At 33.8% G+C, this 144,179-nt stretch overlaps 10 protein-coding genes across 13 annotated transcripts; 5 read left to right on the forward strand and 5 right to left on the reverse strand.

Annotated features, from left to right (window-relative positions):
- Window positions 1-3,470: 3,470 nt before the first annotated feature.
- LOC131855527 (uncharacterized) lies at window positions 3,471-10,540 on the forward strand. Its single transcript, XM_059206802.1, has 8 exons — window positions 3,471-4,066; window positions 4,193-4,710; window positions 4,784-5,116; window positions 6,594-6,735; window positions 7,893-8,031; window positions 8,544-8,652; window positions 9,856-9,995; window positions 10,380-10,540. Exons 1-8 carry the CDS (start codon window positions 3,471-3,473, stop codon window positions 10,518-10,520), a joined length of 2,118 nt encoding a protein of 705 aa, XP_059062785.1. The 3' UTR covers window positions 10,521-10,540.
- Window positions 10,541-12,205: 1,665 nt separating this feature from the next.
- Window positions 12,206-55,118, reverse strand: LOC131855529 (sortilin-related receptor-like). Its single transcript, XM_059206803.1, has 28 exons — window positions 54,765-55,118; window positions 53,104-53,358; window positions 52,256-52,417; window positions 50,747-50,998; window positions 40,851-41,113; window positions 33,993-34,180; window positions 32,869-32,950; window positions 28,908-29,171; window positions 27,307-28,834; window positions 26,369-26,567; window positions 25,287-25,411; window positions 24,684-24,905; window positions 21,765-22,080; window positions 21,172-21,422; window positions 20,382-20,534; window positions 19,858-20,024; window positions 19,505-19,620; window positions 18,901-19,115; window positions 18,230-18,498; window positions 17,941-18,164; window positions 16,970-17,239; window positions 16,305-16,440; window positions 15,739-15,844; window positions 15,266-15,391; window positions 14,523-14,665; window positions 14,015-14,220; window positions 13,491-13,673; window positions 12,206-13,010 (listed from the first exon to the last, which is right to left on the reverse strand). The coding sequence occupies exons 1-28, from the start codon at window positions 55,011-55,013 to the stop codon at window positions 12,949-12,951; spliced, it is 6,732 nt and encodes a 2,243-aa protein (XP_059062786.1). The 5' UTR covers window positions 55,014-55,118; the 3' UTR covers window positions 12,206-12,948.
- A 1,294-nt stretch (window positions 55,119-56,412) lies between these two features.
- Window positions 56,413-59,117, reverse strand: LOC131855639 (small ribosomal subunit protein eS19A). Of its 2 annotated transcripts, none has more exons than XM_059206934.1 (4): window positions 59,072-59,117; window positions 57,675-57,745; window positions 57,076-57,285; window positions 56,413-56,618 (listed from the first exon to the last, which is right to left on the reverse strand). In XM_059206934.1, exons 2-4 carry the CDS (start codon window positions 57,743-57,745, stop codon window positions 56,438-56,440), a joined length of 462 nt encoding a protein of 153 aa, XP_059062917.1. In that variant the 5' UTR covers window positions 59,072-59,117; the 3' UTR covers window positions 56,413-56,437. The 2 variants fall into 2 exon arrangements, with proteins under 2 accessions (XP_059062917.1, XP_059062919.1); XM_059206936.1 differs by having other exon boundaries at window positions 58,986-59,081.
- Window positions 59,118-59,251: 134 nt separating this feature from the next.
- Window positions 59,252-60,754, forward strand: LOC131855641 (protein lin-52 homolog). 2 transcript variants are annotated; one of them, XM_059206937.1, is made up of 4 exons: window positions 59,252-59,340; window positions 59,486-59,584; window positions 59,838-59,936; window positions 60,297-60,754. In XM_059206937.1, the coding sequence occupies exons 1-4, from the start codon at window positions 59,280-59,282 to the stop codon at window positions 60,440-60,442; spliced, it is 405 nt and encodes a 134-aa protein (XP_059062920.1). In that variant the 5' UTR covers window positions 59,252-59,279; the 3' UTR covers window positions 60,443-60,754. The 2 variants fall into 2 exon arrangements, with proteins under 2 accessions (XP_059062920.1, XP_059062921.1); XM_059206938.1 differs by having other exon boundaries at window positions 59,283-59,340; window positions 59,491-59,584.
- Window positions 60,755-60,777: 23 nt separating this feature from the next.
- LOC131855642 (probable cytochrome P450 301a1, mitochondrial) lies at window positions 60,778-68,025 on the reverse strand. Of its 2 annotated transcripts, none has more exons than XM_059206939.1 (10): window positions 67,551-68,025; window positions 66,928-67,165; window positions 65,457-65,650; window positions 64,715-64,913; window positions 64,400-64,464; window positions 63,563-63,666; window positions 63,000-63,166; window positions 62,447-62,524; window positions 61,911-62,124; window positions 60,778-61,370 (listed from the first exon to the last, which is right to left on the reverse strand). In XM_059206939.1, the coding sequence occupies exons 1-10, from the start codon at window positions 67,906-67,908 to the stop codon at window positions 61,260-61,262; spliced, it is 1,728 nt and encodes a 575-aa protein (XP_059062922.1). In that variant the 5' UTR covers window positions 67,909-68,025; the 3' UTR covers window positions 60,778-61,259. The 2 variants fall into 2 exon arrangements, with proteins under 2 accessions (XP_059062922.1, XP_059062923.1); XM_059206940.1 differs by having other exon boundaries at window positions 62,447-62,512; window positions 67,551-68,023.
- Window positions 68,026-68,459: 434 nt separating this feature from the next.
- Window positions 68,460-72,267, forward strand: LOC131855606 (probable N-acetyltransferase san). The gene is made up of 3 exons (XM_059206892.1): window positions 68,460-68,582; window positions 68,724-69,047; window positions 71,103-72,267. The coding sequence occupies exons 1-3, from the start codon at window positions 68,575-68,577 to the stop codon at window positions 71,299-71,301; spliced, it is 531 nt and encodes a 176-aa protein (XP_059062875.1). The 5' UTR covers window positions 68,460-68,574; the 3' UTR covers window positions 71,302-72,267.
- Window positions 72,268-77,154: 4,887 nt separating this feature from the next.
- LOC131855620 (hormone-sensitive lipase) lies at window positions 77,155-90,992 on the reverse strand. The gene is made up of 16 exons (XM_059206909.1): window positions 90,853-90,992; window positions 90,491-90,775; window positions 88,695-88,852; window positions 87,950-88,136; window positions 86,585-86,798; window positions 85,479-85,669; window positions 84,941-85,190; window positions 83,692-83,901; window positions 82,884-83,006; window positions 82,267-82,416; window positions 81,477-81,618; window positions 81,105-81,197; window positions 80,261-80,356; window positions 79,506-79,650; window positions 78,512-78,637; window positions 77,155-78,249 (listed from the first exon to the last, which is right to left on the reverse strand). Exons 2-16 carry the CDS (start codon window positions 90,773-90,775, stop codon window positions 78,148-78,150), a joined length of 2,472 nt encoding a protein of 823 aa, XP_059062892.1. The 5' UTR covers window positions 90,853-90,992; the 3' UTR covers window positions 77,155-78,147.
- Window positions 90,993-91,195: 203 nt separating this feature from the next.
- On the forward strand, window positions 91,196-95,087 carry LOC131855622 (telomerase Cajal body protein 1 homolog). Its single transcript, XM_059206911.1, has 5 exons — window positions 91,196-91,881; window positions 92,556-92,744; window positions 93,302-93,465; window positions 94,101-94,390; window positions 94,520-95,087. The coding sequence occupies exons 1-5, from the start codon at window positions 91,379-91,381 to the stop codon at window positions 94,790-94,792; spliced, it is 1,419 nt and encodes a 472-aa protein (XP_059062894.1). The 5' UTR covers window positions 91,196-91,378; the 3' UTR covers window positions 94,793-95,087.
- Window positions 95,088-95,416: 329 nt separating this feature from the next.
- LOC131855530 (telomerase Cajal body protein 1 homolog) lies at window positions 95,417-103,755 on the forward strand. The gene is made up of 5 exons (XM_059206804.1): window positions 95,417-95,493; window positions 101,224-101,412; window positions 101,970-102,133; window positions 102,769-103,058; window positions 103,188-103,755. Exons 1-5 carry the CDS (start codon window positions 95,417-95,419, stop codon window positions 103,458-103,460), a joined length of 993 nt encoding a protein of 330 aa, XP_059062787.1. The 3' UTR covers window positions 103,461-103,755.
- A 26,909-nt stretch (window positions 103,756-130,664) lies between these two features.
- LOC131855531 (elongation of very long chain fatty acids protein 4-like) lies at window positions 130,665-139,498 on the reverse strand. Its single transcript, XM_059206805.1, has 5 exons — window positions 139,371-139,498; window positions 133,189-133,376; window positions 132,534-132,602; window positions 131,390-131,692; window positions 130,665-130,865 (listed from the first exon to the last, which is right to left on the reverse strand). The coding sequence occupies exons 1-5, from the start codon at window positions 139,408-139,410 to the stop codon at window positions 130,665-130,667; spliced, it is 801 nt and encodes a 266-aa protein (XP_059062788.1). The 5' UTR covers window positions 139,411-139,498.
- Between the last annotated feature and the right edge of the window lie 4,681 nt (window positions 139,499-144,179).

The following is a 144,179-nucleotide window of genomic DNA, read 5'->3' on the forward strand; positions in this document are numbered from 1 at the left end:
GTTGAATCATTTAATCATCTAGTCGATATTGTTTGAATATTGCGTACTTTTTCTTATTTTCTATTTTCGTTTTATTATATCAATTACTCTGAATGGAACACATAATTCGAAGTAGGAAAATGTAAGTAACAAAAGAATTTGGAACGCTGCCGGACGGTCGTGGCGCATAAAATACAGACTTCGCCAACTTCGGCGAGCTAGGTAGCCATTTTCCCGAGATGTTCTCACGCGACTCTCCCACACAAATCTCACTCGGTCGAATGCACAGCATCCGAATACTATTCCGATATTTGAGAGAATCTCGCAACATTGTTTTTGCATTAAAAAACGTTCTTTCTTTTTGTTAAATTTTCTATAGAAATTTGCACAAATTTTATTCATCTTCTATATAAAATTCTCGTGTCAAAATGTTAGTTACCATACTTCTCCGAAACGGACCGAAATTTTAAATGCATATCAGTAGGTTTGAGAATCGGCTACTATCTATTTTTTATACCTCTAAGTGATAAGGGTTGTTCACTTCTAAAATTTTTATTTTATTTTTGGATTTTCTTTTATAAAGAGTCTTTAAAAAAACATGCAACCCTCTAAATTTTCATCCCTCTATCACCAACCACTATTATTTAATAGCGATTATAATTAATATAGCAAAACAACGTTTGCGGGCTTCGCTAATTTATTAACACCATGCGTTAATTTCTACTAGGTAGTGCAAAGAATAATTGTTAGTATGTATGGAATAAAATGTAAATAAAACGTCAAATATATATTAAAAAAAAGAGTATAAAGAACAAAGAATCATGTTTTATACTTGACATTGGGTATTGTAAGTAGGCCTGCTTTTATATTGCACTTTGTGATATAATAATCTTTTGCACTTTTACCTAAATACTAATAATAATGTATTGGTCCCTATCATTTAACTTACTAAACACTTTAACATTTTAATTAAATTAAGTTCACTTACTTGTGTAACATGGTTTCAGTATTCTCGCTTCTCTATGAATAATTCATATTATGTACAGATGTAATTATAACATGTATATTATCTGTTATAGTACCCATATTATCCATCTAACATCAGAAATTTGAAAGTAGGTCTGTCTCTTTGTTTATTACCTTTTCATATATAATATATATTATCATGAATTTAGCGACAATGCAGCTTTTATAGACAGCCTGGGCGGTCTAGCGGTTTAACACACCGCTTTACCTCCGATAGTAACGAATTCAATTCCTTGCATGGCACAAACGTTTGTATTCATGAGTATGACTGATCAGTCTGGGTGTTTTCTATGTATGTATTTAAAAAAATATCTATGTACATATTTATAACAATCTAGTTATATACCCATAATACAAGGTCTGCTTAACTTGGGAGTACATGGCGCTGATAAACTTAAGTTTCAATCTAGGTTTCTGAAAAGCAGCGTACTTAATTCCAAATGTCTCCATCCATATAGGAATATGCATCTCTTACTTATTACATATCCATAACTACGAGTAGATATATGTATCTACGCACGGAAAAATCAGTACCTCCTACGAGTTATTTTAAATGAAACGCAATTTGTTTGCGACCCAAATCGACAAATACACGTGTTTATATACAATTATAAAAGTAATTACGCGGATAAGGAATATCAGAAAGGTCAAAAGTAGGTACCATGCATATTATATATTATGTAAAAGAACAGAAATAATCTGTACTTCACTTCCTGTTGAATTAATCTTATAGCAACCTTTAATTTCAATTAATGAATTAGGTACCGTATACACAAATTCGAGATTTCCTTACTGCGGTCACAGTCTGTTTCTTGTTATTTCAACAATTATGGATTTAGAGTAGTAGGATCTTTTTTACTGTTAATGTATTAATTCTTAATAAAGAATAAAGTCATAAAATATTTGTTGATCCTTCCTGTATTACCAAAATATTGCCTCATCTCTTCAACAAATTCATAGCCTGATCAATATTTGTATAAACAAAAAAAATATTTCTCCGTTCTCGTAGCTAACTGGTTAAAACGAGACATAATGACAAAGAACTTAATTTTATTTTTTGTTTGAATACATATATATAAATATATAATTATTGATGATGTAGATGATTCTTTGATTTGAACTATATTTTCATTTAATTCCATAACGGCAATTAAAATTCACTTTATTAATTAGAAATATTATTCTAACTCCTAGAATACTAAAATAATTAATTCAGGTAAATGTTGTTATTACAATTATAAACAACTATTTATTACTGACCTACTTTAATATTTGTGTCAAGGTTGCATTTATTTGCTTTATTAAACATTGTTTTCTTGTAAATAGGTAATCAGTATACTATTTATATAGAACACCGTTTTATGATTCATATCTCTGCACAAACTAATTTTGTAATAGTCTGCATTATAGTAAATGGATAAACAGCATAAAAAATTTATTTCGTTATTATATTTGGTTGAGAACTTTCATTATATCATCATAATAATAATAAAAAGAAATAATTTAAAATCATAAGGTAATTTATAAAAACCAATTTACGAGGAATTTAAACTCCAGCAGCACGGCAACTAATTGGGAAATTCTATAACAGCTTCACGTATGTACTTATATTATTTCAGAAATACAATCTCACAAAATTATGAGGTGCTGGGCGAAACTTGCACGAGATACTAATATCGAATACGTAAGCAAGATATTTTTTTTTTATTACTACATGATAATTTACGCATACTATATGAATATGTATGTAATTCAATAGTATTATTAATTTGCTAGAGATTAGACATGAAGTGAAAATGGTTATAAATATAAAACTTTTCACGGGAATTCATCGATAAAATAAGAGAAGATTAACACTAATATGGTATTTCTCGTATTTATCAAGAGGACGAGAGGCAACGTACAAAAGTTAATCTAATATCTAAATTCAATCTATAAAATAAAATAGACTGAAACTATCCATTTTAATATTAATAAAATAATTAGTGTTTCTGTCTGTTTTAACCGTCTGTTAGTTAGCTAAGATTTTAATGAAATTAGTACTAAAATTAATTTGTATTACAAGATGATACATAATTATAAATTTACGTTGCTTCTTAATGCTGTTATCTCTTATATACTCTATATCCCAACTTAATAGTAACAAAATAGGCACTAAAAATATATTAGAGTTTAATATAAATTGATATAAAATAAATATTACTAGTAATTACATTTAATATCAAAGTATCCTTAATAATTTTTGTTATCATTTTTACACTGACCGTACCGTCATAAAAGCGACCAATTCGCCGCAAGTTGTAGTCATATTCCACAGGACGTACGTGAACACGGTTTGTTCACAAAGCATAATCGTACGCAAAATTGATGGTGAACCCATAACAATAGACGCTCTCGATGCAACATCCTGCAAAATTAATAGTTATTATAATACATATGTGAAAGGTGCACGCAAAATTAACATAATGCACGCATTCATATTTTTGGTATTTGCCACAAAAATTTCATTAGCTCAAATAAGTGGTGAGTTTTGGTGGTTGAATGATAAAGTGGCCAAGTTAAAAGGAAAGGAAGCTCCACCACCCAAATTTGAAGATATAAGTGAATTTGATACTGATGAGTCAGATAAAATTGTATTCAAAGATAATTACGACGAAAGCTGGAAACCAATAATACCGACGATTGAAAATAAAAATATAACAAAAAATGAAAAGTGGAAAATAGATAATAATTTTAAGAATGAAAATACAATATTTTGGCCCAGTGATGATAAGTACAAGAAAAATCTCAAACTGAATACCACCATATTCACAGTTAGTAATGAATCAAAAAATAACGATGAGCTTAACTTTCACTTTCCTGAAGAAAAAAATGTATGGAAAAATGTGCTCGACAAAAAGAAAATGCCAATGGTTTCCATGCCAGAAAAGGCTAATAGAAACATATCTGATGACATACAATTCAATACAAACAATAAAATAGTACCGTACACGGAAAATATCTGCTCATATATGAAGAAAAATGAATGTTACCGCAAAAATGGACTCATTTATAAACGAACGTACGTATCCATATAATTATTCTAAAAAAAAGCGAGTAGATTATACTACTTTGTTATATTTTAACTTTATTTTTTTAATTAATGCATTGTACAAATAAATTATTATTTAATACAATCATTTTTCAGCCTAAATAAATCTGAAAACGACTTCCAATTGATCTGTTGTATATTGCCATTGAATCAAGGCCCATCAAAAATTATATTTCCCGACACAACTTCAAGACATAACAAACGAAATAAAAGATCTGCTAAAGACAGTGCAAATGAAGCATTAAACCAAAAAAACTTTTTATTACGACATAAATATACACAATTTACTAATATTAAAAAAAACAAACAGCAAAGAAAAATTCTCATAGATGATGATTACGAGGATCCGTATTGGAATATAAAGAACAGACGCCCAAAATATCCAAACACTTCAATGAAACCCGTAAACTTAAAAAATAATTGTCATAATGAGGATAACGTGGAAGATTATATTGTAGAATTACCAAAACCTGGACTTTTAGGGATATATCATGACGATGGACGTCCTTTTGGTTGGACTAATTATAATAATAGGCCATCTTATGAAGACTCTGTCGACGACTATGAATATGATGATGAGCCTGGTTATTCTAGTACTATAGATCCAAGACGAAGTAAGTATGACATTATTATTATTCAAAAAATTCTATATAATAAATGACTTCATTCTTTATTTCACCATTTCAGGTACTTCAGCGAGTATTCCCAAACGTGGAAAACCACTAAAAATTTCAACACCAAACGAACCCCAATATAACCCTGAAAGTCAAACTGTCAGTTACCAATCTAATCCCGATTTCCAAGTGTTACAAGGTTTCAAACTCCTAAATTTAGCCAGAAATAAAAACAAGTTTTACTCAAACAATCTGAAAAAAAGTACGACTGAGAGTTTCGTCGACAAAGTTAGCGAAGAATCGTTAATTATAGAGTCTAACACGGATAATGGCAATGCGGATTTTATACAGAGGCAAAAGTTCAAGAGTTGTGGAAAAGTGTTAATTACGCTTAACGATTTAAATGGTAAATAGTCAATATTAATACTTTTTATGTGAAACCAAAGTTCATGTAATATGTAACATTACTTACTATTTACTTATACAATGTAGTATTATAAATCTAAAAGAATGTCTGTCTGTCATGACTATAGGGATCATAACGAAAATTTACACATAGTCTATGACACGGCGCCTAACATGAATTATCTTTCATTCAAAAATAGTTTTTTTTTCTATTTTTTATCAATATTGCAGTTAATATTCTGTCCACAAAAAATTAATGACACAAAAAATATTAAAGTTGAGACATTTCTAAATATATCTAATATATTACCTAAAATAAAAAGTTATTTCGTGCATAAGTGGTCGAGTGTGTTGCAATATGAATTTCTGACTTAGATTTAATAAAAAAATTATAAGTGGTGAATCAGTAATAATTACAAAAAAAATCTCATACTCTTTTACAATTGACGGAAGTACATACATATGTAACATAACATTCATACACATAAAAATATAAAATTGAAATTGTCCTCTTTAAATCTGTTAACGATACGAATATCTAAATTTAGAATAAAATGGTATATGCATAAACGAAAATAGGTCGACTAAACAAACATATAATGCCCCACATGAATAATCATAGACATTTTGTCGTCTCTTTCCATTCTGATGATCATACACTCGATTTAATCTCATTTAACCCAGCAATCACGAGCTAGCGGGACGAACCTACCAACATGACATTTCTCGGTATAATTACACGTTTCGTTGTCATTTTCGAATTAATATACATATATTTAGCCACAGACTCGGTGATCTGGCGGTTTAGCACACCGCCGGTGGTCGCGGGTTTGATTTCTCACACAAACAAACACAAACATTTGTATTCCTGAGTATGATTATTTTTGTCAGTCTGGTATTTTTTTTGTGTATGATAATGGAATGATGCACCCGCCTGCGCTAATGGTTTACGCTGGTGGGGCACTAGTGGAGGATGATAGGATGAACACGAAGTCAGGTCAGTTAGCCCAGGTAAATTCAACGGGAATTTATCACGATGGTTTCCAAGGGGAACCATGTGGAGGTCAACCTGACATGGTACATTGCTAGCAATGGGATCATCAGTCCACATTACTAACAATCCCCTCCCCCTGGTCTGGGTATTTATATATTATGTACGCATAGTAAAAAAATGTATGGATCAATGGTCTAGTATCTATAACACAAGCTCTGCTTAACTTGGGACTCTGCTTAGATGACTACTATCAGAGTTATCTTTATTATATCAAATGTCACATATGTGTAAAAAAATAATTTATAAATTCAAAATATGATAACATGTCCTGAGTCACATCAATTGTCTATTTATGAGTGTCTACTTTAATTAATATTGATACAATAAAGTGATTATAAAATCTTTTAACAATGTTATAAAACGAACATACGATATGTCCAAGCAGTCTTTAGTGGTTTCTGATTCTTTTTTTGTATTGTTCTAGAACAACATATGGGAAACGCCGAGAATGGTTCACATCCTTGGCTCGCTTTGGTAGTTCTTACAAAGCAACGACAGGGAATTCTATGCTACGCTTCTATTATTCATCCTCGAGCTGCCATAACCTCAGCGGATTGTGTCTATAGGTACTCTATGATTTGTAACTTCAAAATTTTTTAGCAATCCAACTAATATTATTAATACGAAAGTAAGTTTATTTATTACTCAGTGAAGTCGCGTTTAGATAGCGTAAGATGTGGGCTATCTCAAGTCAATTTTTATGACGTAGAAGATGTCGCAGGCAATGCTAGTTTACATGTAAATAAAAATTGTTTTCTTAATATTATATAAAGAAAGAGAGAAAAATATGCATTTGGTGTTAAAACCATAGATTAATAATAATAAACAGCAAGTAGGTATAAGTAAATCAACTTCCTCAAGTTATGCTCTAGTTAACAAATAAGAATATTATAAATTCGAAAATGTCTGCATGTATTTCTATCAGTTGCCTTTGGATGACTTAACGTTTATACAGATCGTTAAGTTTTATGTCAAAATAGTTTGTATCACAAAGGACGTACTTCAAGAGATTAAATCTTTAAAAAGAGCAGATAATTAAACAAAACATTTATTTCATACAGAAACAATAATCATGAATATTCAAAATCACAATAATAATTCAAATAAAGCATTCAGCATTGAAACATTGAATCTGCACATTCGCATTATTTATTTTTCAAACAAAAAACTTCTGCTACTCGTACAATATGCGTGAGGGAAAAGGAACCTGAACGAAAAATACAGTAGTCATTGATACGGACCAGAGAATTGTAAAGGTAACAGTACCTACATACGAAATTCAGATTTCGTATGTAGGTACTGTTACCTTTACTAATTAGTATTAAGTAGGTAATTAGTAGGTACAAAGAGATAGAATTTATTTATGTAATTAGAATTACAATCACCACCTGACGGTAAGTGGTCGCTGTTCATGTAATTGACAACGATGTCGCCGATTATATGAATAGCAATACGGACATCACGTTATCATGTGAAGTCCGCGACACCACTCTTGGGTTGCCATTCCGGTAGACTAAGATGTCAAGCCTCTCAAAAAGGGGCAATGGAATTTAGGATTGAAGGTTTCACTGCATCATCTTACCCTTCAACCATAATAATTTTATTAGTGAAATATATGGTACACTCATATTTGTTTATTATCTATGTATATATTATTTTTAAATGTAAATAGGTTTACCTACATTAATTTTGATATGATTAATTCTTTGACATATTTTTGCAGAAGAAAATCTGGGGATATTACTATAGTTACAGGAGTATGGGACTTAAAAGACAGATCACGTGCGCAAAATCGAGTCACTACTTCAATTATACATCCCCAATATAAACCTGATGATTTAAACCACAATATTGCATTAATGGTACGTACTGTTAATCACCAATCCCCATTTAACAGGAACGGTTACTAAGATAGACTTTATCGTCTGGTAACTATATCTCTGGTCTGGTCCCACCTGGTCTTACTTACTTCAGCCGCCAAGGAGCTGCTTTGTAAGATGTTTCGGTTGAGGAGCGAGATAAGGCAGTGTAATTACAGGATACTAAGTCATAACATCTTGGTCCTTAAGATGGTTACATAATTCCGCTAACATCCCAAAGATCTGTGATACTGTTACTGTATATATACGAGGGTTGCTACTTTTCATTAGGCGAGCTATCAATTTACAAAAAAAGTTGTTATAACTAGACCGAACACAATCACCCTGATCAGGCTGAAGGAATCATACACAGCATTATAATAGATCACGTCATGTGTAGCTTATGGTATCCTCTATTACTCTAATATCCGTATTAAATAGGAGTGGCATATATAGAAAAAATAATAAATCATACAAAATATACCATTTATAAAAAAAAAATTACTATATTTCAGCATTGGACGCAACCTTTGCGTTTAAATACCAATGTGCAGCCGGCTTGTCTCGGAGACTCACGCTCTGACCATGACTGTAAAATATTCGGATGGGGCGGATTTGATCAAGGTAAGTCATAAATTAATAGATAAATACACATGGAAATATCACGCCATCTAGTTGCATATTTGGTAGAGTTTGAACTATAAGTATCTATTTAACAACTATAAATACACATAATATAAAAAACAACCAATACTGTTAATCGTCATATTAACATAATTATATATAATATTAGGTATATATTAAAATGTTTTAATGAACTTGAATCGAACCCACTCTCATCTAAAGAACAACCACAAGAACGCGCCATAAACTGCTGCACCAACAAGGCCTTAAGAAAAAGCCAGTTAGTCAAATCAGTAATCAGGTATAAAAGTTCGCGTTTACATTAGATTGTTCTTCTAGGAGGCCGTATAGCATCTAGGAGGCCGTTAATGTTAATTTTTGTATGTAGGATCAAGGTAATAAAGTTAAAGCTGAGCAGCGTGAGAATTTTCATAGCACCATATAGTCTCAAACTATGTAATATTATCTTAACCGTGCAAACTACGCAGGCTTTGTTTTATTGTTACTAAATAATTGAAAGAGTGTTACTGTACCTAGCATGCCTAGAAACACCTACAAACAATTATATTCATGAATACAAATGTTTGTATCATACGAGGAATCGAACCCGTAAAGATTGGACGTAAGCTTGTTTTATTATACAACCAGCTGTTCCCTCGACTTCGTCTGCTTGGAATTTAACTATATTTTTATAAAATAAAAGATTTTTTTCTAAAACAAAAGTGGCCTAAGTTACTCCTTATTACATCAGCTACCTGACAAAAAAGTCCCGTCAAAATCGGTCCAGCCATTTCAGAGATGCATATATTCATATGCATGTAGTCAAAAATGGTTATTTCAATATTACAAACAGACACTCCAATTTTATTTATATGTATAGACTAGCTGTTCCCGTGTCTTCGTCCGCGTGAAATTTTATTTTATTTTTCTAAAATAAAAGTAGCCTAAGTTACTCTTTATTATATCAGCTACCTGCCAAAAAAAGTCCCGACTAAATCGGTCCAGCCATTTCAGAGATTAGCCGGAACAAACAGACCGACAGACAGACAGACAAAAATTATAAAAAAATGTTCTTTTGGTGTATGTACCGTATTTATATTCATATACATGTAGTAAAAAACGGTTATTTCAATATTACAAACAGACACTCTAATTTTATTTATCTATATACGATATAATTGATAAACCTTTATATTCCATTAGCAATTCGTACCCTCTCACGTTGGCAACGGGCTTCCATTTTGAGGCCACAAGAATGCCGTGCGCGATTTTCGTCCGATAAAGCAAGATTGAATCTTTCAAACGAGGTCTTTTGTGCTTCTGTACAAGCACGAGGTACTGTGGTAAGTTCTTATTTTTTTTATTCTGTGCATTGTGTATAAATACATGCATACATACACAAGTGCGTACAAGCGTGAATTCGGTTATGCGTATGTGTGAGGGCTTGAGCGAGTATGCATGTTTTTGTGTGTGATATCTCAAATACTGATTTTTAATATACAGGTTCAAAAACAATGTCAGTCCCTTAATAATTAAAAAAAAAGGAATTCAAAGGGAATTTATTTAACTGAAATGTAATGTGTATGTAGGTAATAATGATTATATTGTTGGTCAATTATCCACAGTAGTAGATAATTGACTATTAATTTTTTATCTAATTAATAACACGAAACGTCAGTAACGTATAAAGTTGTTTTTATCAATGTTAATTGCTTTTTATTCGTCAGACAGGAATTGGCGGTCCGTTGATATGCAATATGGAAGGACGTTACACTATCGTAGGCGTGGCAGTGTGGCGAGACACTGTGCTTATAATGTTGCCTGTCTACGAGTGGGCGATACGGACATTAGAATCCCTGTTCGGCTGAAAATAGACTAGTTGTTAAGATTAAACCGTTTGATCGATCAGTAAAATGGTAAACCAATTTTAAATATAGCTAGCTATATTGGAGGGAGATTGTCGGTAATGGTTACTAGTGACCATATTATTAGCATTTTTTATAGCATAGAGAAAATACGCGCTTGCTCACATGATGGTAAATGATTGCCGCTGCAACACCAAAGAAATTGCAAGCGCGTTGCCTGCCTTTTAGGAAGGAGAATTAGCTCTTTACATGAAGGTTTCTATAACGTGTCTGTTCGGAAATACAGCAAAAATTCCACAATGTGGTGGTGAGTGGCAAAATTTAGGCAATGTAGGGAACATTGGCTAACCACGCGCTTTTCGGTCAGGTCGACCACCATTCGTCCAAGGTTCTTCTGTACTTCCATTTCCTCCTGGAAACCATCATGATTGATTCCTTCTGAACTGGCCCAGCTTATATACATTTATATGTTGACTCTTCGTGAACTGGTGCTCCAATAGTTATGTAGTTTTGATACCATAAATATATTTTATATAGACAAATAATAACTCTAAAACACTAATAAAACTATTTTAACTCTTAAACTATTCCGTAATTTTTATTTCCACCTCGTTTTTTAAGTAGAAATTGATAAAATCATATACTGGATTAAATGGATACGTAGGTTTTAATTTTTACTGCGGGATAAGGCTTGTATTTACTATTAGTTAAATAAAAAATAACAAACATTTTATAATTATAGTTTTATTTTTTATAGTTTATATTTACGCATGTACTTATCAATCCACAACATAATAAATTTAATAATACACTATCACTTTTTTATAACGCGGCTCTGCTAATTTGGTTATAGGAACTAAACACTTAACCTATTCTCAAATATAACGGGAATGTGGAGATCCTATAACACTTGATAAATTTATGCACATAATTTTCAACATAGTCTCTACATGTAGTAGGTTGTAACAATTGTACTTATTGCATACGTTATATAAACGAGATATTTACTATGATAAAGAACTCCCAATATTACGACGCACCAGTCATCTCCAGTTGACTTGTGACCAGGACGTTTATAACAGCATCGAAATATCGAGAGCTTTAACAATATCATGATAAATATCACGTTTATATAACATATACGTCTGTATACAACTGTAAAAAAATAAAATACTTGTACTCATCATGCACATAGATTTATATACCATCTTTGGTGTTTAACATTAATTAAAGAAGAGATAGTTGAGGTACATACTGTTTATCTACAATAATAAAACATATAAAAATGAGCAAGCACTATAAAATCTAACGTAACATAACAAGTCTTACGATTTACAGCCAAAATAACGTCAACTTTTTTGGTTTAAAAACGCGTTCCGATGTCGTATATGGGTCAGCACGGATTTTCGCTCAAAAGCCATCTAAATTGTAACATTGGGTTCAGCAAGTTGTGTGCCTAAAAATATTAATGAGACAACGTAACAATAGTTGTAAAATTATTTACTAGAAAGCAAAGGATTTAAAATGTGAAGAATTGGTAAAATATAGCGAGCGAACAGCAACATGTCAATGTGCTTGGATTACATGTAATACAAGTGTGTGACTATGTGAGTATATGTGCGTTTGTTCTTGTGTTTAGAATGTGGAGTCTATATTAAGCTTTATTAATTTCGGTATTTAACTATCTATTTATATAACGGAACAATAGCGTTTTCATGAAATGACGTTAAAACATAACTATAATACTGCTAGCGTGAATGTAGCTTCCCGAGCGAAATTTTATGCAACCCTGTCTCTAAATATGAAATACGTCATGCATTCTAACTAAACATAATGATTCATTACATAATAATACTCTGAGCGCGTTTATAAACAGTATCAACATAAAGTTACGAACTAACATATAAGCATCGCAGTCGTCATATTTTATAAAACAAAACAAAACTTAAAATACAATTTCTTTCACATAAATTTCGTTTGTGACTAATAGATAAATGACTGGCAATGCAATGAAATTTTATATATATTAAAAGTAATTTACGATCTCGGCGTAAGAGTGCACATACAACTACACATTTAAATTAGACTCTAATGACATATACATAAAGTCATAAACAAAACAATAATAAAGTATACTTTACGAACCAGCCGAAAGTATTAATGTACTTCTTATTTAACATTTACGTTTGATTCCTTCCAAATGACATATTTAGAATTATTTAAACGACATCTAAAATTATCCACTAAATTTAAATTTCAGTATTAGTACCAGACTATGAGTAACCACAAAAGACTATTTATTATATATAGACCTGTTCGTAGATTTAAATATAGAAATGCCGAGAACGTAGATTGACGTGGTTGATAAAACAATAAATATAAAATACTATAGGTTATGACAAGATCACTGTTAACATCACAAGACTGCCGCTCACGCGATCACCAGGGGCTCGTCGTCGGAGAAGCCCTGAATAGGAGGTACGTCGTCGTCATCTGAAAGTACAAATGAAGTATTAACACAACGGACTTTAATACAAAAAGGGGTTAACTACAATCATAACGCGTGTGGGAAGTCCGACTCCCCAATAAGTAGTTTTTGGTGTTCGCTTAATAGAATCAGGAGCGGGTGTTGCTCAGTACCGGTACAAGTGAAACTTTATAAATTCCTACAAGGATTGTCAAGGTTTGTTGAACTTGAACAGGAAATTCCCAGTGCCGTACCGTGAAATGCCTGCAGCGGCCGTTGTAGCGCGGTACGTACCGTGGTCGCCGAGCGTGGCCTGCCCGCGGCGGCTGTCGTAGCGCGGTACGTACCGTGGTCGCCGAGCGTGGCCTGCCCGCGGCGGCTGTCGTAGCGCGGTACGTACCGTGGTCGCCGAGCGTGGCCTGCCCGCGGCGGCTGTCGTAGCGCGGTACGTACCGTGGTCGCCGAGCGTGGCCTGCCCGCGGCGGCTGTCGTAGCGCGGTACGTACCGTGGTCGCCGAGCGTGGCCTGCCCGCGGCGGCTGTCGTAGCGCGGCGTGCGCGGCGTGTGCGCGGCGGCGGCGCGGTACCGTCGTCGCGCGACGAGCCCGAGCGCGACGAGCGCCAGCGCGCCGCCCGCCGCCGCCGCCCACCACGCAGCGCTCATGGCACTCGACTCCGTGCTCTCCACGCCTATTACATTACAATATACACTTTATATATATAGGTAAGGTCATACACAAATTACGTCACACCAATGAAAGTCAATTTTAAGATATTTTTTTACAAAATGTTTACTGTAACTCCTCCAATACATTGTTAAAAATGTCACGTTTGGAAGAATTACTGCTGTTATATAATATAATATTAACCCATATTGTAACGTTATGGAATGCAAATGACTATATAAATACAATAGACAAATTTTGACCATCCTCGACCCTTTAAAATTTGACCTAATTTATGAACGCCTCTTATTAAGTAGTAAATGAAATATGAAACTATTTTATTATTAAAAACGACACAATACTGACCCTCCACGGCTAGTGTGCGCACTTCGCTGAGATCACTCTGTCGGCCGTCGGGGGCGACGGCGCGCACCGCTACATACAGCGGTCCATTGCTGGGCGCGCGTACTATCAACGGCGACTTCTCAGTGAACACTGACGTCATATCCTCGCTCACCTGACCCAGGTCGTCGGGTATCTCTTTCTCTGACAGTATTACTTGGTATCTGGGACTGGAAGTTAATAGTAAATATACATAAATCAATCTTTATTTATATTGGCATGGAAAACAAAAATTTAATGTAAAAATATTTTAATTTTTAAGGTCTACATTAAAATAAACAAGTATATTCATGATTGCTATCGGTCTAAATATTTTCTACATCTTTACAACAAAAACTATCAGTTCTCCTCAGCTCAGCTTGGTAGGTTGATAAATTCATATTTAATTCAAATAACGACCCACCCAATTGGACTATTATATAAACGGCTCTTCTATATCAAGTCAGTCGTATGGCCATAATGGTAGACTTACGTATCTGCGAGCGGCGCGTCATCCTTCCAGCTGACCATGAGGTTCCCGTCGGAGAGCAGCGCGAGCACGGCGCGGGGCGCCGCGATGGCGCCGCAGCGGACTCGGGTGCACGCCGCCCGCGACCACGTGCTGCCCTCGCCCGCCTGGCACCATATCATTTTACAATACTCCAAATACCAAATCCAGCCCCGAATACCAAAGAGCTCGAGCTCGAGGCCCGAACCCTGCGGTCCGTAAGGACCTAAGCAAAGGCCTTTATCGCGCGCCGCATCACACGCAACTCCCAGGGAGTGCTGACTTCTTAAGGAGGGGTGAAATTTAGTCGTTCTTCCATGCGACGACGTGACCCCACTCTATCCTTTTCCCTTTCTTCCTCTCCCATCTCCTCTTCTTTTCAACCTTCCCTCTCGCCCCGCGTTAGCATAATACTAATGTCCCTACTTTGGGCTTAAACCCCCACAGGTGTGCTGAGATGCGGGCCGAGAGGGACCCAAGTAGCTTACGGTCCCTGTTTGATTTATACGGGGTATCGATCGAAGGAGTTTATCATATAATTAGTAATTTCACTGTCATATCACGCCCTACATCCAGAACGTAATTTACGATGTAAGCAGCTAGCGCATAGAACGCAAATTGCAATGTAAACGGTTTGCGCTTACATAGCAATTTGAGTTCTGGATGGTAGAATAGACCAAAGAGTTATGTGAGATATGAGAGGTAATTTAATTACATAGTGTACTTACTGTCACGCAGATATTGTATTTGCCGCCAACAGCGACATTTTCAAACACATGACGTACATTGATTTCACTCTTCGGCTTCAACTCATAATAGCTTGTTTTGTCCAGCGCCTCGTCTTTTATTTCCAACTGAACATAAAAATTAACAGCAATTAATATTTATATTTTTGTTCCTATTTATATATTGCGAATATTTGTGGGTTTTAATACTCATTATATTTAATATATAACACGTGTTATGCCTTTTGTGTTCATATTATGTTGGACATGATTTCCGTTAAATCACACAAAATTTTGTGAGGATGAGGATGTATATTTGTTACTCGTTCAGACAAAAACTACTTATGGGACTTTAATGAAACATTACTGTAATATAACTTATACATCAGAATAACAGGCATTACATTTCACACGGGAGAAGCCGCGAGCACATCTAGTTTTACATATAAATGAAAACTGTTATTTAAAATACTTACCCTATACGCCACCGGTCCCCGAAGAACGTCACAATTCGCGTACCAGTAGATTTCTAGTTGTGATGTTTGTTTATTGTAGACAGCATGGAGATTCTTTACTGGTGCTCTGAATTGGTAAATGAACAAACAAATTATTTTAAATCGAGGGTTTATGGTTTACAGACCTCAAGGCCATAACATCTCAGTTTCTATGAAGATTTACTAGTTCACTAACTATCAAATCTTACACACTTAGTCACAAACCATAAATTACGTAACACTAATTTCAGTATTTTTACCCCCATCCCCACCTCCAACACAGTCACAGCTGGTCAGTTGAACACTTGTGTTTACAGGATTTCGTATTTTAATATGAAGGTTAAAATATGATGTCACTAAATCTGAAACTCTTCCTAGAAGGCAGCGGAGTTAGAGAGGTTGTAGATTTCATAACTCTTATACAAAGTTTAAAAAGTCGATCATTTAAAAAGTCATGCACTCACTGGACCGCGGCTTTCATAGTCCACCCAGTTTCATAACCAATTCTGATTGCGGATTTACAAAAAACAAAACAAATCAATACTTACTTCGGATTGCCTCTGGTAATGATTTCAATAAATTTAGACAATGGTCCACCAACTAGACCGACTGCAAAAATGTAGCTTTCACACGGGCTCAATCCCTCCACAGTCGCCGAAAGATTTGTCGTTACTATTTGTGTATCTGTAAAAAAAGAAATACAATAACTACTATATAGACAATTTTTAACCTCTTATGCAGGTCTTTCTCCTTTTTATACCACTATTATGAGAATAATTATATATTTATAGTGTATTCAGCACTAGCGTAATCTCGCAGCGTTATCCGCGTATGACATAGCCTATGTATAATATGATAATATGAATATTTGCGTGTAAAACACTTTTATTGTATTGTTATGACGTTACAAATAAACAATTTTTTTTTTATTTTCTTGGACAATTCACACGTCATCTTGCAGAGCTTGTGTTATGTGTACTAGATAATTGATACAATTAAATATATATATAATACACATAGAAAGCACCCAGACCGATGCAAATAAACATATTCATAAATACAACACTTTGTACAGTACGAGGAATCGATCCCGTCACGGGTTCGATTCCTCAAGCAAAGCGGTACGTTAAACCGCTAGATCATCGAGGTCGTTATATAAAAAATATAAAAAACTATATAATTATTAATTTTATATATAAATATAATAACATACCGTTACTAACTCCTGGCGTTAATCGTTGCATCGCCTTAATATAATGTAATTCGTATTGTACAGTCTGGTTCTTATATCTGTCACCGAGCGGCGCCGACCACGACAACTGTACAGAAGTGCCTACATCTTTCAGCAGGATTGCAGTCAAGTTCAGTGTCTCGTCGGGCATTCCAGCAGTATGCAGAGGTATCGTGAATGGATCTCCGTAGACGTTGTTTTTGTACGCCCTTATGTCAATGAATAGATCCACACCAGGGGGTAGATTCTTTACTGTAAATTAAAAAATATTTATATGTATAGTACAATATTATAACTAGCCGATCCAGACATTGACCTGCCCAGAGACAAAGCAACGCCAAGTACCGAGTTCAACTGTGTTTTTATATCACATTTTCACATAACACCCGTCATATCCCTTATGCATTGCTATATTGTGTATTTGCATGGGTATACAGATTAAAATTGAAAACGGGATAACTTTAATAAGATAATGTTTTCTACGTACTACTTTTATGTCAAAAAAATATTTTTTTCTGCTTTACTTCACCTTTTAACTGAAACATATATTACAAGGCCAGTTGCGTGGTGGCTGAAATAATAAATGAATCTCGGGTCTTCTCCATCGTTTTATGAAGGCATTGGCACTTTTTTATCAAGGCGTTTACATTTATCTCTGGACGGTAGGGAAAAGAAATAAAATTATAATGTAAAACTTGACGTTGATAAGCGGTTAAAATGTCCTACATGAATAATGATTTTTAAATTTGAATTTGAATTTGAGTGTCCGCCATTGAAGATTGGACTTTTTTCCTTTACGAGTAAGTATATATTAGCGTGTAGGAGTAGCGGCGCGCGTAGTTGGCGGGCAGGCGCAGCTGCAGCAGGTAGCCGTCGACGCCGCGGATGCGGTGCCAGCGCAGCTCCACGCCCACGTGGGCACGTGGACAGTACATCAGGTGTGGGATAGTTACTGGTGGCGTGGTCGTCCTGCGTGCGCAGCGGGCGGCGGCGCGCGTAGTTGGCGGGCAGGCGCAGCTGCAGCAGGTAGCCGTCGACGCCGCGGATGCGGTGCCAGCGCAGCTCCACGCCCACGTGGGCACGTGGACAGTACATCAGGTGTGGGATAGTTACTGGTGGCGTGGTCGTCCTGCGTGCGCAGCGGGCGGCGGCGCGCGTAGTTGGCGGGCAGGCGCAGCTGCAGCAGGTAGCCGTCGACGCCGCGGATGCGGTGCCAGCGCAGCTCCACGCCCACGTGGGCACGTGGACAGTACATCAGGTGTGGGATAGTTACTGGTGGCGTGGTCGTCCTGCGTGCGCAGCGGGCGGCGGCGCGCGTAGTTGGCGGGCAGGCGCAGCTGCAGCAGGTAGCCGTCGACGCCGCGGATGCGGTGCCAGCGCAGCTCCGCCTCGTGCGCCGTCGGCCGCGCCACGCTCACGTTGGCGAGCGAGTCCACGTCGCCGGGCTCCTCGAACGTTATGTTCATCAGCGTCGACGACGCCGACGACGACGCGCCGTTCGTCGCCGTCACCTAGTACCGATCATAAATTATTTTAGCAAATCGATCTAGGTTGTCTTTCAATTTCGCACACCACGAGTATGATTGTTTGTATTCTAGGTCTTGATGTTTTCAATGTATTTTATGTATTTACAAAAAATATATGCTAAACCGCTAGACCCCTGAAGCCGTAAAATATGTTAAACATACACTATTTGATAATGCTATTTATTAAAAGACTGAAACAGATTAAAAGAAGTAACAATAAATATGCCAGTTAAGTTTTTGCCAGTTTTTCTTAACTGAAATAGCTGACCGAACTGGGTGAAAACTGTTTGACTTGCAAATGAAACCAATAATATCCTAGATTAGTATTTAATTTTTACTTTAACACATACATTATAAGGAAAACATTAATATGCAAAGTTAACTTACCCAGAAGGTATAAGTAATATTTGGTCTGAAGTAGCCCCTTATATTAATGGACAGTTGGTCGGCCGGTATATCGTGTTGTATAGGAGGTAGTGGCGGTGCGTAGTACAGCGAGTAGCGCTGTATGCGGCCACGTGGCTCAAGCGGTGCATCCCAGCGTACGTTAACCCGACTGCCCACTAACTGACTCACTGACACACGTCCCGGAGGTGATGGTACTGCACACGGAAATATAAACCTTATCTATACATACACAACACTTAATTTACATTGGAGAGGTAGTGGTATAATCAACTATCGATCACCAATTAAGGACTATATGTGCGCCCCAGCGTACGTTAACGAGACTCCCCACTATCAGGCTCACTTATTCGCGTCCCGGGGTGATGGTATTATACATGGAGATATGAACCTTATATTGATAAGACTTATTTTACATTGAAGTGCCAATGTCATTCTCGATAACTAATTAAAGACTGTGCATCCAGAGTATGTTAAAGCCTTCCATACATAACTTAAGTACTCCTAGTAAACTATGTACAAAATTGTACTTTTTAATCTATTTTATATTATTTATTGTATATTAGTTTAAGTAAAGATATCTCACCTCCTTCACCAGTAGTCATGTTCACGAACTTGAGCGATGCATATGTTGTATTAGATTTGCTGTCTTGGATGTAGAATGTGACGTTGTAATTCGTGTATGGCTCCAAATTTGTGAACCTTTAAAACAATAACAATATTATCAATCATAATGTGAACATTGGTTTAACTTCTTATAGTACATTTATATTTGATTAGAATTTAAATAAGTTTATTCATAAACATTCGGAATATAGATTCAGTCAAGAATAAGCAAGAAACTTGCCTGTTGCTCTTTTAAAAGCATGTTATATACCTTTTAAGTTTTAAGTGCAGATGACTTTTGCTTTGCAAAAATATATTATATTTTAAACATACCTATATATGCTATCGTTTGTCCAAGTCATATTATGCCAAATACCGTCTTCGACTTTAGATATTGAAGGTAAGAAGCTGTATTTAACTAGTTTCTGCTGGGCCATCCAACACGATATCAGGAAACTGGTGGAGTTTATTGTCGACTGGTCCACGCCAAGACTTAGGAACTGAAATATTTTATTTAATTAAAATTATACTTTTAACGAAATAGACAAAATAGAAGACAAAAGTTAAAGGAGGAATCCTTACTAATTAATAACGAGCATTTAAATTATATATCGCACAAATACTACAAACACAATTATTCAGACTACAAAGTTGGCGATGATCAACCTCGTGCTTATACAAACCGAAACTCGAAAGATTAATAGGCAGGCGCGCATCGATCTTACTGCCGACTAACAATTAAATATCTACTCCATGTCCCTTGTTCAGTTTCTGAGGCAGTGAACATCACAGCAATGGCTAAATTAGTGCCGGGCAGCAGTCCAGCCGGAAGTCGTAGACGCTACTGCCGCACGTACCTGGTACGCGGGTGGAGGGCGGCCGGCGGGGCAGTCGAGCTCGTCGCTACCGTCGCGGCAGTCAGCGCGGCCGTCGCACAGTGCCGCGCGCCCCACACACGTAGCGCCGCCGTCGCAAGCCTGCGTGTCGCTCGGACAGCTCGTTGGAGGTTTCTAAACATATTCATAAAAATTATAGAAGCGTATAGTCCTGGATACCACTAATGAAACTCGTACTCTGTGATTAAGATATATAAATTATAAATTGTTCTGAAAGACAGTAGATATTAATTAAATTTGAATGGTGACATTATAAGTAAAGCCGGTAAGTATTTCTGCCGACGATCGCCAATAGCAGCACCGCCAACTTAGCCCGTGGTAGCGGTGCGTTGGATGCATAGATAAAAGTGAACACATATTTAGCTATAATTGATAAGGGGAATTTCTTTTGGCGACGTGATTAACTTAAATATTGATTATGTACCTACACTTGTAATATTTCTATCAACACTCGGGACAGATTCTAGTATAAATGTACAATAAATAGGTATTTATTGTACATTTATAAGTAAACAATTATTTCACCGGTATACTCACTAACTAGACACTACAAAAAAAATGTAATGTAGCGACACCTCATCAAATCATTTTTTAAAATAAATAAATAACGCTACGGCGATGCACCTCATCCCTCCTAACCTCTGCGCTACAATTATAAGACCAAATAGTTTACTAAACATTAAGAAAATCTTAAAGTATATTATAAGGTCCAGCTGGTCGCACATGTGACCGCCCACTGAAGTGTACGTACCGAGACGGGCCCGCAGTGCAGCTCGTCGCTGCCATCTGCACAGTGAAGCACGCCGTCGCACAGCTGCTCGTCTCGTACGCAACCTCGTCCGTCGCCGCAGGGCGCCGCGTCGGCCGCGCAGGCCGCGCCCCCCGCGCCGCCCGCACCCCCCGCACCCCCCGTGCGCCGCTCGCAGCTGGCCGGCTGCTCGTCCGCGCCGTCAGCGCAGTCCGCGACCGAGTCGCACACCCACGACAGCGGTATGCACACGCCTGGTACCAAATCAAATTCGATTTTATGATATGCGGGCGACAGTTGATTTTTTTATTGTAACTGGAATAGTAAGTAAGTAGACGTCCCAACCGATAGTGGGTATTGGCACCTGCACATTAATATTCACATCACGTCTTCGTGTCACACCCTTATGAGTCGCCATTCCGAAGAACTAATGTAGGGCAACATTAGTTTAGTTTAGCCATTTTAATTATTCACTTATATAGCTTTCGTTATTAATCAGTCTTTATGTCTGAGAGAAATTGTTGTCAATTATATTAATAAATGAATATTCATAAATTAATAACTAAATAGCAATCATACGCATAAACTGCACTGACCTGGCGAACAAGTGAACTGGTTCTTTCCGCATTTTATCGAGGGATGTTGATCAGATGGTATTACAGTCGTGTCCGTAGACCCACAGCCAATCTCATCGGAGAAATCATTGCAGTCATCTACACCGTCGCACCTCCACCAATATGGGAGACAGTTGCCGTTGCTGCATCTGAACATCCAGTCCAGACACGAACTGTTCGATGCGAAGTCCACTTTATCAGTAGTCGGACGCGGTATGAGCTTCGAATGTTGGGTGCCTGTGCAGTTTTTCTCATCGGATGCTTCTGTATCGCTACAGTCGTTCTCACCATCGCATAGCTATTATAACAAATAATAATAATTAGAGATTTTAAAAATTCTGATTAACTCCCTGTACAGGGTTGGAGGTGGGGGCGTCGAGATTCCGGCTTCACTGGCGACTACACTCAGGTCACTAAAACTGATTACTTGATAAATAATAAATAAATATCTCAGGACCATTCACACAGCGACATCTAGACCCAAATTTGGCTACCTAAAGCTTGTGTTATGGGTACTAGACAACTGATACAAATACATAGATATATTTGTTTTCGTAAATATATACATATTATATATAGAAAATACCCAGACCGTTACAAACAATCATACTCATGAATACAAATGTTTGTACCGTGCGAGGAATCGAACCCGCGACGATCGGTGATGAAGCGGTGTGATAAACCGCTACACCACCTTTTCTTATAACTATGCAAAAATGAGGTCGTATTTAGATATCCCATCAAAAACATAAATGTGAAATGATAGCCGAGTTTAATATTATGATATATGGCTTGATTGTTGACTTCTACGACAAAAGAGATGAGATCTAAATGGGTGCCAAGTTCAATGGTCTGTCCTGAAATGTATTTATAACAATATAAAATATCATTTCTTCTTATAAATTAGGATAATATACTGTAGCCTAAGGTCTAACTTGGCCAGTTCTCATATACCAATTATTACTTTCGATTGCTAGTTACTATTAATATTAAAATAGGAACCGACAAGTAACATGTTTAGAACTTGCGAAGGCTACAGTATATTTCGTATATGAAAACTAGCCAAGTTAGACCTTAGGCTACAGTATATTATCCTAAGTTATAAGAAGAAATGATATTTTATATTGTTATAAATACATTTCAGGACAGACCATTGAACTTGGCACCCATTTAGATCTCATCTCTTTTGTCGTAGAAGTCAACAATCAAGCCATATATCATAATATTAAACTCGGCTATCATTTCACATTTATGTTTTTGATGGGATATCATTACTTTTTGTACATAAATTATACGAGGTACTTATTTATGACTAAATTAATACCAAATTATTTTTGATAAATTACTGTATTTTCGTATATTTACGGGGTATAATTGTCTTTTTTTTGTGTTATTTTCTATATTTTCTTGTAACTTTTAAATGTTCAAGTGCAATGCCAATTCAGTATCAGGAATTTTTGGGCAAATCGGGGCGGTATAACGTCCACAGATGGTTGTACTCTACAATAGAGCTCTCGTGACTTGGATCAAAATTGTTAAGACGTACTCCATCTAAGGTTTTAACTCTGAAGAGTCCAACGTAAACCTGCCCTTTATTAAATATAGAGGAGGCAATGTTGAGAAGAGGACTGGCAAAACTAAGGCCTTGTGATTTGTGGATAGTAATAGCATATGTTAAGCAAATACGGAATTGTTCTCTATCAACATATACATTATTTAATATCTGAAACTTCGTATTGACACGTTATAATTCGTAAAGACGATTATGTAACAAATTGACTGTTATCTATTGAATTCTCAAGAAAACAATTTGTTACCAAAAGTTCTCATTCTCGAGTTAACTGTACATTCCTACTTATAACTATACTAAAATTGTTATTAATTTTTGGTTTAAACTATTGTCTATACCATACGTATTTACTAAAATAATGTAATAATAATATAATCACAAATATATAAGTATAATTTAAGAAAGCTATAAATTTCGTAGCATAAATCGCAACCTTATAGGTTAGATATCCAGAAACAAAACATTGAGTTTTATCGCACCGCTCCCACACGGCGCCACCGCGGCGCCCTATACCGAAATGCCTATTATTTAATAATTATTTATAAAAATAATGATTTTACACTATCGATGTGCGCTAAATATTGAAACAATAATTAATACCAAATCTCAGTTAATAACATAATAAATACGAAATTCGACTATACTCCTAGTTATAAGTACGAGTATATTTTAGACAGAATCTAAATTATAGCAACTAGTGTTTACCGCTCAATGCAATATTTGAAGTTTGCTAGTTATCGACACTGATGTGAAGGGGTCAACGTAAATTGGTAATGATCGACGTTTTCATACAATATTACTTTCGGTCCAGTACAAGATGAGATTTTTCGCCAGGGATCAATGTCAATTGGTGGCTATCGACGTTTTCATAGAATTTTAGTATTCGTCCAGTATAAGTTGAAATAGAATCAATTAAAGTGAAAAATTGTAGTAAAATGATAACAATTTACCAGTTTCAGATTTTTTCCTTTATATTCACCTAATTACCTATCTGCATACCAAATTTGAACTTCCTAGGTCATCTGGAAGTGGGTTATAATTTTGATCTATAGTTGATCAGTGATAAAAATGACGATTTTTGGACATTAATATCTAAATAACCGTTTGAGATATGTTTATGAAATTTGGAACACATATTTATCTCGCAAGTCTCAATATATGAACCAAATTTGACAGGTTTGTGTGAAAGAGTTTTTGAGTTATGAGGGGGTCAAAAGTGGCTCCAAATGGTTCGTGTAAATATACACACGGTGCTGCAAGCCAGTTTACTTGAAACTCGGCTTGACACGCTGCCGCGTGTCTAGATAAATGAATAAAAGTGCGATATTCACCCAGGAGCGGAAGATGCACTTCCCGCTGGGGCAGCGGTACATGTAGGGCGCGCAGGAGGCGTTGCGGCACGAGTCGGGCAGCTCGTCCTCCCCGCCGGGGCAGTCCCGCTCGCCGTCGCACGCCCACGCCGACGGGATGCACAGCCCGCTGCTGCGCGCGCACCGGAACGCGTCCGCAGCGCACTCCGCGCCTCCGGACTCGATGCGCTTCACTTGCACCGCCTGCCCGGACGATATTGTTTTTTTTTTCATAGCACACTATCTATGCCTTCGGCTGCGTGGAATAGCCGACGAATCACGAAGTCCCCTAATGGGTTAATTTAATAAGGAATGCAAGGTAATACTTGCATTCCTTATTAAATTAACACAATTTAGGGGATTTTTTTTTACAAATTAACATTCAATGTCATATATATTTATATTTAATCAAGTCTAAGAAATAAGTCTCAAGTCACAATTATTTTTTATACAAGCAAATGTATTATTATATTTACCCGATTTAAAATATTCTTTGACCTAAAGTTCATTATCAGTAACGAACTTATTACAATACACCACGCAATCGAAGTTTAAAGCTGGTCATAAATAATTATACACACTTACCGTACAGTTACGTTCATCAGATCCATCTTTACAGTCATTATCTCCATCGCACACCCATCTCTTCTCAATGCACATGCCGTTTGCGCATTGGAACTGGTTTTCTGTACAGTTGTGGTGATCGCAATCTATAAAAATAACAGATTCATTTAAAGAAATTCTATATAAACGATGGATGTTTGTATAGGAGCAGTAACCTAATGGTTTACAACTTAGTACCAACGATCGTAGGTTTAACAGCCTGAAAAACGCATTGAAAAATCATATTTCTCGCATAGGGACCAGCATTTTTGAAGTTATATACGTATATTATGCATGATGATGATGATGCAGACCGCATGCCCACCGGTGGGCATGCGGTCTTTAACGTGTTAAATCTGAGTGAAACTAAAAATATTTGTGTGTCAATTTATAAGTTAAACTGCACCCGTGTCATGTTATATTCAAATATCCAGCGAATTTAAATTCATCAACGATTAATAAGACCTCTGACTATACCATCAGTGAATCTATGCATATAATAGACGGCGTCAGTGGTCTAGTGGTTTAGCACACCGCCTTACTTCCGATAGTCGCGGGTTCGATTCCTCGCACGGCACAAACATTTATATATATGATTTTTTTTATCGGTCTAGGTGTTTTCTATGTACAATATGTAAGTATTTACAAAAAAAAATAGTATATCTATGTATTTGTACCACTTATCTAGTACCCATAACACAAGCTTTAGCTAGCTTAACTTGGGTCTAGATGGCGTTGTGTTAATTGTCCTGAGATTATTATTATTATTATCTATTCATATAAATAAAATTGGAGTGTCTGTGAAATAACTGTTTTTTACTACATGCATAAATACGGTACATACACCAAAATATCATTTTTTTATTATAGTAATTAAACCCTAAACAATGGATGTCTTCAAGTTGGTACATGGTACTATCAGAAAAAGTTTAAAGGAAGGTAGTAATATTTATACAGTTTTGTTTAAGTCCGCTACAAAATCAATCCAATCAGTTTACAATAAACATAGGTAGTATATGCAATTACAAAGTAGCGTGCTCAGCTAGTTAACAAACATATTGTACCTTTTTCATCGCTCATATCTTTGCAATCGAAATCGCCGTCACACTTCCAATGCGGCAGATAACATCGTGTGTCATCGCATGCTATCATCGGCGGCGTGCACATACAGCCGTTCTCATCCGACATGTCACCGCAATCGTTATGTCCATCGCAACGCCAACTGCCTTCTATACACGCCCCATTCTTGCATGTAAATTGGTCCTACGGATATAAATACAGTTTAAAATAATGTTATCTGATGGAACAAAGATTGAGTGCGTAGTGGTTTTCATGTTGATTGTCGCATGCCTAATCCTTATTAATGTGCATTTACTTAGAACTTTTACATATAAGAACACAACGCAAATTTCTTGCTTCTTCTCCTTGTAATGAGTCTGTGTCCCAAATGAGTGGTAAATAAAAAAATATGACTAATCAAAAGTGCTTATATTAAGTTTATTTGAATAAAGATAATTTCTATGTTATACTTGCATTTTTCATTCTAACTACATTTCGACTGAGATGTAACTGGAAAGGCGAATAAACTTACAGACTACCTGATGGTAAGTGGTAACCGTCGCCTATAAACAGCACCACGGATATCATGTTATCATATGCCCTTTGTGACCATTCATTCGTGACCATTATGGCGAAATAAATGTCATGCGTCTGCAGCCTGTAATTTCCCCACCTTATCCTTACCCTTTAACCAAAACACATCTTACTAAGCAACGCAATCTGTTTGACGGCTGTAATAGAAATAGGTACCAGCAGACGCAATCGTCTACCTCGGTGGTAAATAAGTCAATTGCTTTATTATTTCGTCTTCGTAATTTCTATATTCTAATTAATAAAACGTATTTTTACTCAATTATTTGACGATAAAAATGTTAAAGAACAATTATATTTACTTGTTCGATAGTACACTTTTAATAAAAAAAAAATGTAACAAATTACTTACTTTGCCACACGCAACGCCAGGTTTGTTTGGACAAGTCATGTTCACTGTTGGTTCTTCGTTGTTCGGGCACATACATTTGCCTTCACTTGTGTGCGTAAGACCATCTGGACATAAACAACTGAAAGTATTAGCTGGGCCTCCCAGACATAACGCATGGCAAGCATTACTATTATTCGTACAAGCGTTGCTTCCTTGCTGGACAAAATGAGCAAACACTTTAAGATCCATAAGTCCAGTGAAGGAGTCGTTAATAGTAACAATGTCCAAACCAGTATGTTTGTCGGCATAGAATATAGATTTTGCTTTCCAATCATCCCAATACATCTTATCTTTCAGCACAGCTATAGCAAATGGATGTGCCACTCTCTCGTCGTTCCATAAAATACGCTTAAAATGCCGACCATCTAAATCAGCGCTAGCAATGTAATCTTCCATAGCATCTACCCAGTAGATTCTTTCAGACATTTGGTCAATTGTTATACCATTAGGCCAATGGACAGTCGGTTTTTTAAAAAGCCTCGTAATGTCCGAACCGTCTAAATTACATCTAGACACTGAAGGGTTACTGCGGTCCCAATCGGTCCAAAACAAGTAACCAGCTTTCGGATGTACAGCAATTCCACGCGGCTTAGATAAGACTTTAGAGTCCAAGATTGTGACTCTCATTCTTCCTACATTGTTTAAATCAGTTCTTACAGCTTCAATCTTATTGCGTCTACCGTCCACGAAAAATAGGACGTTCGAAATCCAATCCAAAGCCATGCCTTCAATGCTAGCTAAATCACTGCCCACAACAACCTCTTCCGCAGTGCCATTGTTGAAGCATTGACGTTTGATTTTGTCACTGTCTATGTCAGCCCAATATAAGCAATTATTTTTCATGTCAATTTCAATAGCTACAATATTCTTTTGGTCCGAAACTAGTGTTAAAGTGGAATTATCTGACAGATCGATACGTGCAACTTTGTCTCTTAATGCAACGATGAGAAATTCCGTTGGTTCCGCTATAGGACATGCTACTTTAACAGGGGCGTACGGCATATAAGCGGGAGAGACACAAACATCGCCGTCTATCTTTCTATAACCCTTTGTTCGCATATATGACTCTCCAGGGCGACAATCTGATGGTATGGCATATGGATCAAAGTTTACAGACTTATTACGGACGCATTCAACTCCAGAACGTTTAAAACCAAAATCGCATTCGAAATCTCGTCTGCTGCATTCGCATATTTCCTTTTTAACAGGCCTGTCATAGTCCACGCCGTTATAACAATTCGAGTTAGGAATACGCCGTTGGAAGGTTTCCCTAATACCGAGTACGCAGGAAACTAAAGAGTTGAGAGAAGTTGGCGACCAAAACTTGTAATCATCAGCGGTGCAGTTTCGCTCGAATGTGTTACGTAAATCGATGGTAATGATAATCCACTGATGCTGATCGTTCGCCGAACCGAACATTGTAAATGTTGTTGTGTTCTCGCCAGGCTCGGTCATCAGCCCGTATATACGAAGGTCGTCGTCATTGAACCTAAAAATTAACGCATGATGTACATTTCGTGACAACAGAATTTTATTGTACGATATCGAGGAAAATGACTCACTGATAAGAGTGCCAGTCGATGCCTTCATTCGTCGAGTACAGTATCCTTCTTGTTTCCCCACGTGATTTAAAATATTTAACAGCAACTAATACACCACCGTGGTCTCCATAATTAAAGAAGTAATAGTCCTTGAGGATCCTCTTCCATGTAAGGCCGGCATCTCGACTGATGTACACCCCGGGAATGCCTTTAAGGGATTTGCCCATTACGCCTGTAGCCATAATAATGCCCGGTGCTGACTTTGAACTCATTATACTGGCAGATCTGTAAAGGATTAATAATCATAGATATTGAATATACATAAAGATAATATTTTGCATATAAAAATCGATTAATGCACTACTAATGATCAGAAGGAACACATTAACCTAATTAAATGACTGCGCGATACAAACAATGAGTTTCTACAGAATGATATGGTTTCTAATGAGGTGATTAACACACTGTATATACAAGCTAGTGAGCAAAAAAAACTTATATGAAACTGAAAAACAACTCCATCCATATTCCGTGCAAAAAATAAACATGTGCAAAGCTGGTTAATCATCTACACTGCTTTATTTACACGGTTACACTCTCCGTTATACCTTATGATTTATGAATTTGGGTTCAAAATTAAATGAGATGGCATACGGGAGTAACCGAACCTATTCTACTATCGTACCTTAACCCATCCGCAATCACATTTCCAGGAGGGCTGTGAACAATTTTAGTTATGAACAGATTTGCATAGTAAAGTTACACGAAATGGACATAGAATTGTTTTTAAAAATAGTGCCTATCTGTATACCTAGAGAAAATATAGTCTTTATTTATTATTCACTATCAACATCATCTTTGAACGGGCTTCTAGAATTAAAAGTAAAATAGTTTAAAAATAACTTTGGAGTCTAACAAAAAATCAAATCTATTAGTTTACATTTTTTGACGACCTTGGTAGTCTAGCGGTCAAGCACACCGCTTTACGTCCGATGGTCGCGGGTTCGATTCCTCGCACGGCACTAACATTTGTATTCATGAGTATGATTGTTTGTATCGGTCTGGGTGTTTTCTATGTATAATATGTATGTATTTACGAAAAAAAAAGAAAATATCTATGTACTTTATCGGTTATCTAGTACCCGTAACACAAGCTTTAGGTAGCTTAACTTGGGACTAGATGACGCTGTGTGAATTGTCCTGAGATTATTATTTTTTTATTTTCTTAAAACAAATTCTCATCTCCCCTCTTAAGGAGAGGTAATGGCAACTTACCCCCGGCAGAGGCATAGTCAGCCGGGGTTCAGGGCCTCAGGGAGAGAAATTATTAAATTTATTATTATTATTAAATTTAAGCACATATCGTAAAGATATAATTAGTCTACTCTAGAATGTCTGGTAATAGTTTTCAATAAAAATGAAAGAATTTAATGTCTTATACCAACTATATTGTGGTAAATTTTTCAATGGCATGGCCAACATGTAACGGGGATTTCCTACGCTCTGATAATATACAATTTTTTAACATAATTGCAGTTTCTGCGCGCGTATGTAATTGTAAACTAAATATCACACACTTAGATTTTTTATGTTCTATCAAGTTTCAATGCATCATTTTTATATTTCATAAAACAGTATGAAGCATTTCAGTGAAATATGGTATTTAAGAGATAATTTGTAACTAATGCAAACTAGGGTGTGTATACTATTTTATTTAAAGAGTACATAATTAAGTTTTGTCTGTCGAACATGTATATTTAAACAAGTGTTACTAACACGATAATACTAATAATAAACGATATACAATATCACGGCTGTCATAACAATGCACTAGATTCCGCCTCATAAGTGCTGATAATACAACACAACATGATTTTCTACAAATGTGACAAAGAACCTGTGACAAGAACGGGCCCCTCCCCGATCTTGTAACAGGTAATCACATGTGTGATGTGTCGTCGACATGTAAGGTTATCCTCCCTAGTGTGACGTCACATATTTTGATATTTGCATTGTTACACTAGTAAATTGAGTGTAAACACGTCAACAAAACAGACGTTATTCGTTAAGAGCTCAAATATTTTGTTTAGATTTTAGAATGTGACATTACGACAATGGTAACTAACGATGTGCTAGTGTTTTAAATTTGATTTCTTCCTAACTTGCGCCAGAATATTAGTATTTTTTACCTAATGACATTAAAATGCCATATATATGTTATTACTATCTAGCATAATGTAAGCGCTATTCTTGATATAGTAATAACATATTGTATGCTAATAGTAGGCAGACAGCAAAAAAGTACATCACAACGTGTGTGACTAATAATACTAAAAAAAACTCCACATTACACAAAGTTTATACACAGGGAAGGTGTTAATAGTAACTTGGAATAGTGGCGGTATTGCTAGGAATATACCACGTTAGGTCGACCTCCCGGCGGCATCCTGGAAACCATCGTGGTAATTCCCGGTGAACTCATTAAAATGGGCTAACTGACCTAGCTTCACGCTCATCCTGTCATCCTCCACTGGTGCCCTGCCAGCGAATACCATTAGCATAGGCGGGTGCTCCATACCATATTATCATTCTAATCCCTGTCATAAAATATTACATAGAAAAAGTAGAATATATATGAAAAGACTGACTAAAATGCAATGATTTTTTTCTATTATAAGCAGTAAAACTGTCTTAGAAACAACTTAGACACGACGTTTATTCAACTAGTGTATAGTTGAATAAACGTCGTGTATACGTGTTAGTAATCTCTTGGTAATTGCTTACAGTTACAGTAATTTTTATGCATTTATTAAGTGTACTATATTCATAAAAGACAACAAAAAATACATAAAAATATATTTATGTTGCCACAGTTACGAACGGTCATAATCATAATAAATAAATGATATCACAAAGTGATATAGTTTATTACCTAATGCACACAAGAAACTCAACTCTGACCTCCCAAACGATGTTACATACACATATATCATGTTCAATTACATTATCATTTCATACCAATGTCAATGTATCAAATTTTAGTAATCATTATATTAGTTTAGACAGTAAACAAGGTCAGTTATTTTTAATCATCAGGTCGCAATAAAATAATTTAATGAAATTATAGTTAGTCATAATCCAATTAGTCAAGGAAGTATTTCGATCTATGTCGTTTTAATCCGAAAGTGCGAACAGACTAAAAACACACCTCAAAAAAAATTATGCAATATTTAGAAAGCGCTTGAGTGTTTACAAGAATAATCAAAATGAAATAATTATCATGTATAATTATTTCACGATAACAGAATAATTACAGAATTACAAAGTCATTTTTATCAGCAATAAACAATTTTCGATCTTACACAGACTTGTTAAATCAGACTCTAGTAGGAATTTCATTTCCACTTAAAAACAATACAATTACATATTATTAGAAGTAGTTATACAATGAAATTTGTTGAAATATCAGTAGTTAATTAAGTATAGATATAGCTATGTTTATATACGTATACTATGAAGGTGTGCTCATAAGTAGGGCTGTTCCGATACCTATAAGGTATCGATACACTTATGAGTATCAAAAAAGTATTGATATTTACTCATATTGCCACCGATGACATCCTTTATACATTTATAAAAAATCTAATCTTTTGATTTTCTGCCATTTTGCTTTTCGGATGTAAATTTTTAGAGCATCGTGTATCCTTTGAGTGACATTTATTTTTGTAAGTCATCAGGTATAACTTCATCGCGATGAAGTTTCCCTTTATTTATAAATATTGATCTACTTCGATTTGATACTAAGTTTACTTTTGTTACCGATTAAGTATCGCAATATTGAATCGATACTAAAATTATTCGATATCAAAACAAAAGTATCGAGTACCTACTCCTTATTTACTTGTATCGAAACATCCCTATTCATAAGTATCTTATACATGTGCGTTAGCCTTGTAAAAGTAGATTAGGTATTTATATTTACCTTGTTACTGGATACAGTTGACTGAATTTCTGACACAAATGTAGACTGCAGGAATTTTCAACTTGACAGTTCAACGGTTTACCTACAAATATAAATGGAAATAATAATAGTATATTTATTTTAAATAATAATTAGTGGTCTTAAGTAAGTAAGTTAGATGATCTTATTGCTAGCAATGTACCATGTTAGGTTGACCACCACGCGGTTCCTCCTGGAAGTCATGGCGATAAATTTTTGGTGAATTTGTCAAGATGGGCTAAATGGCCTCATGCACATCTTATTATCCTTCAGGATGGTGCTCCGCCAGCGTAAACCGTTTGCGCAGGTGGGTGACCATTCCATTATCAATCATAAAAATATAATTAGTCAAATTACAAGATAATCATTTACAGATTGGAATACAGTTAAGAACGGAGATTCGCCACAATATACAGAACTATATCATAACAGGGTTCTCATAGCTAATTTGGTTGCAAGCTGTGTTGAAATGTATTTTTTTAAATAAATAAATAAATTTCTTGGCACTGGGTTCAAAATAAGCAACTCTAATTGGCTAAACGCCTTAGTGATATACATTTTGTGCACAACAACACTCATTTGGCAGACACATTGTACAATCAACGTAGGTGTATAATACAACGACGACCCAAGGATATCATATGTAATACAATGTATGAATTATTTTTGTATAAATACTTCATAATGAGCCGGCACATCGTTTTAAAAATTCATCTAGATATATGTGTTTCTCCACCCGCTATATGAAAGCGTTCGTATTAGTACAAGAAATGACAACTGTATGGTAACTAAATGGCATATCTATATAACCATATATTATAACTATAAAACAACTGAAACAGTGATTCTCTAACATCCGCCACTGGTGCCCTACCAGGTCAGACGGGTACACCATTACATATTCATCCATAAAAAAACAGAGCCGAAAAATAATTAAAAAGAAGATATACATAAATATAATAGAAAACTCCTCTGAATAAGAAGAAAAACGTCCTGTTTCGAGGTCGGTTAATCAAAAAATTATAAACACTCGATAGCGTCTATACAAACTTTATCGCACTTATATCTCATAAAATTATAAACGCAGTAAAGTTTTTTATATTTACCATTTTCGTCTTCAGTAGGTGGATTGATAGGTGACCACGTGACACCATGATCGAAGGTTATCAAAGAGATAAGGTGTTCCGGTCCAACAGTTCCCACCAGTGTCTTCGAATGAACGCGAGACGCTATGTAAACGCCCTTCAACCCTTCCACGCGATACAGATCAGTGAATGGATCCTCTGTTACGTCTCTGCAACACACATTATATATTATATATCTGCATACAACATACATATTATAAACACTGTTTATAACTTTTTTCTCGGGTGTTTATAGTTGAAGTTATTTAAGCTTTATTTAAGTCATTTCCCGTTTATATATTGTGTTTATTGTAAACAACCATGAAGGTCGAACACAATTGTACAGATTATATAAACGGGAAAGAACGGAAATAATATTGTCATAGTACATATACTTATATGTATATATACGATACATATTATATTTATAACACCAATCAAACTTTGCACATCAATTATATTTCAGAGTTTTTCTACCGTTACTTTAATCTATTTATACGTATCCTAACATGAGGTTTTTTATTGTCTGACGTTTTTTGTCTCTACACGAGTATTAGTAAAAACCTGTAAACGGATTTTAGTGGGATTTTCACTAGAATCCTAAATACCGGCATAGTATCTCTCGTTTTTCCTTTTAAAAGTCTAAGAATAGTTCATTATTTAAAAGTAGTATATACTCATAACACGCAATAAACGGATTTTAATGGGAATTTCACTACAATCCTAAATACTGGCAAAGGATCTTACGCTTCACCTTTAAAGAGTCTAGTAATAATTATTTTGATGGGGTTTTCATTAAAGTATTGACCTTAGCCCATGTCAAAGGTTGGATACATATAATCACACAATTGGCTTTCCAATTTGTTGCTTGCTGAGTTTACCGTTGGTCGTGTGATCCTCTGTGAGATTCCGGTTCGCCGTCGAGTCTCCAGAGTGAGCCCCGCAACTGGTGCCCACTTGCGCAAATTGTTGAGAGCGATACAGTGCGTAATCCAACTACACAAAGTGTACTTTGTTTAGTGAGAGAACGCGCTAGGATTGCAGACCGAATTTGTTGACGCAAATTCGTTGCTGCAATCCACTTGCGACTGTCTTACAGTGCGATCACCTGCCCTTTCAGGGCGGAATTCCCTACTTTTCGGTAGGTTCGTCGTGGGGTTCCAGCCCCCACACCACCCTCTTCCACCCCTCCATTCCCCTTTCCTAGTACATCACCCTTTCGTGTCGTGATGTCGCAAAGGGGCAAAGCCCCCAGGAAACCTCCTGACAGGGGAGCTCCCCGAACAGTTGTGCGTCGGGATCTGAGGAACCCGACCAAGCTGGTCCCCGCCACTGAGCTGGGGACCTTCCACGCTCGCCCGGCATCCAAGGGCACCCCCTCTGCCCTCGCGGGAAGCGGCAATGATGCCGCCGACCGGGAACCAGGCAGAGGGGAAAGATGCGCGCAACCTGGCCCATCCAAAAGACGCGCACCGCCGTCGCCGACCTCGCCCGCTAGAGGCGACAAACGGAGGGACATAGAGGAGTCCCCCCCCCGCGACCTCGACCTAGTGAAGGCGCCGCCGACGCCGAGAATCCGGCTCGTGGACAAGGGCTACCAACCCCTACCGTCCCAGTCGGGTACCGTGCGGCGAAAGCCCTCACCCCCTCCGCGCTCACCCTCCCCCCCGCCGGATAGCGGGAGCGAGGAGGAAGGGGAAGACAGGCGTTTTTATGGCGACGTACATGCGTCGCCTGCGACCTCGCCTGAGCCTTCGCCAGCACCCTCGCGTGTGCCCTCGCCGCTACCTCGCTCCTATACGCTAGATAGGGGCGAGTATGACGCCACGTCATATGCGGCACTCGAATCAGTGCCACAATCGCCCGAGCCGATGCTCCCCCCCGTCCCCTCGCCTAGAAAGAGAACCCCGCCGTCATTCGCGGCAGTAGCGGCGGGTCCCGCCACCTCGGCCCCCGCCACCCCAGCCCCAGCCACCACGGGTGCTCCGGCACTCGCTCCGCCCCTCCCCTCTCAGACGAGGAACGCCGACGCAGGCGCTGAACCCGCCACAGGGCGAGGAAAGTACCCCCCCATAGTGGTAGAACGCCTCCCTAACTGGACGCGCCACTTCGACCAGCTCAGGCGCGTCCTGGGGGAGGCTCCAAATGCACGACCCTTCGGCAGTGGGGTCAGATTCCTACCAAGGACGGACGACGAATTCCGAGCCGTCCAGAGATACCTCATAGAAGCCAGCGAGAAGGACCCAACTATAAGTTGGTACTTCTACAGTCTGGCCTCGGAACTGCCCACCAAGGTGGCGATACGGGGCCTCCCCGCCGACACCCCCAATGAGAGGATAGTGGATGCCCTACAGGAGAAGGGATTCTGAGTGCGACTGGTGCGGGGTATTCCTGCCCGTCGCGGTCGTCCCGGCTGTATCTTCCACGCTCAACTCGACCCCATGGACAGGGATGAGCTCGCACGCTTATATGCGGTGGACGAGCTCCTGTACATGCGTGGCGTCGTCGTTGAAGCGTGGAAGCCGGCATCTGTGTTGCCTCAGTGCCACAGATGCCAGGCATTCGGCCATGCGTCGGCCAATTGTCACCGGCCCGTCAAATGCGTTCGCTGTGGTGGGGAGCACCCGGCGGCGAACTGCGACAGGCCGCGTGACCAAAAGCCGACCTGCGCCAATTGCGCAAAGCCGCACACCGCCAACGACCGGAAGTGCCCGGTGTACAAAAGAGAGGCCCGGCAGAGGGGAATCAAACCCCGTCCCCCCGTCCCCACTGCGACGTCGATGGCGCCCACGGCGCAGCAACGGCGGCGCAACAATCCCACCGCGGCGCCTCGTACATACGTCGCCCAGGCTCCCCCTCCCGTAATAACGGTCGAGGAAACCGCTGGCGCCAACCTAATGGCGCCGGCTAACGAACCGACGCAACGAGGCGCCGACGCCGGTGCAATTAAAAAGCGCCGCCGCCGAAGACGCGGCAAGAAGAGGCGCGGAGATGAGCCAGTGACGGCATCAACCCCAATCCCCTTCCTACCTGATCCCACCCCAATATTTGCGTACAACGCACCCCCCTCCCTTCCCATGCATGCCGTCCCAAATCAGGGCCCGCGTGCAGCGCCACGTCGCCGCCAGGCGGCGCCACCGGCACACAATGTGCCGAGAGTGGCTTTCAAGCCGCTTTTGGCGGACGTAAGACGCGCACCTCCCGCGCCTCCCACATACACCGCATACCCCGCGCCGCGTTCGGCACGCGCCGCGCCCGCCCCCTTCACACAAGCGCCCGTCGACAGAGCACTGAACATGCTTATTAGCCTGTTGACGGAGCTGCTTACTACGCTCGCGGCCGGCGCGGACACAAAGTCGGCGGCATTAAATGGATTGGCCAAAATCCAACAGTACACAAATGGCGGGTACTAGCCTGCGCATTGTGTACTGGAACCCCGGGGGAATAAAGGATAAAGTCCAGGACCTCCGTCTCCTAGCTCGCACCCAGGATGTGCACATCATACTCCTGGGTGAAACGAAGCTCACAGAAAAGGAGACGTTGAGGGTGCCTAACTACCACGTGTATAGACGCGACGAAACGTCACCGGCGGGCATTGCGTACCGCGGTACGGCGGTACTAGTCCGTCGGGACGTAGTCCACGTGGAGTTAGAGCGCCCCGAGTTCCGCGTCATGCGCTCCATAGGAGTCAGCATCAACGTCGACGGCGCGGAACTGAAGGTCCTGGCAGCTTACCGTCCCCCGGGACTGGAATTCAGCCCCTCCGATGTCCGGAACGTTCTGGATGGGAGGAGTCCCACCCTGCTTATGGGCGACCTAAACGCGAAGCACACGGCTTGGGGTTCCCGTCTGTGCTCGCCGATAGGTCGAAGACTCCTCCAGGATTCGCAGATCCACGGGTACGAGGTGTTGGGCCCAGCGCACCCAACCCACGTACCCTCAAATCCCACACATAGCCCAGACGTTCTGGACATTGCCCTAGTGCAGGCTGTGCCTTGCCCGGTCTTACTGGAGGTGCTGTACGACCTTGACACACAGCACCTCCCAGTTCTAGCCACGCTTGACCTCTCCACCACCACCACACCGACGAGACCGTCGAGGCGGCGGATGGATTGGCGTGTTTTTCGCGCAGAATTGGAGCATCTACACCTCGACGGCGAACTATCATCGCCAGCGGGTGTCGAAGCCGCCTCCACACTCATAACGGAGCGAATCCGCACCGCAGTGGAGGCGGCAACTACCACAATAAACGTGGCTTCTCGCCGTCGAGAGGAATTGCCACACCATCTGCGCGAAAAACTCGCCCGGAAAAAGAATCTCCGTCGCCTATGGGCCCGAACCCGTTGCCCGCGGGTCAAGCGTGAGCTCAACTGCTTGGCTGCAGAGCTGTCGGAGGGAGTGCGGGATTGGCGTGGAGCCGCCTGGGATGGTGTCATATCCCGGGCTGGCGAACACGATACCGACCTGCACAAACTCAATCGACAGCTCACCAATGCACGACCCCCCGTCTGCCCGTTGCTTGACGAGACGGGCAGACGTCGTTACGCAGCCCAAGACCGGGCAGAAATCCTGGCACAGCACTTGGAGGGGCAATTCACGGCCAATCCAATCGCCGCCGACGCATCCAGCACTGTCGTCGAGCACCACGAGCGAGTCGTACGTCGCGTATGCGATTTCCGTACCGCTCCGTCGCCGGACGTAAACGAAGTGAGCTTCGTTTCGCCCGGCGAGGTAAGGCGGCTCGTCAGCCGCCTGCCGAAGCGCAAAGCGCCCGGAGCGGACGGGATCAGTACCGCAGCGCTCGCACAGCTGCCCCGTAGAGCCCTAGCGTGTTTAGCTAGGCTCTACAACGGTATACTCCGGACCGGCCACTTCCCTACCAACTGGAAGTTGGGTAGAGTCATAGTCCTCCCGAAACCCGGCAAGGACAAGCGCCTGCCGGCAAGCTACCGGCCCATCACTCTGCTCTCGCACGTAGCAAAGTCGTTCGAGCGCCTCCTGCTCCGCCGCCTGAGACCGACTCTGTCGCCTCGCGACGAGCAGTTCGGTTTCAGAGGCGGACACTCGACGACTTTGCAGCTGACGCGCGTGCTCCACCATATGGCTGTCGAGCACAACCGCGGCCACTACACGGTCGGCGTATTTCTCGATATAGAGAAGGCGTTCGACCGTGTGTGGCACGACGGTTTGGTGTCAAAGCTGCTCGACACCAACACGCCGTCAGCATACGTGCGAGTAGTGGACTCGTTCCTCTCGGGCCGGAGCTTCTATGTTTCGGTCGAGAACTGTGACTCTACCACACGCCCAATTGCCGCCGGAGTCCCGCAGGGCAGCTGCATTTCGCCAGCGCTCTACGCGACGTACACAGACGACATCCCCACCTTGAGGGATGAGCTCCGAGAGGGAGAGAGGGATGTCGTCCTCGCTCTTTTCGCCGACGACAGTGCCTTCCTTACGTCGTCTCGCCGAGCCTACGCAGCCGCTCGCAAAATGCAGCGGCTGTTGGACCTGCTCCCCGAGTGGCTGGATAAGTGGCGTACCACCGTTAACGTGGGTAAAACGGTGGCGCTGCTTACCCGCCCCGGGTGCAAATGCCCGCCGCCCCTCTTACTGAGAGGCCAGCCCATACAGTGGGAACGCACAGTGCGCTACCTAGGGGTAGAAATCGACCGGTCGCTGCGTATGAAGCCGCAGGTGGACCGGGTTGTCACCCAAGCCAAGGCCGCGCGCGCTATGCTGCGACCGGTCTTACAATCCAGGCTGCAGCTGCGGACGAAAGTAGGCATTTATAAGACCTACATTCGTTCGCGGCTCACATATGCCGCCCCCGCATGGTACGCACTGTGCTCGGCCTCACAGCGGCGGAGACTGCGGGTCCAACAGAACGCCGCCCTCCGTCTGTGCACAAATGCCGGACGGTACGTCCGTAATGACGTGATCGCCCGCGACCTCAAGGTCCCATCGGTGGAGCAGTTCGTCGTCCGGTTGACGCGCGCGATGTTCTCGCGCGCGGACAGCGGGCGCGAAGCGCACCTGCGCGACCTCGCCCCTCTCCACGCGCGCCCACCGGACGCCACTCGCGCGCTCCCGCGCGACCTACTCTCCACCGAGTGATCACGTCATTTACGTGACGTGGCGGCGTTAAGCCGGCTCGGCGAGCGACATAATGATTCCTGCCACACAACGCCCACAGGCGGCTGCTGAGAAGCAGCCGCCCTCCGGCCGGCCGGCAGGTCGGCCGGTAAAAGAACGACGCTGGGGTGGTTCACCCCAGCAGAATGCCCGGGCAAGGAGCGCAAGCTCGGGGCCCGTACCCAGCGGTCCAGTTAGGACCAGCGGACGACCCAATAATAATAAATATAATCACACTTTCTTTTTTAGGTGCCGAGCAGTGTTACTTTTTTCAAAAGTCAGTTGTTAAATAGGGTATTAACGAGAAGTAGAATGTAAAAAGTAGTCTGCGTGTTACAGCCGTCAAGCAGCTTGCTTTGTAAGCTCTTTTGATTGAAAAGTGCAGATTAGGTAGTCAAATTACAGAATAAGAGGCATGTCTTCTTATCCTCTGAAATGGCAACGTATGAGTGGTATCACGAGTGCCACATGATAACGTGATGTCCGTAGTACTGTTCATGTACATAGGCGACGGTTATCGCTTACCATCAGGTGGACCGTCAGCTTGTTTGGCATTCAAATTACATAAAAAAACATATTAAGTCGAATATACAGTTTGGAGTTTGTAATTAGAAAGCGTCTAACAATTTAGTTATACAAGGACGTATATTCACCTTTGTTGTTATGTTATCTAGATAGAACTTGTTTTGTAAAAATAAGGGCACTTACTCCAGCCAGCTGTCCTTCCAGTTACCATCTGGGAAATAGCACAGGACCTGTTCTAAGCTCAACACGAAGTTGTATTGCGTGAAATTGTTGTTGATCTCTGATACGTATAAGTGGGCGAGATTGTCTGTGTGCATTACCGAGACGAAGATGCGTTTGTCTGTTACATCAGCGATATGGAACTTTCTTAGATCTAGTTCGGTCTGGAACTCTGCTTTGAAGAAGGGACCTCTTTGGTGCGATATGTAGAGATTTAACGTATTTTTCTGTAACAAATTTGTAAAAAATATTATTGTGAATAAGACTTTACGATTTCTCTAAGTCAACTACGAATCATAATAATAACCCTGAAAAATTTCGCTACATGTCCAGTCCCAAACTTGTTTTATGAACATACTATACATAGATGTTATCCTCGAAAAAAAGATTTCCATGTATATATATTATTGTTTTATTATCCAATGTTCTTACATTGTTTAAGACTAAAATAATATACTGATTCATAAAAACGAAAACCTTCCACAAGTCCATTTAATCTCTTTGAGTGTTTTGACACAATATTTATTAATATAAGTTTTTATTAATATAAGTTTATTACATGTTAGTAACAATTTTATAAATAAGGAGAATATTCTTTTTGATTATACTTTAATTAAGTGGTAGGTTAGGTTAGGTATAGGTTATAATTATATATATATCAGATAGTCCTTTGTTTAGAATATAGGTAGTGATGATTAAAAATAACGTAGGACATAGACGTCTTATCAACAAATATATGCATACATAGATAGTAATATATCTAATCTATGAATTTCTATCACCTGCCACAGTTTTAGGTAAACATGAAACATTTTTTGTAAACAAACCTTATACTAATATTATGTTATTTATAAGAATCTCTCCACGCAACGTCTACATATTCATCTATTTCACACATTACTTGTAATTTTTATCCATTTATTTTCAATGTGTACAAATAATTCATCTATTTTATACATTACTAGTCATTTTAAATTTCCAAAAATTTTCTATGTGTACGAATAAATATTTTAAAAGTGTTCCGGTAGTATATAAAATTTGTATTTGTTACGTACATAAAATTTTGATTTAATAATAATATTGTTAAAAAAAATTCAATCTACGCTCATATTATAAAGAGTGAGGTCGGATTTTGTTATCAAGAAAGAAACTCCGCAACCCCTGCACAGATTTGCGAAATTCAATCACTGATGGAAAAGTAGATTATTCCAGCTTGACATTACACAACATATTATGTAAATATAAATAAAATCACAATGTGATGACCATTATGAGCACCTAGGAGAAGCCAGGGCGGGCTACTAGTTTACATACATTAGCAAGTACAAAGAAACAGACAAAACAATATTTATTTTTTATGTAAGTACCGTATATACTGTGCCTTTAGTGAAAAGCCATTAATTTGAAGTTACAAATAGATAATTAAATTTTACTTCTTTGTAAAAATTTGCTATTTAGTTTAAAAAAAAAAATCATTATTGTTGGGGGAATAAAAGTCAGCTTGATGGCAAGCTGAGTTATTATCATAATCGAATGTAATTGTTTCGTGTTTATCTATCTATATTGAATTTAGATATTCAAAAGTATTAATGTAGTATATTACGAAATACATATTATTCTATATTTCAGTAAACTGTGAATTAAGTACTCTTATGACAATCTGGGAAGGATAGTTATTCATTTAATTATATATTAAATACACAGTTTCTGTACTGTTTCCTTCATGGAATAAATGACTCATATTGTGTAATACAATGAACATTAAACTGAAATCTGGTTGGAGACTCAGGCTACAAAACAACACTATGACGAATCATTACTCATTTTGCAATATAATTAATATCATGCTAATTATTTTAGAATAAAATTGTCGATTAGTGATTTTAAGCCTCAACCGTGAACAATATTACTAATACTCCTACGCAGAATAATAATACAGGACAATTCACACAGCGCCATCTAGTTCGAAGTCTTAGTTTGTATTATGGATATCCAACAACTGAAAGATTAATATTTTTTATAAATACATCATCATCATAAGTGTACATAGAAAACATCCACATAAAAAATAGTGTTCATTATGTTTGTATTAGTCTACAAACATAATATTTTTATGTATGTTGCGAGGAATCGAACTCGCGACCATCGGAAGAAAGGCGGTGTGCTAAACTGCTAGACTACCGAGCCTGTCAAATGTCAACAATACTATATATAATTTCGAATATTTAACAACAAAAACGCATTGTGAGTTGTTTGGCATGAAAAAATAAAAATATGGTTATATTTTTAAAAACAGTTGGAATAGAATAATACATTGATGGGATGACCGAGCAAGCCGATGCCTGTATCAGGTACATCCCGCTCTTTAATATCCATTCTCATTTATATGGTTTTAAAAAGAGAATTTTGTAAAACATTAATCATATTAATATTATAAAAGAGAAAATTTGTGAATATGGATGGATGTTTGTTACTCTTTTACACAAAAACTACTGAATAGATTATGATGAAACTTTACAGTAACATTGCTTATACAACAGAATAAAACAACTACAAATTTCATGCGATTGAAACCGCGTGTACAATTAGTATCCATATATAACAAAAAACAATTTTTTTGACAGTAAAACAAAAGTTAATTATTTGAAGGTAAGTATAAAAATGACAAGTCTCAGTGTTACGATTACGTGTTACTTTTTTGGAGGTTACTTGTTCACCATACGAGCTTTTCACACCGAATATCTCCTAAGCACATTTATTTCTGAAAGGTAGCGTGGGAATGATTTCGCTGCTGATTCCCGATCCTAATACAGTGATGCCCCCAATCATCTTTCTTACGAGATTGGCGACAATCGGCATTTTGAATGGCAAAGCCTGAAGGGGAGAATTGCCTATCAAGGGTGACTACTGTGACGTTCGTGGTGCCGTTCATGTATACAGGCGAAGATTCCCAAAAAAAAAAGGCTGGCTTTCAGCTTGTTTGATATTTTAATTACATATCACTTACATAATAATATATCGAAAACTTTGCTATGTTACATTTATTATATTATTACAATCTCGATTTTATCTAACAAAAGGTCAATGTATTTCAATAAACAAAGAGGTTTTGAACTTTCATCAAGACGTAAATAGACTGTTTCTGTCTGAACAATGTTATATTATCAAAGGTATGAAGATAATCATTATTAGGTATTACCCGTGTGGCGGCTTGCATTAAGATTATGTATATAACACATTAAAATAATGATAAATAAAAATCGGTAAAGTGTGAGTTGGAATCCCAGATAAACATTTAAAACAAGTAAATTTTTTTACAATTTGTTTAAGGACGAAAAAAAATTTCGAGCTCCAAATGTGGACCCTGTTGCAAAATAAAGTATTTTTATTATTTTTATTTTTTATTATTAAATTTGATAAGGTCAGTGCCATCTACAATTATTCCGAATTAATCTGTATATATAATTGATCGAATAAAGACGTATAGGATTATCATTTTAACCAGAATCGTAGGTAAAGGAAAAAACCATTAAATAATCGAATATGTTGCAAAATAAAATCACCTGACCTCGTGTATAATACGTGCAACCACTAAATCTAAACATTATGTGTATGATGGTTTCAAATTCAATATATTTGCACATCACTCGAGAGAATGGCATAGCTTTGATCAAGGTGAACAAACATTATATATATTCTAGGTACAATGATATCATATAAAAGTTGAGGTGACTGATTAGTAATTCGATACGTGGAAATGCTGTAGCAAGGGTTGTCAACAATCAATATATTGCACTATTTTTTGTAGTACGTGGATCATACATAGATGGATCTATTGGGAGAATACGCCCGGAAAATGATGTATGGATTGTGTGAAAGGTGAAATGGATAAAATGCGTGTAAACTCAGATATAGCGGCTAATCAGTAAAGCAGGAGTCTAAAGATCAGTGGAAGAAAATGGCATTCTTTGCCGACCACAAATAATGTCATAAAGGCAGGGTGATAAACAATAATGATTTAGAAGATCCACAAAATATTAGAGAGTTTTGTAAAATACCTATTACAGCCTTTTTTATTTATTAATAAATTCAAGTTTAATTAATTACTACTATTTACAAGAACTATATAAAATGTATATTCTTGATAATTTTCAATTTAATTCCATGAAAAATGGACTTATTATATCTTTGTCTTACATGTGGTTTTCAAAAATTTCTGAGCAAAATACAGTTCTCATTAGTTGACAACCCTAGGCATAGCTATAACAAAGGACTGTTTTTTTAATACTTGAGTCTCTAGATCGTTATTGCATACATGTGAGGGAATATAAATATAGTCACATAGGGGTCATAGGCAGGGGCGCTTTTTCGAGGTCATTTGGCAGGACCACCATGACAGCAACAAAGGACCTTTTATTAGGAACCTACGGGTCCATTACATTTGTTGTATGGAATAAGCATAAAATAAATTTTAGTTTATAAACTAGACTTCCTACATTTAGGCCCTAGGCATGTCCCGAGAATATAAAGAAATGGGCTTAATAAAGATCCTTCGTAAGCAAATAATAAGATAAAATACTCTAGCAGTACACAACAAATGTATAATGTAAATTACATTTTAATTAATAGTTCAACAACCGGACAATATGTAATATCCTATGACAATTTATACATAATAGAATGAGTCATGTGCCACAGTTGCTTAGGTTTATTAAATTACTTCGATATCTACTGTTGTGACAACAACATAAGGTTGAGTGTCTGATATCAGATATGACTTAGTTTCATTTTGTTTACTAGCTCTTACTTGCTACTTGAATCCCCGCATAGAATGTAACTTTTTTAAACGTATTTTTAATAAAAATAGCCTATTACTCGTTATAACATTAGCTAACTGCGAGATAAAGTGGCATCAAAATCGGTCCTGTCGTTACAGATATTAGCAAGAACAAACAGATAGACGATTATAATAAATATATAAATAATAATATATAGAATTTGATTATGTTTTACTTATGTAAGTAGTACCGTAACTATACTACTAATTACCGTATATACTTAATATATTTCATATGCATTTAGTGAGAAACTGATAATTTGAAAATACAAACAGACACTTCAATTTTATTTATTTCTATCGACTAGTAAACACGCAAATTTGTGCTGTATAAACTGATTCGAATGTAATAAATACAAAACTTTAATTTGAGATTGGTCATGCATTAGTAAAAACAGCAATCAAATCGGTTAAGTCGTTTCTGAGATTGGAGCACACAAACGCACAGGGAATAATATTGAATAATAATAATTTTATGTATTTCTCTTCACAAACATTAATGGCAACAAATACATGTAGTACTTTGGATAATACAATGAATAAATTTACTATTAAAATCAATTGTTGTGAGAAGTTGGTGTCTGAAACAGGTAAAATCTATAATGCATGCCCAGGCGAATAAAAAAAAATATATTCCATGTACAAACAACGTTCAGTTACATATTATTACGCGTATAGATTGTTTTCTGTAATCAATCAACTATAATGCTAATAGAGGTAACTATTTATTTTCCGTTACAAACTCTATTACTTCGAACCAAGGTTTTTTGTATTTATAGTTACACAGAAGACAATAGTTACACCGAAGAGTATCGAGTGATCAAGGTCTACAACTATATCAGAGTGAACACTACTTCACTTTTAATATGATTATTATTTGGAAATAAGTTGTTTCAGAGCGACGTGGTATATATAGTGGTTTACTACCCCGACATGCAGCGATTAGGTTGTGAGTTCGAATTTGTCCTACAACCAAAAACTTTGTGAATTTATATTTCTGACTGACCCTTCGATGAAATAAACCGGTGGTTTATACAAATTTATATGGGAACATAACAGACCCTCTTGTTTTCTCTGATATTAAAAAAGAAAATAAAGTAAACGAAAACCGTAATATCGATTCACGGAAAATCGATATTGGTTGTAAGAATAGTCTGGCAGAGACTACTCTTACAACTAATATCGATTTTCAATGAAGGACAATTATCGGTCTAGAAAAATACTCAGAATATCTACATTCATTAGTTTACCTATTCAGTCACCACACGAAAATAAAAATCACTTAAACCACATTTTTTGTTATAAGGAAAACCGTAACTTTTTTTATTTAATGCATACCTATTACAATATTCTTTGACAAAAGTAAACAGGTTTTTACAAAAATTATATTCAGAGATTGCAGGTTCGCCAATCCAAGTTTTATAAATACATTTAGAGATACATATAGGAGAAATGTGAAACCAGTGTGATTTATAATAGGATAGAAAGGATTCCACATAAAGTTTTATATGATGTTACGTATATTAAGTAATTATATGCCATAATTTCATAATTTATTTTCAAAGTTACTAAAAAAGTTAACAATTTCTTCAAAGATTTAATTGTTTACTTGTTCTGTTCGTTAACACCAGTACCCACACTGTAGTAGTGAGAATGGACGAACAAACTTGTCTAGATAAACAATTTATGGCACATTATTCACTTGAGAAACCATTTGGCCGACCACTTTGTGAACCCTTGTTAGGCACAGTAGACATGTTGGTTTCTTCCTCGTCTTTGGAATTGATTTCTTAATTTGAAAGAATGTGACAAAGCCTTCTAATAAATAGTTAAAATAAGTTGAGAAATTAATAGTTGTCTAATATAGACAAAAAAAAACAAAAGTTAAGACGACGCATCGCGAATATTGATCTTAGTAATCTCAATTTTTCTCAGCAATTACAAATAATTTTTCAGATCTATGACATCATTTTAGTAATTCTCGTTACATGATTAATTAACTTTTGTAGCTTAGATAAAATTTCAAAGAATGATCTTATAAAACATAGATTTACGTGGTATAAAAAAACGTGACTGATATTTCTCCATATATGTTCCATTACTCTTGCAAATTGTAAAATTCGACATTCGACTACAGACCAAACTTCAATCTGTTTGTTTATAAGTCACGTTTGCTTATTATTTCGTGGAACATTCTACAATAACACACCCAATTAGCAAATATTGCCCTTGTTCGAATTACATGAACAGGACTCCAGATGTTAAGTTGTTTATAAAAATATATAAGGAACTATGTTGGAGATTTCTTATTGTATTTTAGGTACTGATTCTGTCTCATAACTTGCATTTTTCTTACACAAACTGTATCCGAACTGTGCAGTTAAAGCGCGATTGATTAGGTCACAACCAAACATTTAAAAATGTCTATCTATAATATGAATATGAAACAACCTCGCACTTATAAATTTTGCAAAAATATACCCTAGCTAGAAGATGTTAAGAGATATTATAGGGGCCAACATAGAATTGTGAATATATATATTCAACGTTAAAGTTCAAGGTTCAATATTAGGCCCATTTCTCTTTTTAATTTATATAAATGACCTTCCCTACATGGTAGAGAAAGTTAGTTAGCAGATATAGTGTTATTTGCGGATGATACTTCGTTAGTGTTTAAAATTGGTCGCCAATGTAATCAATTAGACGATGTAAATTATGCTATCTCTGCTATATTAAATTGGTTCACATGTAATAATCTATTATTGAACTCCAACAAAACTAAGTGTATTAAATTCACGCTTCCTAATGTAAAACAAGTAAATACGCAGCTATTGCTTAATAATGAAATAGTAAATTTTGTTAATGATACAGTTTTTTTAGGAATAACAGTGGACTCGAAGTTACAATGGGGGCCCCATATTTCAAAATTAGCCAGTAGACTTAGTTCTGCTGCTTATGCAATTAGAAGGATAAGGCAATTAACAGACGTGGCGACGGCAAAACTTGTATATTTTAGTTATTTCCATAGCATTATGTCATATGGCATACTGCTGTGGGGTAAAGCTGCCGATGTAAATACTATATTTATTTTACAAAAGAGAGCCATACGTTCTATTTATGGTATGGGTTCTAGAGAGTCATTACGTCAATGCTTTAAACAATCAAATATCCTCACCGTTGCCTCACAGTACATTTATGAAAATATTATGTATACAAGGAAAAAATTAGATAGTTTCAAGAAACTTAAAGACTGTACAAGTAGAAACTTACGCAATAAAAATAAGCAAATTTTACCTAAATGTCGTCTACACAAAGTTAGTAATTCATTTTATGGTAATTGCGTAAGATTCTATAATAAACTGCCAGAGTCTACGCTAAATCTTACAGAGAGGCAATTCAAATCTTATATTAAACAAATGTTATGTAAAAAAGCCTATTATAAAATAGATGAATTTATAGATGATAGCAATATATAGCAAGAATAAGTTTATTTGCGGACAACGTTATAATTTTAATTTTCATACTGCTTTCTTGATATATGATAGCGTAGCGGCTTTTGTATTGATTGCCGCATGCATCCTTATGTAAAGTGCGAATACTGTAACTACCATATAGTAATTTTTGTAGCTGTGACGTGGTCGTGTGGAATGAGTAGTCATGCTCACTAAAATGTCCAGACATGTGGCGGCGTGGTGGGCCGGGTCATTGGGCTCCCTAAAATATGGTCGAGCGCAGTGATGGCTGGCTCATCCGTCATACTCGTGAAACGAGTGCTGCTTGTAGGAACTAGTCTGCTCTTATCACTACGACTGATTTAATCTTATTGCATATTTATATTTGACCCAAAAATTAGTGCTTGTTGGTAGTTTGTATTCACACGTTTCGACTTGTAAATGTAAACTTACAAGGATTATTTAAAAGAGCAACACACAAGTTTCTTGCTCGTTCTTCTTGTGATGAGACAGCTTTCCGAACGAGTGGTAGATAAAAAACAAATTGTTATGACTATTCAAAAGTGCTTAAATTAAGTTTATTTGAATAAATGATTTTCTGTTCTGTTCTGTTCTGTTCTGTTAACCAGCTAAATACAAAAGTGAAAAAATATTAGAAACTAGATTTCCCCGACTAACTTACGCCCAACGTAAGTTCATTGTATTTACCAACGAAATTGTATACGTTGTACATTAATCCGCCGCCATCAATTTATCGAAATGATGTTTGTGTACTTATTATTGGCTTTGATAATATAATAATCAATACGAAACGTGACGTGATCTCACATCATAGATATCCTTGTCGGCTATAAGTAAACGGCTAATGTTACCTAGGTTGACTTTGTACAAAGTCATCTGAGTGGCTACTTCTGTCTCACTTATTTACTACCGCCAAGTAGTTTTGTAAGCTGTATTTCGGGGTACAATATGGCAGTATGATTACAGAGTATATAGATATAGACACTTTAATCATTCAAAATTCATTGGTAAGGGGTTTATTAGAAATAGAGAATAGCGACCCTATTACTAATAATTTACATCCAGCGACCCCCTAGAAATCATCACAGTTAATGCCTGCTGAATTTGCCATGACAGGCTGGCACTTGATTTTATCACATATCAACCTGCACTGGTGTCACGCCACCGCATACCGTTAGCACGGGCGAGTGTATCATAATTAGAAATATATATTTTTTATATATATATACCTAATCTAACCGCATGCCCCTCAGCAACGGTGGGTCACTCAGCAACGAAAGTAAATTTACAAGTTGGGACCGGATGATCAGCCTTAATTGAAATAAATCTAGGGTTTATATAATGTCTACCTCAAATTATTGTACACTAAAAAGATATTTAAAAAATAATATACGTAATTAACAATAAAAAAAATGTCGGTCCCTATGTGAGATATAAGATTGTTCCATGAAATCTTCAACATATATTCCAGACTTTTAACAGCAAATAAACCAAGAAAAAAGTTTATTTGCTATTTCACTTACATAAAAAAATAACCAGTAAAAACTCACCTCCTTTGACTGTCTCGTTGCAAACATGTAGTCTCCTTTAATTTGGAAGTCCCTAGCTTCTACAAACACAACATTGTTTTCATCATTGAGTTCGGTTGGATCCCTCGCGCTTATGACTGTGCTGCTCCTGTCTGGCTTCCATCGTTCCACATAGAATACCTTCGAGAAATCAGGTCCGGATGACCAGTAGAAAGTCTTTACGTAGTTCTGAATGAGTTTAAAGGATTTTCCACCATCCAATGTGAGGTACAGCTAGAACAAGTTATGTAAAATTAATGTCTGTTTCAAGTTCCTAGAAGTTTTAGACAAGTTTTACCATCATCTCTGAGAATGCAACAATTCTTTACCGGTCGTTTACGAGGTAAATAGAGGCAAGCAAATCTTAAATACACACTTAGTTAATCCCCTTCTATAACTCGTTTCTTATACCTGTGTCAAGTAATGAAAATACAGTGGACCCTCGGTAGTCCGACAATCATTTTGCAGGGCAGTGTCGGACTATCGAATTTGTCGGATTATAGAGTACTGCCTAAGACCCCTTATAGTCCGATTTTTTTTACAAAAGAGTACCTTGTAATCCGACAAATTATAGATTCAATGATGATTCTTTATATTATATACATATACAGTGGACCCCCGGTTATCCGACAAACGTTTTGCAGGGCAGTGTCGGACCATCGTATTTGTCGGATTATAGAGTGCTGCTTAAGGGTCCTCTGCTTATAGTCCGGAATTTTTTACAAAAGAGTATCTTGTAATCCGACAAATTACAGATCCAGTGATAAGATTCTATGTTATATATGTATGTATATATATGCACTCTGAAGTATATTGTCAAAGTAATATTCAATAACAAATAATAGACAATGTCGGATTACAAGGGGGGCCGGATTAGACAGGGGCCGATTTAAGGCGGGTCCACTGTATAGGTTCTATATCTAAAATTCAACTCTGAAAGACAGTTCGTTTTGTAGTGTGAACTTGCTTTTTTAACTTACTATACTTAATATATGAATAGATATTATCCTAAAATAGCCAGAATGTAACTTAGTGTTTCCAAATCAATATCCTCACAAGAAGACTGAGGCTCCTATTACGGCTGTAGCCAATCAGCTTGGCTTGGAAGAGGATTGTTAATAATGTGAACTGATCACCCCCTTGCTAATAATATACCATGTCACGTCGACCTCCACACGGTTCCCCATAGAAATCATCATGATAAATTCCTGGAGAATTTGTCACGGTGGTCTAACTAACCAGACTTCATTCTCATGTTATCACCCTCCACTGGTGCACCGTCAACGTAAACCGTTAGATTTACCGTTAGATTTAACATTCATTATTATCTAATAAAAAAAAACAGCTGGCACAGTTTTACTTCTATTTTTCCGGTTTTCGGTTATGTTTTCTGCCCTAATCATTCTACCTGCAGTTTAAATGGAGTGGTAACATAACGGTATTTTAACTCTGTCACCACATGGAATCTAGCATAGTAATCTACATACTTACCATTCGATTTGATCCAACTTTATCCAAAACAACATATTTGCTTGGGAACTCCTCATCGTAAGCCAGCTCATTGGGATGGAAAGTCAGGTCCGACCTATGAATGGTAACACCATTGTCGCTGGTATAAAATATCTTCTTATTGGTTGAATCCACAAAGACACACTACAAGGAAAATTATAAATTACAGTAGAAAATGCTTTATTCAAATAAAATAGCACTTTTGAATAAATAAAAAAAATTTCATTTAATTTTACTATACTATAATATATAGAAATGTTCAACTTTACAATATAAATAACCTGTTGAACCCATATAGTTGTTCACTTTTACATACACAATTGTTTGCTTAAACAAAGAAATGTACTTTTTTTCTTATAGATATATCATTTTTCCAGCTTCCTACATATTTATATTACAAATATATTATAGTGAGATTTACAACTTCATAGACTTGAACATAAATAAAAATGACATTCACACTGGAAGACTCATATAATTTGGACAACACATAATTTATGATGTTGTCAGATTAGGTCACACAGCCATTGAGACCTATAAGTGGAGATAGTAAATTACTCCTACTATTCTACAACACCCTTCCCATATACCAGACACTTCAGTATATATCTAACTAGTTGTGCCCGTGTTTCCACCCATGTAGAATTTATAGCCTATGTGTTATTCTGATGTATAAGCTATATCACCATAAAGTTTCAACAAAATCCATTCTGTACTTTCTATGTTAAAGAGTAATAAACATCCATCCATACTCACAAACTTTCACATTTATAATATTAATAATAACATAAAATTTTAATAATAAAATAATTAAAACAAAATATACTTACAAATTGTGGATATTTGGGATGATTGAAAAACTTATCCAACTGGGCATAACCACTGTCAGGTGTGTCACCTAAGCGGAAACTCTCAGTCTTGTTGGTGAAATTCATGCCATAGTTGTAGGATATGTAGAGGGCTGATGGTGATATTCCTCCTTTGGCCCTTGGCACTGCATCTCGGGCCAGGCAAATAATTACATTGGATCCTTCACCAACCCAGTGTACCATGAGCTGCTGATGACTGTCATTTAGATGAGTTGTCTGGAAACAAGAAATATAATAAAAAAATGCTCTCTTATGTGATACTCCACATAAGAGAAATTAATATACAATTATATTTAAAAAAAACTTTTACCATGACATTACCATGTAACCTATACTAGAATAATCAGAACAGTAAAAGGGATAGACAGAAATACCTCTTTATGTAAGTAGGTTGAAAAATAAAAGTGTATAACAATACTGAATAATGCTTATAATAAACTTAATTAACTAAATACAGCTAAATTTAACATAATTAGCTCTATCTCTGGTCTATACTGGTACCAAAGTTGATTTGAACACTTATAGATCTATAGGTACAATTATTATCATCTCCGGAGAATGCCAAATGTTGGGGAGTATTGGCTTATTCTGGGGCTTAAAGTCATAGGAATTAGAATCAGTATCAGTATGACAGTATTTCATTATTGTGAATAGTGGTCTATTATTTCTAATACTATACTGTTACTGAAAATTGTTTTGTATAAATTGTTAGCAATAAATTATGGTTATAACAGGTGCCATTAATTTTTTAACCATATTAAATTTTAAAAAAATCAACTTACATTATCCTTGCTTTAAATGAAAGAAAAAACAATTTTGCCTATTGAAAACTTAGTTTAGTCTGAAATGGTCTCTCTATGTAACAAATTTTAGTCACATCCACACAGCTATTTAAATTTAATCATAACATACATATATGTGTATAACAATCATTTACAAACTTTCATATTTATTTTCATTAATAAAAAAAAAGCATACAAAAAAAATATCATTATCCATGTATCATCATATCAATATATGTATCATTCAAATATAAATTTATAATATGGTACATAATACCTTTCTGTCTTGATACATTGTTCTATTAAAAAGGTATTTTTTATACTCTAGGTCCAGATGGTGTTATCAGAAAAACATTCATTCTAATCAATATTATCATTAAGAGGACAGGTAATAGAGTTCATTTTGTGTCTATTATCCCCAACACAGATATGTAAATAAGATAGAAAGCCACACATGCTAAAAGATTTCCTCATCCTTAGACACATCTTCCTTTTTTTGTCATTATGAAATAAACTTGAAGCATTTTAAAATCACCTTAATATGCTAAGTCATTTTAAAGTGTAAATATTTATAGTTATTTACTTTTGGCACCTATTTATATTCAGCGCCTAAATGTGTATCAGATTTTTAGAGAAAGATAGATAGTGGCATAACATGCGCAAAACATGCGACGTCATTCTAGGTAAACGATCTACTTAATATAGAAAGTACATTTTAGAATACAAACAATAAAAGGTGATGACATTCAACATGTAACTGTTGTAATACGGCTGGACACACTATACAAAATTAAATAACAAAGGGGACCGATTGAACATAATAAGGAAATGGATCGTTACCCATGTACTTATATTTTTCTGTGCACCGGGAGTAGGTGGCGGAGTAACATCTCGTTTTCTTCTTTCCAAATTAGTCGATTCCGCGGCAGAATACTGATCGATTATAGTATATTTTTGACTCTTGTCTACACTATCCTGAGCCACGTACAAAGTCCCACTCGGCGTTCCATATTGCCGTAAACCAAGCGCACTCGATATTATAAACAACAATCCGACAAACACCGCACTACGTCCAAATGCCAGGAACATTTTGCGATCACTGCATGTCCATACACATACACACAATCTAATGAGAGGACGAATACAAATTACAAAACTGCATCAAATTGAAACGAAGTGAGCAACAATTCGCACAAAGACTCACCAGCAAGTGACAACATTTGTCAATTGGTTGACATGATAAGCTGTCACACGTATTAGTGACACTTAATTGTCATTCGTCTGTCATTTCATAGAGTAATACAAGATCATAAAAACTATAGGAATATATATATATATAAAAAAAAACAATATTAAATACAATAAATGAAATAAATAAAAAGTATAAAACAACAACATAAAATTATGTTACATACTTTTTAAAAAGATGATTTTTAATTGATTACATTAGAATGTTGCCCTTGTCTGGATTTATGGTTTACACTGGCGGTGCACTAGTGGATTATGAGAGCATGAACGTGAGGTTCGATCAATTAGCTCATCGTGACAAAGTCACCAGGACCTTATCACGATGGTTTCCAGAGTGAACCACGTGGAAGTCAATCTGAGTTGGAACATTGCTAGCAATCGGTCCACATTATTAATAATCCCTTCACCCTCTTAATAGTTGATTATTGATTGGTGCAACCGTCTGCGCTAATGGTATTCACCGGCGAGGTACCAGTGGTGAATGATAAGATTAATTCATTCATTTTGAAAAGTTCTGACCGAACAGTAAAGTAATTGTTGTAACTAAAAAAATATCACTACCGCCCGGGTCGTCATCATTTTGAAACTAGTAATAGCCAAAGTCAAATTGTTTTTCCTGTAGAAACAGAAACTTACTAAAATAATGTATAAGAAATCCACTCCATTATTGTGATCGCTACAATTTAAAAAATGAGGAAATATACGAACCTACGAAGTATTCGACAAAACTTGCATGTCATGAAGTCGTCGATAGAGCATATCAGTCGTTGTAAGACGTTATGATCGAGTTCGTAAAAAACTATGTTAGAGCATTAATAGATAATCATTTGCTCCCTTTGTTTACTAATTAGATATTCTGTAAGCATCAATTACGAATTTGAATTGCTGTGAGATTGTACATTGGTATTCCTCGATAGCGACTGCAATGCCACACACTAGAGAGCGGTATGAAGGTAAAACATGCACCAGTGATTTTTAGAAATACTCGATAGCTCAGTAGGAACATTTTATTTGCAAATGTATAAGAGTGCCTCGAGTGAAATGAGTTAATAAAATGCGTACAGAATACCAATGCTGCACATGTAATCGGCTGTAGTAATGTACTAAAGAATAAACCCATGTGCCTAAATAGGTTGTATATGTTTTATCATTAAAGTAAGATTTGAAGAAACGTTAAACATCTGGTACAAAGGCCAGTTTATTTTAGACTCAATTTAATTAAACAATAAAACACATGAAATTTATAACTTATTTATATTTGTTAATTACAGAGCAATAACTGCTTGTTTTGCCTGCTGTTTAGCCTTTAGACGGACTTGAGCGGCGATTCTGTCCAGATCACGTCTGCCTTGTACAGTGAGAATGCGGCCACCATCTGGAACTTTCTCAACCAGCTTCAATGATTCCAATGCTTGCAAAGCTTTACGGGCGATGCTTCCAGATGATCTGTAAAATATTAACAATGTTATCAATATAGATATACATATAGGATATAGGTGCAAAGTTAGGTATTTATCGTAATTAAAATATCTGTATAAATATATAGAGTTACAAAATTAAAAAGTAATGACACATTATATACATTAGCTAAAAATGTTTTTTCTTTCAGTCATGTTTGGATGCAGTCATAGCTTTCTTGCTATATCAACTTTCACACAGTTCATTTTCTTTTCTCTTCATATGCCCTTATACACATTCATTTTTATAGCAGTGGCATACAGAATAAATTTCTATAAAGTTTATTTCAAATTTTAATTTTGTTAACAATATGTACTTATAATTGGGAAAGAAATATAAGTTAATAATATGGAAAAAAGAACAAGAAATATGACATACACAAAGGATTTAAGTCCAACAGCTTACATTCAACTAAAGGATACCAAGGAATAAAAAACATATTTACCTGCAAAAATGTGAGGGGGTTACGCCATTACGTTTACGACCACCAAAAATCTTAGTCACAGTCTTGACTCCTACTGGAGAACGGATGTAGATGTGACGAAGAACGGCTGCGCAACGCACATAAAACCAGTCAGGATCATATGGAGCCAGCTCTTTGAATCGAGCAGTCTTCACAAGGTCCATATGCTCTGGTACCTTGACTTTACCAGTCCTGCAAAATAAAGTTGAATAATTTATTATTTCCTTTGACATCAGGAAATATTTACATCTTTGTTCTTCATTATTGAAATTGTAGAAAAAGTAATTTTTTTATTGAACATTATTAAAGACTTAGGAAGAAGAGCTAGTTTTTGCAATAGTTCTTATAATAATTTTGAGTGTTTGTGTTACTAATCCATTTTTTGTATTGTTATTAATTCAGTACTGTTATTTCAACTGAAACACATGTATCCATCTTGGATCATGAATAGAAAATGTGTAAAAAATCTTAGTTTCAATAAGTTCAAATTTTAAATAAATAGTCTAAAATAATTTTAGATCACCAAATAATGCAATAGTATATTTTCTCTTGACCAAAATAATAATGTAGGATAGACATACTTCTTCAAATGGGCAGCAACGGTCTTCACGACCTTGTCTTGTTCGACATCCAGGAGCGTAACGGAACGCATCTGTAACAACATAGTAAAATATATTATAACAAGCCGACTACTGACCGGTCAGCAGATAATATAGTAAATATAGATAAAATATTCAATAATCTAACCCAAAAAAACTAAAGAAAAGTTTTCATTGTTTTTGTTTCGGACATTCCACTTCCCTTTCAACCCTTTTTATTTATTTATAATCGATCAATTGCTTAATAAGTAAGTTCCAAACTTGTAGTTTTAAAAATGACACTACTTCCATAGATACTTTCATCTCCTCTTTTGATACCATACAACCATTTTTTTGCATTAATAAGTAACCTATGACTCCCTCGATGTGTAGACTATCTCTGTACCAAATTTAATTTAAATCTGTTGAGTAGTTTTGGGTGAGAAAGCTAGACAGTCGGTTACTTTCGCATTTATAATATTAGTAAGGATTATAAATACAATTTATTAACAATTTAATGTTACTTAACAAAGTATAATGCAAATGCTGCAAATTGCAGAATGAGTGATGATGAAATGGCAGTAATTATGTACGCAAGCTTTTTTTGGGGATACCTACATTGACTTACAGGATCATTATTATTTTACAATTTTACAGGCAATGTCCAAATAAATATTACATTTAAGAGTAATATCTAATGTTACTTGATTCTCGCTGTGTCAATGGTGTAAATATACAATTTAATCAAAATATAGATTTACACAAGATGTACATTATGGCAGGTATTGTTAGCAAATTAGGTTGTAAGATTAGTATGTATACACTAAACTGTGTTTGAATTATTGTATATTTTAATATTATTGCATATTAGTTGTTATCAAAGCATAAAATAAATATTTGACATCAGGAACTTAACCAATATATTTATTTGGTTTTGATAGTGTCTGCCAAATACCGCTTACACACAAAGTTGTTAATATGACATAAATATGCCTTTCGTATCAAGTTTTATTTGTATTACTATTGCACACCAATCCATTGTAGAGAAAAGAACAGTGGATACGAGCACTGTCAATTAGAATATTATAGGTTATAAAATGGCAACAACTATAAAATTATATTTAAACCTGTATTGGACGAATTAAATATATATATTAAGTATAAAAGATAATAAATCCTTTAATTCAGTGCAATATATGAATAAATACATTGGACATTCATTGAATTCAATCACATCACCATTCCACATCATGAACATTTTTATTGCAACATCCAAGCTCAAATCAGGTTCACTATAACACATTAAAATCGTACCTTCTGTTAATAAAATACTGATATTGTAAGAAAAACCAGAATTTTACTATTTATTATACATGAAAACCATGTGGACAAATACACACCTTGACTTATGTCGGCTTGGTAACCGGAAGAAAGAAATAGAAATTAAAAAACAAAACTGTCCGTCTATGTTAACATCAATGTTGCCACTATTTCAATGCTTAAACTTCATAGTCTATTAAGACAGAATTACACGATCAGACAGTTCCATAAATCACTGTAAGGTCTATTTCAAGATGACTCTAGCTATGGTATCTATTTATTTAGCTTATGGTATTATTTGTCAAAAATTGGAAAATGGCCGCGAAACAGACTTCAACATTAGAAGATGGTAAATTATTTATTAAAGTAATTGTATGCGTTAAAATTGTTTTATATCAAGTATTATACCTTGTTTATTTTTATTTCTTGACTTACTTCGTTACTATTTCACTATCATTACTTTCTTTTAGTGTATAATTTTGTTTACGTTTCAGCACAGGCTTCTGATAATATTCCTCTGACATCCTTAGACGAAAGCCTCCTCAGTTTAGAAAAGCTTGATCGTGCGTCACCTGAACTATGGCCAGAGCAAAGTGAGTTGAAATGTCCTAATGTATTTTATCACAAATGACTGCCGTATAATGATTTTCAAAAATGGCGCTATTTGGTCACTTTCGAATGTTGTCATATTATTGCGCCATGTACTTACTGTATCTAACCATTGTGATTTGGCTTTTCGGTTAATAACCGTTCTTATTTTAAATCTTTAACTTGTTATGGGTGACGGTAATGATAATTTTGTGAATTCGGATGAAGGATCACGTTGTTCCAATGACTCGTTTGCAGTTCCTGGGGTGTCAGAATTTGCGGCGATGCACAATGCTAACCAATCGCCTCCTTCATGGAATCGAGGATTCACCAAAGAGGACATAAATTACATGCAACGTGAGTGATTTTGAAATAAACGATTTTTGATCTACTGGAACAACAATATTAATTTCTTATTTGATACTCATTTTAATTTTCGTTCAGCCACCTACCTGTGTAGTATAAATAGATCATCATCATTATTTTCTTCTAAATAATTGAAATTTACAGTATCAAGTAAATTATAACAAATTTAAAATCTGTGTCTAAAGTTTTAATTTATTAAAGTGATGCAAGGTGGAATTCATGACTGGAATCAATATTTGTTATTCTAATAATAGATGTTACAGCTCAACTTCTTAAAAAAATGGTATCCATTGCTGTACACAACACACAATGCCACTGTTGCCTTAATTTAGGCTGCTATATCTTTTACAGAGTTAAGCTCTCTATCCACAAGTGGGCTCATAATGGAAGTCAAGAAACTCCATGATCTTGCCTATCAATTAGGTCTTGAAGAAGCTAAAGAAATGACTCGGGGGAAATACCTTAATATTTTTACTTCTAGAAGACAGAAGCAATAGTATGTTTGTTATTTTTCTACTTAGTCATAACCTTAATTGTAATTAATTGTTATATTCATAACTCAGTGTTGATATTGAGTGAAAATATTTGAAATTTTTCTATAAAATAATAGTTTTATACTGCAATATTGATGCATTGTTGTCTTTTATATTTACATTGTTATCTTACATTTTCTTAGACAACAATTTAAGTATATTAATGAATACTTGCTAACTTGCAAGACTTAAGATTTGCTCTCGGGTTAGTTTTTATCAAGTTCTTATAGAATTTCATTTCATAGTTTTATGGTACCCTTAACATGTTTATAATTGAAATTATGTTAATCTCCATTTTACGCAATAATTTATCAGATTGTTGTTTATCAGAGGAATATATTGACAATGTAACATTTTTTAAAAAACTGACATCATTATTTACCATATTCATTTACCAGAGGGAAAGTATTGTAGTAACTTTATTAATTTTTAAATATGAAGATAATTATCTATTATGATCTATATTCTATGCATTTGACTTTTGCAATAAGTGTTGTGAAATAACTATATATAGTTTATTTGTAAAAACTGTATTTAGTATATACTATTTCCATTAATTCAGGAATGTAAGTGACTGACACTTCAAAATATATGTAAGATCTAATAGGAGAATTAAGAAGTATTGGAATAAAAAATGCTTAAAGAATTTATAATTTTATTTTATTATAGCTTTACATATTATGTAAGAAATAAATTCAATACTTTAAATATAATTTATACAGTTGTAATATGGTTTTATGTACTTCACCTTTAACAACCTATTATTTACTTACACAGATTATTAATTTCTATCGACAAATCTTATTTTCAAAGGCTTATTTGGTCTTGCAATGAAACATCTTGTAGGCTTAATATCACCGTAATGATATTCTAGTTTATATTTTTGTATAAGCTGAAATTATATTTGTTTATTATTCCTGGGATTAAAAGGGTTAGTGTCATTTTCGTTCAAAAGGTTCTCAATAAAATCTTTAATAATTATTATTTTCCATAAAGAAAAGTTTTGAGTTCACAATTATTGGCGAACATATTGCCTCAAAAATATAGTCTAATTAAAAATGTTTTAGGAAGCTTTTTAGCATCGTTTTACTCGCAAGTTTAGAGTAATGTGTGTGGTAACAAATGCCATAAAGGGGTTCCTTTACGGTGACAGTTATTTCTCATCATTCTCCTATATTGTCAATATTTAAATATGTTTATTTGTACTAAATCAACCTTTCATAAATAGTTCTAACATGTTATTTCATAAAAAGCTTTGATGCTGAAAAAAAATTACTTTTAATTTTTTTTAATTTTTTTAAAAATTCTAAATTATAGCTATACTAATAGAAAACGATCCCTGACTACCTCACTAGAATATTTATTTTAAACCTCGACATGTAAAATTATGCAAAGCCCCTAATGTTATAGTATCTATGATTAGTCTACTTACACGAATAGTCAACATTGACAGCATAGTCTCTGCAATATTCTGCCCAATACACTTCCTGGCACCGAAACCGAAGGGTATTGATGCAAATGCGTGATAATCTTTGGCATCCGGCTTTAACCACCTCTCAGGGCAGAATCTAATAGCGTCATCGTAATTGTTCTCTTTTAGAGATGCGTCTTGAGTCGACATTATAATAAGAGTGCCTCGGGGAATGCTAGAATAAATTGTAACCATAGACAACTCGCACAACATGATCTAGTTTTAACGAAATATAATTTACCTATAGGTATTAAACAATTTATAATTATACTTAAATACTATTATAGTAATATTATAAATGCGTGTTCTCTGTCTGTTACCTTTTGCCGAATAAACGGCTAAAATTAAACGTAAAATGGTTTGCTTTTTAAGATTCTAAAGCCAAGACATTTCACTTGATTTTTTTATACAAAGTATCTCATAATTTAACACAGGTCATCGTTTTAATCTATGTAGTAACTAACATACTTGACACAATATTCATTTTCTAAACTTACTTGTATTTATCCAATGTAATGTTTCTTGATAAAATCCGTGTTAGCACTGGAATCGGTGGCACTAATCTGTAAGAAAAACTGGCAAATACTATTCATATTTGATTTCATATTCAAATTACTCTAATATATATAAAACATACAGCTATATATGAAGATGTATCCCCAAACTCGGCAAAGCCTTTGCTATGGGTACTAGACAATTTCTAAATATACATACATTTTTAAAATGTGTATATTGAAAACATCCAGAACTATATGTACAGGTAATTTGATGTAAAAAGTGCATTTGGTGGATATCAAACCCATGACTAATGCAATTGAGTCAGTATGCTAAACCTTTAGAACACAGGTTGTCGAATATGCTGTCTATATTAATAATTTATATATTCGAAAAGGTGTTTGTCTGTTTATTATCTTTTTATGACTAAACAAATCCTGATGAAAGTTTATGTGAAAATAGATGATATAACGAGAATGGATTTAAGCTGTTTTTTTTTCTACAAAACAGACGAAATCTGGTAACGGACAGTAGTTTATTAAATACATTGCTCACCGTAAAGTTTCCTTTATACAAGCTTGCAGGTATGGAGTTTCCTCTTTGATCTTGTCAATATCTATGTTATCAGTATTATATGCTTTAGATATTTCTTCATATAGCATCCTCTGTGATCTTTGATATTTCGCCAAGTTGTATAACAAAAAGGACATCGATGAAGTGACCTGTAATATTTTTTTTATTACAATACTATGAAAAGGACCAAATAAAAAAGAATCGTAACTAGTGATTCAAAATTATTTATTCAGATAGTCATATTTATTCATCACTATTCCTAACCTCCAGTTGAGAACTTGTAAGTAACCAAACTGGTATATATTTTTTATTTTATTTTGGTAGCATATGTAGGTGGATTCTTTTATATAGGATCCTTAGTTCGCTTAATAACCGCCCTAGTTTTGCCGGTGCACACCAAAAAAAATCCATCATTATTACTTCACTGGAGATTACAAAATTTACAATAATAACTATTTATTTAGTCGGACAATATAGGTACATTTGTGTTAGTAATAGATAATGATGCATCTTTTATTATTTGACTAGATCTAGTACCATCATACCGTATTGACTCCAATAAGAAGCATGTCCATAATTATAGTAGCAATGTCCTCAGCGTTCATTTTCTCATCACTCATAAGCATAGCGTTGATCAATGAATTTTTACCTGATATAAAATAACATACTTGCAATAAATATAACATAATAATATCCTTGGACAATTCACACAGCGCCATCAAGTTGTAAGTTAAGCTGAGCTTGTTTTATGGGTCTAATATCCATAACACAACATAAATACTAATATAAATACACATATACATTTTTTTGTAAATACATACATAATACACATAGAAAACACCCATACCAATACAAATACTCATGAATACAAATGTTTGTACCGTGCGAGGAATCGAACCCGCGGCCATTGTAAAGCATCGTGCTAAATCACTAGGCCACCGAGGCCGTCAAATATATATATACATATATCTATTTAAAAGAAATCTATTTATTTAAATAACTAATGCACGTCATACATAAGTAAAGAGTACATACGTAGTATGGCGGACTAACACCTAATGGCATTTTCTACCAGTCAACCATGAGTTGTTCACAGAATACACATGTATATACATACATATTTCTACAAATATACATAAATACATATACATATGTAATATAAGGCCTAATGCTTCACTATTCTAGTTACAGACCTGTACGGATTAAAATTGAGACACCGATTTGAACCCATTACTGGAAACACCCAAAATAAATTAATCCGAGAGACGATGGTAGATTTCATTTTAATATTTTCCCACGTTGCATTAAAATATTTAAAAGTATACTTAATATAGGTATCCAATATTGTGATTTAATTCAACGACAAATTCTTAAATATTAACCTATTTCATCTTGAGTTCGGAACGAAATTGCTTGTTCTGCTTCCATTACATGTTTTCCGATTAAACTGAAAAAAAAAGACAAACTAAAGCCAAACTTATGTAAAACTCATGAAATAATGAAATTAAACAAGTTTTCTCAGGATGCAATGTTCATTTTGCTTGGCTATATCCTGTTACTTCTCTTATCTGTAATTTTATAAACAAAATAAAATCAGCAAGGAAGAGGTTGAAGGAGTCGAAAAGTAACATCCTAATAAGAGTCTTAGATTTTGTGACATTATATTAAAATTCATGTAAGAAATAATAATAACATACTTATCTAAACTATCACAATATTTCACCAAAGACAGCCAGGCGGGAGTGGTAAACAATTTCCAGAAGTGCAAGCCAGTTTCACACTTGATTATGGCTTGAGTGGCCTTCTCCAAACTGTGGTACAGCCACGACATGTCGCACTGACTGTACACTAATTCAGTGTCCAGCATTGTGAACTTTTTGGAGAATAATATCAATCCTGAAAACGTTTCTTTTCTACGTATAATAATAGTACTACTCATTGCTAGCTATGCCACGCTGTGTTGGGTTGAATAGTAGGTCTCTTAAGCCTACCTTTGCTCAAATTGTTTATAATTAAGATTGTTACTGTATTTCAAGGTGCAATTTTACTAATTTGTTACTCTTTCAGACCAAAACTACAGGGCCTTCAGCCACTCTCCATAACACATTCCGCGGGTTTCGAGTGCCATCTGCACTCGACACCTATTATTATACTATAATATACTATGTGTGCTATATCATTGTGCGGGTGACAGTTGCTAAATTTAAGCTACTACAATTATTAATATAATTAAATATATTATGAATGTGGTATAGTTGAAATACTATCGTCATAAATAGTCATAATTTCTTAATCGCGGCAACTTTCAAGAGTGAAACGGAACTGTCAACCGCACCATGCTACAGCGCACATGATATAGGTGAAGCTGTAAAGGCCAATATACGATTAGAATAGTTCGAAAGGAAAACGCTGGCACAGCACATAGTTAACTCCACTTACCCATACAATCAAAAGACCATTTATGAAGCTCTCTGTACAAGTCTTTCGGGATTTCATCTTGGTTGTTCCTTATGTTGTATATCTTGTTGGCAAAGTTTTCACAAACGTCGTCGATGCCTTGGATGTGCTGTGACACGGAGCTGTGTAGTGGATTGTACACAACCGATCTCTGGCGCATCCATTCTTGACCGTGACTACAATTAACGTCATTACTATAACTGTCAATTAATAACAAAACCTTAATAAAAATACCTGCTGCTTCAGCTTATAAGCCAAGCTGCTAGGAGGGAGGAGACTAGGTGAGTCAAAGATACACAAACTATAGAGTCCAAAAAAGACCTTCGTAAAGACATAATAATAATGAACTCTTTAATGTGTTCACAGAAGATACAATAAGAAAATACAGTAAATAGTAATTACAAAAGGCGGTCGCTATAAACAGACAACCTAGAAAAGAGGACTTTTGTACATACAATAGGTAGGTGGCACATATAAGACATTATTTATTATACTAATAAATATACATACATGAATTAAGTATAAATATATAAACCTACATACCTAAATACTATATATTGGAAGATATGAGAAAAACAATAATACAACATAAACAATAATAACCCTGGATATTTCAGACAGCGCCATCTAGCGCATCTAGCAAAGCTTATGTTATGGGCTTAATATATAATAGACAAGTGATATAAATTCTCAGATACCTATTTTTTTGTATTTACGTAAAGCACATAGAAAATACCCAGTCTAATAGAAACAATCATACTTAGGAAAACAAATGGTGCTGTGCCAAACCGCTAGAACACCTAGGTCGCCATATGATTATCTATGTAAACTAGTATAAGCCAAATCTTATTTTAATTTAATAGTCAATCGTAATAAACCAAATAAATATGAGTGCGTCATACCAGAATGGTTTACTAACCAAAATGTAAGTTCAAATCCGGCCGATGCAAAAAATCTACCTGTGTTAATTTATAATTTCGACTGATTTTACGATGAATGAAATATCGTTAAAAAAAACTAATATGTATCCGACTTGGAGGATTCAAAATATACTAATGCATGTTAAGTGTTGCGTTCACTATAACATCGACAGTTGACAATACATCTGCCTACCCCGACTAGAATAACAGTCGTTATAGTATAAGTGAGCCTGTAATGTACCTGTAAAAACTTCACTTAAATAATAATAAATAATATCAGAACTATTCACACAGTGCCGTCTAGACCAGAGTTAAGCTAGCTAAAGCTTGTGTTATGGGTACTAGATAACTATACTACTGATAGATTTTTTTGTAACTACATACATAGAAAACACCCAGACTAACAGAAACAATCATACACATGAATACATATGTTTGTGCCGTGCGAGGAATCGAACCCGCGATCATCGGAAGTAAGGCTGTGTGCTAAACCGCTGTACCACCGAAGGTGTCATTTAAATAATGTTACTCACATAGTGTACAATCCACCATAAATATGATTTCTATGATCTATTCTGTATTTCTCCAACGAGTCGAGTGTAGATCGTACAGGGCAGTCGCCTTCGACCGTATACACCTTCTGGATATGATCGGGGTGGTTGATCAGAACTATGTCGGCTCCAACTGGACTCACGAACCGAACCACCGGCCCGTATTCGTCGAACAGTGTTGAAAGATTCTTGAGTGGCTTCCTATTATTTACGTATGCTCCTAAAATTCAATTTAAAAAGTTATTAAAAATTTTAACGGCCGTGGGCTTCTAGCGATTGAGCACAGTGATTTGATGGTCGCGGTGTCCTAATACTTTTTTAATATAGGTGTAATCCTGTATAATTCGTTATATTGATCTGGTTGTCTTAAGCATTTCTATAAGTTCTTTAGTACACATAACACAAGCTCTATATAGCTTGGGCCTACATGGGGCTCTGTTTGTGTTTCGTGGTTCGCTATTCATGTGTAGGCATACAGTAAATGGCGTAGGCACGCCCATACCTATAGATTATGTTTAGAGTTACAACCAAGTAATCACCTTCTTTCCCATTCTATGTAGTTACCTACGTAATATATAGTATACACGAATATTTATGATACGTACCAATATTCAGTCCCATGGTAAGAACGCTAGCTGTAAGCTGTGTGCCGATTTCGGATAAATAGGCGCGTATGCTTGAAATATACTTTAGAGACTTTGGTCCAGGCACTTCATCAAATGATAGAACCACGGGTTCTTTATTTGTTAATACCATCGGAACTACTTTCGCAGCAGGATAAATTTCACCAAGTAAACGCTCATTTGATGCAGACACACCAATAGAGCTTGGTTCTTTCTGCATAACATCTTGAGATTTAGTGTTTTGTAACCGCGCTCTCTCTATGCTATAATACCGTTGTTGTTTTAGTGTAACACTGTAATTGACATGAAATTTAATAAATCGCAACTGATTTGGTAACATTGTCGAAAATGAATTCAGTATCTATTTTTTACTGTTAATTATTAGGCTTATAATGTCTTTCAATGACAATGATTTTACAAGAAAACAATCGAAAATCGAAATACAACAACATTTTAAATTTCCGCGCCAAGTAATTCTATCTAGAATCTACCATTTATTTCCGTATTTGGAGTTTGTGTTTTTGTCTGTGGTTAAGAATTTTCGTCTAGGGCAAGTAAATAATTATGTAACTGGAAGGTGCATTTAATATACAATTTAAATAAAGTTTGGCTTAATATAAGGTATATACTAATCAAAACTTTCCGGAAAGACCATTCTGAGACCTCATTTCTTTAGTAGTCTATATAGGGAAATGATTTCAGAAACCAAAATTACTTGCTTTTGTATTTAATAAATATATATTTATTATTAAAATAAACTGGAAATGAAGCAGAAGTGTATTTATTTATTGGCATGTTGTATATTAATACATACAACATGTCCTGAAATTATGGTATCATTGATTGTCCGTCGAAATGTCAAGCAAAATGTCAAACGTCAATATGGCCGTGGCGAGACGAGCGACCACTAGTGGCAGATGGCGGGAGTGATCTCGTGTGATATAACTGTGTTAGATGGTTAGATTAGTTTTTAAATTGTAGTGTTTATTATAGAATAGTTATTAAAATGACTAGGTAAGCCACATTTCTTTTATAATCTTTGTTTAATTTATCTTGGTATCTATATCCGTACTGCACAGAATGGCAAGCAATTATGACTGTCGAAAACCATGCATTTCATTATTATTGAAATACATACTCATCTTATTATTTCAGAGCTAAAATAGAACTCGGAGACGTGACACCGCATAATATAAAACAATTAAAGAAATTAAACACAGTTGTATTTCCTGTGTCATATAATGACAAATTCTACAAAGATGTACTGGAAGCGGGCGAACTGGCCAAGTTAGCGTATTACAATGATATCGTGGTGGGAGCTGTATGCTGTAGAATAGACACGTCGGAGAACTCACGGAGACTGTACATAATGACACTAGGGTGTCTTTACCCCTACAGAAGACTGGGAATAGGTACTTTGATGGTTGAACATGTGCTCAAGTATGTTGAACATGATGGGAATTTCGACAGCATTTTCTTGTGAGTACACATTCTTCTATAAAATATTAACTTATTTATATCTATCTAAACATCATTAATAATATTTACTTACTCATTTATTTGTGTTAGCACTTTCATTACTAGATATGCCTTTGCACTATAATAATATAGTGATTGGTCATTACTTCAAGGTTAAAATATATTGTTGATTGTTACAGAAATTGTGTATGTAATGGTAATTTTATAATGTCACAAATGATTGATTATCAAGTACATGGTAATAGTTGTGAAAAAGCTTTTAATGGGCACACATTTTTGTTACAAGTAGGTTTGCAATCAATGATTGTACTGGCTGGTATGGCAGATGAAGTATATTTGAAAAGAGAGTGTATTGTTGTCTTGACTGCTTTCATGTAAAATATCAGTATTTTCTATATCATAGCAATAAATGTATTTTTATATAATTTCAAATTTTATTTTGTTCAGAAATATATTTCCATTTATATGTTATTCTACATTATTTACTTCTATACCACTAATTAAGGTGAGAAGTTCGGAGGTAACTTCCTTCACAATTTTAATAGTACAGTCAGAACCAAGCATAATTAAAATTGTGACAACATTGTGGCAACATTTCTATTTTATAGGGGTATATTACATTAGGAATTTAAACATATTTACATTTGGAGCAATAAATACAATATGAAAAGCTAAATTGATCTCACTACATTATACCTATACAAAAAATGTATATTAATTTACAATATGTATCATAACATAAGCTATAGAAATGGACAGTGATTTAGATTTAATCTAATACATCATATTGATAGAATATGCATCACTCCTTGTTTATCACTGCTGATAGTATCTAACATTCTTTATATACTGATTTGTTCTGTGTATACAGTATCATACAATAATTAATAAATAATAAAAAAATACACTAATTTAGTAAAAATAATGAAGCTTCTGTTTTTATCACAATACATATATATATTCAAGAAATATAAATCCTTAGTCATACTTGTCTATGATCAAGCTTGTTTTAACTTGGATAACTTAATTTACTATTGATATATGGGGAAAATCTCTTATCAGTGTTTATATTATACAAGATTTAAATTGAAATTGAAATGCAAAATTTTTCATATCTTCACTTTCTTTCAAGTTATTCTGTGAAAAAACAGTTGTATTAGTTCAATAAGGATTAATAAATAAAATATAAACCATATATGTTTTATATTAAACTGCTATTCATGATTGAGTGAGAATTCTCATAAGAATCATTAAATTTTTATAAAATATTATCTAGTTTTTAAAAACAGTAATATGTATACTACTATTATGTACAATTATTAAAAATACCTTGAAATCTGTACAGCTATAAACAGAGTCCCATTACTTTTTAAAAATTTATTTTATGTGTATTTATAAAATGTACTCCATTGTTTATTGTCAGTTTTACTACTCAATTCTGTAAATGTACTAACATCAATAATCATCATAATATCATTATGATTTCACTGACCCTGAAATTTTATTCCAATAAAAATAATATCTTCAAATTGTACTGTAATGTAACTTGAAAATTATTTTGAAATAGAAATAGAAATAATCTTTATTCAAATAAACTCATTACAAGCACTTTTGAATAGTCATATTTTGATTTTACCACTCATTCGGAATGCAGATTGATCACAGGAAGAATGAGCAGGAAACTTGTGTCTTGATCTTTTTAATAGGTGTTTTTTTTATATAAATAATTACAGTATAACAAGTAAAAGGCATGCAATAATCAACATAGAAATTGCTACGCACTCATTATTAGTGTAATCAGATAATATTGTCAATGCTATGGATTTCAAGTTTTGGTTTCGAAATAAACTTTCATAGTAAATACTTATCAACATTGGTTCAGTCATCTAGGTGTGGATACAAAATAAAGAAATAAGCACTTACATCTTAGTATGTGTATATGCACATAATGTGCTACATAATAGTCCAAATGCTATGTTATAATTTTTATAACACAGAATTATGTGAATTCTTTCTGGGAATTGTTTGATTAACAATTTCATTAATTTGTTTCAGACATGTGCAAGTGAATAATGAAGGTGCAATAGATTTTTATAAGAAATTTGGTTTCGAGATTGTTGAAACAAAAGAACACTACTACAAGAGGATAGAGCCAGCTGATGCACATGTGCTACAGAAGACAATCAGACAGTCAGATGCAACACCTTTAGTTAATGGATTAGTGCCACATGCAAAAACGAATGGACACGATTGAATAAACCAATAAACTCCATTGTATTCAACAAATCCTCGACTTGGTTGTAATAGTGCAACTAACAAAGTGATATCACATAATTTAAGACTTTAGGAACTCGGTATCTATAAACAGAATTTAATTAGGATACTTTAAATGTTTGTTCCACTTTCGGGATAAATATTTTACTATCTTATACTGAAATTTCCAATGTAAATGGTTTCAAACATGTCTCAATAGGGAACAAGCCATTTGTAATGGGTTAGTTAGTAAGTTGTGGAAGTTTGAAGCCATAATGCTAAACTGAATATGACTGATTGTTCTGGATACTAACTCATGTTGTACAGTACTTCCATAGGTATGATGGCATGTTGTTGATGGAGACATTGTGTACACAATTCTAGTGTTTTAATATTCTAATACTGATTGTACAGGTGTGACATTAGGATTACTATTAAATGGAGGTGAAATTGTAAATTCTCGATCATTTGAGTATGTCTTGTACAAAAACGAGAAACAGTGGTTAGCTCTAGGCATTCTTTTAACTATAATGGATGGCATATGAAATTTTCGTGTCATTGTTTTTTACTATAACTAAGTAATCAAGTAGGTGTAAAGTTTTCGATTTCACTAATTTAATGAACTTGGACTCAAAACATGTCGCGCAGTAGTCACCTCGCAATATATCTTTGTATTTGTAATGTGTGTATGAGGAAGGAGTTTCTATTTTCCAATTACCTACTCAAATAGGCTTAATGTTTCAAACTATGTTAATTTTATATATTTTTTTGCACTGCGTCAGTATATTGGTGTTCAATAATTTTATAATTTTGTTGATTTATATTAAAATTTGTTTTATTAAAATTGTAAATTGATTTGTAGCAATATGGAAGTCGTAAGTCACCACAGGTTTCAAGCATCTGCTACCAAAGTTTTTTGGCACTCAGTATTTTTTTTCTGAATCCATATTTTGTTATACATCATGTTCATTGCAATTTTAGCATTAGATTAAATAAACATCATTAACATTTTAAGATGTTTTATTTTTCAAGCCTGCATAGTGCATGATACACACATACATTCGAATATGTAACATTGACACCAGTATGTGGATCCCGTACTGTGAAAGACGCAAACAATATATTATTAATATAATATCTATTATTATAACGAAAGATCAAATTGAATCTAGTATTATATCATAGGAAGGGAAGAAGAGCAAGGGATTGTTAATAATGTGGACTGATGACCCCATTGCTAACAATGTACCATGTTAGGTAGACATCCACGTGGTTCCACCTAGAAAAATAAATTGCTGGTGAATTTGTCATAATGGGTTAATTGACTTGGCTTTATCTGTCTGGTGCCCCAGCCAGCGAAACCGTTAGCTCAAACGGGTGCACCAATCTATAAAAAAAAGTATTAATATACATGTGCACGATGCACCTTTTTGTATATTATTTATATATTTTTCTATATAAATGTGAACGAAGGACTGTATATACATATATGGGGCTGGTAGATATAATTACGCAAACACGGGTTTTAGGATGCAATAATATAATATTATGTACAAAAGTATAATAATTAGCAGAACAAGAATTGACAATGTCATATGTATTTTTCTATATAAAATAATAGACAAAATACATGAATAATATACAAAAAGGTGCATCGTGCACAATACATATTTATATAGGTATAACCTCAATTTACCAATTATTAAATGATGTGACTAGGAATCCCTTACTACTACTTTTTTTTTTCAGAAGAATACATTCAAATAACTATTCTCACCTTTAGAAAGGCACCAAAATAATTAAATATAACAGGCTAACAAGTTATGAAGATGTTCTAAAAATAATTAGTAATTATTTCCTAAAAAAGTTCTCCAATGGAATATATTTTTTGTGTTGTGAAATAACTTCGTCGATTTTGTTCTTTATAATTGAGATTCGTAATTAACTTCATCTTACTTATTTTGTGGAACGCAATACAAATATTTAATTATTATAATTTATACAGTTTAATGTTATCAGCAGGTCTGCTATTTCCTGTAGGTACGTAGGAGGTAAGTAGGTGGGTATTGATAAAACAGCCCTAGCCGTCGATAGCTGCAGCATCGCACCGGCGTTGCGCTATCGTCAAAAACCTTGTACCTTCTTAACCTTCATAGATAACGACAAAGAAATAATAACGAAAGATACGAAAATGCTATGAAAGGGTCCGATAGTTTGCAAACGTAATGAGGAAACAAATTGTACATTTTCATTACGTATAAATACCTTGCGTGAAAATATTTTCTTAAGGATTTCAATGAGTTTTAATGGGATAAACTTCCGCCTGCGCTATTGGTATATGATGTGTAGACATTACCTGACATTGTACTTGGCAAGCAATTGGGGCACTAGTCCATGTCATCATAATTATTGCCTGCTTATCTTGTTTGAGACTAATTGTATATTAGGTATATATGTATTTGTAGATGTAAATAAAGAAAATCTATCTATCTAATTAGATTTTTTTTATATTAAAATTTGAGATTGCTGCTTGAGCTCTGTCTAAGCGATCTTTGAAAAAAACTAACAATAGTTTATTTTTGAAAATTAACAAGTCAAGGCCCTCCAGTAATTACTATTTGTTAGAAACAGCGTTATGAATAGGGTGCGCCAAACTCTTCTACTTTTTGTTTATAAACTTGCTTCCTATTATTTTTAAATCACAGCTATAGTTTTCTTAACCTCTCATCTGCCAATTATTGGACTCGGAGACTAAAGCCCCATTTTGAGAAGTTCTGTAATTCGTCTCACAGATAGGGTGTTAATATCATTTTGACAGTTAACAGTTGAAAGGTTTATAATATAGAAGGTTAAATATATAGAAAATGCTAGTACATAAATTCATCGACTTCTTATTGAAATATAGACCTATTACAAACTTCATTGACCTACACACTACATAATTATATTATTATTTAATAGAGAAAATAATAAAGCAAATAATTTTGGCATTACTTTATTACAGCATAAAACAATGTACAATATTGTCACATTAGCTATTTTCACTACGGACATCTTTGGTCGTAATATAGGTGATATCGATCGTGATGTATCATTATTTAGCAATAATTATATTCTTTTGCCGGTTGCGCAGACGAGGGGCGGTTGTGGACGTATGTAATTATTTCGATCAACTAAATGGAATTTGCATAAAGGTACAGGAAGATAAACCGAGGGTGTTCGCTCTACCATGATAATCCAATACTACATGTAAAAGAAAGAAAGGCAAATATTTAATACTATAAATAAACGAGGGAAAATGTGAGGACACTTGATACAGCACGATGAATTTATGAAAATTATTATTGAGGGAAAAATTAAATTAAAGAATACCAAGGCACAGCTACATCAACCATAATAATTGATACCACATAACTCCAATTTTGTATGTATCTATAAATACAAAATTGGAGTTATGTGGTATCAACATTTTAAGAGCACGATGGAAGATCCTGGAAAGTGGTAAGAGCTTCGCTGACAAGAGCGTTACTCTTAAATTATTAATGAATGAATACGTCATTCTTTCCGATGGTAACAAAAGGGTTCTAGTTGAAATCGACTTTGAAGGACCAAAATTGTAGTAAAAGTAGTAGTATATAAAATTGGTGACATATAGGGATTAAAGTATAATATGTAAGATACCATTGTCGTTATGGGCCTCCCTATAAGACTGAATAAGACGTGATTATTAAGTGCACAATTTAGTTATTGTAGATATAGTAAAAATTATATAATAACTTTAGAAAATGCTTTGAGTACACTCAGGTTCGTCTTCATTACAATACTATGTACCTATTGCTTATCCAACAATTTCGTATGATTATGACGTCACGATTAATAAATAAACTGTACAACAAACACTTTTGTACTTTGTCACGATATAAATTTATTAATCGAAATTTACTAATTTAAAGTAATTAAATTAAGTAGTTTTCAATAATATCTGCGGCAAAGTACACTAGTGTGTATATTATTGACTGTGTACATAACTTAAGGGTTATCTGCTTATGTACTCTTGTATTGTATCAGTTCTTGTATTATTACAAAACGCCCTCGTCTACGCAGGCCTTTCATTTTACAACATTTAGTGTTTTAAATTCAAATCCACATTAAGGCCCGATAATTAATGCATATACGTACATTTCTAATAACTTTATAATTCACTGAATCATTTCAGATCTTTTATAGAGATTCCATTTAATCTATAAAAATATCGTTAAATACATCTTTACAAATTCGTAAACTACACAAACTGAAGTTCATATAATATAACAAGTTACAACAATAATTATTTATACATATAGACATTTATTTACGTGCATTTTAGAATACTGTCATGCTTTCAAAGCTTCAATTCACTATCACAGACATTGTTTACATTGAGTTTTATTTTAAAACAACATAACTTAATTCTCAAAATGCATTTATAAATACAAGTTAGTTATTAATTAATTGTCGTATAGAGTAGCGAATTTAAACAAGGGAACATTTTAAAATATATTGTATTACATGTACACATAACAATCACAAAATTATATTACAATATCAAAAACAAATAACGTTCACAGTTTTAATTTGTAATAAATTTATTTATAATATCCTTTTAGAATTAAAACAAGTGTAACTATTTATTGGAATACATTATATTGCTCAGGCTCCGTATTACGCCAAATATTAGGACAACACACTAAAAACATTGTTATTACATTAAATTATCATAATTTACCTATGTTCCCTTGTAGGAACCAATTTTTTTATTAGCTTACTATGACAATGAACGAAAATAATTTAGTGGTTAAAATAAGGCTTACTCTAATATCATAATAGTATTTATATACCTTTTAATAATTTAACAGTCCTCTATAAGGATAGCTACCCATTATAATATAATATACTATGATTATAATTAATATAATGGAAATGAAATATTAATCTAACACATTCAGTAGAAAATAATAATAAAATTGTGATAATTATTAGTACAAAATATAATAATAGCTGCAAAATTCATAAGAAACACTAATAATGGAATCAGGTATTCACTATATCAAATCCAATGGGTTAAATTATATATATTACACATCTTTTTGAACAAGTCTTTAAATTTGATGAAGAGAATATAATATAATTGAGGAAGTAAGGCTTTTAAGACAAAGACTGAACGAATCAACTTCTACTTCGTAGACAAGTAATCACATTCAAGTTATATATAATTCGTAGACATTTCGCAATATGATAAAATACGCATGAAAACCTTATCCGATTTGATTTTGGTTCTAGTTGAAATTACAGGGAACATACAGGAATAACATTTTAGTCGTGTCCCTGACGCTATTCATGTATATATACATGAATGCCACTTATTATCAGATGGGCTTGTTAGCCATTTCAGTTACATAAAAAGGTTACTTGTGACCCGAGAGCTGGTAGCTACTTTGCCCAAAGGCTAAGTATGGCCATTCAAAGAGGCAACGCTGCCAGTATCTTGGGTACGCTGCCTCGATGTGCCGCGTTGGATTACAATGATTGTTTTATTTGATTGTTTGTATTAATTATTAAAAAAAAATCTTTGAATAAAATAGTACACATGATATTTAAGAACTAAATTAATAAAATTATTACTAGTACTACTATTAACTCGCGATCACTCGCGCCGGTTTAACTCCGTGAACAATCGAGGGGTGCCGTGGTCACCGCACATACTCAAACGACAATATTAAAAATATGTTCGATATGAGTGACGTAATAATGAAAGTTTAATAAAGAAAAAATTTTTTGTTTTATGTAATGTAATAAAGGAATTAATATCTATTTTTGTGTTCGATAATTTCTGTGGTGCTGACAGAATCCCGTGCGAGTGATGGAAGGTTAAAAGAAAATTAATAAAATGCATCAAAAATTAACAATCCAATTTAGTCACATATAACCATAGCCCAAACAAATTATAATAGAATTGTGATTATAAAAGAGTAAGACAATACATAATCTCTGTAGTAGAAAATGTATTACTTCACATTATTTAAGTATAATACTATAAAGTTTCTTTGAATGTGAGTATACGATTCAGTATTTTTTGTTGATAATATGTTTATTAAGTTAGGGGGTTTATATTTAAAATTTAATATGTAACTTACTTGTTCATTGAAATACGTAAAATATACTTATAGAGTAATAGAGGTGAAAATAGTTTACAACTAGATTAGTACTAATCAGGTATTTCTGAAATAGCTTAATTTTTTATCATAAATAGATTATCAAGTTAAAGCTATGCATTTAATTATCATTGTTACTTGAATTTATTTACATACAGGCTACAATTTGATAATCTGTGATGAGTTTTCTGTCTCTAATTTATTATGGGGAGAAGACATTGAAACGTGTGCTTGGAAGTGAGTCGTTAGCGTATTCGCCATTTATAAAATTTTGGGTCTATACTTAATATATTTCATTTATACTATTACTACACTATTCCAAAAATCTTATTTGACACAACGAAATTCAACCTAATAACATTCAATAAAAGTATATTTTCTAGTAGCGTAAAAATTTTGTTCGCAAATTTTATAAATACAAATATAATAAAATTTAACATAATAACATTGGCGTAAATAATTGATTGTCCTCAAAATTTTGGTAAATATATGTGAAAATATAAACGTGACATAACGAAATTCAACTTAATGCGGTTGAGAATAAATTCAATTTTGAATGTCAATAAAATTTGCAAGTGTACCTGGTGACGCTACCAATGATTGTTTGTCGGGCTAGGCACAACGTTAACCTATGTGTGGCAACACAGACCGCACATTCATAACCGATCGTTCTCCGACGGGGGCGCGCTCTCCAGATCTAGTAACTGCTTGATGCGTTCCATGCATAACTTGGACCCCTCGTTAGCTTCCTTCGCCATCTGAAAAAAAAAGAAATATTGTCATTGTCATTTCCACCACCAGAGGTACACAGCACAAAGTGCTTGTACCTTATTTCTGTTCACCATAGTTTGTTTGTCAGGTGTGTTTTTCATATGACCTGTGTTTCATATGACGATGTGATGTTAGGGGTGCTATTCATGTATGTCATGTATGATTGCCACTTTCCATCAATCATCATCCATCCACAGGTGAGCTGTCAGTAAGTTTGCCATTAAGTGATAAACCTAACATATAACTTACTAGTGAAAAATTAAGAAATCCGTGTGGCAGGCCTTCTAGCACGTCTATGCCGACGATATTCCCGAGCCTCTTCAGTTTCTTGGCAAACATTACACAGTCGTCGAGGCAGGGATCGAGGTGCACCGTCTAATTGTAGAAAAACAACACATTAACATTCAAGGATGTTGGTAAACTATCAATGGGAACTAGTTCTCCTAAAGCTAGCCGTACAATATAAAATAAACCATCTTTATTCAAATAAGGTTAAAATTAGCAGTTCTTAATAGTTTATTTTATACTACCACACATTCGGAAAGCAGATTCCAGCAAGACGAATAAGAAAAACACTTGCCTATTACTATTTTAAATAAATATTACACTTTATAAGACTATTCTATACTATTCTAAATAACTTCCATTGAGTTTATTTATATAATATTATTAAAAATAAGTAAATATAACAAAATTTACTTTCAAAAGAGTTTGTTACTACGCCAGAGATTTTAATCATGAAAAAATTAACTTTTTTTATATTAAGTAATAATACAAGTTAGTTAAAATTTAAGTAAATAATATATTTATTAAATCTATATATAGTCATAATAAGCTATTAATGCACTTTTGCCATCTCATAGGTAGTTCATTAATCCCTTTAATAAAAAAACCATTCGGACGAAATATTCGAAATAAATTAATTCGAATAAAATCTTTGCTTCAGACTGCCACATAGGAGTTGTTTTTTTTCCCTTGCAGGAAGTTATCCAAATTTCGAACAAAAAATAGAAATCTGTTAGAACAAGGTTCGGGGAGTATGGTGGATGTCTTAGACATTACAATATTAGGTATATTACTATAATTTACTTTTTAAAATGTGTACATAATATTAATATCATTATTATTACTGGTTTTATATCATTCAAAGTACCTAATACTTTCGTAGTCTATCTCCATTTCTCCATTTCTGTCTAATTTAAACGTGATGTTAAGGTGTACGTATATAGCTATTATGGCATACCAGTATCCTAACTGGAGGAAATTTTGTGAGCAACTGTTCATCAGCCCAATACGGAGACAGTAGTGGATCACGTGGCACCGAGAATATGAACTCGTCCGATGGACTGCGTGCTATCAACGCGTCCAAATTCGATCTTACGGCTAAACTGAAATAGAAAACATATCTTTTTAGATTCACAAATATTCATTAATTTATAATTTGTATTGTTCCGATTTCATCCGGGTTACACAATATCCATACTATGTTCTACACACAGTAGTTTGTTGGTAGGAACGTGAATAACTTAATGAAATAAAGTATTTTAAAAACGCCTAGGCGTCTGTACTAGGTTGCACTACCTGTAATCATGTTTCATACTATATTAAAAATTACACTAAACGCAATTTAAAAGCAACTAGTTTATTTCCATGAACCTTCCTAAATCATTCATTCAAATAGTGAAATATTTTTTTAAAATATATCCTGTAATTTCGAGTAACAAAATAAATATTCTTAGGTGAACAGTATCACTAAGAAATTCAGGTTCGTACACGGAAAAATGTATTTTTCAAATGTGGGCAGACTTTCTCAAATAAGTGCAGTGGTTTCGAGCGAAAAACTCAATGTGCAAAATATACGGTAAAAAGTTTGTGATGTTTGTGACAACTGGCAAATGTAGGATCGAACTTTATTAAATCAAAATTTATGGAAGGTCACATTTAGCCGACTCTCAAAAAAGGGAGATTTTAAGAGTAAATAATAGTCGTTTAACTTACTCGTCTTGTATCGGCCTTGTGATAGTGTTTGAGCCGGTGATATAGGCTAGCTTCGAAGACATGGCGCCCATCATGCTGTTAGCTGCATCACTTATTCTGAAAATTTTACAAAATCTTTTATTAGTGGGCGAATACGTTAGTAATAGTAGTAGTCACTCAATTTTATATTCAAAATATCACCCTGTCAGTCAATTTATCAGTTAAAATGTTATATTTTGTCTCGGTGGTGTAGTTATTTAGCACAGTGCTTTATTTCCGATGGTTGCGGATCTCTTACGTTGCCAACATTTGTATTCATGTGTATGATTGTTTATATCGGCATGAGTATTTTTTTTTACGTTATGTATTTGCAAAAAAAACTAAGTATTTTTATCAGTTGTCTAATACCCATTTGTTTACCCTGAGACAAGAAAGCACTGTGTTAATTGTTTAAGCGTTATCTATTATTACTTATATCAGTATTAAAATGTAATATTTCTTAATAAATGACAAGGGAATGGTACATATATCTGTGTTAACAGTATTATATTATTAACAGTTACTTTACTTTTACTAGTACCGCGCCAACGTATGTAATGAGCACTAAATCAGATCTGACTTTTTATATTGTGGACACATGCATATTTTGAGGAGTAATACTACAATGTGTCCTTATTGTTTATCATGACAAGGATGACGATTAGTGATGATTAAGGGAACAAAACAAAGAGTCAAAATGAACATTTGAATTAATAAAATATTGATAGAATTGTAATGTAAAATAAAGAATTGCACTCATGGGGTCGACAGGTTGTATTAAATAATAAAGAGAAGAGAATATATATTGTATAAATTATGGTATTACCGAGTTTTTATCCTTCTTTTGTCCTTGTGATCTGGATCGTCCACTAACGGCGGTTCACCTATTAATGTACTCGATGCTTCCGATTCTGCCTCTCTAGAAATTTACATCGATTTATCAAATAATAAAATAAGTTACTCATATCATATACTTGCTTTAATTTTAACAAAACTTATTTCCGTATGCAAACTTCCATTTATTCTTCCGTTTTATTCTATTGTTTTCGTTCTAATTCTTACTTTTGTTTCTCCAGCTGATCTTCTCTTTTTCTCGCACACTGTTTCTCATTCACGCAACGTTCTACTTGATGCATAAACTTATCCAATTCCACATAACATAGTTATATATGAGATTATATAAATTCAACACACTTACCTGTGAGAGTCATCAAGAGCTTTGTTGTTGGGCTTGATGATCGGTATCCGGCGTCCTTCACTGTCTGTGTCGCTATCCAATACGTATCTCTCCAAGAAATCTGATACGTATTGCTGTGATCTGTCCTCCGGCGGAGTTATGCCTGTGACAAATCGTCGTGCGTGACGTGAAAGCAAAATTATATTTTATAGCATTGGTATTATGCTTTGTACGAATAAAATCCTGTTCAAATCACATAGTCCTATCTGATTTTAGACTAAGATGTCTCGCTATAGATGCTGTACTATACTTTTTTTTATTAAAATAAACAAATGTGCTAAAAGTAAAGTAAAGAGGCTTCAGAAGTAAGTAAAAGCAAACAGACAGAGAGAGACATATACTTTCATATGCATATAGTTAAGAGCTGTTCATTTGAAATTCCAAACATTTGTTTGTAATTCAATTTACACTTCTATTTTATTTATTTGTCATAGACTATAGTAACGCGGTGTAAAATATGCACCGCATTTCTGTTAGGTTGGCCGACAGCTTATTAGGTATTCAAATTGGATACAGTTTGCCTGTATCCAATTTATTTTCGTGTAGCCAATTGGATTAATACTACTGGTAAAAATTCTTGATATGGACATGTCATGCGGAGGTGTGAGGACCATAATTTGTATGTCTTAATATAAAAAGATGGACGTAAAGATAAAGATCAAGCAAAGAAAAGATAGATGTATGAAAGATAATATGCATAAAAGTTATAGAGAAAGTAAAGGCTGATGATGATAATTAGCAATATGCTTACCGGTGGCTGTGTGTTCACTCTGCAATGACGCGGCACTTATAGTGGTGTCAGATGACTTTCTGCGTTCACTGCCAGACTTGTGTGCCTGCAACTCGGCCAGATCCGATGGTGAAACTTCTTCGAATGACGATGGACCTTCACTTACACCCTCTAATAAAAAAATAAATCAAACATGAGTCTTAATTACCTTTATAAGCAGTTTGTATAATCAATATATTAATACGTGAAGCAAGAACTTAGAATCACTTTTTATGAAAATTTCGCATACAGTAGAGTATGAAATTATTTTATTTTATATAGATGAAGAGTGCAGAACGTTAATATTTTTTTAATCATACATATAATACTATTATACATAATAGTATTTGACCCACACAAGTATAAACTTTGGCAATATAAATTTATTAATATGCAAACTTCTAATTTTAATTCATTATGGACTAATTTCGACTGGGTGATCACTAAAAGAATAATAATGTAACCCTTTCAGGCGCACAGAAAAATATATACATAAAAAATACACGAGTGTTTTATTATATTATATTATTAAAGGTAGATTTTTCACTTAATTATTTCCAAATTAAATTATATGAATGCATATTATGAAGAGTTTTTACCTTGTGATGGACTAACTTTAAGGAATCCATTACTATCTAGGGGCGTCGTTGCGTTGGACACTGTGTTTGGATCTTTATGTTTGTCCTCTTTGCCTTTCGTACTAGTGTTAGGACTGGCGTATGCTATAAGAAAAAAAAATATATATTAGAAACGTGAAAAGTTATACATATGAATGAATGGATGGATGTTTGTTACTCGTACACGCAAAAAATACTGAACGGATTTTGATGAAACTTTACAGTAACGTAACTTATATATAATAATAACACAAAGGCAATAATTTAAAAATATATTATGTAAATTGGTTGAAATATAATGATAAATGTCATGTCCTGTAAGTGTGATGCAGACGAAGTAGCGCGAGTTAGCTAGTTATGTAATAAATGTTAACTTATTACATTATTATGACTTGGGTTATATTTTTTAATCTCATCTGCTTAAAAGCCAATACAGATTAGTTTAGCACAGCATTATTTTCCATTAAACAGCTGACTCCATAATAACGCAGTATACATAACCTATGGTATCCGTCTACCATCAGAATGGCCGTATGTTTGATTGGTATAAAAAATATAATGAGAAACTAAATGCGTACAATAGAGTCTAACATACTCTACTTTATGCATTTAGTCATTGTGCGTACAATATAAATATATATAAACAGTATATAATGTTTTAAGTATTGTATTTAATATTATGAATTGACCACTTTGTCAGCCTCATTTTTATTTGTGGCCAAGCAGTTTTCTTCGGTTAAACGGTGTGTTGCTTAATAAATCTATTATTATAAAAATAGAAATCACTCACCTTTTAAACATCTCATCATGAATCCAAAAGGTAGCAATGGGTCCATGAGACATAGAAGCCGGGCCGGGCTGGGTATGAAGCTGACCAGTAACGGTGCGTATGCCATAAATAGACCTTCAGGTCTACGGAGTCCAGAAGAGAGTATCTTTAGTGTACAGCCAGTTATGAGGTTAGCTCCTGCCGAATCCCCGGCAAACACTATTCTTTTGCCTATAAAGATATAAATATATATTTAACATATATAATTTTCGATTTTAATTTTATTTCATTTGTCTATATTCTAATATTAGTAGTAATAATGATATGTATAATATATTACAAAAAAAAACTCTTTTATATCAATTTAAAGTCCTTAATGGAATACTCCAGTAATGGAAACTTCCAAATTAACTAAACAATCCATGAAACGGCGGTAGGTTCACACTTGGACACGTTGTGTAGATAATTTATTCACGAAATATGAATATAATTAGCCAATGCTACATTCATCACAACATCAACAGTTGGTTCCTGATTCGAGTGGAGAGTGATAGAATTATTAGTAATGGGAACTAGTATTGGCTCCAATGCTAACAATGTACTATGTCACACTGTCCCTCAGGAAACCATCGTGGTCGATTCCTTTACAACTAGCCAGCGATTGAGCGCACCGAATAAAACTTAACAGCTGGACAGAAAAATATTTGAATAAAAAGAAGTGGAATAATTGGGAAATCTATATTATTACTTTAACTGTTTGAGTGCCATAGGATTTTCTTCTTTATGTCTAAAAATGCCAAGAAAATCCGTCGCTTTGGTGCCAGCAGTATATAGCAGTCACCCTTTCCTACAAATAAATCTGTGTCTCTTCCAAAAATTGTCCAGTTCTTGGCTTTATGCGGAGCGCTAGACGGCAATAGATTTTGACGCACAGGCGCAGGAACGCGATCACACTCCTCGGCACTCAAACCTTTCAATAATAATCTCAGGATAATCCACACAGCACCATCTATACCCAAGTTATTAAGTGCTATAGCTATTAAGTGTAGTTGTCTGTAGTTGGGTACTACAGAACTGATACATATACTTTTTTCATAGATATTATACATATAAAACACCCAGACCAAAACAAACAATCATACTTATGAATACAAATGTTTATACCGTGCGAGAAATCGAACCCACGATCATCGGAAGAAGTAGCAGTTTAGCACACCGCCTGCAAAACTGCTAAACCTCCATGGCCGTCAAAAAAAGACAAAATGATTACCTGTTGTGCCCAACTCCTTGAAATTATTCATCATCCAGCAGTAAGCATAATAGACTTCCTCCAAGGCCCTCGGGAACGGTGCTTGTGGTGCGAGACTGTAGTCCACTGACAGTATTGGTACATTCAACTTGGCCGCCCAATCTCTTAAGTACGTCTCGTGAGATTTAGAGCTTTGCGCCACGAAGCCCCCGCCATGACAGTGGAAGATGATGCCGTCGGCCGGCGGCAAAGTTGAAGAACCTTCATCAACCTGTATAAGAAGTAGTTAATAATATTATATATTTGTTGTCTTCATAAAAACATTGAAATAATATACAGTGTAAAAGGGGCATTTGCCATATACATCTTACAACAATTCCCTGGTTTACTTTTCGCCCATATTTGGTCCTTCGAGCCAGAACAATTGTTGTTGTAATTTAGATTATATTACTAAATTCAAAACGAGAATGCAATAAAATACAATTTAGCTTACTCATTCTCTCGACTTATATGTATATGACTAGAATTGACAAATGCAGTTTCAAAAAAAGGAACAAACCATCCCCATGCGTTTGTTGACGCTTATTAGCCTCACGTTGAGACCTTGGAGTCCTATGTGGACAGTAGGTGGTAAGACAGTGGTCTCCTTGCCATCAGTGGTATACACAGTGATGGGCTCTGGTGGTATTGTTATTAATTTGTTGACGGCAACTGTAGACGACATGAGGCTGGGTACGCGCTTCATTATTTCTGTAAGGAATCATTTAGTTCTGGCATTATCTGTTGTCAGGAACTGAACTGATTTTGTATGGATACTTAGATTATAAACAATAGAATTAATAATATACTACTATATTGAGTTTCTGTATACTATAAAGTTTAACAAATAAACATAATAGTACTTAAACATACTAAGCTTTAAAGACAGGGATGGCAACCAATATACTAATTGTTTTATGATTAATCTTATAATACTCTAATCTAATAAAGATGTCTTAAAAAAAAAAAGAGATCGATGAGATATGATATATCCAAAAAAATTACTTGCCATGTTATCTGAAATATTCATTGAGTCTTACTAATCGGTTTTCCTTTATCATTATGGCAAATAAATTGGTATATATATAGATAAACCCCGATAGGAGAATTAATAATTAGAATAATTTTGTATACTTACATACTTATTCTAAGAAACTTTAAATACAATGCATAAAAATGATAAGAATAAAACTGAAACCTTAAAAATGACTTTACTCAAATTTGGATGATTATTATGCAATATTAATCATATTGCATTATAATCATGCTATTATTATGCAATATTATATGCTAATTGCATAATAATTATGCTATTATTATGCTACCTATTTTAAACCGACTAATTATTGTTTTTAGAACACACATAATTTACTTTCATGTTGATATCATACTAAGGTCATAAAAAAAATTAAGAATTTTTAATGAACCTAATATATATCCCATCCTATAATATATAGAATATTATATAAACTATAAATTTAAAAAAATCAACTAAATATTTCACTTTAAAGTTTTATTAAACAAAAATGTATATTTAGAGTTAATACATTTATTGTATTATGAGTGCAATTTTATAAATATAGCCATTTGTCTATACAACAAACCAACTAGGGATCTCAAACTTACCGCTTTCAGCTAAAAACCAGAATGCCTTGCAGAATTCGACGCTAGCCGATTGAGATATATTGACAATCCTGCGCGCTCTCATCTCTGGATCAATGATGTACTGTCCGCCGGTCCAAACAGAGCTGATCAGATTTCCGTGGCTATAGTAAGCTTCCGAAAAACCAGCCATACAAATTGATATACCTTTCAGTATACCACGCATTGAGGGGTTAAACTACAAAATAAAATATTCATTAAAAAATCTAGTTTAGTAATAATACGTGTGTGTGACTTTATATTTCTGATAATTTGTCCAGTGATTAAAACACCGAAAACAAAGTCAATTAGACTGTAACTCCATAAGACGACGGAAGAAAAATAATAAAAATATTGTGTTAAGACTCAGGGCCTACGAAACTTTACTATAAGTAGACTGTAAAATGTGTACGATAAGAGGCATTATAACTTAGTCTTCTGGAATGGCAACACATTAGTAATATCGTGGGTGCAGAAGACGTGTCCGTAGTGCTTTTCATGTACATAGGCGACGATCTCCTTCGTTAATACGAGGCAAAAATTTTTAATAAGTAACTGGTCTTCGCGTGGGAAATTACACGTTACCTATAATACAAAAATGTTATCTCGTATATTCATGAATCATACATAAAAATAGATACTACAATTACATAAAGGTCAACATAAGTCACGCATTTGATATCAGCAACAGTGATATACAACAATGTTATGTATTATTATGCAATTGTATGCGCTGACCACCTCAAATTGTAAACAATTTTGTAGCATTCATATATTCATGACTATAATTATTTTTCTTATAACACATATATATCCCGAGACTTCGTCTGCTTTTTTTCGAGACAAGAGGTACCGAAGTCTGTCTTTGATATATCTTCATGCACATTCTATTACGATCTTTAGTCATGAAAAGGTAACAAACAGACATAATATTAGTATGTAAAATATTAATGGTCAATTGATATTACAAATATTACTACTGTTTTAAGATTAATTTTTTTTTTATTTTCTTGAAAAAATTGTACATATAGATTTGAAATTAAGTATATGAAAATTTTGTGAAAATACAATTCAAGCAGAAATGCTGTGAACGCAACACTTGAATGCCTGCATTTCGGTTTCGTTATATTTGAATTTAAACAGGCAGGGGCGACATTACCACCGTTATTCAGAAATATAAATGTACACGCAAAGTTTTTAAGTTTTAGGCAGATTTGAATTTATGACCCTCCAGTCTAGGTAGGGGTAGTAAACATACGCTACAAATCTAATATTATTTTACATAGGATAATTTGAAGGTAATATCTAAAAATCGCGGCCAGATATTAGCCGATATGAATTACATGTTACCTGAAACCCAAGACATCTTCCATAAAAACAATATTGGTTTATTGTATCTGCTTGTGAGAACAATTGTTCAGGAGAGTGTTGTTCTGTCGGGAATAGATCTCCAGGGGGCGCCCACGACAGTAAAGTGTGTAGGTGATGTAGGCAGGTACCTAATGAAGCCAACAGCTGTCCGCACGATTCTATTTCCCTATAGATATAATATGTTTAATTATTTATCATTATAACAGTAATCTGTGGTTTATATTTGATCAAATTAGGTGTTACTTAGCGGAAATCTATTTCACTACTTAATAGATTTATATTTTATTTTATTCTTACAAGTATTAAGAGCGGAATCTTGACTACAAAGCAACGGAAGCCTAATGTAGACTATTCGGCGACCAAACCGCCAGTCACAGTCAACCTCACCGTAGACCTCCAGGCTACAGCCAAACTTTATTCAATGGCTGAGGATGCTTAGGATTCATAGGAAAAACACGTGTCGCAATATGGGTGTAAATTCAATAACAGTCGAAATTTTATAGAAGGTCGTATCGCTAGTTAAGTTTCCGCACTGAATAAGTATTTGTGGTCTCATACATGCTAGACATCCAAACTCACAAATTTTGTCTCTTTATAAATCAGTAAACTATGTATATATATATGTATTATAAAGACTAAATTGTCTATGCCTATATAGTTTACAAAAAAAAATAGATACATTTAGTGCTAAATTTAGGTATTGTTTACACAATACTATGCTTACCTGACAAAATAAGCTTTACGAAAAAGCAAAGAATCTCTGGCACTGCACACCTGACGACTGATTTTCAGGCCATGCAGCACACACGAATCTACTACTGACACAAAACTGCGATATCCATTACCAGGAGAAGCTGCATCAAAATCGTATAGCGGCGCCACCTACAACAAATTTTTCAGTTTGTACCAACATCTGCTAATGGAAATTAGATGGTAATGATTATTCCTTATGAACTTTTTTTTTTTTAATTTCCATTTTTTGTATTAATTTCTTGTAGGGAGACACAATAAGACACTTAAAAAATTGAATAGTTTTTATGTAATTTATATAATTAATAAGCTAACAGTCCACCTGGCGGTAAGTGATAATCATTGTCTGTGAGTAGTAGACAACCAAAATAAATATCTTAAATAAGAGCTGAAATAATATATAAATGCATGCAAGTCTTATGACGGGGTGAGGAGCACTCACCCCATCATTGGAGTGGCTATATTAACTATTTAAAATTTTTTCAGCACTGAGGAAATTATTAATGAAACTAGGCTCAGGCACGGGGAATGAAAGGTGGCACAGAGGTACCTATTGAGATGTCTTTTAACAAATTCAAGATAAACTTTGTTAAGTAAGTCAATTTGAAAAAAGTATAAAATAAATAAATAGTTAACTATTTTTATGGCATTGTAAAAAATAGAATTGTTACTAATTTATACAATGTTTTGATAAACCATACAATAACAAGAACCACTATGAAAGTCATAAAATAAATTAAGGTTTGGTGGTAGTGGTTACTTGATAAATTAATTATCAATACTATATTATTACATGACTTTTACTTTTATTATGTCTATCATAAAATATGGGCAAAGTTCAACATACATAGTTAATATCACTATCACTTATAAATAATTAATAATTGCTGTGGCATGTGTGCACTCATTAATGAATCATAAATCTACATAAAATCTCTCTTCAGGCCATCCTTAAACATTCACATGAATTTGATTTTTTGACCCCTGTTCTGCTTGTGAGACACTCACACCTAGTGGGACATGTCATATTTTGTCATTTTTATTTTTGTTAATATATCATATTTCCTGTCATAATTATTTTGATATATTAGATTTTGAAATGTGACATAATGAAATTAAAGACATTTTTCACCCCATGTCATACAATGTCATATTATGGTGGGTAACTGCCCCTTAACTTGCAACATAATTAATATATTTAGTTTAATTGAAGTAAAGAGCCTGATCTGATCTGCCTGTCTATTTCATAAGGTACATTATGAGACAGACAGGCAGATCAGAATGCTACAGCTAAAGGACCTACCCTACCTATGGTCCCTACATAGATCTCATGGCACTGCCAACAAAATCTTAAATACTGAAAATATAGAAAACTAGGAATAAAAGATTTTTTGAAATAATTAATTCGTTTTTGAGCAGCAATGCCAACAGTGTCCTCTATTTTGGGATATTTATGTTTTGGTACAAGGACAGTTTTGCCCTTATGCAATTTTGTATAAGAGGTAACTTAAGAAAATTGAATAAATTCAATTTTCTTGACTAAGTTTAATATAAATAATTAAATAAAGAAACACACCAAACTGATGTCAGTTTGGCGTGTTTTTTGCAAGCATCAATTAAAACGACACAAACTTTTTATAGACAACTTTAAATTATCTATATTACTTTACTTACTGTAATAAAAAACTGAGATTGTGGTTTCAGTGAATGGGTTACCATATGCTCAATATAGTTTAAGACAGTAGTGAATAGATAATTATAAAGACTTACCTTTCTTACATGATCTACCAAAGGCCACACAGTATCAACATGATCCATCATAGTCATGAAACCCTGGTACAATCGTTGTGCAGTTTCAGTATCATTCGGTTGAAAATAGGTCGCATTGTTCTGGCAGGAATCTTTTAAGGCTTCATACATAGCATATGTCGATGGAGCTCCTTCCGTGCCTTCTTCGCAGCATAGTGACGCTTTTGCCGGGGACTCAGTGAATGCCATTTTGCACAAAGTTCTTTTATGGAAATAAAGCCGGCGAGCGAATAATTCAAGTTTCATCTGTAATAATTCCAATATAAACAATTACCATTCTCATTTGCTTTAAAAATAACTTCATTAGTACAAAACATAATTACAAAATACTTCGCGGGCAAATTTTGCTATCATTATACCATTTTCCTTATTAACAATTTAACAACGGTAGATTTTGTTCTGTGAATTATACAATACAAAACAATATAAACCAACAGAATTAAAATTAATCGTTTTGTGTATGTTTCACGTTACGTCAAGAGAAATTTTCAGTATGACAGAGAAAGACAATTGACATTTCGAGTACACGACAGCTGATCCAGGTTTACCGTTTATCAATCAATTGATAATATTTTGTCTGCTACGCAACTATGCCTTGAGGGCATGGCAGACAGTGATAGACAATATCAACTGAATGACATACATCGCGCATGACATAATGTGACTGACATTCATTCATCATAATTCATGCGGATATAAACAAATCTTACCAAAACAATTTTATACTTAAAGTGCCGGTAAAATTTTCGATTTGTGCTTTAAAAAAAGTGGTACTTTAAAATACACCTGAAAGCTATATTATATAAAGACAATACTCAATGTTAATTAGTGATAATAAGTTACCAAGCCATGGATACATCTCTCATGGAAACAGACATCCAAGATAGTTCGCTTGAACCCGAGCCCACAACTATTCTAGAAATGACTCCTACTAATGGAGATAACACTTATTCATACGATGAACAAAATAAAATACAGTGTTCTAGTGACCTTGCAAATACCACGAGTGCGTCTGATTATAAAAGTGACTTTGAATATCCAATTTTGTTTGCAAATAAAACTCTAGTAGAACTATGCAGCTCTTCATGGTCGCCTTCTCCTAAGGCTAAACAGGAAGTGCAACCTTATTTGCGAGGCTGTAAATGGTCTCCAGATGGCACATGTTGCTTATCTGTAGTAAATAATGATGGAGTTCATCTTACTGAGCTACCACGAGACCTTTATTCAGGTTCTATTACACAGAATCGAACAATAGATGTGTTGGATTCAATTGTACATGTAAAAGAAGCTGGGTTGGTTTATGATTTCTGCTGGTATCCTGGTATGAACAGTAGTTATCCAGAGACTTGTTGGTTAGTGTTGATCTGTTGTTAAACTATTTATTGATTATAATCACTATGGAATCACTTACGAGCAATTAAAATAGATCAGAGATAAGAATAAAATATTGTTGTATTATAAATGTTAATCTAATTATAATTGTAACAATAATGAGTCAGTAGTCTTGCAACTATGTTTCATAGCTTGTTTCCCACTTCATTATTACCTTCTGGTTGGTGTATTAGCAATGCAGGTATAGTTGTGTATAATATAACACATACACACATAAATATAACACCTTCATTTTCTGTAAATACACAGTAAATGTTTACTCTATTTTTAATGAACTCAAAATGGATACTGTGGATTTTTTAAATATCAGAATGAATATTTGTGCAGTGACTGAAGTCAATAATGGTAGTTTTAAACAAGTTATAACCATCATGATTGTAAACAATAAAAAGAATATTATTTTTACATGATACCAATTTTTATTATGATTTATTTTTTCCATCTGCAATCAGTCCTCCTAGCTTGTGTAATCAGTTTTGTGTGGTGTTATAGGCATTAGGAGATAGGGCACATCCAGTGAAGTGGAATCTTATGTATTTATTTTATATGTGAGGTTTTTTTTATAAGAAAAGGACTTATAGAATCTGAAATTCTTCATCAAACTTATAAAATAAGAGTAAATCTTTATTTGCAGTTGGATAACAACAAGGCAGAATGCTCCAATACAGATGTGGGATGCTTTTGATGGATCTTTGCGTTGTTCATATAGAGGATTCAATTCAGTAGATGAGATGGAACCTGCTCTCTCTGTTACTTTCAGTGTAGAGGGAGCCAGAATTATTGCTGGATATAAGAAAGTTATTAGAACATTTGATGTGGAGAGGTAAATATATCAATTATTATCTATAATTCTATACTAGTATTACATACAAATTTGAGTGTGTCTGCCTTTTGTTACATTTTCATGACTGAATTGCTGAATTAATCTTAATCAAATTGGATATGGAAAATAGTATTATAAGGAGGGTCTTTCATTTATGTCCCTTGAGCTTAGTTGCTAAAAATTAACAAACGAACACACATTCACATTTATAATATCATTATTTCTTTATAGATTTAGTTGAAAATAATTACAATATTAATATAGCTAGCTATGGTGGTCTAGCAGTTTAGCACACCTCTTTACTTCCTATGGTATCAGGTTATATTCCTCACAATCATTTGTATTCATGAGTATGATTGTTTGTATTGGTCTGGTTGTTTTTATATATATAAATATATTATGTATGGGTTTATAAAAAACAAATATCTATAAGTGCAGAGCTTGTGTTATAAGTATAAGTTATATTTATAACACAAGCTCTGCTTAGCTAGAGACTAGATGGTGCTATGTATTGTGCAGGGTTATTATTATTATTCATGTTTTTTATTACATTTCAGGCCAGGCAGAGATTTCTCTGAACATAAAATCGCTAGTGCTGCATCATGCTTTGCTACCAATAGCAATTTATTGGCTGTAGGTTCTTGGAACACCACTATTAGTTTGTACAACATTAATGAAATGGGAAACTACAAAAGTATAGGAAAAATGCATGGACATTCAGGTGATAAATTGTACATTGTCATACAAAATATAAGTAGGTACTAATTGAGTAAAGGTTATTATATTGTAAATGGTTATAGTCCCTCCCTCCAATCGATCCGCCATCTAATTCTAACAGGGAAAATTAACGTTGAAATTAGGTCGATCTGAGCCGAGGTACAAACGCCTAGTGGTGCTCAGACTAAAGTTGTATCTGTCTGCAGGAGTTAGCCTTCAGCTGCTTCATAACATATTCCGCAGGTGTACAGTGCTGTCTGCACTTGCCCGCTATCGTTTCGGCTATCCGTAATACTAAAGGCGGCCAACAGGATTAGAATAATTTGGGATTATTTGGGAGACAGTATGGAGTTAGTTGTTAGACATGGGAATTTTTATATATTAAATATATAAACTATTTAAGTAATAGAATAATATACTGTTAAAAGCAGTAATAATAACATAAAAGTTCCAGTTGAGTTTCCTGCCAGACAGTAGGACCTAAAAAGTTATTCATCTGCATAAGTATCTGATCTTATTAAATAATTTTGACTTTGAGAATTAATAATACATAAAATATTTTCACTATTATTTCCATGGTATATTTATTATTTTTACATAAATTTTAGATTCCTCTTACTTACATCTTAATCTTTATAGGTGGCGTAACACATGCAAAGTTCACATCTGATGGCCTTAGACTTGTATCAGGTGCACGTAAAGATCATCGTCTTCTCGTGTGGGATATCAGATACTACAGGCGGCCACTGAATATCTTAAGTAGAGTTGTCAACACCAATCAAAGGGTATATTTCGATATATCACCGTGTGGTAGATATCTGGTGTCTGGTGGAACAGATGGGATACTTAAAGTATGGGATCTCGAACAAGTGGATTGGAAATCAAGTTTGGACACCACTGATGTTGAGTCTGATACAGTTACATTTAAGGTAGGGTTTCGAGATATATATACATTTTCTTATGAAATTAGAATGTCAAACAAGCTGACAACAAATATGGCTGTACACATGTAGGTCCAAAGTGGTCTATTAAATTAAAAAAGGTAACTTTTTTTTCAGTTTCCTGTACATAAAGATTGTTGCAACAGTGTCTCAATACATCCATATAGACCCATAATGGCAACAGGTTCTGGGCAGTATCATTTCTCTGATCCTGAAAAATTGCTGGACGAAAATGAACCCAATATATTACACAGTCAAAGAGAAGCAGAGCAATTAGCTAATAGCGAGTGCAAGAAAGAAATTTTAGGAGAGATTGATTTACGTTATTCACAAAATGCTGAAAATAGTTTGATGTTTTGGTGGACTGGAAGTATGACTGATTTAGCATAAGGAATGTGATATACTAGATGCCTAAAATAAATATTATTATTAGAACATCATATGTAAACGTTGATAATAACATTCAATTTTTCATTAAATTGCATATTTTGTAAAGAGTCATACGTACATTATTTGATTGTGTATCTTGTTTATAACTAACCAATAAAAAAAAGTGCTGAGATGTTTTATAAAATGCTGTGGATTGGCTGTGGTGATAATCAAATTACAAGAATAAATATGTGGTTGATATGGGTGTAATAATGCAAGTCTATTATTCATTTGTATTATATGTATGTAAATAAAAACCGATATTCAAAGGAAATTGTCATTTAATTTTACGTTCTCTACAATAACAGTACCGTATAGTATATGACTCTCTAGAATATCCCATGCGAGTGGTCGAGGTAACTGAAAACCCTATCTCAATGAGACAGAATGAAGTTATTGGCAGTCATCATTTTTGAACAGGCGTGTCCAGCTGGTCTATGAAATTGTCTATGAAATTCGATGCCGATTCTAATGACTGGATTACGCCGATTCGCAATTCTTAGCAAAATATTCATTCCATATTCGTATTCTACGATAGGAATACAGCTGCCAAAGAAAGTGACTTATTGTAAAAATAGGTAATAAATGTCTGTAACGGGTTATTCAGTAAGAGTACTGTATTCTGGTAATAGATATGGTTCTAATAATAATGGAGATAAAAAGTATTGTGATGACGCGCGTCTTTGTATTCATTCAGTATGATTGTATCAGTCTGGGTGCTTTCTATGTATATTAGGTATTAATGTTTTAGAAAAATATATTTCAGTATTTATATCAGTTGTCTAGTACCCACAACACAAGCTCTACTTACCGTGGAATTACATGGCGCTGTATTAATTGTTCAGGATTATTTATTTATTTATTACTGTCAAAATTCGTTCAGTAGTTTTTGCATGGAAGGGTAAAACATTCTTCCATCGATACTCATAAACTATCGCGTTTATAATATTAATAAAATAAAAGTTCTAGTTAATATATATAATATATATATATATATATATATATATATATAAACACCTCTTTGGGCACTTTGTTGATCACGCCACAACCTACACACTTGCTGATTCCACCTTTTGCACTGAATAACTTGACTCCTATCGCGTATATCTCAGGCGGTATGGCAACGTCGCATTCTATTTTGCGATGTGGCCATATATATTCGTCGATAGTACGATATACTCGACACTTTTTTTACTAATAATTCGTGACTGAATGGCTCCGAACGGCTAAATTTTTGGTATACACAAAGACTTTTTGGCTCTGAATATATTCCAAAAATCAATTAATTATGTTGATCACTTTATATACTCGTCCTTACTGCGATACTTACTTTCATCCGAATATATATAGATACCGTAACGGTCTATCAATTATGAATTTATTAATTTACTAATGTAGATATTTTATATTCGCAATGCTCCATACATGCAAGCTCCAGCAACGGTGGAGGCAGGGTCCCCCCTGCACCGTACACCGCACCCCGCGCACACAAACAAATTAGATATTTTTTGAATACACAAAGACTTTTTGGCTCTGTATATATATTTCAAAAATCAGTTAATTGTGTTGATCACTTTATATACTGGTCCTTACTGCGATACTTATTTTAATCCGAATATATATAGATACCGTAACGGTCTATCAATTATGAATTTATTATTTATATATTTCGACTGCCTCGGTGGTCACACCGCTTTACATCCGATGGTCGCGGGTTCGATTTCTCGCACGATGCAAACATTTGTACTCATCGGTCATCGATTGTTTTCATCGGTCTGGGTGTTTTATATGTATATTATATATGTATTTACAAAATAAAAATATCTATTTATATCAGTTCAGTATCAGTCTGTGTTAATTATCCAGGGTTATTTATTATATTTTTATAAACGGTTATCTTTTTCCATCGCACCGCTCGCTATCGACAGTGAATTCATAGAAATGTCACTCTAAAAACAAAAATAGTTTTGTGTTTTGTATTTCAAATACTAAATGCAAAATAGGTATTTTCAAAATACTTTTTCAAAATAAAGTACCTTTTGAATTTTTGTCCAAACCTCAGATATTTTATTTAATTTAGGTATATCATTCATTACATAGTGCAGTATAAAACAAAGTCGCTGTCGCATCTAACAGTACATAAACAAAGAAAGAAGACTTTTTGGCTCTGATACCGTAACGGCCTATCAATTATGAATTTATTATACCTAATCTAGATATTTTATATTCGCAATGCTACGTACATTGTAATATCCGCCTCCATTCATTGTAACGGTGGAGGGACTAAATAGTTGAATAAAACTGAATAAGCAGTTGCTCCACTCTATAGGTACTGCGTCGTCGTCGTATGCTGTTCATTTTTTCACTCGTTTTGGCGCCAAGAGAGGGTCACATAGTCGTGGTCAAGTTAAGAACTTATAATTTAATTTTGATAACAATAGATACAAGTAAAAAGTAGGTATTATATTAATGTACGTAAGTACTGTACTTAAAAATATTTATTCTTTATTGTACATTTGAAAAACTTAACACTTAAGGACTTGTACATATACACGTACATACTGCCAGTTTCTCTTAAAGACATCCAGAGAAGCACTATTTATCAAATACGCGGGGTGCACCGACCTTTGACCTTATAACACCTGATTCGCGCGTAACGAATTACATTGCTACTTTTTGGTATTTTATAGTGGATATGTCACTATAAAATATTATTATTTCTTTAGATTATGACATAATAACATAGTTTACATGATTTTAAGGGAAACATACGATAAAAAAAAATCCCGTAAAATGTAAAAGATAAAAAATGGTTATTGTTGGTTATCCTTAAGAGATAGACATATACCATCACGGACTTTTTTGTTGACCTTATTTTGATACATCTCAAAGCACTAGACAACACGCATTTTCATTAAACAGTATTGTATTTTTTTATTTCTTTAACTTTAATGCACAAAAAAATTTGTACATGTGGCGGACTTAATATTTTGCCGCGTTATTTACCAGGCAACCATGAGTGGTGCAGCGAAAGATTATTGGCGGTGCACTAATATAAATAAGAAATGTCAAAAAAAGATTTATAAAGATAATAAAGATAAGCAAAATATACATTTCTATAAAAAAATAACAATATACATACATAAATATATATCTAAGTATAACCCATAAATGTATAAATATTATATATAAGTAAATACATAATGATCCGATAATCAAATTATAAGTACAGTCTCAAATTGAAAGTAAGAAAATCAGAAAATATAGAGAGAACTATATGGATATAACAGAAAGATGTGAAAAAAGGAGAAGGACAGTAAAAAAGTTACAAATTTAAATAATGTTCCCGCAATTTCTGTTTAAATGAATTTATTACATTATTATATATATTAGGCATACGACTAGCCTTATGACTGTTACTTTTTTTTTAATCTATACATCTATACATGTAAATAAAATTGGAGTGTCTGTTTGTAATATTGAAATAACCGTTTTTTACTACTTGCATATGAATATAAATACGGTACATACACCAAAATAACATATTTTACAAGTTTTGTCTGTCTGTCTGTCTGTTTGTTCCGGCTCATCTCTGAAATAGCTGGACCGATTTTGACGGGACTTTTTTTGGCAAGTACATGATGTAATAAGGAGTAACTTACGCTACTGTTATTTTAGAAAAATAAAATAAAATTTCACGCGGACGAAGTCGCTGGGGCCAGCTAGTCTATAGATATACCGAGATTTAATGTTTAAGTTGCTATTATGTTGTTGACAAAATTTTACTGTAATGTTACTATTACGTTATCCTACACAATTTGTATTATTTTGGATGAATAAATAAATAAATAAATAATAATCTATACATCTATACATTTAATAAAAATTAGAGTGTCTGTTTGTAATATAGAAAAAACCGTTTTTTACTACATGCATATGAATATATATAAGGTACATATACCAAAATAACAATTTTTATAATTTTTGTCTGTCTGTCTGTCGGTCTGTTTGTTCCGGCTAATCTCTGAAATGGCTGGACCGATTTTGACGGTACTTTTTTTGGCAGGTAGCTGATTTATAAGGAGTAACTTAGGCTACTTTTATTTTAGAAAAATAAAGTTAATTCCACGCGGTCGAAGTCGCGGGGACAGCTTGTTTTTAATAAAAACTGTTTATTTGATAAAAAAACATCTTTTTTGTGGTACTTGAGAATGTTGAAGCCTGTTGTTTGTAATATTGAAATAACCGTTTTTTACTACTTGCATATGAATATAAATACGGTACATACACCAAAATAACATATTTTACAATTTTTGTCTGTCTGTCTGTTTGTTCCGGCTAATCTCTGAAATGGCTGGACCGATTTTGACGGGACTTTTTTTGGCAGGTAGCTGATGTAATAAGGAGTAACTTAGGCTACTTTTATTTTAGAAAAATAAAGTTAAAAACCACGTGGACGAAGTCGCGGGAACAGCTAGTGTATAATATATTAGAGATACCTACGTGTTTTTTTATTGATGACTAGCTGTACACGGGATTTCGTCCGTGTTGAATTTAACTTTATTTTTCTAAAATATAAGAAGTTAAATTCCACGCGGACGAAGTCGGGTGTACAGCTAGTTGTCGGTAGTCTAGCGATTTAGCTAGCACACTGCTTTGATTCCTGCTTGGTGGTCGAGGGTTCGATTCCTCGCACGCTGCAAACATTTGTATTCATGAGTATGATTGTTTGTAACGGTCTGGGTGTTTTCTATGTATAGATAATATATATGTATTTACGAAAAAAAATCTTTGTATTTATATCAGTACCCATAACATAATCTTCAGCCAGCTTAACTTTGGTCTAGATGAAGCTGTGTGAATTGTCCTGAGATTACTATTATTACTATAATAAATCTTTTCAAATCAGCCGATGTTTATTTTTGCCATAATACGTGCTGTTACCATGTGATAATATTACGTACGTACTTATTAAACTATTAACTTATTATTAAATTGTTTGTAACGGTCTGGGTGTTTTCTATGTATAGATAATATATATGTATTTACGAAAAAATCTTTGTATTTATATCAGTACCCATAACATAATCTTCAGCTAGCTTAACTTGGGTCTAGATGAAGCTGTATGAATTGTCCTGAGATTACTATTATTATTAATTGGTACACAGGTAAACTACTAACTAGGCCATATTGGTGTTGTTTGTTATGGTGAAAAAACTAGTAGGTATATATATAAGTTACACGTACAATTTCAAAGACTTATTTCTTGAAAACTACTGGCTATTCTGAAATAAAACTTTAGTGTTTGTATATGTAATGTTTGCATATAAAATATGATTAAAGGTTACCAGTGTATTTACACTTTTACTGAACAAACAGAGTTGTTTAATACTGAAAATATTGTGTGGAAGGCATCAATTACTTTCAGTGCATGTATAGCTTTTCTCTTTTCCTAATTATTATTATTATTAAGTTTAAAGTGCTTGAATTTTACGTAAGGGGTTTTTATACATTATTTCTAATGTACCATTTATTTTAAGTTTTTTAAACTCTATTCATCGAGACCTATCTAATGAGTCCAAACACGATATTTCTGCTGTAAGTTTTCGAAGAGTATGTTCATCATCTGATAATACTGGTGCCAGCATGAAGTCAAGGTTAACAGATAACTAATTACTTTTATTTCGTCAAAATCTTTAGATTACGTATAATAAATTCATAATATCGCTACCTATTCAAATCAAAACAAGTATTAGGTACTTCATGTACTAGTATATAAATTCATCAACACACAAGTAAATGATTTTTAAATATATTCAGAGCCAAAAAATCTTTGTGCATTTAAAAAAAATGCCGATACGGATTCACTATTGCAGGAAATTGTTGAAAAAATATATATCGAGTATAAGTATCTACTACTATCGACGAATACATTTGGCAACAACGCATGGTCTCGGCCGGAACGGCAACATCGCATATTAGAATACAAAGATAGTGATAGAAAGAGAGAGACAGTGGATCAGCAATATCTACGGATCGTGGCTGGATCAACTAAGTGTGCAAGTGTATATAAATATATAATATATATAATATATATATAATGTATATAAATATATATATATAACCATCATGATTGTAAACAATAAAAAGAATATTATTTTTACATGATACCAATTTTTATTATGATTTATTTTTTCCATCTGCAATCAGTCCTCCTAGCTTGTGTAATCAGTTTTGTGTGGTGTTATAGGCATTAGGAGATAGGGCACATCCAGTGAAGTGGAATCTTATGTATTTATTTTATATGTGAGGTTTTTTTTATAAGAAAAGGACTTATAGAATCTGAAATTCTTCATCAAACTTATAAAATAAGAGTAAATCTTTATTTGCAGTTGGATAACAACAAGGCAGAATGCTCCAATACAGATGTGGGATGCTTTTGATGGATCTTTGCGTTGTTCATATAGAGGATTCAATTCAGTAGATGAGATGGAACCTGCTCTCTCTGTTACTTTCAGTGTAGAGGGAGCCAGAATTATTGCTGGATATAAGAAAGTTATTAGAACATTTGATGTGGAGAGGTAAATATATCAATTATTATCTATAATTCTATACTAGTATTACATACAAATTTGAGTGTGTCTGCCTTTTGTTACATTTTCATGACTGAATTGCTGAATTAATCTTAATCAAATTGGATATGGAAAATAGTATTATAAGGAGGGTCTTTCATTTATGTCCCTTGAGCTTAGTTGCTAAAAATTAACAAACGAACACACATTCACATTTATAATATCATTATTTCTTTATAGATTTAGTTGAAAATAATTACAATATTAATATAGCTAGCTATGGTGGTCTAGCAGTTTAGCACACCTCTTTACTTCCTATGGTATCAGGTTATATTCCTCACAATCATTTGTATTCATGAGTATGATTGTTTGTATTGGTCTGGTTGTTTTTATATATATAAATATATTATGTATGGGTTTATAAAAAACAAATATCTATAAGTGCAGAGCTTGTGTTATAAGTATAAGTTATATTTATAACACAAGCTCTGCTTAGCTAGAGACTAGATGGTGCTATGTATTGTGCAGGGTTATTATTATTATTCATGTTTTTTATTACATTTCAGGCCAGGCAGAGATTTCTCTGAACATAAAATCGCTAGTGCTGCATCATGCTTTGCTACCAATAGCAATTTATTGGCTGTAGGTTCTTGGAACACCACTATTAGTTTGTACAACATTAATGAAATGGGAAACTACAAAAGTATAGGAAAAATGCATGGACATTCAGGTGATAAATTGTACATTGTCATACAAAATATAAGTAGGTACTAATTGAGTAAAGGTTATTATATTGTAAATGGTTATAGTCCCTCCCTCCAATCGATCCGCCATCTAATTCTAACAGGGAAAATTAACGTTGAAATTAGGTCGATCTGAGCCGAGGTACAAACGCCTAGTGGTGCTCAGACTAAAGTTGTATCTGTCTGCAGGAGTTAGCCTTCAGCTGCTTCATAACATATTCCGCAGGTGTACAGTGCTGTCTGCACTTGCCCGCTATCGTTTCGGCTATCCGTAATACTAAAGGCGGCCAACAGGATTAGAATAATTTGGGATTATTTGGGAGACAGTATGGAGTTAGTTGTTAGACATGGGAATTTTTATATATTAAATATATAAACTATTTAAGTAATAGAATAATATACTGTTAAAAGCAGTAATAATAACATAAAAGTTCCAGTTGAGTTTCCTGCCAGACAGTAGGACCTAAAAAGTTATTCATCTGCATAAGTATCTGATCTTATTAAATAATTTTGACTTTGAGAATTAATAATACATAAAATATTTTCACTATTATTTCCATGGTATATTTATTATTTTTACATAAATTTTAGATTCCTCTTACTTACATCTTAATCTTTATAGGTGGCGTAACACATGCAAAGTTCACATCTGATGGCCTTAGACTTGTATCAGGTGCACGTAAAGATCATCGTCTTCTCGTGTGGGATATCAGATACTACAGGCGGCCACTGAATATCTTAAGTAGAGTTGTCAACACCAATCAAAGGGTATATTTCGATATATCACCGTGTGGTAGATATCTGGTGTCTGGTGGAACAGATGGGATACTTAAAGTATGGGATCTCGAACAAGTGGATTGGAAATCAAGTTTGGACACCACTGATGTTGAGTCTGATACAGTTACATTTAAGGTAGGGTTTCGAGATATATATACATTTTCTTATGAAATTAGAATGTCAAACAAGCTGACAACAAATATGGCTGTACACATGTAGGTCCAAAGTGGTCTATTAAATTAAAAAAGGTAACTTTTTTTTCAGTTTCCTGTACATAAAGATTGTTGCAACAGTGTCTCAATACATCCATATAGACCCATAATGGCAACAGGTTCTGGGCAGTATCATTTCTCTGATCCTGAAAAATTGCTGGACGAAAATGAACCCAATATATTACACAGTCAAAGAGAAGCAGAGCAATTAGCTAATAGCGAGTGCAAGAAAGAAATTTTAGGAGAGATTGATTTACGTTATTCACAAAATGCTGAAAATAGTTTGATGTTTTGGTGGACTGGAAGTATGACTGATTTAGCATAAGGAATGTGATATACTAGATGCCTAAAATAAATATTATTATTAGAACATCATATGTAAACGTTGATAATAACATTCAATTTTTCATTAAATTGCATATTTTGTAAAGAGTCATACGTACATTATTTGATTGTGTATCTTGTTTATAACTAACCAATAAAAAAAAGTGCTGAGATGTTTTATAAAATGCTGTGGATTGGCTGTGGTGATAATCAAATTACAAGAATAAATATGTGGTTGATATGGGTGTAATAATGCAAGTCTATTATTCATTTGTATTATATGTATGTAAATAAAAACCGATATTCAAAGGAAATTGTCATTTAATTTTACGTTCTCTACAATAACAGTACCGTATAGTATATGACTCTCTAGAATATCCCATGCGAGTGGTCGAGGTAACTGAAAACCCTATCTCAATGAGACAGAATGAAGTTATTGGCAGTCATCATTTTTGAACAGGCCTGTCCAGCTGGTCTATGAAATTGTCTATGAAATTCGATGCCGATTCTAATGACTGGATTACGCCGATTCGCAATTCTTAGCAAAATATTCATTCCATATTCGTATTCTACGATAGGAATACAGCTGCCAAAGAAAGTGACTTATTGTAAAAATAGGTAATAAATGTCTGTAACGGGTTATTCAGTAAGAGTACTGTATTCTGGTAATAGATATGGTTCTAATAATAATGGAGATAAAAAGTATTGTGATGACGCGCGTCTTTGTATTCATTCAGTATGATTGTATCAGTCTGGGTGCTTTCTATGTATATTAGGTATTAATGTTTTAGAAAAATATATTTCAGTATTTATATCAGTTGTCTAGTACCCACAACACAAGCTCTACTTACCGTGGAATTACATGGCGCTGTATTAATTGTTCAGGATTATTTATTTATTTATTACTGTCAAAATTCGTTCAGTAGTTTTTGCATGGAAGGGTAAAACATTCTTCCATCGATACTCATAAACTATCGCGTTTATAATATTAATAAAATAAAAGTTCTAGTTAATATATATATATATATATATATATATATATATATATATATATAAACACCTCTTTGGGCACTTTGTTGATCACGCCACAACCTACACACTTGCTGATTCCACCTTTTGCACTGAATAACTTGACTCCTATCGCGTATATCTCAGGCGGTATGGCAACGTCGCATTCTATTTTGCGATGTGGCCATATATATTCGTCGATAGTACGATATACTCGACACTTTTTTTACTAATAATTCGTGACTGAATGGCTCCGAACGGCTAAATTTTTGGTATACACAAAGACTTTTTGGCTCTGAATATATTCCAAAAATCAATTAATTATGTTGATCACTTTATATACTCGTCCTTACTGCGATACTTACTTTCATCCGAATATATATAGATACCGTAACGGTCTATCAATTATGAATTTATTAATTTACTAATGTAGATATTTTATATTCGCAATGCTCCATACATGCAAGCTCCAGCAACGGTGGAGGCAGGGGGGAGCACCGTACACCGCACCCCGCGCACATAAACAAATTAGAATAAATTAAATTCATAAGATTATTTATATATTTCGACTGCCTCGGTGGTCACACCGCTTTACATCCGATGGTCGCGGGTTCGATTTCTCGCACGATGCAAACATTTGTACTCATCGGTCATCGATTGTTTTCATCGGTCTGGGTGTTTTATATGTATATTATATATGTATTTACAAAATAAAAATATCTATTTATATCAGTTCAGTATCAGTCTGTGTTAATTATCCAGGGTTATTTATTATATTTTTATAAACGGTTATCTTTTTCCATCGCACCGCTCGCTATCGACAGTGAATTCATAGAAATGTCACTCTAAAAACAAAAATAGTTTTGTGTTTTGTATTTCAAATACTAAATGCAAAATAGGTATTTTCAAAATACTTTTTCAAAATAAAGTACCTTTTGAATTTTTGTCCAAACCTCAGATATTTTATTTAATTTAGGTATATCATTCATTACATAGTGCAGTATAAAACAAAGTCGCTGTCGCATCTAACAGTACATAAACAAAGAAAGAAGACTTTTTGGCTCTGATACCGTAACGGCCTATCAATTATGAATTTATTATACCTAATCTAGATATTTTATATTCGCAATGCTACGTACATTGTAATATCCGCCTCCATTCATTGTAACGGTGGAGGGACTAAATAGTTGAATAAAACTGAATAAGCAGTTGCTCCACTCTATAGGTACTGCGTCGTCGTCGTATGCTGTTCATTTTTTCACTCGTTTTGGCGCCAAGAGAGGGTCACATAGTCGTGGTCAAGTTAAGAACTTATAATTTAATTTTGATAACAATAGATACAAGTAAAAAGTAGGTATTATATTAATGTACGTAAGTACTGTACTTAAAAATATTTATTCTTTATTGTACATTTGAAAAACTTAACACTTAAGGACTTGTACATATACACGTACATACTGCCAGTTTCTCTTAAAGACATCCAGAGAAGCACTATTTATCAAATACGCGGGGTGCACCGACCTTTGACCTTATAACACCTGATTCGCGCGTAACGAATTACATTGCTACTTTTTGGTATTTTATAGTGGATATGTCACTATAAAATATTATTATTTCTTTAGATTATGACATAATAACATAGTTTACATGATTTTAAGGGAAACATACGATAAAAAAAAATCCCGTAAAATGTAAAAGATAAAAAATGGTTATTGTTGGTTATCCTTAAGAGATAGACATATACCATCACGGACTTTTTTGTTGACCTTATTTTGATACATCTCAAAGCACTAGACAACACGCATTTTCATTAAACAGTATTGTATTTTTTTATTTCTTTAACTTTAATGCACAAAAAAATTTGTACATGTGGCGGACTTAATATTTTGCCGCGTTATTTACCAGGCAACCATGAGTGGTGCAGCGAAAGATTATTGGCGGTGCACTAATATAAATAAGAAATGTCAAAAAAAGATTTATAAAGATAATAAAGATAAGCAAAATATACATTTCTATAAAAAAATAACAATATACATACATAAATATATATCTAAGTATAACCCATAAATGTATAAATATTATATATAAGTAAATACATAATGATCCGATAATCAAATTATAAGTACAGTCTCAAATTGAATAGAATAGAATAGAATAGAATAGAAAATCATTTATTCAAATAAACTTAATTTAAGCACTTTTGAATAGTCATAACAATTTGTTTTTTATCTACCACTCGTTCGGAAAGCTGTCTCATCACAAGAAGAACGAGCAAGAAACTTGTGTGTTGCTCTTTTAAATAATCCTTGTAAGTTTACATTTACAAGACGAAACGTGTGAATACAAACTACCAACAAGCACTAATTTTTGGGTCAAATATAAATATGCAATAAGATTAAATCAGTCGTAGTGATAAGAGCAGACCAGTCCCTACAAGCAGCACTCGTTCACGAGTATGACGGATGAGCCAGCCATCACTGCGCTCGACCATATTTTAGGGAGCCCATTGACCCGGCCCACCACGCCGCCACATGTCTGGACATTTTAGTGAGCATGACTACTCATTCCACACGACCACGTCACAGCTATAAAAATTACTATATGGTAGTTACAGTATTCGCACTTTACATAAGGATGCATGCGGCAATCAATACAAAAGCCGCTACGCTATCATATATCAAGAAAGCAGTATGAAAATTAAAATTATAACGTTGTCCGCAAATAAACTTATTCTTGCTATATATTGCTATCATCTATAAATTCATCTATCTTATAATAGGCTTTTTTACATAACATTTGTTTAATATAAGATTTGAATTGCCTCTCTGTAAGATTTAGCGTAGACTCTGGCAGTTTATTATAGAATCTTACGCAATTACCATAAAATGAATTACTAACTTTGTGTAGACGGCATTTAGGTAAAATTAGCTTATTTTTATTGCGTAAGTTTCTACTTGTACAGTCTTTAAGTTTCTTGAAACTATCTAAGTTTTTCCTTGTATACATAATATTTTCATAAATGTACTGTGAGGCAACGGTGAGGATATTTGATTGTTTAAAGCATTGACGTAATGACTCTCTAGAACCCATACCATAAATAGAACGTATGGCTCTCTTTTGTAAAATAAATATAGTATTTATATCGGCAGCTTTACCCCATAGCAGTATGCCATATGACATAATGCTATGGAAATAACTAAAATATACAAGTTTTGCCGTCGCCACGTCTGTTAATTGCCTTATCCTTCTAATTGCATAAGCAGCAGAACTAAGTCTACTGGCTAATTTTGAAATATGGGGCCCCCATTGTAACTTCGAGTCCACTGTTATTCCTAAAAAAACTGTATCATTAACAAAATTTACTATTTCATCATTAAGCAATAGCTGCGTATTTACTTGTTTTACATTAGGCAGCGTGAATTTAATGCACTTAGTTTTGTTGGAGTTCAATAATAGATTATTACATGTGAACCAATTTAGTATAGCAGAGATAGCATAATTTACATCGTCTAATTGATTACATTGGCGACCAATTTTAAACACTAACGAAGTATCATCCGCAAATAACACTATATCTGCAACTTTCTCTACCATGTAGGGAAGGTCATTTATATAAATTAAAAAGAGAAACGGGCCTAATATTGAACCTTGAGGAACGCCCATTTTTATATTAGTTCCCTTAGACTTTACACCATCAATATCTACAGTTTGAAAGTAAGAAAATCAGAAAATATAGAGAGAACTATATGGATATAACAGAAAGATGTGAAAAAAGGAGAAGGACAGTAAAAAAGTTACAAATTTAAATAATGTTCCCGCAATTTCTGTTTAAATGAATTTATTACATTATTATATATATTAGGCATACGACTAGCCTTATGACTGTTACTTTTTTTTTAATCTATACATCTATACATGTAAATAAAATTGGAGTGTCTGTTTGTAATATTGAAATAACCGTTTTTTACTACTTGCATATGAATATAAATACGGTACATACACCAAAATAACATATTTTACAAGTTTTGTCTGTCTGTCTGTCTGTTTGTTCCGGCTCATCTCTGAAATAGCTGGACCGATTTTGACGGGACTTTTTTTGGCAAGTACATGATGTAATAAGGAGTAACTTACGCTACTGTTATTTTAGAAAAATAAAATAAAATTTCACGCGGACGAAGTCGCTGGGGCCAGCTAGTCTATAGATATACCGAGATTTAATGTTTAAGTTGCTATTATGTTGTTGACAAAATTTTACTGTAATGTTACTATTACGTTATCCTACACAATTTGTATTATTTTGGATGAATAAATAAATAAATAAATAATAATCTATACATCTATACATTTAATAAAAATTAGAGTGTCTGTTTGTAATATAGAAAAAACCGTTTTTTACTACATGCATATGAATATATATAAGGTACATATACCAAAATAACAATTTTTATAATTTTTGTCTGTCTGTCTGTCGGTCTGTTTGTTCCGGCTAATCTCTGAAATGGCTGGACCGATTTTGACGGTACTTTTTTTGGCAGGTAGCTGATTTATAAGGAGTAACTTAGGCTACTTTTATTTTAGAAAAATAAAGTTAATTCCACGCGGTCGAAGTCGCGGGGACAGCTTGTTTTTAATAAAAACTGTTTATTTGATAAAAAAACATCTTTTTTGTGGTACTTGAGAATGTTGAAGCCTGTTGTTTGTAATATTGAAATAACCGTTTTTTACTACTTGCATATGAATATAAATACGGTACATACACCAAAATAACATATTTTACAATTTTTGTCTGTCTGTCTGTTTGTTCCGGCTAATCTCTGAAATGGCTGGACCGATTTTGACGGGACTTTTTTTGGCAGGTAGCTGATGTAATAAGGAGTAACTTAGGCTACTTTTATTTTAGAAAAATAAAGTTAAAAACCACGTGGACGAAGTCGCGGGAACAGCTAGTGTATAATATATTAGAGATACCTACGTGTTTTTTTATTGATGACTAGCTGTACACGGGATTTCGTCCGTGTTGAATTTAACTTTATTTTTCTAAAATATAAGAAGTTAAATTCCACGCGGACGAAGTCGGGTGTACAGCTAGTTGTCGGTAGTCTAGCGATTTAGCTAGCACACTGCTTTGATTCCTGCTTGGTGGTCGAGGGTTCGATTCCTCGCACGCTGCAAACATTTGTATTCATGAGTATGATTGTTTGTAACGGTCTGGGTGTTTTCTATGTATAGATAATATATATGTATTTACGAAAAAAAATCTTTGTATTTATATCAGTACCCATAACATAATCTTCAGCCAGCTTAACTTTGGTCTAGATGAAGCTGTGTGAATTGTCCTGAGATTACTATTATTACTATAATAAATCTTTTCAAATCAGCCGATGTTTATTTTTGCCATAATACGTGCTGTTACCATGTGATAATATTACGTACGTACTTATTAAACTATTAACTTATTATTAAATTGTTTGTAACGGTCTGGGTGTTTTCTATGTATAGATAATATATATGTATTTACGAAAAAATCTTTGTATTTATATCAGTACCCATAACATAATCTTCAGCTAGCTTAACTTGGGTCTAGATGAAGCTGTATGAATTGTCCTGAGATTACTATTATTATTAATTGGTACACAGGTAAACTACTAACTAGGCCATATTGGTGTTGTTTGTTATGGTGAAAAAACTAGTAGGTATATATATAAGTTACACGTACAATTTCAAAGACTTATTTCTTGAAAACTACTGGCTATTCTGAAATAAAACTTTAGTGTTTGTATATGTAATGTTTGCATATAAAATATGATTAAAGGTTACCAGTGTATTTACACTTTTACTGAACAAACAGAGTTGTTTAATACTGAAAATATTGTGTGGAAGGCATCAATTACTTTCAGTGCATGTATAGCTTTTCTCTTTTCCTAATTATTATTATTATTAAGTTTAAAGTGCTTGAATTTTACGTAAGGGGTTTTTATACATTATTTCTAATGTACCATTTATTTTAAGTTTTTTAAACTCTATTCATCGAGACCTATCTAATGAGTCCAAACACGATATTTCTGCTGTAAGTTTTCGAAGAGTATGTTCATCATCTGATAATACTGGTGCCAGCATGAAGTCAAGGTTAACAGATAACTAATTACTTTTATTTCGTCAAAATCTTTAGATTACGTATAATAAATTCATAATATCGCTACCTATTCAAATCAAAACAAGTATTAGGTACTTCATGTACTAGTATATAAATTCATCAACACACAAGTAAATGATTTTTAAATATATTCAGAGCCAAAAAATCTTTGTGCATTTAAAAAAAATGCCGATACGGATTCACTATTGCAGGAAATTGTTGAAAAAATATATATCGAGTATAAGTATCTACTACTATCGACGAATACATTTGGCAACAACGCATGGTCTCGGCCGGAACGGCAACATCGCATATTAGAATACAAAGATAGTGATAGAAAGAGAGAGACAGTGGATCAGCAATATCTACGGATCGTGGCTGGATCAACTAAGTGTGCAAGTGTATATAAATATATATATATATATATATACATTTGTCTTTAATTCAAAGGAAATATAAATAATGAACGCATCACATTTAAAACAGTATAAATAGTTAATAATTTAATAATAAGTTAATAGTTTAATAAGTACGTACGTAATATTATCACATGGTAACAGCACGTATTATGGCAAAAATAAACATCGGCTGATTTGAAAAGATTTATTATAGTAATAATAGTAATCTCAGGACAATTCACACAGCTTCATCTAGACCAAAGTTAAGCTGGCTGAAGATTATGTTATGGGTACTGATATAAATACAAAGATTTTTTTTCGTAAATACATATATATTATCTATACATAGAAAACACCCAGACCGTTACAAACAATCATACTCATGAATACAAATGTTTGCAGCGTGCGAGGAATCGAACCCTCGACCACCAAGCAGGAATCAAAGCAGTGTGCTAGCTAAATCGCTAGACTACCGACAACTAGCTGTACACCCGACTTCGTCCGCGTGGAATTTAACTTCTTATATTTTAGAAAAATAAAGTTAAATTCAACACGGACGAAATCCCGTGTACAGCTAGTCATCAATAAAAAAACACGTAGGTATCTCTAATATATTATACACTAGCTGTTCCCGCGACTTCGTCCACGTGGTTTTTAACTTTTTTTTTCTAAAATAAAAGTAGCCTAAGTTACTCCTTATTACATCAGCTACCTGCCAAAAAAAGTCCTGTCAAAATCGGTCCAGCCATTTCAGAGATTAGCCGGAACAAACAGACAGACAGACAAAAATTGTAAAATATGTTATTTTGGTGTATGTACCGTATTTATATTCATATGCAAGTAGTAAAAAATGGTTATTTCAATATTACAAACAACAGGCTTCAACATTCTCAAGTACCACAAAAAAGATGTTTTTATTAAAAACAAGGTGTTCCCGCGACTTCGTCCGCGTGGAATTTAACTTTATTTTTCTAAAATAAAAGTAACCTAAGTTACTCCTTATAAATCAGCTACCTGCCAAAAAAAAGTACCGTCAAAATCGGTCCAGCCATTTCAGAGATTAGCCGGAACAAACAGACAGACAGACAGACAGACTAAAATTATAAAAATAGTTATTTTGGTATATGTACCTTATATATATTCATATGCATGTAGTAAAAAACGGTTTTTTCAATATTACAAACAGACACTCCAATTTTTATTAAATGTATAGATGTATAGATTATTATTTATTTATTTATTTATTTATTCATCCAAAATAATACAAATTGTGTAGGATAACGTAATAGTAACATTACAGTAAAATTTTGTCAATAACATAATAGCAACTTAAACATTAAATCTCGGTATATCTATAGACTAGCTGGCCCCAGCGACTTCGTCCGCGTGAAATTTTAATTTATTTTTCTAAAATAACAGTAGCGTAAGTTACTCCTTATTACATCAGCTACTTGCCAAAAAAAGTCCCGTCAAAATCGGTCCAGCTATTTCAGAGATTAGCCGCAACAAACAGACAGACAGACAGACTGTACTATGCTATACTATGTATTGATTGATATACCTAAAATAAATATAATATCTGAGGTTTGAACAAAAACTCAAAGGGTAATTTATTTTGAAAAAGTATTTTGAAAATACCTATTTTGCTTTTAGTGTTATAGTACTTTAACTGTTATGTTTTAAGTAATAATGTTTAATTATAATTAATACTACTGCACCAACACTCCGATCGTGCAAAAAATTTAGCTGTTTCATTATTTTTTAGTTCAATTAGTGGTCTACCTAAGTCCTGGGCTAAGGGGGGGGGAGTCATGACCCCCCATGACTCCCATGACCTCCATGACGCTCCCCCTGGATCCGCCGTTACGTCTTCTCTTCATTCGCTCAGTAACGTTGTTACAAAAGGAAAAATTCCCGTCCAAAAAATAACAAGTATTGAGGTTTGATCTGGAGTCACGTTACTCCAGACTGATTTCTATAAATATTTAGATTAGGTAGACTATTATTTTTGAAATACTAGCTAGACATTATTAAGTTACTGTAGCCATAATGTAGTAGCCCAAACGTGCCAATGAGGAAGCCCTTGGCAAATGCTGCACCCTGATTGGCCCGTTTGAATTGGATCAAGAAGTGGTCGTATGCCAAAAAGGTGGATTTGTATAAAATCGTGTATAAATCGCTTAATTATTATTATTACTCGTCGTGACAGTTGTGGCTCAAAACGGATCAACATTTATATATGGTCATCTGGCATTAGATCAACAAAAGGCCTCCGGATCAACAAGTGAAAAAGGATCAACAAAAAACTACCTATACGGCACGTCTGAGCCACAAAGTGCCCAAGGGGATATTTATATATATATATATATATATATATTATATCCAGTCAGTTATCGAAGTCTTGAAATGTCGATTTGACACATAAAGGGTCCCTATTTTATTATCACTTCAGTTTTTCGTCAACGTTGGTTTTTGCGGTCGTAAAACTTCACTATGGGAAGCACTTGATTGGCAAAGTAAGGAAGGATAGTGATAGAGAATTATTACCGATTTAGGGTATTGTATAACAAAGAACACGTATGTTCTGTTGTGACAGCACTAAAATTGATTTATTACTCATAGGTTTTTTTTAATGGATAATAATGGTTCACCGCTTGCGCTAACGGAACCACCGCTTTACGCTGGCGGAGCACCAGTGGATGATGATAGGATGAGCATGAGTTTTGGCCATCGTGCCAGAATGGTAAATTCACCAGGAATTCATCACAATGTAGTAATGGTTACGGTAACCATTTACAATCAGATAGGCCGTATGCTTGTTTGCCATTGTAGTATAAAAAAATGAATGAATATGAATGTTTGCACGGTGCCGGAAATCAAACCCGCGCCCATTGGAACTAAGGCGGTATGAACGTGAAAATGCAAAGCAATGGGGCTACTAGACTTAAATACTAACAATCTCCTACCCAAATTAAAACGTTACACATCTGGACGCACTTTCGCTAGATAGCTACAAGTTCGACTGAATTTCACAGTTAAACATGGCAAAATTAATTATATATATTATAAATTCAACGCACCGACAAAGTTTTATATAGACTTCCCGACTCCTATTGTGAAGTTGAACTTTCCGTGAATGTTTCAGTAATTAAATAAATGAGTGGGCCAATTGAAGTTCAAATTTGTTCAGGTTGTAGCTGCCTCATTTAATTATATTGCCAGGGTATTACACGTGCTAACAATATAGTAAACAGGTATTAAGTATAATTGGTTCATATGATATATGTTACATCTGTTATTGATGTTGTGTTGTTCTCTAATTATTATAATTTTGGACCAGACGTATTGTCGGCCTCGGTGGTATAGCGGTTTAGCATACTAGAGGTAAAGCCTCTGATGGTCGCAGGTTCCATTTCTCACACGGTATAAACATATGTATTCATGAGTATGGTTGCTTGATTATTATATATGTATTTACAAAAATAATAGCTAAGTATTTATATCAATTGTCTAGTACCCATACTACAAGCTGTGCTTACCTTAAGACTAGGTGGCGTTGTGAAAATTTTTCAAGGGTATTATTATATTTATTTATTTAGCTGGTACTTGGCAACTTACTGACTAATCTTAGGTAAATAAACTTATCAGTGAAGTGAAATGTAGACTTACACATCCTCGTTATTGTAATTCTAGATAAAGTAGTTAGAGGCACTGTCAAGTGACGACGCTATTGTCAAAACAACAGCAACATGTCCATATTTCGTCGAAAATATTTGAATGCAAGGTGACAAGTAGCGATTATCCATTGTCTCTTGAATTATATCGGCTTATTATTTATTTATATAACTTTATGCACATTTGACGGACTTGCGGTATTTTCTACCAGTCAATTTTAGGTAATGCAGAGAATAATTCTTAGCGGTACAAATATAATTATAAAAAAATCTAGGCATAATACGTTAAATATAAAAAATGATATAATAATATACATGTATATATTATGTATACTGATTATGCTATGGAAATACATATGAAACTGTCTGACAGTCAAACACAAAACTTAAAAGAAAGATATATAATATAAAAGGAACGAGAGAAAAATAAAAGAAGCTTACAAATCCAGATAGTATTGTTGTAGGTGTTTTTCGTTACTGTAGAGTTAGTAGTTATATTGTATTATTATTAACATTGTTTATTATTATGTTATATTATTGTTATTATATAAGGGATAATAATGATTACGTATTCACAGAACGGTTAACTCATTTATTATGCGTATATCGTACACCTACACGTTTGTTTTACATGTGAAATAAATGTATGTACCTAATCTATGTATTAAAATAGAAAATAATTTTGTTTCATTCAATTTTCAATAAATAGGTATATCTGCCTTAGTAGGTACTTATATGAAATCGGAAATCGTCTGTAATTTATAATTATTTAAGAATTTGTAAATTTGGCAGTATCCAATATTTACATAGAAGGTCAATCTATGTAGAATCTAGAATTAGTAAGGACTAACTCTAAAACATTCATAATGTCCCCAAAAGTAGTTTATAGCGAATTGCAATCACCCTTAATATTGAGCAGTACAGCAAACCCCATATATATATATATAATAATAGATATTTAATTATAATTAGGAAAGTAAAATATGTTAATATATTCACAATGAAGTCTAAATTTACAGTCCTTTATTTCCTATTGTTCTAAAGATGACAAGGAACGTACAAGTTTCGAATTTATTATATATATATTAATATTTTCCTTATATGAACTAAAGAGTTATTAACAACCCTAAATGCACCACTAGGTTGCCAGTCCGGTATCTCGAGTTTCTGATGACAGTGGCGTACGTCCGGAATTCAAAATTAGATTCAATTTTAGCCAGCCTTGCCATATTGGCGCCCAACGTGGGGCGTCCAAATCATCAACATATTTTATATCTACTGTAGGTACATATAAATAAAACAAAATATAGTATTCCGGTAGAATAATAAATTAATCATGCATTTAGGTATACTGTAAGTAAAATGAAGAAAAGAAAAGCACCTGTAGAAAAAGCTTCACTTTACAGCTGCGCTGAAATGGTATTGGTCTCTCTCATGGCGAGCAATATCTCTTATATGTTATCAGATGCGAATGTAATATCCTCCAATTTTTGATTTTTAAAATATAACATTAATCTTGCGTCCTTACTTTTTTAAGACCTATTTGAACGGTAAAACTACAACGCCAACTTAAATTTTTTCGCTCACCAATTTCTTTGCCTCAAATTACTCTTGTCACAATTTTCCCCCAAAATTTGAATGGAAGGTACCAAAATGGCATCACATCTAACTCATTTTAATATTTTTCTCTGACACTTTTGCAGAGAGATAGTCTTAAATTACGTGTCGTACAATTCATGGCCGCGGGCTATTCTAATTAACAACTCTTCCAAAAAAGTAATTAGTTTCGTAGGAAATTATGAGTAGATAGGTGGACACAGAACAGCTTTTCATTTGAGATGCAAAATTCTCTGTTATTTTTATCTGCTTCAGTATATTTTCTAAAACATGTTTAAATTTATAGTGTGTGTTGACGACCGACCGCCCAACTCCTTTTTATATTTTTATTATTTGTCATATTATTTGATACATTTTACTTATTGCCTTTACTAGTTCGCAGCTACATTGTAATTATATGGTTTATCATTCAAATTTACGTGCTACACCAATACAATGCACAGCTCCTTTACAGTGTGATTTAAAATTACCACTTACTTTGAAATATTAAATGTTGGGTACATACTTGTCTGCTGGGGCTATATTCGGGCAAACCTGTCTCCTGTTCTCCTGGGAGTCTGTGCTAGTAATTGTACTTAAAACTTCTATGCAACTTTTTCTGTATTATTAGCACGCAAAATATAGTCAGATGATATTGCAATAATATATATGATAGTTTTTTTCGAAATTAAGGGGATTAAAGGAATGATTTGACACATTATATTCCTACCTCGTCATACTTGGAAATTTAATTACTGGTTCTGGATTGGATTTTAATTTGGGAGTTTATCACTAATTCTTATGCGACTGGTATAACGCTATTATCCAACTGTAGAATTTTTCTATTGAATTAAATACAAAAATTCTCTGTAGTGATCAATAGTTTTATATTGTCGTAAAAAGTGGCAACATCTGTACGACTCGAAACACGAAATTTGTTAAGTAGTCTGATTTAAAATTATGAAAAAAAAAACAGAAATTTATGGTAGTCGCCTCGCATTGTATTATTATGATCTGTAGCATAGCCAACAATAAACCGAATTAGTTGTGGATAGCATTGCAAAAAAGAACGCCTTTGCCCCATTTATTGCTTTAACTTAGCTTCGTGAAAGCTTAATGACCTAAGTTTTGCAACAAGCCGCGAAGTTAGGACATCAAACGATTACGAAAGTGATTTCGTGTTGACTCGGTAGCAAATAAGGTTCAAGCCAGTAGGTACGTTTCCTTTTAGGATTATTTGATTATAGTCATATAATATGGAATCCAAACGTTTACCTTAGTAATTTTAGGGGCAGAAATTCTGCGTACATTTTTATCTTACTACCGAGATGTTAGGTATATAAGGAAGTCATTAAAGTTTAATAATAAACAAATAGAATTTAAAAATGAATATGGTAATTATACACCTAGATCAATATATCTTTAAGAAAAAGAACGATACATCTATCTTCCCTCTTTAAATACCCTTTTATAATATTTACGCCTAGTTCGTTTTAAATTTATTTCAATCACAATAAATAAACCGAGCTTGTTTTATTTACGGCTGAAAAACCGACAAGTCATACTAAAACTGTAGTATTATTGTATATTTAACATAATAGATATTAAAAAATAAAAATTTGAATTGCAAAGTTTCACGTTCCGGAGAATGGTGGGTCATGCCATATGCTTTTTATTATTTCATATATTGGCGTCGGGCTAGTGCTGTCCAATAAATCACAAACATTCCTGTTTGTGCTTTACTACTATTTATTATTACGAGGCAGGAAAATATAAAGAAATTGTTAAAATTTGGGTATTTTTAAGTCACCATTCATGTAGTCAGTTAGGGGTTAATCTAATGATTTCAAATAAAAACAGTGAATCTGATATTAATAATAATTATCTTAAAATGAAACTGTTGGTGGAGTTGAATTAAAAATATAAAAAGTAAAGAAACGTAAAAAATATATATTAATCAAATTGCTCATATATATACATTACAACTTTTTCGATTAAGTATATAAATTAGAATCTAGAATACTATACTAATATTGATATAGGATAGTATTCTAGATTCTATATACAATAGAAATAAATATGCAAAAGTTTATTAGCTAAAAGCCATGGGATGAGACAGGACTTCTCGGTGTAACACATTTTCTCATTTACGAGCGTGTGTCTGAAAGTATCTGAAAACTTCATAGAATCTGTTCTAAGGTAGGTATTAGACTGAATGGCAAATGTAGTGTGTAGGTACTAATATTATTATTAATTAATAATGGCAAGCGTTGCGATGTTTGATCGGTACTCTGAACTGCGAAACTACAGAAGGGGAGATGATAAAAGGGAATTATTTGTAATGGGGACTAGGGTTGCTATTGCTAGCTATGTACTATATCAGATTCACCTCCAAGTGGTCCCCTCTGGACACCATTGGAAGTCAAGTCAGTTGCCTATCGTGGCGTATTCACCAGTAATTAATAATGATGATGGTGGTCAGTAAGATAGTTTTTGGGGCGTATTGCGTGGAAGTCGACATTATTGACATTGAGGCTACTATTCTAATAATCTATAATCCCGTCTTCCCTTTATTAGTCATATGAACTATTATTATTATTATATGCTACAGCCATGCTTGAACGGATCAGCTATAAATATTTTGTATTAATGTACCTATTTCAATAACTCATACAGAGAACATATTTAACAAGAATATAAAGTAAATTCTTCTTATTTATAGGTCTCTACAGAATTCGATACCATATTTCATAAAACCCTGTCATTCATATAATGAAACGGTCAGCAATAATTTACATTGGAATCTTCAATCTGATACGTTTTTTGAATAAATATTGTTCTGTAAGTAGTCGTGTTGTTATAACAAATAATTTCTTGGCTACATATTTTTAAGGGAAAAATATTTTTGAAATGTGAATTTTTTGCTCAAGATTGGTACTAAACAATTTATTAAAATATTTTTTTTTATATTTCGAGAGGTTTGAAATAGAATGCTTCGTAATATTTATGTGTTTATATTTATTTGTATAAATAAATATTTTTTTCTCATTTATGTAATGTGTAAGTCTTCTGTCTGGCTAGTATGGTCAAATATATTTTACTTTTTCTTTAATCGTCGAACATTTTCGTCGCACATATATAAAAAATAAAAATGATATCAATTTATGTGTATAATGAACTGCATTAATTCTATCATACGTAGTATATATAAGTAAAAATGTACCAACAACCGTACTTCAACCACAGAATATACAATAGCTTCAACATATTCAAACAATGAAAGCGTTTAGGTAGTGGGTAGTCCTTCATTACTCTTGTCGTTCTGAACGGACAATAGGAAACCGGTGAGTACAGTAAATTATACAAATACAAATTACATTCAATCTAGTATCATACCTCTAAATTGTAATGGAAATTTACGTTAGAGGATTACGGTTTATTGCCCTTTGTGAGGTCATAATGGCGGTATAATTTTGATGGTTTTGTTCAGACGTGTAATATTTTAGCGGGAAATGAAAAGAAAAACAGTGAACATAAAAGACAAGTAGTAAAGTAGTAACATCTAAATATATTATGAACATAGCTTTCTTATATGTGTTACTTTATGTGTTTGTTGTTTCTAGTGATCAATAACTCGATTATTGTTCCGTTGTTGTTTGGACAAGATTTTATCTCTGTTTGCTCTTATTTATTTTAATACACCAAATATAATAGTCGCAATCGTATCACATCTAGTACAAGTAAAATTATGGGAAGAGAGAAAGAACGAAAACCGATTTATATGGACAAAAGACATATTAATTTAATTTCTATACATCATTCCCCTTATTGGATAAAATTGGAGGAATTTACTTGAAGCAGAAAAAAGAAAATTAGTCCGAGGTCAAAGTCAGTACACAATGTCGTCCAATTTATGTATTCACTTTCCTTTGATAAACACTTAACTTCACACAATACTAATACGTAAGTATTAAATATTGAAAGATTTTTTTATATGTATTATCTCTATGTATAACATAGGGGGACAAGCGCGCTGTACACATGTAAGTCACTACAGCCGCTCATTAACAACTTTGATTGCTGTTGCCGGCCTTTTAGAAAGAAGGAAATCGACCCACTATGCAAAATATGATGATATTTAAAAGCGGTTTTCTGAAGATGTATGGCATATTTTAGTTTGAGCAGGCCCATTCATACTTTATAACCAGGCCTAGTCAAACAGTGTACTTTACCTCTTAAAATCTATTTTCTCGCTCTTATTATCTAGGCATAGAGAATTACAAGAATATGTCATCCTATATTATTTCATTAGCTCCAGCTCAGTTCATTCAGTCTCATTCAGATTCATTCAGTCACCAATCTATTCATTCATAGGTATTAAGTGTGCGGAGGCCTTTATTGTCGGAAAAATAAGAAGGGTTAAAACTCTCTAGATGCCCATTCAGTCCTTTGTCTACAAAATTCTACTTTCATTAGAGCAAAAGTAAATAAAAGAAATATATTTTCTCCAATCAAACAAGAATATTGTACTGTGTAGCAACCTATTTTTTTACTGGCTGTAGGTATAATTTGTAAGTTAATTAAATCATGTGTTTGTTTAATTAAGACTATGTTAATAATTATTTTAATTTAATGTGTAATAACAATCGTACCAAAGAGTTTTTCCTCGAGTTTTTACTTAAAATAAAAGCTTACACCAACCGTACTGACAGGCGTAGTAATGTAAGCCAAATCCTTTTCTTATGAAGACCCGTGTCTAACAATATAATGAGTTGTTATAATTATGCGTCGTCGTCCTCATTTATTCTAATAAGTACCCACTTTTTACGTCCGCGATAATGGCTTAAGAAAATTAAGAAAAACGTGGTAAAGTTAATTAGGTAGCAAGATCTAACTTCATAAAGATTAACACCGCTTATTTCTATTGTTGCTATCTCAAAAGAGGACCGTTTGAAATAGCAACAGTAGAAATAAGAAGACAATTATATCTTTATGATGAACAAAACTATATACATCTAATACCACAGCTGCTAAAATATCACCCTTTCCCATATAGTGACATCATTACTGTTCTCTAAAATTGCTATCAAAATATTAAATTAAAGACCGACAGGTTACTGCGGATAGCTTCTAAAAGGAAACACGAGACTACCGTGTTGCGGCCTTTTGATCAGACTTAAAGCTCATAGGAAATAATCGTATCCGACGTCTAATGAAACTCCCGCTAGACAGTTGGATTGAGAGTTAGATGTAGTAAGCATATTATATAAGCAGCAATTGTTATAAGACTAACTCCTTGGCCCTAACTATGGTAAATAGATAAATTGATAATAGCAGCTGCGGGTTGAGGACCCACCGCGGTTGGGGGCTAACTCTTAATCCAACTGTCTAGCGAGAGTTTCATTAGACGTCGGATAAGATTATTTCCTATGAGCTTCCTTTCCTATTTGCTGAAACCTAAATAATACTTACTAAAAACAACGTAAGGAATTTAAGAAATATAATTAATTGTAATAATAATAATGCGTTAATTAAACCTTCAATTGAAAGCCCCGGAATGTCCCTAATGTGACGGAGCTCTGTTATCTGTATTTGTAGGGAAACTCCTCCACTTATCTAGAAGCTTCGTATTACGGCACAAGGGTCTATTTTGTGAAATGTCACCCTTCAGTTTGCATGTAGTCTATGCTTATATGTATGTACGCGACGAATGTGTGGGGTGACAAGAACGGATAGGATCATGAAGGAGTACCTATCCTTATTATAGAGCAATTTTGTCTTTTCTTTCTGTGATATTATTTTAATACAATTGCTTGTTTTTACCTCATTTGTTTCCGACATGTAGGCATTTTTTGCAAGTGCTTTTGCTTGTAGTATAATAGTTTGTAATGGTATACTGTCTATAAATACTTGTGACGAATATACGCATTAATAGAGGAAGTTTCTTATTCTAAATAAAAATATATTTTGTACCAAAAACAAGAATACTAACTATTAAAATAATTATGTAGCATCCAGATGGGAAAAAACGTTAATGATTGCAAAAATAATTATTATCCATTAGGTTTTGAAGAATACTACATAGCTGTATAAAAATAGAAATACTGTCCAATTATCAATGACGGTTAAATAAAAAATATAAAATGTATATAGATATTTCAAGATATTTCAAATAAAAACCTTTGAACTGTAAAATTGTTCAGTTCTCTATATAAGAATTTCTCGTTTTTTTTAAATAATATCATATTTTTTTAAATAATAATACATTTTATTGGAAATATATATGACCTCACGAAAAGCCATATACATACAGTTATATGAATACCTAGTCACATTTACAATACTCAGTTTTGGCTTTGTCCGAAGTAATAAACGAAAGATTGAGACGGACTGAGTGAATAATAGTGAATGGGTAGTCCCATGCGGCCTTTGTTCGTAGACTAATATAAAACGAGAACAAACAAAATTACTTGTTATATATCAATGACGAGAAACAAATATCTGTACAAAGTTCATAAGGACAAAAGGAAAAGACGAAAGAAACGGGTAATATTCATAAACTCATATGAATTTATGAGCAAATTTATTGTTCGCAGTTATGATTGCGTAAACAGCATGTAAATAAAACAAATGGTTAAGAATTTTAACGCTGGGTACTGATGCTTAACGGAGTAGAACGGGGGAGGTTTTCAATTCAGTCATGTTTATTTTTGTAAGTACATAAATCTGACGGAGGTATAACGTGCACGGATTTTGTTTTATCTTGAAAAGGTTTTATTAAAAGGGCTTATTAGGATTTACTTCCGTACATTGATTGTTTCAAATATTGCAGCCGATGTTTATTGCTTTCATACAAACATCTGTTATGGTGTGCTCATAACTTTGTGAGTTTTGTATATTAATCTAGAACAATTTTATTAATATTATAAAAGTTTGTGAGTATGGATGTATAGATGGATGGATTGATATTTGTTACACTTTCACGTAAAAACTACTGAAGGGATTTTGATGAAACTTTTCAGTAATATAGTTATATATAAGAATAATACATAGGCTGTAAATTTCATGCGGGTGAAACCGCGGGCACAGCTTGTGTTTCGATACTTCGATACGTAGACTAAAACAATTATTAAATATAATTATTTAAGTTCTTAATGGAGAATCATTGTGCTACGTCATATCTTCTAATTAAACTGTTAAATATGACGATCTGCTGATTTTGATGCTGTATATTTAGGTCGTAGTCATATTATAAATATGTAAGTTTATGTGGTATATTCAATCATCCTTAAATGACAGATCTGCTGGTCATATACGGTTATCACCTATTATGCGTCATAAGTTTATTTGATATTCCAATTATATAAAAGAAGTAATGGTCTATACTAGTACACAAGTTTTATCCGCAAGTAAATCACACTTAAAGTCTAAACTATGAGCACTATATTCTTAAAACTTATATACTAGAATTAATCTTAATCCATGCAGCGGTAGCTTCGGGTTTTAGTTGTATTATTTTAATACAATACACTAATAAAAAAAGACAGATTTGTAGATAGAATATACTATATTAGTAAAAAAGTTAGTTTAGTTAAAAAACACATACAATAAGTAAGCCTCAGTGCTGAAAGCAATCTTATCAAGGCAACCTTAGGGAAACGGATTTAGATATCGAACTGGTGGGTAATATGCAAACAGGAGAAAAGTAAAAAAGAATTACAAATATATAATGATGAAGGAAAATAATATATAAAAGCTAAAAGTAATTATGAGTTGTAAATGTAAGTACGTATTGACGTACTATCGATAAGAGTCTCATAGCACCGTGGGCGTCTTCTTTTCTTAGGGACCAAGATCTTTTGTGGATTGCACTAGCGGAATAAGTAAGTATCTAATCCGGGGCTTTGACCAGACTAAAGCGAAACCGTGGGGCGTATTTAGTCGAAACTTTCTTTTATTGTGGGAGAGTGGAGTGAACTGGCTGACTTGGATATATTATTTCGTCACACTGAAAGAGCAAGTAAAGTTACAAGGAAAGTTGTGAATAAGAGTATATTGACTAAGAAACAAAAACTATTTACCAAACGATTTCAAAGACTAGGAGGTTCTTAATTTAATTATATTTTTTATGCTCATGTTACGCTATATCTTTGTGAATTCGTCACTGCTTTACATGTTTCTATTACCAATCGATATTTATCAAACTCGTTACACAGTTACTCAGAGTTTAATAGGTGAATATTAAATATAAAAATAAAATATATTGTATTTTTATTATTTACATCTCTTATAATACATACTTACTTTACTATTGGACATTCGGTTCAAGAAAATACTGTCACATTGAAATGCTCTGTCCCGTAGTATTTGAAAAATTACAGGTTCCCTGTAAATTACAGCCTGTTGGCTTACATTACAATGGAAATATATAAAAAACGTGCTAAAATTTAGTCATAAAAAAACTGTAAGATTTTTATCTGCAACGAAGCATACGTACTAAACTATACCCTCTACGCAAACATAAAATTCTCGTGAAAATAATCCATACTTATCTCTGTATAAGATAGCGGAAACTTATTCTGCAATGCGAAGAAAAACGCAATGCGTATGCCTACCCTGAAAGCGACAGGAAGGGAATTAAGTTTATAAGTGATTTGAACTATACGGTTAAGGCTATTAAGATTAACTGTACTGTAAAAGTGAAGTGAACACTTTTAAAGTGGAGTTGAACTTTTAAAATTGGACTTGAGCTGAACCTATTATGAGTTACTGACAAACTTTTTCCAAAGTTCACAGGCCGGTCGTTTTATTCTAAAAGTGCACTTACATCTAACGAACAACTCATGGTTGTTCGTTGTGTTTTTAGTGTAGATGTGTTAAAAGATTTGTAAAAAAGTCTCTTTAAAATGTTGGTTGTTTAATTAATAAATGGCACTGGCTCTATTTCTTCGTCTTTGCGTATTTTCGGTTAAGATTAATAATATTCGTGTATTCTAATCTGCTCTATACAGAAGGTTATTTTTCTTAGATTCTAATTTTTGGTTTATACTTACCTTTTGTATCAGAGACTGGTATAATAGGCAAGCTATATGAGCCATTTAAAATGTTTTATAACTGTAAAATGCCCACATTTCAAATGTTTTGTTTTCTTACTTCGCCATGTCAGAAGGAACTGAAATAAACATGTACGAGTATGCTTACGAATAAGTAAGTACTACTTACTTACGAGTAAGTACGGGTATGCTTGCAACATATACCTAATTCACGTGAATGTATTTTGCTATATCGTATATTTAGATAGAATATGTACTCCTATCTAATCTATCCTTATTCAAGAATGACGATGAGTCTATATTAAATGGAGAATTATTAATCGTACATGGGTTGTAAGTCTTAGGTGCCAAAACACAGAACAAAGAAGTTAGTAAAAACATGTTTATTATCATAAGAAATCACCTTGTGCATGACTATCCTCAAAACGCATACATAATTCATTGCATATAGAGCCATTAAACTGAAATAAAAACGACGTCAACTAAAAATTTCTGAAGGTATAATGCACCAATGTAACATTATTCCGTTTCAAAATTATGATTTTGTTGAAGTATCATTCACTAGTTCATGTTACGTCACGTCAAGTAAACGCTTCTGATATTTGTACATAGATTCACAATGTAAGCTATCGATAAATATTTCAAATTGCAGATACATTTTTAATCGTATATTTGACATGCGTAATTACAGATAAAAATTTTTAAGAAAAATTCCTTCACTTAAGTTCTTTAATAATTGATCTGTACGCTAGAACCTTATATAAATTGTAATTAAAATATGAAACAAAATGTCTCTGCTAGCCGTACGGTATAATATATTACTATGTACATACTTAATTGGTTAATAAATATAATGACTCATGTTAGATGTATGTATGTACATAAGCAAGTTGACAATAAACCACATTCAGTAGCCCATTTAGACTCACAGATATGAACTGACGACCTCTTTATTGCTCGACGCACCCTCGCCACACACGATTTTATTCCATTGACACGATGAAATGGGCGAATTATTCGAATTTCTGCTTGTTTAGAAATGATAATGTGTTTGCTGAGTCAATTTTATATTTAAATGTACATTTAATTACGAAAAATACAGTTTTTTCATTGATCTTACTGACAAAATGTGAATCTAAATTTAACCACGTTCTGTGGTTCCCACGAGTACTAAAACTGAAAATAAATATCTAGCATAACTTTTTTTTTACATGTCTTAGATTTCGTGATACCTACTACAAGTAACTATTGTTTGTTACAAGTTAACTGGAGTGGATTTCTCTGTTTTTGTTATAGAGGCCGAGGTAGGCGTTTTAAATTTTGTTTTTTTTCTGCGTAAGACCCGGTGTAAACTAAATTAAGCAAAATGATTAGATTGTTAAACGCCTTATGAGGGCTTTATCAATACTTATGGTTGTAATATATTATGCTACATAACCATAAAAATTTACGATATTATTAGTACCTAGTGGGGTTAAATTGTAAGATAATCATAAAATCAGAAGACATGAAATGCCGTACTTTTAATGCATGAAAGGTTCCGCATAAAAGATCTATAAATATTATCAAAATTGGCGTCAAAATGATAAAAATGGGAGGAAAAACGCCGGAGCACAAAGGATAATAAAGTCCCAGGATACTGTGGGTATTTCTGAACCGTCCCCAACTAGGTGCCACGCGTTTGTAAGCGCATTATATTTGCTCGCATTTTCACCAAAAAATACAATTTCGCGTGTTCTCACGTAATGAGTGCTTTCACGCAACCATTTACGTTTCAGTTACAATTGTTTGAGGTACAAAAAATGGTCCTTTTTGTTTATCGTCGGTAAAAGAATAATTTTGATATATGTAGGCACATGCTTTTAAAAAATGTCACAGTTCACAGATAATAAATAATTTGTAATCCTTGAAATTATTTGTATATTTACGTAGCTAATACTTCTTTTTGTATACGCTTACGTTCTTTATTCAGATTTTTTAGACAAAGTTACAAGATCATTTTTCACATTATCAGAATTAAATATGCCGAGTCATCTTAATTTAGAGCAGCTCATTCTTAAAGGTTGAAATTATATAAGTTATTGAAATATATCACTTTCGTAAGAGTAATTTCATCTTTAGACAGAAAAGAAAGAGCATTAAACAAAATAGGTATAAAATTGTCCTAAGCCAACACATTTATATAACAATTAGCATCATCAGTACATTCGTTATTTATGTAATAAATAAATTATACATAAATAAAGTATATACATATTAAAAATATCGAAATCAAAATTAATTGTGAATTGTTGCAAATGCGCGTGATATAGGTACCAATATTAAATTTTTATCGACGATAAAGATTTTTTTAAATTACAAACAATTGTAACTTAATATTATAGTTACCATATTAAAATAAAATAATGTAAAATTTTATATTACTCGAGAAAAGTCAAAACTATTGATACATATCTTATATATAAAAATAAAACCAGTCTGAAATTAGAGAATGAAATAACAAATTTTGTAATCCCTGTGGGTAATAAATATATTATAAATTGTATGCAACCCAATTAATTTTCAAAGCACGAGTAGGTATTTTCGTCTAATTTAAGTAGGTTATAATTACTTTATTTAATTATGTTAGATAAAAAATATATATCGAACCATATATGATTTGGTAGTAGTAGTAGCAATTATATCAAATTATATTCAATAAAAAACTTTAAATTTATCATTAATTAGTAATTATTAATATATAATCGATGTTTGAGTAGTGTCTTGAAGACCGAATTCAATATCTTCTCAAAGTTTTATCATGTACTTATTTACTCGATCAAATACAATGTATATTTCATAGTTCATGGTAACAATGAAATTTTACATAATAGCGGTTTATCATAATTCTTTTCTGAAATATCAAATGTTCGCAAAGACGATATGGTTTTTTACTCTATCTTTTATCTTTAATATTTATTCAATATAATTGCAATTTTCTGAAATATTAAATACATGCAATATATTGTATTTATATAATTAGTTTTTTGAAGGGATCTCAATCTATAATTTATTGACACGAAGTTGTTTTTTTATTTACAGATTAAGTTTTGATCGATAATGTAGAAAAAACATTCTCGAATTCATACGAAAAACTTGTATTTGTTCAGTCATTTCGACCAAAATGAAGAAATTCACACGATAATGTATTGCAAAAGTTGCGACTTCCAAAAAGGTCTGATTTACTGCCGATTGTACAACAATCAGTACGTGATATCATGGTAATAAGGCCTAAAGTACAATACCGTTGATTATTACGTCATATATCGTGAAATCGAGATCCAATAAGCATACAACAGATATTAAATGGGGAGTATTTAGGTTACTGAGCAATTTTCTAATACACCCTTTGCTGAAGTGCTTCCAAAGGAAATTAGTTTGGATATAACGCGAAAGTTTATATGGGAGTAAAATTAATAATTGTTTTCGGTCATTTGAAACATTACCATAGGATATAGGAGTGTAGAGTTCAGGTTTAGTTTATTATATATGTCATTATTATTTTATGATATCAGGCCTTGTACCCAGTAATTTCACTGCCATATCTCGACCGTTCGACCAAAACACTGAAAGTTTTTACAAGGAAAATAGAATAAAAGATTTTTTACGTCTTTCCAGAACAATCAATATATTTTAGACAGCGCTTATGATACATCTTAAAACACAATAATAAAATAATTTCTTCTTCCTACAGAAATAACTAGCGGTGAAAGCATGTCCAATATAATAGTAGCCCTACTCAATTGATGAGGAACAAAAGGATTGATGTGAAAATTCAAATGCTTCTCACACTAAAAGACTTTATAAATAGAAACAAGTATACAGTATTACTAAATATATAAAGAAATGACATTCACAGAAGTATGAAACTGTGTTGAAAATATCGATGCCTTCCCACGAGTATAATTCCAAAATATATGTGTTTTAAGACTTTATTCTAGCTTAATTAATATAATAATTACCTACTAACCACCGTATTATTATCGATACCATAAAGTACTCGGGGTATAGAAATATACTGAAGGTTTAAACACTACACAGTTTCATGGAAGGGAAAGATTTTTAGTGGTTAACTTTTCATCTTTTTACAACTCTTAGTTTGGTGGTTCATTAGTACAAAAGTCTTGTACTATAAAATACTTTTTTGGAATATAAACCAGTGTTGTTATTCTTCCTCCGTTACGACACTGAAAATTTCATGTTGTCCATTACAAACAGTAAATATTCTTTTCAATTCTCAATTCAATAAAGTGAATGAGTTAGCTACTTCCCGGCATTACTTTATCTGTCATAGCCGTATTTATTTAATATGTTCTATAGACCAGCCAGTACTTGGCTGTCTAAACATTTCAAACGCCGATGTAGTGACAGTTTAATGCCTTGTAACAAGTTATGTGCCACGTAAAGATGCTTACTTGGTGAGTAGGTATACCGGGATTGCCTAAAAGAGTATTTCCGAACATTTTAAGCTTTATCAAAATAAATTAAGTTTCCGAAATGCTTTCCATGCGTCGTATGACATATGTACGATTGTAAAACTGCTTTATTTCGAACTTAGAATTAGAGTCCATACGCTATTTATTCTAGGTCTACAGTTTCAACGGATAAAAATGGAATTGAGCGTAGAAGGCAAATCAAACAGGTCTGGTACCCCCATTAGAATTTTGTACCCCGCTTCAGGCCGTCGTAATAGTGATTGCCGTTGATACACGTAATACGATTTAATACAGCCTAAGTTCAAGTCTAATGGGTGTTAATCTAATAAAAGAATAAACTTGTAATATAACACCACTTAGTCCATCTTGGCGTTTTCATCTGGGACTAACTACGTTTTCATATCGAGATAAAAACTGTAGACACTTATTACATTAATATTATACTTAACCTTGCAATTAGACTGTAATTAATATTAAGATCCGAGTGTTGTTTAAAGAGGCTAGGCGGAGATTTATTTTTAAGAGCTATAATTAAACTCCTACACGATACGGTACTTTATAATATTTAAATACAAGACTTAAAAATAATGGTAATTTAATTACGGTTCTGAAGCGTTTATCTAAGTTTCCTTAACAGTGACATTGAAGATTCTTTATCATTGTTAATCTACTGCAATCGAGTGCTGGCCATAGCTGGTCTTTTCAAAGGTGTGCCACTGGGCACAAACTTTAGCCCTTTGCTATTAGTTGTCACCAAATAGATAGTATACTTCGTATATCGTCTAAACGCTATATTTAGCTGCAGGTTACACTACTTTACTTTACATACAACAACGTACAAAATACCAATGAAAGACAATAACTTTATTTAATTAACTTGTTTACTGCAAATGAATTCAATAAGTTTTTTGTTACAACGAGCTCTATACCTTTTATTGTAAAAGTCGGTGAAAAGAAGAATAAAAAGAAACAGGTTAGCTAAGCCTATCCAGTAAGTAATGCCGAGCATTGGACATTTTGATGTATAGGTTTGCACTAATAGATGTGCTATCACTAGTATAAACTGTACCTGAAAAAAGAAAAATTATATTATAATATACACCAATTACAAAGTTTTCAAAGAGCAACAACAACATTATGTGCTCAGAACACCTCAAGATGGAGAATTAATAAGAGTTGCAATAACAAAAAATTAACAAAACAACGGGGAAAAAGATGCAGATGAAATTGCGCGTATCAGTCTACCGTAAAAATTTTAAGTCTTTTTAAAGCATACGTAATGAAATGTTTCCAAAACACAATTAAAAAAAATAGCATATTTTTAGTACCTATTAATACCAAGAATATGCAATTTTTTTATTATAGTTAGCTATATTCTTAATTTCTTAATTCTTTTCATAATTATGAGGTTAAAGCCTTGATTTGAGGGATGGCTGATTGATTTAAAATTATTTTTATTACGTAATGAAATGTTAATTTCCAATTTGATCTTTTTTTAAACTATTTTTTATTATCTTTTACCGACATAGCACTCACATTTTTATTGGCTGCCAGTTACAATTTTGTCTATATAGAATTGTACAATAAACTCACCAATTGCAGCAATGTTAAATATTTCTTCCACCAGATATACTTAGCATAACTAGGTCCTAAAGCGGCTATACCATAATATGTGTACATAATGGTGTGAACAAAACAGTTGATGGTCGCCATAAAGGCCCAGTGATCTGATGGGTCATATTTTAAGCATGACCACGTGATGACAACCATGAATACATGGTGATACATATGGAGGAAGGTAACCTGGTTATATTTTTTTCGGATTATAAAGAATACAGTGTCGAACAAGTCTAGAAATTTCGTGACCATGTATTTCCAGTATAACGATGCAATTATCTGAAAACGATATATATATTCTTCTATTATGTATAATTGATATTTTACTTAAATTCTTTGTCCTATTTTATAGTCTTTGTAGTATTTTAAATGTAAAGGTATTCATTTTACGTTCTTTATATTACGATTGTTTTTATGCAATATGTGGAGGTAAATAAAAGTCAATATTCGCAATTTCCGACTGGGTGAACTAGGTGAACTGGGTGGTGCGTTTGAATTAGCTTAATTTTTTTGGAAATATCATATAATAAATATAATTTCTTATTACATTTGTTATCTCAGATGACATAGTTAGAAGCATTAACGTAACATTTTATAAGCCCACATGTCCCTGGGTATCCAATAAAGGCAGGGGTTGAGCCTGCCGTCGTGTATCGGAATAATTTTTGAACCAAGTCTGAAAGTAATCATCGCTTCTAGCAAACTATAGTTGTAACTAGCTGTTCCCGCAACTTCATCCGCGTGGAATTAAACTAAAATAAAAGATTTTTTCTAAAATAAAAGTATCCTAAGTTGATCTTTATTACATCAGCTAGCTGCCAAAAAAGTGCCGTCAAATTGGGTCCAACCATTTCAGAGATTACCCGGAACAAACATATAGACAGACGGACAGACAAAAATTGTAAAAAATGTTATTTTGGTGTATGTATCGTATTTATATTCAATTATAGTAAAAAAGAATTATTTCAATATTACAAACAGACACTCCAATTTTATTTGTGTATAGATAATCTTAAATGCATATTTCTGATAATATATTATATCTACAAAGATTTTTAAAACCAATTCTATACATATTATCATATCATAAACTAATAAAAATAATCATTGTCATACATACATATAGCGTTAGGTTGTCGTGTTCACATTTCCTTGGAAATAAGCCATTCTTAAGGACGTATGAAAGAAACTGGAATAAAAATTATTATGTTATGTATAAGATAAAATGGTTGTAGTAACAACAGCGGAGACTTCCATGGGGCATACTAGGGGTATGTAAACGCAGCATGCCATTAACCCGCAATCTAATAATGTACTTTGAATTTATATGTTGTACACTAACTATTATATACTCGACCCAGTTCGGTTGCTAATGTAAGATTATAACTGCTAGTTTCTTAATATCTTTAGAAAAATTAAGTATTTACACATATTAGTAAGATATTGACTGATAAGAGCACGGCTCTTAAGTTATGAATGACTGAATAAGTATTGTCATATTTGTATGGAAGATGATTGGTTCGATTAACAATATTGCCTAAGTAGTTTAACTCAAGTTTTGATAGCTTAGGAAATACTATCAAAAACATTTCTATAGCATTATTTTATTAATAAATGAAATAATAACATAGCAAAACTATGAAAGCGAAGTTACCACTAAACAGTTTGGGTTAGACGTGTAAGATACTTTACATATAACTCTGATGGAATAATTGAAATAACATCATAAGTCTCAAAATTAATTTATAAACATATTAAAAAATTATCTAAATTACCTTATAAGCTAAAATGCTTGAATTAATAACCTTCAACACATTGTAAAAAATGAGAAATCCTTTTATTCGGAACGCTGTTCGGCTCTCCATTATTATTGGGCCAATCTTCAAAACAAAAAGGAGGTATGTTGCCAAAACGAACGCTACTTCATTCGGATTTATCAAAGGCCACCTTTCCACGAATGTCACTGAAAATGAAAAAATGTATTTGTTCAATAAATATTGATATATATATTGACATGAAATGGCGTAGGAAACCGTTTCTCTTTAGAGTATTTATGTGATACCAGACTGACTATACTCCTTGACAACTTACGGTTTCTGACTAGATTTAAATTTAGTTCTATACTATACTCAGCGACCAAAAATTTTAAACATAGTTTTATTTCATAACCTAAACATCACCTAAAAAGAATCTTTCAGCTCACTATACAATGCATGAAATCCCCAATCAGCCAGGTACTAATAAAGTTGCAGTATTTTGTACATGCGTAACTAAATTAATTATACGCAGTATATAAAAATAATATTTACTGTGATAATACTAGGTCTTCATGAGTTCCTGGTATTTCAACTACGTGTTTCGTTCTGGTCGTGGGTTGATAAAAGATGGATGTATAATAAAATAAATATTAGACAGCCAGCTAAGATAAATAGTAGACATATTTCGTGTATAATATGTACAAATAAAAACAAGAACAAAAAATTAAAACACTTTATAATCCTTACTAATATTATAAATGCGAAAGTAACTCTGTCTGTCTGTCTGTCTGTCTGTCTGTCTGTCTCGCTTTCACGCCAAAACTACTGAACCGATTCAAATGAAATTTAGTACGCAGATAGTCTAGAGGCAGAGGAAGGACATAGGCTACTTTTTAATGCGTAAAAAGGGTTGTAAGGGGTTCAAAATGGAAATACAAGGTTATCTTTATGCGGTTGAATCCTTATTCGTCATCTTTTCATTTCACTAGCTAACAACCAATCAACACATCGCGTGCGTTTGCGCCATTCGCCATCTTTTCATTTCACTAGCTAACAACCAATCAACACATCGCGTGCATTTGCGCCAATAAGGTATCCATCACAGAGAACAAAACCACAGATAACATAATGTAAAACGAAAGATCTTGCCGGAAACATGACGTTGACGTTTAGTGAAAATATTGTTTTTTGACACTTTTTTATGATAAAATCGTATATCGTGTGTATGTGTTTTTTCTTTAAACCTGAAATTGGCCGATTGCGAGACAAATTTGACGATTTTTTTAATTAATTTGTTATACGGCTCTGGATACAAGCCCAGTTTAGCCCAACTTAAAGTTTTACAATATAAATTACAAAAATTAAAGTCAATGTCCAATGTTAAATAATAATAAATGTCAAATGTTGTTTCCCTGTTCTGACAAACTTAAAAAAAAAAACTTAATAACAATCACAATTTCTTCAAATTTTATTATTTACATTTTTTAAAGAATGTTGTGGTGTGGCACTATCCGAAATTAAATTATTTACCCATTTTTGTAGGTTATACAGAAATAATGTGTGGATGTTTATTTAAAAAGCATTAACACAAAATTAATAAAGTATAGGTATTAATAAATATATGGTTGTTGTATCAAAATAGAATTTTCTTATTTTTCACTAAAATAAAAACTAACTGTCTTTTTTATAAAATAAATGACCTTTTCATTGTGCCATATATTATGGAACTATTTAAATTATTTAGCTGATTGTAAGAAACAAAATGTTGGTTTGTAGATTAATACTGTAAAATTATTATTTGTACGGAAACGATAAAAATATATTTTTGTGCTGCGACAAAAAATCCTTACTAATCCTTACTAATATTATAAATGCGAAAGTAACTCTGTCTGTCTGTCTGTCTGTCTGTCTGTCTGTCTCGCTTTCACGCCAAAACTACTGAACCGATTTACATGAAATTTGGTACACAGATAGTCTAGACCCTGAGAAAGGACATAGGCTACTTTTTAATGCGAAAAAAGGGTTGTAAGGGGTTGAAATTGGGGATGAAAGATTATATGGAAGAATCGTCATTTTTGAAGGTAGAAGCTTGAAACTTATTTTTGAGGCTGCTAATTAAATATAAATAAGTATGATATACAAAGTTTTTAAAAATTTTAACCTTAAGGGGGTTAAATAAATTAGGGATATTTTTTTTATGTAAATTCGTTATTATTGAAGCTAGAAGATTGAAACTTATTTTTGAGGCTGTTGATTAAATATAAATAAATATAACATACTAAGTTTGTATAAAATCTTACCCTTAAGGGGTAAAATAAAATAGGGGATGAAAGTTTTTATGTAAATATGTCATTTTTGAAGCTAGAAACTGATTTTTGAGGTTGTTGATTGACTATAAATAAATAAGCCTGGAAATTTTGTAAAAATGTTAACCTTAAGGGGGTAAAATAAAATAGGGGATGAAAGTTTTTATGTAAATTCGTCATTTTTGAAGCTAGAAGCTTGAAACTGATTTTTGAGGCTGTTGATTAACTATAAATGAATAAGCCATGAAATTTTGTAAAAATGTTACCCTTAAGGGGGTAAAATAAAACAGGGGATGAAAATTTTAATGTAAATTCGTCATTTTTGAAGCTAGAAGCTTGAAACTGATTTTTGAGGCTGTTGATTAACTATAAATGAATAAGCCATCAAAGTTTATAAAAATGTTAGCCTTAAGAGGTTAAATAATATAGGGGATGAATGTTTTTATGTAAATTCGTCTTTTTGGAAGCCAGGAGCTTGAAACCTATTTTTGAAGCTGTTGATTAATTAAATATAAATGAATGTGACATTCAAAATTTGTATAAAATTACCCTTAAGGGGGTAAAGTAAAATAGGGGACGAAAGATTTTAGGTAAATTCGCCATTATTGGAGCCAGATCTATGAAACTTTTTTATTGAATTTAGTTAGTTTATTAAATACCTTACTAATATTATAACTGTAAAAGTAATTCTGTCTGTCTGTCAGTCTCATTTACACGCCAAAACTACTGAACAGATTTAAGTGAAATTTGGTACACAATTAGTCTAGATCTTGAGAAAGCACATAGGATACTTTTGGATGCGATAGAAGGGTTATAAGGGGTTGAAAGGGTACATGCCATGCATACGAGGTTGCCCGACCTACGGTTCCGGCTGGGTGTGACTGGATGTCGCATCCTAGAAGTGCCAGGCGCCGATACCGGCGACAAAGCGAACTCACTAGCTGCAAGGTTAGTGATCTTGCCAGTAGAAAAAGTCCGGGTCACCAGGCCGGAGAAATCAGCTGAGCTGAGACTATGTGACCTGGACGACTCGGTAACATCTGAGAACGTCGTTGCCGCGAGTGGGAGGATGCGCGGATACAAGCATACAGGCGGGCGAGGTCCGGTGCACTCCCTCCGGCGTGGGCTCAAACTGGGTGCGATGCCCGGTTGCAGCAGCCTAAATCCTAATCCCGGCGGGTCGGATTAAGGTAAGGTGCTTGCTCACGGGGCACGTAGGCCAACGGTGCACTGCAGGGGAAGACTGCAGCGATAGGTGCTATCGCTGTGGTCAGGGCGGCCACAAGACCGCGAGATGTGTCGCGCCATCGCCACGTTGCTGGTACTGCGCTGCGGCTAACCGCAAGTCGGACCATGGAGTCGGTAGCACAAAATTGTGTCGCTTGCCAAGGCCAGGGCCGCGGCCGCAGCGCAGGTCACCGGCGGGAGGGGAGGATTCGATGGACACCTGAGTCTATCAGCGTGGCCATCGAATCCATATTTGACCCTAGGGTGGAGGATTGTTAGGGCGATCCGAAGCTCACAAGGGAGGCATTACGGTGGCGTGCAGAGGCTATTCCCTGCACGCCTAGATGAAAGGTCCCTTCAATGGGAACCCTGCGGGTAGTCTTGGAGAATGCATATGCGATCCTATAGCTACGGCGACATGTTCGAGGAGGAATAGTCGTCAGGTTTTTGGCCGATATGAATCCGGCAGTCCCCATTTGGCCCCTAAGCCGGTGGGCCTCTATGAAGATTTTTTTCTTACGTTAAAAAAACACGGTTGTACGTAAGAATCGTCATTTTTAAAGCTAGAAGCTTGAAACTTATATTTTAGGTTGGTGATGATTGACCAACCTAAAATATAAGATGATGAGATGATGATTCATAGTTTATAATAATTTTACCCTTAAGGGGGTACAATAAAATAGGGGATCAAAATTTTTATGTAAATTCATGACTTTTTAAGCTAGAATGATGAAACTGTTTTCATTGGCTTTTTTGGGTTTATTTATTAACACCTCACTAATATTATAACTCTCGATCTCTCTTACATGCCAAAACTACTGAACCGATTTAAATGAAATTTAGAACATATAATCTAGAAGACCCTGAGAATGGATATAGGGTATTTTTTAATGTGGAAAAGGGTTGTAAGGGGATTGAAAGGTGCAAGGTTGTATAGATATATCGCCATTTTCAAAGCCTGAAACTGATTTTTAGGCTGTTGATTAAATATAAATAAAGAAAAATGGGTTGTAAGGAATTTAAAAGAGAGTCAAATGTTTACATACAATATTGTCGTTTTTAAAGCTAGAAGCTTGAAGTTTAATTTTTAGCCTATTTATTAAATATATATTAAGAAAAGAAGTTATAAGGGGTTGAAAGAGTTATTTATGTTAGTTATGTATGGAAGTATCATTTTTGAAGATGAAATGATGAAACTTTTTCATTAGGCTTTTATTGGGTTAGATCATTAAATATTTTTTTCATTATTTAGTCAAGTTCACTATTTTACGCGGACGAAGTCGCGGGTACAGCTAGTTAATAATAAATACGAAACTACCAATATAAATAAAAGTAGATGCTTGGTATTCAATATAGTAAATGCTTTTATTAACTTGGAGCATCTATCTTAGCTCTGGGGAAAATACATAAAATATATAAACATGGCTCCAAGCGTAGTTTCCTTTGCAGGTATATTAATACCAATGAGCATGTTAAAAAAAATATTAACACAATACGATTCCGTAGTATTTTAAAATTTATATTACTACTGGCTGATGCTCCCGACTTTGTCCGCGTGGTATTTGTTATTTATATTAACATTTTTACACAGCCTAAAACGGATTAAACAGATTTAAACGGTATAATTTTTCATGTTGCTTACACAATATACAATACAAGTAATCAAACTAACATACCCATAAGTAATGATGTAAATATAATTATACGAAACTTACAGCAAAACTGTTGAACAGGACTTTTATTAATACAACATTTTTATGATACGAAACTTACAAGAAAAGAGAACTGAGATAAATCGTCGGGGTTGACCAATATTTTCTATTATATTTTATCTTATTATTTATATATTGAATGTTTGAAACATTACGAGGTAGACTTTTTATGAAAAGTCGTCTGCATAGGTAAATTTGTCTACATATTTGAGCCGCCAAACAGCAAGATTTTTGTCCTGTGTTTCAGTTTTGGGGTGAGATAAGGCAGTGATATATCACTGTTGTACTCCGGATTGGCATAAGCATCACGGCGCGGCTTTACGGCCGTCATATTATACCGTGATATAGTACTGTTCATATATATTGGTAACAGTTACAACATACTATTAGATCAATCGTTACTTTACCATACAAGAGTCATTGAATTGTTACAAAAGTAGAAATTCATTCTGTTAGCATTCTCTACGAGCCAGTATTTTATTATTGTTTTATTGACGATCTAAACTGACTTCATCCTCAACATATCCTCTTTAACTGGTGCCCTCCCAGTATATAATGTTAGTGCAGGTTGGTAAACTATTTCCCATTCATCCATAAAGAATGGATAGGTACATACAACTCATACTAGAAGTTAACCTTAGTTGCGATAAAATCGCGTAACTAATTTATACTAAAAGTGTCTAAGTTTCAGTAATGTAGTAAGGAACCCTATAACTTGATAAATTGCAGCAAATATTACCTACAGTCATGATGGGCCAGACAGTTGACAAATGAAACCAAATAAAAGGTGAATATGTAAATGCTTTCAGAAAATTCTTTTGGGAAAATGCTACATATTTCTCTCTGTTGTAGTTCGTAATTTTTTTTGGATGCTATCACATTCAATTTTCATAGAAATATCAAGTTATGTTAAGATTATATTACGGTGTTGCTATTCAAATAAAAATGTTCTTACGCTGTCCTTTTGGTAGTTGTAAACCAGTGAGAAAAGACATTGTCAAATATAAATCTAACTTAAAACAATTATTAGACTTAAATGAAGAAAATATAATATTTTAAATAATAATTTTCACATAAAATAACCTTTTATGACATTACATATTTGTCAAGTAGTGACATAAATTTGAAATAGTTGGTATATTTATTAAAACTATTATTTTTTAGACGACAAGAGTTTAGGATATTATATCAATATCAAATATTTGATAAAATATACGGAGATCAATCTTCAGGGGGATTTATACGATATAAACGCCAATTATAAAAAAACTTAGATTCAATTTATTTTTAAACTGTTAAACTTAAACTTAAGTATATTTTGACTAGTTACAAACAAACAAAGCAATCCTACGTTCATTTAACTTTTCCTTTACCTAATAAGTAAATAACAAGTAATTTGCAGTCACGGACAACCTGCAAGAACGGCGGGTACTGCATTTAGATTGTTTTTATTAAAGTTTTATCACTCGACGACCTGCAAATGTTACAGTTTCTCAAAGAGGCTACAGTTCAAATGTCATAACAGTTTAATTTAAAATAAATTGCGCTTTATAATAGTTATTTTATGGTTGATGATGGAATGGGGCTTCCTTTGAGTTATGAATTTATCTTGGTGGCCCACCAATAGAGGATGATAGATGAAGATGAATGAGGACTAGCGACCCAATTTCTTTTATGTTACGCACCATGTCAGGTGGACGTCGACAATTGGTAATGACTCTGACTACTCCTCGGGGATAACAGTAGCGACAGTATTATATATAAATAATGTTAATAGTTAAAATATATTATAATTTTATTTAATATATATAGTTATTTTTTATTTATTATATATAATATTCTCGTGTCACAATGTCAGTTACAATACGAAATGGCTTGACCGATTTTTATATGAATTTTACGATTCAGTAGGTCTGAGAATCGGCTACTATCTATTTTTCATACCCCTAAGTGATAAGGGTTGTCCACTCCTAATATATTTTATTCATTTTTTGGACACTTTTTTATAATGTGTCATTAAAAAATTCATATGACCCTAAATTTTCATCATTCTATTACAAACTCCTCTTTTTAAATTTAATTTAATTTATATGCTAAAACAATGAAGAACGTTTACGGTGTCAGCTAGTATACATAGGTACATATATATACAAAATCGCGTTTCTTTGCTTTTTCTAATAATATAAAAATATAGTAAAAAATTACTTTAGCTACTTCGTGCGTGACGCTTTCGTATGACATACTTACACAGAATTAGGTATGTATAGTTCAAATGATCCCAAAATATTTTATCAATAACTACTTGCATTCTTTCTCGTGGATGGAATATATTTTCAACACTTGTCATTGTAAAATTACAGAGATAACTCTGTAATTTCACAATGACAAGTTTCCTAAGTTTTCCTTGCTAAGGAAATTAAGTTTCCTTTGCAAGTACATACTTGTTGTACTTGTTAAAGTTTGAAATTATATTATTAATGTTTATTTGTATTAATATACATATATTAATACAAATAAACATTAATAATATAATTTCAAACTTTAAATTACTATATTACTTGATTAACACTTACCTGCAATATTTCATCGAGGTATTTGTAAAAGTTGTCTGCGTACATTTCACCCGTTAAGCAGTCTTTATATTTAATGTTTTTTATTTATTTGCTTAAGTTGTGTTCGGTTTGAAGGCTAGGATAAGGTAGAGAATTTCTTTATATTTTAGTTCTCCGAAATGACAACGCAAGCTATTCATATGCATACCTGGCTTATCCATGACGGTTGCCACTTTCCATAAGGTGAGTGGGCAGCTCGTTCGCCATTCCAGTAGAATAGAATAGAATAGAAAATCATTTATTCAAATAAACTTAATTTAAGCACTTTTGAATAGTCATAACAATTTGTTTTTTATCTACCACTCGTTCGGAAAGCTGTCTCATCACAAGAAGAACGAGCAAGAAACTTGTGTGTTGCTCTTTTAAATAATCCTTGTAAGTTTACATTTACAAGTCGAAACGTGTGAATACAAACTACCAACAAGCACTAATTTTTGGGTCAAATATAAATATGCAATAAGATTAAATTAGTCGTAGTGATAAGAGCAGACCAGTCCCTACAAGCAGTACTCGTTCACGAGTATGACGGATGAGCCAGCCATCACTGCGCTCGACCATATTTTAGGGAGCCCATTAACCCGGCCCACCACGCCGCCACATGTCTGGACATTTTAGTGAGCATGACTACTCATTCCACACGACCACGTCACAGCTACAAAAATTACTATATGGTAGTTACAGTATTCGCACTTTACATAAGGATGCATGCGGCAATCAATACAAAAGCCGCTACGCTATCATATATCAAGAAAGCAGTATGAAAATTAAAATTATAACGTTGTCCGTTGCATAGAAAAATCATCAGTCACTTCGATTTCCTTACATTTTATCCGTGATATAGATCTCTGGCATAGAGTCATCCTGGAGGTTGAATAAGACCATTTTATGTTTCACTAATTTTGCGTATCTCAGGAATATGTAGATGACTGTATAATTTGTCTGTGTGTGTATCCGCGGAATAAGTGCGAAAGTGGCTTGTTACGAAGTATAATGATATAATTAGCTTACGAAGTGAGTTGGGTGGCAGAAAATGAGGCAATAAAAGTAAATGGTAAGATGTAATGACGCGTCTATAGTTTAATATACAGCCAAGAGGAAAGAGTTATATTTATTACGTTTCAACGCAATTCAGTAGTATTAAAGGAAAGGAAGAAGAGGAATTAAATTCACTGCCTTCTGTTATGATATTATTAGATAAATATATTTACTTAAGTATTTAAAGTTACTACTTTGCCTAGAGGAAAGTATGGTGAAGCAAAGAGGTACGCTACCAGTATCTTGGGTATGTTCCCTCGATGTATCGCGATGGATTACAAGGATTGTTTTTTTGTGATTATTTGTTGATATCCCTATAATATGATTATCAATATTATATTACATTTTTCTTTATTGAAAGTTACAAAATTTAACCCTTTAGTTATAATTTTTATATGAATAGATAATTTAAAAAAATACTTAGGTATTCGATCTAGGAATTATTTCTCTTATACATAGAAAGTAACCAGATCATCTATCACGGGCAAATTAAAACAATACATCTATCTAATTTGTATAAATTATAGTATAATCTAATTTACTCAGTGAGTTAATTTTTCTTCAGAAATTTCAAACGCATTACACTCCCCTTGATATCTATTTACGCCCCCTTCAAGGGGGCATGTCCCATGCTTAAGAGTTTCTGGTGTAAATACATGAATTCGCATTTTTTTTACTATAAAATTTTATAACAATGTTGTATTTATGTGGTTATGATAAAAGTAGAAGATCTTCCGTGCGTGACGGCATTCATTTTAGCGCTCCTTTATCCCTTCAGTCCTGGCAGCTAAGTCACGAAAACTTCATTTTTCATTCTCCTAGCACGCTCTTTTATTGCTTTTGTGTAAAAAATAAGTGCACGCCAAGATAAGTAAGTGATTTATTTATTGCTGGGAGATGAACGCGAGTAGGTATTAGAAATCTATTATCAAAATTCTCAATAATAGCTACCAAATGTATATAAATGGTTTTGGCTATTGTTACATTATTTAAAGCTCAAGAGAAAGTAGCAATATCTTATCCTTTAATGGCTGTATATTATGATATATATAGTTTATAAATCTCATAATATCTATAAAAGTTTACAAGGTAATACAAAGGAAATTCAAGTGTCTGTTTGTAATTTCAAATTAACAAGTTTTGACTAAATATATATGAATATATATACGGTAATATTTATACACCATTATGTCTGTCAGTTAGTTCTTGCTAATCTCTGAAAGGGCTTGACCGATAAATCCGATAAAGGGACTTTTACTCGCAGATACCTAATGTTTAAAGGATTATATTATGATATATTAATAAAAAAAGTTTAATTTCACGAAACGAAGTCACAGGCTAGTATAATAATACAAATTTACCTTTTAATCCATCGTCAGCATTGCTATCATATATATGTTAAATCACTTAGGAGAGTCTTCAAAAATATAGTTTTTAAATTAGCTGTAGTTCTAATACAAATTGACCGTTAAATTAAATAATAATTAGACAGCTATATATTGTGTAAAGTAGTGGGTTACAAGACATACAACATTTCCCCGGAGATGTAAGATGACGAAGAGTATATATGATATTAGGGAATCATGAAATTTATTGGGGTACCATCGTAGAACAGGTAATTCTATACTCTCAAGGCAGCCAGGTAACTACAACTCTTATTATTATGATTTATTTATGACTAAACATTTATCTTTAAAATCGGTAACAAAGCATATACTCGTAGGTATTGATTTAATCTTAATAAACTCCAACAAGTTAGATAGTCATTGATATTGCAGAATGTTGTAAAAAATGAAATGTAAGGACAAATCTGGATCACATCGTCCCCGCGTATAGGTGGTAAATACGCGTAGTCGTTCCACTTTCAGTATTAAACACCGTTATTGTACACGAGTATTGCTAAAAAAAACTTAGTTTATTATGACTGGAAGAAAGACAAATTTGCTGCGTAGGCGGTAGAATTTATACTCGGTAAGGGGTATTAAAATAAAACGAGCTAGACAAAACTGTATTGTCTAGCACAAAATGTTTTGACAATAGTAGTTTATAACTGGTCTATTAATATTGTGTTCTTAAAATCGCAACGTATTTATGATACATACTGAAACATGTGGGAA

The sequence above is a fragment of the Achroia grisella genome, unplaced genomic scaffold, assembly GCF_030625045.1.
Source record: "Achroia grisella isolate CSIRO2021 unplaced genomic scaffold, CSIRO_AGI_Agris_v1 utg146, whole genome shotgun sequence".
NCBI lineage: Eukaryota > Metazoa > Arthropoda > Insecta > Lepidoptera > Pyralidae > Achroia > Achroia grisella.

Coding starts and splice junctions, on each gene's coding strand:
- LOC131855642 (XM_059206939.1), bottom strand. CDS start 67,908: ATGTTACCAAATCAGTTGCGATTTATTAAATTTCATGTCAATTACAGT. Junction 65,651..66,927: donor TATGGTGGATTGTACACTAT/GTGAGTAACATT, acceptor CGTTAATTGTAG/TCACGGTCAAGAATGGATGC. Junction 62,125..62,446: donor ATTACATTGGATAAATACAA/GTAAGTTTAGAA, acceptor AATTTATTCTAG/CATTCCCCGAGGCACTCTTA.
- LOC131855529 (XM_059206803.1), bottom strand. CDS start 55,013: ATGTTCCTGGCATTTGGACGTAGTGCGGTGTTTGTCGGATTGTTGTTT. Junction 19,116..19,504: donor CATGACTACTGGTGAAGGAG/GTGAGATATCTT, acceptor TTCCGTGTGCAG/TACCATCACCTCCGGGACGT. Junction 15,845..16,304: donor ATTACCAGAGGCAATCCGAA/GTAAGTATTGAT, acceptor TTACCAATTCAG/AGCACCAGTAAAGAATCTCC.
- LOC131855527 (XM_059206802.1), top strand. CDS start 3,471: ATGCACGCATTCATATTTTTGGTATTTGCCACAAAAATTTCATTAGCT. Junction 6,736..7,892: donor TCAGCGGATTGTGTCTATAG/GTACTCTATGAT, acceptor ATATTTTTGCAG/AAGAAAATCTGGGGATATTA. Junction 8,653..9,855: donor ATGGGGCGGATTTGATCAAG/GTAAGTCATAAA, acceptor ATATTCCATTAG/CAATTCGTACCCTCTCACGT.
- LOC131855606 (XM_059206892.1), top strand. Junction 69,048..71,102: donor AATTTCGACAGCATTTTCTT/GTGAGTACACAT, acceptor AATTTGTTTCAG/ACATGTGCAAGTGAATAATG.
- LOC131855639 (XM_059206934.1), bottom strand. CDS start 57,745: ATGCGTTCCGTTACGCTCCTGGATGTCGAACAAGACAAGGTCGTGAAG. Junction 57,286..57,674: donor GTTGCTGCCCATTTGAAGAA/GTATGTCTATCC, acceptor TTTATTTTGCAG/GACTGGTAAAGTCAAGGTAC. Junction 56,619..57,075: donor ACCCCCTCACATTTTTGCAG/GTAAATATGTTT, acceptor AATATTTTACAG/ATCATCTGGAAGCATCGCCC.
- LOC131855641 (XM_059206937.1), top strand. CDS start 59,280: ATGGTATTATTTGTCAAAAATTGGAAAATGGCCGCGAAACAGACTTCA. Junction 59,341..59,485: donor GACTTCAACATTAGAAGATG/GTAAATTATTTA, acceptor TTTACGTTTCAG/CACAGGCTTCTGATAATATT. Junction 59,937..60,296: donor GGACATAAATTACATGCAAC/GTGAGTGATTTT, acceptor TATCTTTTACAG/AGTTAAGCTCTCTATCCACA.
- LOC131855622 (XM_059206911.1), top strand. CDS start 91,379: ATGGATACATCTCTCATGGAAACAGACATCCAAGATAGTTCGCTTGAA. Junction 91,882..92,555: donor AGTTATCCAGAGACTTGTTG/GTTAGTGTTGAT, acceptor CTTTATTTGCAG/TTGGATAACAACAAGGCAGA. Junction 92,745..93,301: donor AGAACATTTGATGTGGAGAG/GTAAATATATCA, acceptor ATTACATTTCAG/GCCAGGCAGAGATTTCTCTG.
- LOC131855620 (XM_059206909.1), bottom strand. CDS start 90,775: ATGAAACTTGAATTATTCGCTCGCCGGCTTTATTTCCATAAAAGAACT. Junction 85,191..85,478: donor TCAACAAACGCATGGGGATG/GTTTGTTCCTTT, acceptor CTTCTTATACAG/GTTGATGAAGGTTCTTCAAC. Junction 83,007..83,691: donor CATGATGAGATGTTTAAAAG/GTGAGTGATTTC, acceptor TTTTTCTTATAG/CATACGCCAGTCCTAACACT.
- LOC131855531 (XM_059206805.1), bottom strand. CDS start 139,410: ATGTCTTTTCTCACTGGTTTACAACTACCAAAAGGACAGC. Junction 131,693..132,533: donor ACGACAACCTAACGCTATAT/GTATGTATGACA, acceptor TATCGTTTTCAG/ATAATTGCATCGTTATACTG. Junction 130,866..131,389: donor ATTTAACATTGCTGCAATTG/GTGAGTTTATTG, acceptor TTCTTTTTTCAG/GTACAGTTTATACTAGTGAT.
- LOC131855530 (XM_059206804.1), top strand. CDS start 95,417: ATGTCTGTAACGGGTTATTCAGTAAGAGTACTGTATTCTGGTAATAGA. Junction 95,494..101,223: donor AATAATAATGGAGATAAAAA/GTATTGTGATGA, acceptor CTTTATTTGCAG/TTGGATAACAACAAGGCAGA. Junction 102,134..102,768: donor AAAAATGCATGGACATTCAG/GTGATAAATTGT, acceptor TAATCTTTATAG/GTGGCGTAACACATGCAAAG.